General features: G+C 37.0%; 9 protein-coding genes, 1 non-coding gene and 2 pseudogenes across 15 annotated transcripts; 8 read left to right on the plus strand and 4 right to left on the minus strand.

The window, feature by feature from the left end:
* Positions 1–6406: 6406 nt before the first annotated feature.
* LOC115964030 (beta-galactosidase 6-like) lies at positions 6407–20670 on the plus strand. Of its 3 annotated transcripts, none has more exons than XM_031083316.1 (18): positions 6408–6748; positions 9935–10030; positions 10124–10236; positions 12082–12148; positions 14572–14664; positions 14756–14899; positions 15060–15154; positions 15706–15811; positions 15970–16054; positions 16124–16242; positions 16348–16509; positions 16838–17019; positions 17127–17218; positions 17909–18018; positions 18104–18211; positions 18505–18612; positions 18907–19052; positions 20293–20670. In XM_031083316.1, exons 1-18 carry the CDS (start codon positions 6578–6580, stop codon positions 20483–20485), a joined length of 2190 nt encoding a protein of 729 aa, XP_030939176.1. In that variant the 5' UTR covers positions 6408–6577; the 3' UTR covers positions 20486–20670. The 3 variants fall into 3 exon arrangements, with proteins under 3 accessions (XP_030939175.1, XP_030939176.1, XP_030939177.1); XM_031083317.1 differs by having other exon boundaries at positions 6659–6748; positions 12066–12148; XM_031083315.1 differs by having other exon boundaries at positions 6407–6748; positions 9935–10236.
* An 11418-nt stretch (positions 20671–32088) lies between these two features.
* Positions 32089–32943, minus strand: LOC115964750. The gene has a single exon (XM_031084005.1). It carries the CDS (start codon positions 32941–32943, stop codon positions 32089–32091), a length of 855 nt encoding a protein of 284 aa, XP_030939865.1.
* Positions 32944–43592: 10649 nt separating this feature from the next.
* LOC115963362 (beta-galactosidase 10) lies at positions 43593–59898 on the plus strand. Its single transcript, XM_031082331.1, has 19 exons — positions 43593–43989; positions 44621–44716; positions 44828–44940; positions 45304–45370; positions 45535–45627; positions 47554–47697; positions 49731–49819; positions 50018–50123; positions 50319–50406; positions 50526–50644; positions 51431–51595; positions 52164–52372; positions 53543–53652; positions 54521–54630; positions 55198–55305; positions 57630–57740; positions 57922–58133; positions 58805–59132; positions 59493–59898. The coding sequence occupies exons 1-19, from the start codon at positions 43816–43818 to the stop codon at positions 59601–59603; spliced, it is 2553 nt and encodes an 850-aa protein (XP_030938191.1). The 5' UTR covers positions 43593–43815; the 3' UTR covers positions 59604–59898.
* Positions 59899–62388: 2490 nt separating this feature from the next.
* LOC115963893 (pentatricopeptide repeat-containing protein At1g06143) lies at positions 62389–65127 on the plus strand. Of its 4 annotated transcripts, none has more exons than XM_031083124.1 (2): positions 62389–64618; positions 64847–65127. In XM_031083124.1, the coding sequence occupies exon 1, from the start codon at positions 62458–62460 to the stop codon at positions 64195–64197; it is 1740 nt and encodes a 579-aa protein (XP_030938984.1). In that variant the 5' UTR covers positions 62389–62457; the 3' UTR covers positions 64198–64618; positions 64847–65127. The 4 variants fall into 4 exon arrangements, with proteins under 4 accessions (XP_030938984.1, XP_030938985.1, XP_030938987.1 ...); XM_031083125.1 differs by having other exon boundaries at positions 62389–64573; XM_031083127.1 differs by having other exon boundaries at positions 62389–64491.
* Positions 64188–70288, plus strand: LOC115963895 (annotated as a pseudogene).
* Positions 70289–72427: 2139 nt separating this feature from the next.
* On the plus strand, positions 72428–72514 carry LOC115966177 (annotated as a pseudogene).
* Positions 72515–72631: 117 nt separating this feature from the next.
* Positions 72632–72722, plus strand: LOC115966176. The gene has a single exon (XR_004086362.1). It is a non-coding gene; the product is annotated as a small nucleolar RNA Z102/R77 (small nucleolar RNA).
* A 1691-nt stretch (positions 72723–74413) lies between these two features.
* Positions 74414–75888, minus strand: LOC115964752 (pentatricopeptide repeat-containing protein At1g06143-like). The gene is made up of 2 exons (XM_031084006.1): positions 75874–75888; positions 74414–75702 (listed from the first exon to the last, which is right to left on the minus strand). Exons 1-2 carry the CDS (start codon positions 75886–75888, stop codon positions 74584–74586), a joined length of 1134 nt encoding a protein of 377 aa, XP_030939866.1. The 3' UTR covers positions 74414–74583.
* Positions 75889–80059: 4171 nt separating this feature from the next.
* Positions 80060–86408, plus strand: LOC115965817. The gene is made up of 10 exons (XM_031085112.1): positions 80060–80635; positions 81500–81597; positions 81698–81743; positions 82299–82381; positions 82486–82550; positions 82726–82787; positions 84900–84959; positions 85162–85194; positions 85872–85937; positions 86030–86408. Exons 1-10 carry the CDS (start codon positions 80231–80233, stop codon positions 86075–86077), a joined length of 966 nt encoding a protein of 321 aa, XP_030940972.1. The 5' UTR covers positions 80060–80230; the 3' UTR covers positions 86078–86408.
* A 3243-nt stretch (positions 86409–89651) lies between these two features.
* On the minus strand, positions 89652–90161 carry LOC115964753. The gene has a single exon (XM_031084007.1). The coding sequence runs from the start codon at positions 90159–90161 to the stop codon at positions 89652–89654; it is 510 nt and encodes a 169-aa protein (XP_030939867.1).
* Positions 90162–111493: 21332 nt separating this feature from the next.
* LOC115963290 (probable glucan 1,3-alpha-glucosidase) lies at positions 111494–120498 on the plus strand. Its single transcript, XM_031082247.1, has 6 exons — positions 111494–113333; positions 114724–114997; positions 115209–115344; positions 116018–116228; positions 117562–117768; positions 119913–120498. The coding sequence occupies exons 1-6, from the start codon at positions 111654–111656 to the stop codon at positions 120279–120281; spliced, it is 2877 nt and encodes a 958-aa protein (XP_030938107.1). The 5' UTR covers positions 111494–111653; the 3' UTR covers positions 120282–120498.
* Positions 120499–137542: 17044 nt separating this feature from the next.
* On the minus strand, positions 137543–138322 carry LOC115964754. The gene has a single exon (XM_031084009.1). It carries the CDS (start codon positions 138320–138322, stop codon positions 137543–137545), a length of 780 nt encoding a protein of 259 aa, XP_030939869.1.
* Positions 138323–144179: the final 5857 nt, after the last annotated feature.

The following is a 144179-nucleotide window of genomic DNA, read 5'->3' on the forward strand; positions in this document are numbered from 1 at the left end:
CAATAAGCGGTATTCAAACAGACCCTAAGTGCCTCCCTTCGCTAAGACTTTTTTTTTTTAACCTAGGGTCAACGTGTCTTTTTTTTATTTTAACAAACTCTTCTCTCTCTCTCTCTCTCCCTTTTTTTTTTTTTGTCAATGTGTTTGTCTTTTTAACAAATAGAGGGTTTTGGTTTATATTTTTTTAATCAACTGTGGATTTATTTTTAAAATCAATAGTTTTTTTTAATAAAATGGTGGATTGAATAATGTGTTAATTTTAATTATAATGTTATTCTATTAATTTTAATTGATAATAACTAATTTTTTTAATGTAATGATTAAAAGAAATTATTTTTTTATATTATGTAATAAGAACATAATTGTAAATTTATACCAACTTTATCTTTCAGCATCACATTTTTCTTCTCAATCAAATAAATGATTTTTTCTTCTCTTTACTTTTCCATCCTCCTAACCAAACACATATGAGAGAAAACAAAATTTATTTTATCTCCTCATTTTTTTTTCCTTTCCCATTTTTTATATACTTTTCCTCCCCTCCAACTAAACAAATTGGTGGGAAAGGTATTTGGTTAGAGTGATTTTGGAGAGAGAAAATGGTGGGCCCCGAGCTCTAGCTTTTTTATCCTCAAGCCCACCACTTTTCAATGCCCCAAATTTGAGAGAAAATAGGAGGGATAAAATGTTGGATGGAAATTACTCATCTACCCCTTCTCCTCCCACAAACAAAAATCAATTTTGTAAGGACCAGATTTGAGTCCCTAGCCTATAGGATAAATGAACTTCGGCCCAAAAAGCCCAATACAATGAATTTTTAGAGAGTGGGTTGTAAAACTGGGCTTTAATGAATCAGACAACAAGTAAAGTAGATTTTGATGACAATAAAATTAAGATAGACTGGTTTGATCTAAAGAAAATCATCATCGACACTGTCCGAGGAGATCAGTTCTTATATATTGATTCTCAAGTTTGATAACAAGTTCAGTTCTTGATTGCTATAATGTTTTTCTCTCAACTTCTCTCGATCCCCTCCCCTCAAGGTCTTCTTTCTATTTTATACTATTTTCTTCCTTCATCTTTACCCTCCACATGTAGACTAGATTGCTGGTGTTGATCCTTGTCCCATCAGCACCTTCTTGAAGTCTTTGAGGAGTAGTTGTATTGATCCATATATGGTTAAGCGCGCACACATCACAATTGAATATGTATAATCACACAAATGAAATAGACATTCATTGAACATTAGTCTTGTGTGTTGTGTGTGTGAATCAAGTATGAACTAGTCTATAGTCTAGTATGAAACTTCAATGATCAATTCAATTAAGTTATACACAACTGGCACGAGGTCCAATGACCTATCTCACTTGTAGAAATGAATATATATGACCCCCCACCAAAGTGCTTATATTTGATTGAAAGCTTTTCATTTGGCTTTCACATTTCATGCTTTTGATCAATACAACTCAAATTTTTGAGAAACGATGCCATGAACTTTTGATATTTTTTTGACGAATAAGCCTTTGGCTTTAGCACTATACATTTTAATACAATTTTGCTCCATATTTTCCTAGTCAAACTAGTCTTCGAAGTAAGGCTTTTTTAGCTTTTTTCTCATTTTAGATATAGATATTTGTAGAACTCTTTGAAAAAAAAAAAATTTGTAAGGAGATATATAGGCACAAGTCTACGCATGTATCAAGATCAAACAAGACTATTGACTAATCATTCATAACAAGCTTGAAGATCTATTTACAACAATCAAACGTATATTTCTAGATGTCACTCACACTTAAAAATGTGCATACATAACCAGCTAAGCTCGTAAATGCACTAGACCACTAGTACAGAGGTACTAGGCCAAATTCACATGTGAAATGTGCTCAAACATATACAATCAAATTTTTTTATTTTTCCACTTTTTATGTGTTTTTGGAGTTTTTTACTCACACAAAACAAAAGCATAAAAGTAAGATCAAATGCAAAACAAACAAAAAATGCATATAAAGAGATGCATGATGCACAAATGCAAGAAAATAAAGCATCTAATGCATGAAGAGTCCTACAAAGATCGAAAGAATTAGATCAAGAACCAAAAGAGCATAAGCTCAATCATAGGAACCCTTCATCATCTAAACAGAGCAATTGTTTGGAATGAGTGTCTTATGAGAAGTGAGACGAGGGTTGGAAGAATGAGAATCGGGGATGCACATAGACAAGGAGGTAAGAGCGTTAACCACATGCTTCAACAACTTACCACTTTCGATCAAATCTGATTTAGCTTGCAAAGCACAACTTCCAAGAAGCTCAAGTTTCTCTTTTCTTTTGAATCTTTTAAAAGCTTGAAACATAAAGCAATGAGGTCTAAGATGACCAAAGGCACCACAATGGTGACAAACAATGGGTTTAGGTCCACTAGGCTTTTTAGGGAGGGATCTAGTAACATGGTTTTGTTCTCTCTTCAACATGGAATATTGTGATCTTATGTAATCGATCACACCGCAATGGTGGCAAGTAGGAACAAACTTAGACTCACTCAAATCTCTAGGATGAGACCTAAACGAAAGCTTAGGTTTAGGAGCCTTTCTCTCCACTTTTTGGTTTATTTTGTGTGGAGGAATGTATACCGATTTGTCTTTAGAGGTAGAACTCACACTAGGCACAAAATCGAGTCTCACAACATGATTGTAACAAATATTTTCTTCCTGTTTAGCAATAGGTTCAACAATCAAACATTTGGCATGCATCTTAAGATATTCATTTTCACATTTAAGATCATCAATAAGTTTGTTAGACAAAACAAGTTTAGCATCCAAGTCTATATTTAAACATTCAAACTCCTTTAGTTTTTCAAGAGAATGTTCAGCAAGTTTCTTATACTTTTCAACCAATTTGTTGGATTCATTAAGTTTAGCAATTAAATCATCTTTTTCACAAATGAGCTTGCTCAAATTCTCAAGAAAATTCTTAGCCTTTTTCTTCAAAAGTTTGACATTTGAAATTTTAACAACATCCATAGATTCATATAACATGTCATCACAAGCATGAGGATAAACGCTCATAGAGGTATTTTCACAAACTCATAGCATGTTACAATCAACAACATCCAAAACATCTATAGAAGCATACAAAGCACCATCCATGGCAATAAATACAAGGGGTCAAGGATCACACTTAGGTAATGAAACCAAAATAAGTATACCCACTCTAATACCACCTGAAAGCTTGGATTTGTGCTAAAAACACATAAGTTTGTTTAGACCCCAAATTTTAAATTACGGCTAGATTGCTTTTACTCTTATTTAATTAAAGTAAACAAGAGTAAATGTGTCAACGAACCGATACTACTCTAGTGCATAAACATGAACAACAAATAACAAATGTAAAGCATAAGAGAAAGGGAAGAGGGATCCAAATACAAGATAACACCAAGATGTATTATCGAAGAAGAAACCGAAGAACTCGGCGAAAAATCTCTCCGCAACCCTCCAAGTCGAAATCGATCCATTAGAGAATAAAGTTGGAGTACACAAATAACAAAAGACCCTTCAAGCCTAGTCTACCCAATGTACTTGAGCCCTCCAAGCTCCTACTACCAATGGACTTCTCGGAGTCATGTCTTCTCTAATTTTCCAGATCTCGCAATATGCCTGATTGCATCCGCCAAGCCTCACCGGATTCTTTTGGCAAATCCCCAAAGCTTCCTAAGCTCTAAAACACTCTACACTCTGAAATGTGTGGGTTGTGTTTGGGTACAAATTTTCTCTCAATGTATGACAATGGGAGAGGGAAGGAAAAGAGGCTACAAGGATTTCTCACTAAGGATGAGTAATTCTCTCTCTAAAAGATGGGTGTATTGTGTTGTAGAAAACCTATCTAGCGGTTTTCTCTCTGAATAGCCTCTTCTACTTTTGTGGATAATGAGTGTATATATAGTATGGGTGAAACGTAAGAAAGTCACACTTAAAATCCTCCAAACAGAATGTTTTGTAGGTACCTCGTTAGATAGTCTATCTCACGAAGCACTCGCAAAATGCAGCCTGGCTCTTAACTCTTCAGTTTCTAGCATGTGCTTCTCATGTGCCCTTTTCGTGGGTTACTCTTCTTCCAAACTTCTTGTGAGCTAGTCGCAAAACTGCACTGATTATTCATTTCATGCTTGATTCTTCACCAACTTAATACTAAACCCAATACAATAAAATCCCACAAAATACAAGGAACAAAATTAATGCAATTACAACACTTTTTGTTATGGAATATAGCCAACATAAAACATAGTTGTAAATCACAACTTTACAGTTTCTTTTCATTCTTTCGTTGCCGTTATTTTCACACACTTTGACAAGTCAACCATTGTTATCATCTTTGTCTTCGTCTTTGTCTTTGTCTTCATCTCTCTTTTGTCGCAATAGTTTCTGCAAAACTTACTATTTTGCCAAATTCAAATCTCCTAGAAAGTAGAAACCTCTCCTTCCAAGCCTCTGGGAATAGTTGGGTTTGTCAAATTCAAATCGTCAGGCTGGGTTTGTGGGGTTCGTAATGAGCAGAAAGAAAATATGGGGTTTTTGGGATTCTTTGCTATTTTGATTTGGGGATAGCTATGAATAGTGTCATGTAAAAATGTGAAATTTTTGTTTCAATTTTTGAGCATATTTCCCAAAAACAAAAAGGAAAAAAAAAATGTCATTAAAATGGCGTGTCACTTAACAGTCAAAACTAACCGAGAGTGTATTTTTGCTAACAAAACCAAACTTCATATTGTAAAATCAACCTATTTGGTATGTGAATTCAAACTACATTTTTCAGTGTTTAAATACTGAAAACTATGGTTCAAAAAAAAAAAAAAAAAACAACGCGTTTGGTAAGGGTGTTTTTTTTAGGAGTGTCTGAGTTACGTTACTCATTTTAAGGTATTTAAATACTAAATTTGGAAAACTCCTCTTACCAGTTTTCAAATTTCAAACAACGTTGCTCAATAGGACTTTTATAAATATTTTAAAAACTATAGGTCCCATTGATTAGACTACATATCATCACTTTTATAAAAAAAATAAAAAAATAAAAAAACACACACACACACATACCAAACATACAATTATATTTTTTCACTTTTGAAAGGTCATTATTAAAAATATAGTACCTAACACATTTTTTACATTATGAGTACTTTCAATACGTGTTTCAAAATACTTTTTAAATCACATTATTTTGAACAATAATACTCAAACACCATTATGTAAAATTCAAACAACCCCAAATTTCACCCTAGAATTTATTATTTCATTTTTAAAAAAAATTATTTTAGATACCTGATCCAGGATTTTATGGGACGTAATGCTTGAATCCTATTCAAATTTTGGCGCCTCTTCCTTTTCACGCTTAATGAAGCTTAGAAGCCCAGACATAGCAACCCAACTTGACGTGCAAAACAAATTTGGGATGTTGCTCATTGGAAGGTCGAACCATGTGTGTGTATGTTTTTTTTCCCGATTCTCTACAATATTTTTTCTTTCATTTTAAAAATAATGTTTGGAATACAAAGGTTACCATAGTAACTTCACTTCCACTTTCCCATCTAGAAATGTGTCATGTGACCACATATCTTTCTTTGTCCAAAGAGCAACATCCCAAATTTCTTTTGCACGTCAAGCTTAGAAGCCCATGTTTTTAGTGAATGACTACACCTTTTATATATAAATAAGGATAATGTTAGCGGACTAGAAATGTGTCATGTGACCACATATCTTTCTTTGCCCAAAGAGCAACATCCCAAATTTCTTTTGCACGTCAAGCTTAGAAGCCCATGTTTTTAGCAAATGATTACATCTTTTATATATAAATAAGGATAATGTTAGCGGATGTCTTTAGGATAATTATTAATAAACTATTTTAAGAAAGTTTTTATACTACTTTTATAGGAAATTAAAAAAATTGTCAAAACATTAATATTTTTTTTTTCCTTCCAAATTTTCTTAAAATAATTCACTAACAAATGCCTTAAAGTTAGTTTTGAAAGAGCTTTATGCAACAATTGAGCCTCTTTGGCTATTACACAGTAATTCTATATAAATTATTTAAAATATATGTGTCCTATCGGAGTTACTACCTGAGTCCAAATCTTTTGTTCCACTTTTCCTACTCCACCCTATACTCCACTAATAAAAATTTGCCACATATTTACCTAATTAATTAATTACTACCATTAATTAATAATGGTAGTATTAATAAGTCAATAATGGTAGTATTTAATTAGTTAGGTGAACATATGGCAAGTTTTTATTGGTGAAGCATAGAGTGGAGCAGAAAAAGTGGGACAGAAGATTTAGACTCCTATTACCTTGCCATGTTTTACTCGATAACACTGAATAAAGATAGAAATACCAGAATAGCATATTTGACCCCAATTTCATATCCCCCTCACATGTATGATGTATCTATCTGCTCACCTACTCCCAGTATAAATAATCTATCTTCTCATGTTTTGTTATAACACCAGCCTAGAGAGAGAGAGAGAGAGAGAGAGAGAGAGAGAGAGGGTAGTAAAGGAGCTTAGAAACCAGACCAGGTTAAGCTTGAGATGGAGTGGTGGTGGAGACTGTATTGGGGGCTTGTGGTGATTATAATGATGGAAGGTGGTAGCCACGCTGAAGGAGGAGAAGTCACATACGATGGAAGATCTCTCATCATTGACGGGAAGAGACAAATGCTATTTTCTGGTTCAATTCACTATCCACGTAGCACACCTGAGGTAATAATATAAATGATTTTAACACAATTATTTTGCCTATTCTTCTTGTAGCATTATTTTTTGCTTTGCTGCCAGACAGATAATCCAATATTGGTCATTGTGTTGAAACACGGATAAGTTAGTTGCTACAAATGGTGGTTGCCAATTGATTATCTAGTATCTGCTATATTTACTGGATTCGAATATAGGACAGCTTATTGCTCATCTTTTTTTTTACTAGTTGTGGGTTTTACACAAGTAACCTACTTATTTTATTTAACTTTTATTTTTTATCTACAGTAGTTTCAACAAAAAATTTTCAATAATAAACTAATTAAGTTATTTCTAAACAAATACTTAACAGCTTATTTAACTTTTTGCTAAAAATAATTTAGATAAAAAATAAAACTTAAATAAAATAACTTAAATAATCTTATAATGGCCTGTTTATTGTTTACCAGACCTTTATGTCTCTGTTAGAACGTCCGAGTCCCAGCTATTTGATCAGAACCCTACAGCTAGCCCAACCTAATGGTCTTGTTTTCCTAAGCCCCTTTAATTTGTTCTACCCATATATTTTGCGACCAACTTACTCTATACTACTTTTATTTTATTATACGTATACAAATACTTCTATTTTAGACATGCTTTAAGTGCTCATGAGTATAAAATGATAAATCACAAGTTTTGTTTTACCAAAAAAATAAAATAAATCACAAGTTTTGTAACTCAGTAACACTAACTAATCTTCTTTATAAGGAGAATCATGATTAGACTCCTCCCCATAAAATATTATTAAGGAAGGTGACCTTATCTTTTCTATTTAGATTTTAATTTTGAATTATTCCCTGTATACCATATATAAATCCTAATTTTATTCTATACTACGTAATGTATACAAAATATATCAATAAAATCACATTTCAATTACCTTAAAAACACTAATAATTAACTAGAGAAGTATGACCATGTATTAGATGAAAGACAAGTCCTATTTAGATTCTATAAAATACATACAAAAATATATAAAATTAAATTAAATTAAGAAAATATCATGTTTTGTTATTATTATTATTATTATTTTTTTTTTTTACTAATTAGTTAAAAAGCATAAAATAAAAGAGCGTGGTGTGGGCCTTAATTTGTTTCTCACGAAAAATGAGATCACACAATTTTCATTTTTCTAGTTAAGTGAGGAGGCCAGCATGAAGAATATGTCATAATTTTTATTTATTTATTTTTTTTTTTTTTTTTGCTTTTTTCTTTCTTTTAAACATTTCCTTTTAAGAGTCCTCCTGCTGACCAAAAAAGAAAGGAAAAAAACCTCTTCCTAATCAACTTGTTCCCTCATTCCTAACTATTTTCTCCTTTTCAACAAATAAAGCTGCTCGGCAACCATTTTCTTTGTAAAGAACAAAAGATTTTAACCTTATATATAGCCCAGCCCAAGGAGCACATCATTTCATTTGTTTCCTATTGGCTATAATTGCATCACGGGTAGCAGGAGTACGGTCAAACTTTTCGGTGATATTTCATTTTCCTTGCCGCATGTTTGTCCTGTAAGTCTGTGACTCTTGTCTATTGAAGACTTGTAGTTGGAAGTACCTCATGTACTCACATCACATGCCCCACCGAAACAAAACCCACATAGTCATATGCAAAGGGGTAGTGTGAAGTTTTGTTTTATTAATTGATTAATACTAGGGACATGATGAAATGTTCTAATTTTATAATATTCTTAAATTAGCATGCTAACTCACAAATCAACCAACTGCAATTCCCAATTTAAATTTTTCGGTATGCTAATTTGGGAGTCTTTGAATTTTTGTTGTGTTCATAACATTACTCCTATTAAATTTAGCTAAAAGGAGAACTTATGGGGAATGTGAACTCTAAAATAAGACTAAAGTGCAAATTACTCTCCAAATGTTTAGGATAATTTTGATTTTGTCCCTTAAAAGTTCAAAATTTTGATCCACTCCCTTATGGTTAGGTATCATTTGAAATTACTCACTTCTGTCAATGCATTATGCCTAGATGTTTGCTAAGTATTCAACTTAATCAAAACAACTCCAAATACAAACGGTGCAAAATCAAAACCATCCCAAACATAGAGGGTGTAAAAATTAAAACAAATACAATCATAGAAGGTGTCATTGGTTTTGATAAGGTTCAAAATGACATAGTTTTGAATGAGAAAACATCATTTTGAGCTTACTTGATACTTAATGGACACTTCATCATGGTGCATGACGGAAGGACTTAAATCAAAATATTATGTAACATAAGAGTTAAGAATCCAAATTTTGAAATTTTTGGGAGAAGAAAATCAAAATTACTCAAAAATTTACAAATTATAATTTAGTCCTAAAATAATTGTGCATGCCCAAAATTTACCTTGATGGTCAAGGCTAGTAATTGGGCTCACAATCTATTTGCATTATGGGCTTTGTGTTTCTTACTATGAGGAATTCTTTACTAGACTACCAAATGACACCTCTCCGTTTTCACAAATTTTCTCCCTTTTCTTCTCTAAGTTACTCTCACTCACTCTCGTTGTGGCATCAACCTTCTCCTCGCTTCTTCCTCTCTCTTTTCCACAGAATTGCCAACCCCTTCTTCTCATTCTATTCTCCTATTTATAGCTTGAAGTGGGTGGAGGCATTATGATTACTTTCTGATCTCACTCGTGTGGGTGGGGTCCAATCTAATTATTTTTGGTAAGAATATGCTCTATTGGGAAAGGTGGTAATGGCATTGGAACTAGTTCCAACCTCCAAAAGACTACTCGACAGCGATATTCCCCAAGGCAATACCGGGTTACCGAGAACATAGGTTGTTCTGAACAAGCACATTCCCGATCAAGTTATAATTGATCGGCATGGGCTTGCTTCTGATACGTTTAAGACAAGATAGACTCATTATGGTATTTGGGCTCAGATTAGGCCTTGAAGTGTGTCTAGACCAAGGCCAAAGGTCCAGTGGGCACGGGATCATGTACTGTACCATAAGGCCAGGGCCCAAGGTTCAATGGGCCTGGGATCATACCCCGTACAATAATAATAAAAATTTTGGTTAAATGATGAAGTCCACAGGAAATACATATGTGACAACAATCTTAGTCATACTAATTACAATATATACAAATACTTTTTTGATTTAAACACAATATTATCTAAAAAGGGAAATTATATAATTTTGGAGCAGATGTGGCCATCTTTGATAGCTAAAGCCAAGAAAGGAGGATTGGACGTTATTCAAACCTATGTATTTTGGAATCTTCATGAGCCTCAACCTGGTCAGGTTAGTCAAATCCTCTCTCTCTCTCTCTCTCTCTCTCTCTCTCTCTCTCTCTCTCTCTCTCTCTCTCATATGTGGGGATTTTGTGTTGCACAGTATGATTTTAGTGGAAGATATGATCTGGTGCGATTCATTAAAGAAATCCAAGCACAAGGGTTGTATGCTTGCCTTAGGATTGGACCTTTCATTGAGAGTGAATGGAATTACGGGTACGTACGTAGATTAATTCTCATTCCACTTCCTACAATCCAAAAAAAATATCCCTACTAGCGTTACAAAGATTATTAGGTTAAGAACAAATTATAATTATTTTTCTTTGCAAACTAAATTGTTGTTATCATTAACAGTTGCTATAGTTAGAATAGACCGATTACAAGACCACTAAGATGTACTTCTAAATATTTCTTTCCAAACAAGTAAATCACCTCATAATAAATGGTTTTACACCATATTGTCTTTATTTAAAATATGATAAACTTAAGTACAATACCTTAGGTGTTGTTCCTTAGGTTCCCCTCTTAAGATTCAACCATGTGGTTGCTTAATTAAAAAAATACACTTTCATCCCATGAGAAAAAATCCACATGACAGAATCTTAAAAGGGAACCTAAGGAACAACACCTAAGTATTGTACCTAAGTCTTGCTCTTTAAAATATATCATGATTCTTTATAAAGTTCGAATTTGGTAAGGATGAAGTGTAAAACACATGTCTTACACCATCCAATTAGAGATTGTCATATCATCATTTTACTTAAAATCAATACATCCTACCACACCTAATAACATCTCAATAAACTCTTAATTTGATTGGATTTATATATAGGTATTAGAATTGATTAGGTGTGGTTGTACTTATTCTTAAATATGTGATAAGATGAAGTAGCATGTTAGGATTGGAGGGGTAAAATATAGGTTTTACACCACATCCCTACAAAATTTAATCTCTTCTTTATATATACATCATAAGTTAGGGAATAAATATTCAAACCCAGACACTCCTATTGGAAGCACTAGAAAATTTCATTAACCTAAAGTCAATAAATTAATAAAAAATAATTTAAAAAAAAAAAAAAAAACTTTGGCCCACAAATGGGTCAACTTTTATTTTTTTCAAAATATTTAACAATTGATATTAATTTAAAAAATAATATATTTAAAGAGGAGGATAAATGTGGTATAAGATAATTTATTCCTCAATGTGCGATTGAACTTATGTAAGAAGAAAACATAAAGTAGGTCTTATTGGCATTGTAAAAATGTTTTAGATTATGCTAGTCTTTTTATAGAGAAATATATGTTATAGTCTTATAGAGAAATATATGTATAGTGTTATAATAATGGATAAATAATTAAATTCACTATTCCCTGGATCATTTATTCTTTTGAAAAGTAGTAGTTTGTCATTAAGATTGGATTAGAAAAAATGGTCTAGAGTTCAAACTCTTTTTCCACTATATGTGTATGTGGGTGGGTTAGATTCAAATTACACCTAGTATAATTTTAAGCAATAGTATATAACTAAATATCTTTTTATTGTATGTAAATTTTGAGAAATCCACAATTGAGTTACATATTCTTCTTATACACTCCATGCGTGCAAAGCTTCAAGGCAATTTGAGATCAATAACTATCTCATCTATAAAATGTTTAATTTCAAGTTTTTGTGTTTTAAAATTATGCATGGAATGTGAGTTTATGGATTAATTAGTAAATAATATGTGATTAGTACCAAACTTGGCATGTATGTTAAGAACAAAGAGAAGATGTAATCCAACTGTGGCATGTTCAAAATATTAATTAAATAAAAAGTAATTAAGAGGTGTAATATTGCTTAAAGTTACACCATGTGTCATTTAAAATTTACTAATATGTATTAATTTTATTTTTTTTTTAAGATTCTAAATTATCTATTTATACCCAATAATAAATTTCTAAGATACAATAAATTTAATTTCTCAAACACTTACCGTTATTCCTATCATTATCTTAAAATGGATTATATTTGACTCGCACAAGTGTTGTATTTCTTGCTTAAGAATGTTTGGATTGTAGGGGGTTTCCATTTTGGTTGCATGATGTCCCTGGCATTGTTTATCGATCAAACAATAAGCCATTTAAGGTACTAAGCATCTCTCTCTCTCTCTCTCTCTCTCTCTCTCTCTCTCTCTCACTCATATACAAGTATTTATTTATTTATTATTAAATCTAATGCTTACCAAGAAATCATTTGATTTTACCAAAAAAAAAAATTATATATGTAATTATAGAAAAAAAAAAATGAAAATTTTACTTTAGAACTCTTAAGTTAATTATGCATATTAATTGAAAAGTGAATTACTATATCATATGGTGATTATAGTTTGGATTAAATACCTAAAATCACAACATAAACCAAATTTGAAAAATAATTCAATTAATAGAACAACACACAAATCTGGTAATGAAGTGAAAACAAATCAAGAATTGACTCAAGAGGGAAAAACATTCTGAGTGTATCTTTACCCTAATAAGGAAATCCACTATATGAAAAAAGCTTTACAATCCAATTCATACCCATGACCTTAGACTCTTTTTAGTATATAAACAAATTGATGTGCCCTAAACCAACTCCAAACCATCTTAACTATTTTATATGAATCCCTTCTCAAGAACCTCATCCATGATCACAATCAAACCCTTTAACCGACTCTAAGGACCCTCCTTGAAGGTTTGATCTCTAGATTAGCAACATTGGGATTTAGACTCTAAGTTTTCAGTTCATGATCACCAAAAACAACAATTTCATTGTGAATATGGAATTCTGAACTCACAGGGTTTATCAATTATGGATTTAGTTTTACTTCATTGTAGTTCATGGTAGTAGCCTCTTTAAAAAGAAAAATTTTTTTTAGTCGTGTTTATGATATGACTTTATATCATTGCATGTAGAACATGAAAACTAATGCAACATAGACTTTAATGAAACACGACAAATTTTCTTTTCATATTTCTCAATTGATTGTGCAACAATCAAATTGTTGTCAAAATTCTTCTTTTGATCAATCGAGCGACAATTGAATTATTGTCAAACTCACATGTTCAATCGATTGAGCATTAATCGAATGGCAATTGAAACTCTGAATAACTATCTTCTTTTGAGCTACATCTTAGACCTTTTGAACTTGTACTTTGACACACATTATAGATTTGATCCCCATTACAATGTCATTGAATTTTCCCCAGCTGGGACAATTTCCCCCACTCAATATGACATAGCTCTGCCTATGCCCATCCTTAGTTTTGATAATGTGACACCATTTGAGCTAATTAGTTGGTAAGATATTGCTCTTTTCTTTCAAATAGCAAGGTTTGAAAAGTCTATGTTTATTGGCGTTATTCAATGACAAATTTGTATGTATTTTGTTTAACCATTTTAATGTATCTTTTCAAGGCTTAATTGTATTTGAGGTAGATTGTACTTGAGCCTCATTTGCATTTTTGAAAGTTGCATTTAGAGTCATCTCATGACTTCAGGCGACCTGCTCTACCTGCAAGTGACACATGGCAAAAAGCCAAGATCAGAGTATTGACTATGCAAGTAGCGACCAACCAATCCATGACAAGGTTGCAAGTTGCAAGATTAGTGTACTTTGTTCTCTAAACTTTTTCCATCCATTGTGTATCTGCCAACACACACTTTTTGAGCTAGTGTGCGTGGCTTGGTATTCAAATAAGAGTATGACTAAACCCTAGAAATTATTCTTATCACATTTGAAGCCAAAATTCTTATGTATGGAAAGAGAAAGTTCTAGTTTTAAGCAAAAACACTCTACTTTCTCTTTTCCATCTCATTCATCCTTGATTGAGATTTGTATTACATTCATCTCACATCCTTACACAGTACCTCGTGAGTTGTGTGTGAATCCGTAGAAACTTAGGAAACCATAGTAAAAATCCAATCTTTTGGTGGTTTTCCATTGGTGCTTCAATGGAGTGTCTCCAGTAAGCTAGAAGGAGAAAGGGCCTAGCTGGAGCTTGAAAGTTTCAAGTATATTAATAATCTTGTGGGCTCGAAGGGTTAATAATGTCCCATGTACTGCAACTGTCTTGTTTAGTGGAGATTTCCAACAGGAGAGAGGTTTTTCCGCCTCGGTTTTGGGTTTTCCTCTTTCTAAACACTTCTTAGGGTTTAGCTTGGTTTAAATGCTTTTACCTTATGTCCATATTACTATTTATATGTTATGCCTAGTGTAGCTTAGTTCTTGTTATATGGAAATTGGTTAATCACACTTATACGTTAACTAGTTTGTTAGTTTAGCTTAAAAGTGATTTAGCCGTAAAAAGCATGGTTTAGAGTTCTAAAGTTGTATTAGGATTGCTTTAGCATCTTTCAAGGTTGTAAGCCACTCCATACTTAGCTATTTTGATGTCTAGAAAATTTTTCACATTTTTGTATTTTGATGCTATGCTAAAATCCGTACACAAATTAAAGTGCAATAATTTGATATATCGGTACTTAGATAATCAAAATGATTTCATTTTTCTATTGGTTTAATTTTGTAGTTCTACATGCAAAATTTTACCACAAAAATAGTGAACTTGATGAAGTCGGAGGGTTTATATGCCTCACAAGGAGGTCCCATCATACTGTCACAGGTACTATACCGTATCATACTAGTCAATTTATAATAAATTCTTTACTGAATACAATTTCTCACCTAACATATGCTTATTAATGCCGGTATAGATTGAGAATGAATATCAAAATGTTGAAGCAGCATTCCACGAAAAAGGACCCCCTTATGTTCGTTGGGCAGCTAAAATGGCGGTTGGTCTCCAAACTGGCGTACCATGGATCATGTGCAAGCAAACTGATGCTCCTGATCCAGTGGTTAGTTTACTATTCAACTAAGACTACTAGTTTTTAGTACTAGTTTTACTTAGGAACTAACCTGCTAATTTTAAAATGTTCTCTTTGCTATTTTGTAAGATTCAACTGATTGCATAATGGACCATGTATTGTATGTCCCTTTAACAAATTAAACATGCAGATTAATACATGCAACGGGATGAGATGTGGAGAAACTTTTGGAGGACCCAACTCACCAAATAAGCCTTCATTGTGGACAGAGAATTGGACTTCTTTGTATGATCAAATTACTGCATATATTGTTCCATTTTTAAGGGCAGGGAGTTTTAAGTAAAATGTTACATTCCATTCGATTCTCTAGAGGAGTCAAAAGGAACATTAATTCAGCTAGTGGGAACATTGTTGGGTTCAATTTTCACTGATAAGAATCAACAAGTCATGTTTGATACAAAAATAAAGTATGTGAAGGTCTTGGCTATTGTACTAGTTAGTAAGTCTATAAAGAATAGTACCATAAGAAACTAATGGCTAGCTTCAAAAGTTTGGTACTACGGAGTTAATGATAGTTTTTATTTGGAGAGATAATGATGGTTGAAATGGTTGCTTAGTGGTGATGAGATCAATGTGGATCAAACTTGGAGGGTACTAGAGAATGCTTATGGCTGTAAGATGAATCTAAGACAATGATTTCCCAGATTTTTTTTTTTTTTTTTTTTTTTTTTTTGCTACTGAATTTGTCAATAACAATTGATGTTTGAATGAATGAGAAAAATATGATTATTAATCATTTGAAGAGTCAACTAACTGTACTTAATTTTCTCTTGAAGCTATCAAGTATATGGCCAGAAGCCATACATAAGATCTGCTGAAGACATTGCATTTCATGTAGCACTTTTTATTGCAAGAAATGGAAGCTATGTAAATTATTACATGGTACGGTATTTAAGTTATAAATCTCATAATTAATGCTATTATTTTTCAATCTAGTTGAGCATATTTTCTTTTAAAATTCACTGGTGCATATTACATAATCCATTTAGTTATCTCAACCTAATCATGTCAATGTCCCTAATACTACATTCCTTATGTAGTACCATGGTGGAACAAATTTTGGGAGAACAAGCTCTGCATATATCATAACAGCTTATTATGATCAAGCTCCTCTTGATGAATATGGTGAGTAGCATATGCTTCTTAATTAGATGAATAATTCAATTAATAATCCACTACTTCTAATAATTTTAGGACTAAAAAGGCAACCTAAGTGGGGGCATCTTAAGGATTTGCATGCTGCAATTAAATTGTGCTCTACAACTCTGCTGCAAGGAGTACGAACAAACTATTCTTTAGGCCAACATCAAGAGGTAATGTGTCAAAAGTCATCTCATATATCACTGAATGTTATGTACTCAAAGATGAAACTTACAAGATTATGATAACAAGTATTTCATTCTTTCTTTTTAACTTAGGCCATTGTTTTCCAAGAAGAGATTGGAGGTTGTGCAGCATTTCTTATAAACCATGATGGAAATAACATTACTGTACAATTTCAAAATATATCACTTAAATTGCTTCCAAAGTCAATCAGCATTCTACCAGACTGTAAAAATATAGCCTTCAATTCGGCAAAGGTAAGTTATAATGTAACAAGTTGTTTTTCTATAGTTGACCATTATTCATGTTTGTAATCCTACATTAGAAATACAGTTTTGAGCTCATGACATTTTCTAGCAAAACTTTGGTTTGAAATTTTTTTTTTTAAATCATTTATATTCTAGTATACCTCAAATTCTTGTTTTGACAAGACCATTATGTGCATAATTTAATGTAGGAAATTTGTTGTTTAGAACTTAATCGATATCTTGTAAGTTTACAATTATTGGCAAATCTAAAGTACATATATCTTTTCTCTTTCTTTTGATGGCAGGCTAAAGTTCTAGTTTATCTTATCTTGTATAGGTGAATACAAAGTATAACGACCGAATCATAACACTAGCACAAACTTTTGATTCAACTGATAGTTGGGAAGAATTCAAAGATGAGATTGTGAACTTCGAAGATACATCACTAAAATCAAATGGCTTACTTGAGCACACGAATACAACCAAAGACAAATCTGATTATCTTTGGTATACAATTAGGTAAATTCATCTCTCTTTAAATTTTACTAGCAGGAACCATATGCGGGCCTTCTCTTCTTTGCATCAACTTATTGACATTATTAATGGAGTTTTCAATTGAAATACAGGCTTGAACACAATTTTTCTTCTACCGAAGCAGTATTGCATGTTCAATCTCTTGCACATGTTGCGCATGCTTTTCTGAACAACATATATATAGGTAGGTTACTAATTATATTCAAACTTCTTTGAAAGACAATATCTTTCTTTCTTTTTCTTTTTTTTCTGTTTTAATTAACTACGACCATTTTATTTTGTGCAAGGCAGCATCCCTCATTATATGTGGATAAACAATTGTGATTCACACCCCAAAACAATATTACACTTTCACTATAAACTATATAGATTTTACACTTTGTCCTCTAAACTATTAAAACACACAATCAACCCCTCAAATCAAAAACTTTGTAACACTTAACCTCCGTCTATCAGTTTACCTGTTAACTTAAAACAAAAAAGGTGCACATACAATATTCACTTGACCCCCTAGTAGTTAGTAAAAAGATAGAAATGTCACCCCCTCTAATTACAAAAGAGATATTTTGGACTTTAAGTATTCCTAATGAGGTCCAAGTCAGCCGATGTCATGTGAATATCACGTGCACACATTTTCCATCTAACTTAATAGGAAAACTGACAGAAAAGGGTTAAGTGCTACAAAATTTTCGATTTGAGAGGTCAATCATGCATTCAATATATAGTTTAGGGGATAAACCAGTTAAGTTTAAAAGAGAGTATAATGGTCGTGTGTGTGTGTGTATGTGTATTGAAACCTTTAATTTAACATTCAAGAATTTTGGAGTTTCAAGCTAGTAACCCTAACCCTCACTTATTATTTGGTGGTATTCAGGTTCTGCAAATGGAAGTTTTACTACGAAGAACTTCACGATGGATATTCCATTTATGGTCAAAGATGGAATAAACAATATTTCTATACTCAGCGTAATGGTTGGGCTACAGGTAATGATTTTGTAACTTTATTTCTTTAAAAATTATATTTATATGCTACCTCCAATTTATTTTTTTATTTTTTGCTTGTGAAAAGGATTCAGGAGCTTTTCTTGAAAGAAAAAAGACTGGCTTAACAACAGTGACAATTCAAGGGGACAACAACAAATTTTATAATTTGACAAACTATGAATGGGGATATAAGGTTAGCACTTTTATCTTGATTAATCTCCCAACATTATTGTTATATGTAAAATTTAGATATAGTACTTTAAGTACAATAAATATATATAATTAAGTTTCTCAATTCAAACATCCAGTTGCATTGACTAATATAAACAATTTAAACAATGTTGTCTTTTTCAAGGACAACTTAATTCAATTTTCTTAGATATTTGAATTTAGTTAAGGAATGTTATATATGTACTGCACCTAAAGTACTATACATAATTTTTACTCTATAGTTATCATTTAAATTAAACTCATTAATCATTACAGATTGGACTACTTGGAGAAGAATTGCAAATATATAGAGAAGAAAATGTGGGAGATGTAGTGTGGCGTGAAAGTGGAATCTCTACCAATCAAACACTTACTTGGTACAAGGTATGTAACTGTACATTTCATATATATTATAACAAATATCTCATGTAAGATAAAAAATTAAAATTAAAAAAAAAAATGTTGAAGTATCAAATAATGGTTTTACAAATAAAAGAGAAAAATCAAAGAAAATTAAGATAGCATTTATTAAGATTTAAATTCATTCAAACATAAAATTTATAGATACAGTTTTGAGGGTACATAATAATCAGTATATTTGTTTTTTACTCTACAATCCCTATATGATTTATAGTTTATAGTTTATCTGTGTAATATTGCAAATTGGTAATCTTGCAGATATTTTTTGATGCACCCAAGGGAGATGATCCTGTTGCCTTAAACCTTAGTTCAATGGGGAAAGGTGAAGCTTGGGTTAATGGACAAAGCATTGGTCGCTATTGGATTTCTTTCCATGACTACCAAGGCAATTCATCACAAATATTGTATGTAACCATTAGCTATATATCTACAGTAGTTTTTTGTGTGAGAATAATTAATAAACACCAAACATGGAAAAAATAAAAATAAAAACAAAAAACAATGTGCATACATACACACACACAAGAAAGTGAATTCCCTAAAAATTATTTGTAAAAAGGAGATTAGAATCTTGGGACTCTAAAATTATAGTGTAGCAAAGTTCATGGTTAAAGTTTAGGTGCTACATACCAAGGGAGTCAATATCATATTGGAAACCATTTTGATTTGGTCAAGAGAACAATGTATTTCGATACCAATAAATATCGGTGTACCGTCTCTGGATTATCTATATATATATATATATATATAATATTAATATATTAGGCCCAAAATCTTATTCTTTTAAAATATGCCCATCTCTCAATACTAAAATTTTGTAAGAACTAACACCAAGGGGTACATTGTAGCAACACTTTAAAATTGGGAGGTCAATCATGTGTTTCAATAATTTAGACTTTAAAGGGATAAAGGTGATTGAATTGAAAGATTATGGTAGAAAGTAGAAATATGTAATTTGCCCTATTTTTATTATAGTATAACTATATAATTATTATGACAAAGTCACCTACAACAAGTGACCACAATGATCTTGAAAGAAGTTCTTTACGACCTCTTATTTAATTCTACTTTTAAAATATGTGAATTTTATAGTGATGTTAGGACTACTATAAATTTTATTATATATGTCTTATAAAATGATGTGTCATCAACCTGATTTAACCATAATAAATAATTTAAACACTTATTTATTATCTTTTGAGGTGGCACCAATCACATTTATTGTCACATCAATTTGTAAGTTTTTATAGTAAAATTTGTAGTAATTTTAGAATTTTAACTTGACCATTAGTTAAACAAGTTCACTTACCATTAAACTTGTTGCCGTGTATGACAAGCCATAGCATTCAACTTCCAATTTACTAATATACCTATACCATAGAGGATTTTAGTCATCTCCCACAAACTTGAAACCTATTGCAATTGGTTTTTTTTTTTTTTTACAAATAATTTTGTTGTATACACAATTTCACTATATTATAAATTTATAATTCAAGTTTAACAGAGATTGTTCTCTTTCAATAAGTGCATATAGGACTACATGGACAACCATATATGTGCGTGCACACACATACATGCATAAATTAGACCAATATTAAGTTTACAAATGTAATTTCCTATTTATGCATATATATGTTTTGCTAGGTATCATGTGCCCAGATCATTCCTCAAAACTGGTGAAAATCTTTTAGTTTTGCTTGAAGAAAATGGTGGCAACCCTCTTCAGATTTCCTTGAACACCGTGTCAATCATCAACGTACAAAAAGATTCATCTGACGATCAGCTTGTCTCTTCCTTCGAAGATTACATAGAGATGGAAAGTTATAGGTATTCTTAATTTCTTATTAGGTATAGATGAATTCAAGTCCCATACTATACAAAGTGATAATATATAATAGGCTAATAAATCTGTTTCCTCCTTGTCTGGGAACGAGCATTTTGAGCAGAATTCATGATGTAAATCCCTTCACATTCTTCATTTAAATAATAATCAAAGTCCAGATAGTTATTATATTCAGAACCTGTTCCTTATCTCACATTCTTATTTTATCCGTACTTTTATTTTTAAATAAGTAATATTTTATCTAATGAAATTACCTAATATTTATCTAATGAAACCAAATAGAATGAGTACTTTAATTGATACTTTGTTAATGTAAAAAGGCAAAAAAGCAGAGGAAGGTAGAGCCATTCTAGTTTTTCCCATTCCAAGTTTTAACTTGTTTAAATATCATACAGGAAACACTAAATAGTAAGAATTGAAGTCAAAAGACGTGAAAAAAAAATAATAATAATAAAATAAAATAAAATAAAACCATTCAACACATAGCGAAAACTTGTTAAGGGGAAAAACTTTGCTTTACTTGTGTAAGCCTGTAAGGGACTATGCAGAGAGCTATAAGGAGATAATGTCTTTTCCCCTTCAAGTGAGATTGGAGGATGCATTGAATCACAAGGCTCCACCAAGAGTCTTATATCTCAATTAAAACTTTTTGGTATTTCTAACAAATATGACCAAGATTCAAATCTCTCTCTCCCAAATATCGAATTATCAAAAAAGCTAGGAAGCACAAATACTCCATTTTTTAAGAAGTAATATTATCTAATACTCCATTCTTGTGCGGCCCAACCATTTTTTATTTTTGGGAAAAAAAAATGCCGATACAGTCGGGATATGTCCTCAATACGACTCGGCTTAAAACTTTACAAAATTTGAAACAAAACATTGACATTTTGCTCATTTATTTACTCATTTAAATCTTGGTTTGTATATAGCTTTAAATAAAAAAAAAATAAGTTCTATTGTAATGTATTATCATTTCAAGTAAAATAAGAAGATGTAGGGCCTGTTTGAATTGAGGGGGAGAGAGAGAGAGTGAAGGAAAGTAGAGTAGAGTTAACTGAAAATAAATTAATTTTGAACTAATTTTTATCTACTCTATTCTAGTTTCCCTCAATCCAAACGAATTATTAGTCATTTAAACTCTTGTTTATAGGTTCGTTATTACTTATTACTATTATCATGAAAAGCAACATATATGCTGTAGGAATGGTGTTGCATTAGAGGAAGAAAGAGTCCACTGTAAATTTTTCGAGAAAGGATCCACTGTCATTGCTATTACAGTGGTTACTACAAATTATTATGAAGTTCTTGAATATGAACTAAACATGATATCATTCAATTAGGTGGACAATATCTCACTCTCACAGGACTAATTAACCCCCCAAAGGCAAAGGGGTTGGTTCAATGGGTTTATCTTCTCCGCAAGTGAAGACGTCGCAAGTACATAAGCTTTGCAGATCAGCAGAAGCTGGTTGGCAAGAGCAGTTCCTGGGTTGTGCACTCGATGGAAAGCTTGCTCCGCAATTGATATCATCACATGTACCCTCTAAAACCATCTGTTGAGAGCAAACAGATTGCTGACCTATAGAATCAAATACAAGAGATAAATACACATTATTTTGCAAATAGAGGTAGATATCATTTGAGCAATCAAAATTTTCGTGACTTTCTCTTAAATTGAGGTGACATAACACAGCTAAAATTTCACAAAGTTATCAAAATAGCTTTACCTTGAGAAAGAGTAAGTAGACTTGATACAAGAACAAAAGAAACCATGACAAACACAGCAAACTTCTTCATGTTTCACCTCTCTCTCTATCTCTCTCAAAATACGCTTATTTGAATTGTTAGAATGGTAGATACTTGTAAGGTTGTATGTCTATTTATATTGAACAGTTTAAGTGACTTAATCCATAGATTTTTTTTTTTTTTAATTTTTTTTTTATAGAGTTTCATCCTATGCGTCCACTTTTGATGATTGTGCTCATTATCATCAGATCAAGGCACCAATCGGTTTTTTGTGTAAGCAATAATTGAACCCTAAATCTCTTATTCAACCATTAAAGTTTTGACCATAGACAATTAATTGTGTTGAAAAAGGCAATAATGGTCTGGTCAATTACCTAATTTGGAGTATGGGATATGCTCAAGTTGTAACATAACATGAGAAAAACTTTACAACAATTTCATAATAAATCTTAGGTAGTAAGTTGTTACTGGTTTTAATTTGAATTCACCACTAAAGTTACTTTTTTGCCCACCAGTAATGCCCAATAACAAACTACAACTTAGAATTTATTGTAAAAATATTGTAGACATAACATTTCTTATTTCCATTCTTATCATCTTTATTTTTTTAGGAAGCAAGGTCATAAATGTTGACTATACATCATAATTAATATATCACAAAAGTTGATGATCTATCATAATTATAATTATAATATATTATATAATGGGTTGATTCAAGTTACACCTAATATAACTCTAAATAATTCTACACTACCCAATAACTTGTTATTAAATTCATACTTTGAAAATCATAATTAATATATCATAAATATATGTTAACTACTATCCATCATATTAATATATCATAAAAGTTGATTATCTGTCATAATTATAATTATATTATATAATGGGTTGGTTGAAGTTAAACTAAGTATAACTCTAAGAATGTTACACCACCCCATAAATTGTTATTAAATTCATATTTTGAAAATCACATCGTAAAATTACATATTTTATGTGTTCTTAAAATGTATGTCAATTTTCATGTCAATTAGATGTTGTTTACCATTGATCTATAAACTCATCATTTATGCATTATTTTAAACTAAAAAAACTTGAACTAAAAAAATTAATCGATGACATAGTTATTGATCTTTGATCATATTGAAATTTTACAAGTAAGAAGAATATACGTAGATAATGTAATCAAACAGTGGATTTGTCAAAATTCGCATCAAATTAAAAAAATATCAAGTAATTTAATATTGTTTAAAATTACATTAAATATAACTTTAACCCAACCCATATATCTATATCTATTTTATTATTTGAGGGACAAAGTTTAGCTATAAAATTAATTGTAGTCTAAGACTACAACCTTATTCAATAAAATAAACATTACTACATATTTTGAAAATTTAACGCTGAATTGCATGTTCTTTATGCTTTTAATACACATGTCAAATTTTATGTCAATTAGATATTATTTGCTATATGATTAATAACCTTATATTTTATACATGATTTTAAATTACAAAAACTTACAATTTAAACAATTTATTGATGACATAGTTATTGATCTTTAATTTTTTTTGAAATTTTGCAAGCATGAAGGATATAAAAAGAAGATGTAATCCAATGGTAGATTTGTCAAAATTCACCTCCAATAAAAAGATTTTGAATAAGATTATAGTCTTAGATTACAACCAATTTTGTAACTAAATTTTGTCCTTCTTTTTGGGGCTTTTCTTGTTTGGGGTCATCGTTTCAGTAATTCAAATATACCTCCTAAACTTAAGGTGTAAAAAAAGACAAAACTTGAAGACAACTAGTAAAAATATATCTTTAACTTCTACATAAAACAACCAATTTTCAAAATCTTAAATTTTAGCCTCTTTTTTTTCCCTTTTTTTTGAAATTTACTTTTTTTTTTTTTCTAATTTCCAAAACAAATGACCGTAAGGTTCTATCAAAATAAAAAATAAAAAATAAAAAGAAAAGGCCGCAAGTTTTTAGCACCATAAGTTAACTAATATAAAAATATTTTTAAAAATAATATATTAATGGTTAGAACAAATTTTAAATCTATTAATAACTACATTTGACACTTCTTTTTTCTTAAAAATTAGTACACATTATCTCTGTAGGGGCGGTTTTTGGGGCCGTGGCCCAACAAGTAAGTGGTTCTGGCCCAAAAGTCCCTAGACAATGAATTTATAGAGAGCCGGTTACAGAACTAGGGCTGGACAGAGTGAGTGTTAGTTAGTTGTATGCCATGCAACAGTCTAGACGTGAGAACATTCCATTTAAGTTTACAGGATACTGGTCTGAGGAGACGTATAAGTGTGCCTCTCGCTCTGATTAAAGACTACAGAATTCTTTAATCTCTTTCTCTCTCTTTTCTCTCAATTTTCTGATCCCCTCTTCATGGGGATTTCCCTCTCTTATATAGCCTCCTTAAATTGATAAGGACCTTACACTTGTTAACCATCTGGACCTTCACTTGAGTGCCTGTCCCATCGGACATCCACCTTATCTTTCTGTGAGTTGCACTAGTCAATGTAACACTGTTCGCCTGTCTTCTCCACATTAATGCGGCTGAAAAAGTAGCTTCCTTGCATTTAATGCGGCAGTTGTGGCTTCTCCCTAGACGTCTTACATTTTCATCTTTCCTGCTGTGTGAGGTTTATCCTACTACCCACATTTGTCTGGGATGGTTCTTCACTGTGGAGGGGGCGCACATTGGTCCTATATTTGCGTGTCCGAGGAGACATTCCTCTTCGGACATCTTTTAAAATAAACTGGGCTTAACAGGATTGGGCCAGAAGTCTTTTGGTCCCCCTTTTCCCTTTGGGTCATGGTTGGGCTCCGTGCGGGGCCCAAGGCCCACTGTTGCCTTTGGGAATTTTACCCCTACAATAGCCCCTCAAAATTCTGGCTCCTTCTTTCTTGTCCGAGAAGGAAAAGACGGGATTTTGACATTCATAGGATTATTTATTGTGGATTCCTGCTTCACCCGTGCGGAAGTATGCTTTTCACATGCCTCATTAATGACGGAGGTGTTTAATGACCCATGAGGCGCTAATTATTGCTTTTAGTGGTTTTACATCTTTTTAATCCGACGGTTGAACGCTAGATCAACGGTTGGGATCATTTCCATTTCTCTAGGCGGGAGTATGTCTGTCCAGCTTCTCCCGGATATATAAGATTTTCAAAGGCGTTTCCTTCTCATTTTTGGACAAACACTCAAGCACTCAGAGCACTCCAGTACTTTCCCTTTCAAAGTGTTCAAGCCTTCGCAGTCGTCCCCTTGAAGATTTCCTGCAAGTTCCTCACCCGTAAGTGCACATTCCTTTTCCGTCGCCTTTTCCGGCGTTATTCCTTAAGTAAATCGTCTTTGCGTCACCTAGGATTAGGGGGATGGGTAAGCTTGAGAAAATGGTAGATTCCCCGGCCGGTATGGAAGGCTTCAGGGCTAAATACCGTATTCCGCCGGAGGTAGGTCTAGAGTATTGTTCTCTGGAGGAAGTCTTAATCAAGAGAAGAACGGGGCAGGTAGCCATTCCAGTGATAGCCTTTGTGGAAGGAGGAATGACCATCCCTATGGGGAGGATAACTAGAGATTATTTGCGTGGACATAGGTTGGCCCCTCACCAATGCGTCGCGAATATGTTCCGGATTCTGGGGTGCGTAGACGTCTTGAACAATCAGATGAACCTCGGTCTTTCATGGCATGACGTGGTTCATCTGTATGAATTGCACAGCCTCGGCGACTCATATTACTTGAAGTCCAGGTCCGATGAGGTGAGGTTGATATCCTGCCTTCCCAAGTCCAACAAAGGCTTGAAGGACGACCTTTTGATCGTCTCCGGACAATGGCACGACGGTATTCACTGCCCAGTTAGGGCAGGAAAACCAGGTGGGACACCATAGAGTTAGATCCCTTGGAAGGGATCTTAGTTTTGATCTTTCTTTTTCTTCGTTTCAATTTTGACTTCGCTTGTTTGCCTCCTCGGACTAACATCACCCTTTCTTTGGGCTTTGCAGACAAGGCGCATACAACTCCTCGGCTAAGTTTGGTCAACGTCCAAGCCCTCAATTTCCTTCTAAGGTTTGAGATTTACGTGAGTGCAGACGGGCAATTGCGGGCTGCACCTCTGATTTTGGAGTACAAGCCCCTTACTCGTGCTCTAGTGGAGGCCGATCAAGCAATCAGGATTGGCAGTCCGCGATTAGCACGAATCGACGTCTCCGTACCAGGTTTTCTCGCTTCAAGAGATTTACCTCCCATCCAGCTGCCTGCTCAGCGTGCCTTTCCCGCAGTAGTTGCCCCAGTGGAAGAAGCCGGTTCCTCGCACTCGTCTTTGGAAGATCAGATAGACCAGTTCCATTTCGCCGAGGAGGGAGAGGTGTCGGCCAGGCCAGTGGAGCTCTCAGATTCTGATTCAGATTTAGACCGCGCCTCAGCAGCCCCTGATCTTGGTTTAGTAATCGCGCAAATTGATACCAGCCAAGAGCTTGAAGAAGAAGGAATGGATCTGAAACAAAGGTCTGGTCTCAGGGGCCTCCTTTCCAATAGGAACAAAGGGAAGTCCTCCAAGGATGTCTCGAAGGAACAGCCGACCTCCAAGGCTCCTCCTCCTCTTCCTCTTCCTCCCACATCGGATGCGGCATTGCAGCCTATGCCCAATTTGAGGCGAAAAAGGCCTGTGGAGGAATTGGTGGAGGGCGAGGTTGGCCAAGAAAAAGTCAAGCCTCAGAAGAAAGGCAAAGAGACCAAAGAGCCTAAAAAGAAGAGGACCAGGTCCATTGATAGCCGAGACAAAGCAGCTATTCGGAGGGAACAGTGAATATGGTCACCATGGCTCGAACTGGACGGCGCCCAATTTCCTGGGATGCGACCCTGTGGGAATCCCAGCGAGGGCAGGCGTCATTCTTGGCTGAGGCCCTGCAGCAGCCTCTTCTTTTGCCTCGCAATATGAAGGGGCTCCGGGATACTCGATAACCAGACCTCTTCATGTCGCTGAAGAGGGACATGGCTATGGTAAGTGAAAACTTCCCGTTCTCTTGTTACGTATCTATTTATTTATCATTCTCTTTTAATTAGGCCTTTATTTTTCTGGCGCAGGTCACTCAGCAAATCTTTGTTGCTGAGGAATGGGCCAAAAAGGCACGTGAGGACCTTCACAGTGAGGCTCAGTCCCGCTGTGCTGCCGAGAGGACTGCTGGCGACCTCAAGAAGGAAAATGATAGCCTGAGCAATAAGGTAAAGGAGGCAAAGAAGGGTCGTGCGAGCGCAGAAACCGGCCTTAAAAACGCCACTAAGCAGGCTGAGGATCTGCGCCAACAGCTCCGCCAGTCCGAGGAAAATCTCGTGACAGAGAAGCAGGCGATTTCAGATTTCAAGGTCGAGCTTGTGAAGGTCAAGGGGGAGGCCCGTCTGGCCAGGGAGGCGGTCGAGAAAGCAATGGCAGCCTCTTATGATCGCGGAGTCAGGGACACTAAGGTCAGGCTGACCGAGGAGGTGGCCGCTGTATGCAGGGAATACATCACCCTGTCTTGGGGTGTAGCCTTGGATCGGGTAGCAGTCCCAGTGGATTCCGATCTCAGGAGAGCTGAGAATATCTTTTTTCCGGAGGACATTCGCGAGATTGTCGACGTGGTTGCCCCTGAAGAGCCTCTCCCAACGAAGGCCTTAGCCTCGGACCCCCCTATGCCTGAAGCTAAGGACGCGCAGCCAACCGTGAAGGACAAGTTGCCCGAGGACAGTCTTTCAATCAGGGAGGTCGTTGCACAGGCTAAGGAGGCTATTCCGGGACCCCAAGCAGCAGACAATCAACCGAGCCTACTCAGGGTTCAGACTTAGGAAAGTAGTGTAGGATTTTATTTGTTTTGCCCTTCATATTCTATTTTGTTAATGTTTGTAGAAAGACCGCTTTTGGATTTTAATGAGAAGAGTTGTTTTCCTTTAAATCTTGTTGTTTTACTTTCTCTTCTGTTTTCATCATGAATGGATGTCTGTTCTGTCATTAACTGTTGAAAACCAAGCATAAGTGAATGAATATGTGGAAAAATGATAGTCGATAATTAGACTAAATGGCTGTGAGGTTAATTTCCCCCAAGTCTGTGGTCCGAGGAGCCAGGCAGAACTTGGGTTCTGTTTAACATGTAATGAAAGTAGCTGCGAGGTTAATTTCCCCCAAGTCTGTGGTCCGAGGAGCCAGGCAGGACTTGGGTTGTGTTTAACACTTAGTGAAAGTAGCTGCGAGGTTAATTTCCCCCAAGTCTGTGGTCCGAGGAGCCAAGCAGGACTTGGGTTGTGTTTAACACTTAGTGAAAGTAGCTGCGAGATTAATTTCCCCCAAGTCTGTGGTCCGAGGAGCCAGGCAGGACTTGGGTTCTGTTTAACACTTAGTGAAAGTAGCTACGAGGTTAATTTCCCCCAAGTCTGTGGTCCGAGGAGCCAGGCAGGATTTGGGTTCTGTTTAACACTTAGTGAAAGTAGCTGTACAGTAATACGGCGTCAAGAATGGTGTCTTTCATTAATAACAATACCTTTTCAGGTTATTTACATTCCAAGGGCATGGCACCACATGTTCATCCAAATCTTCCAAAAAGTAGGCTCCTATGCCGGCTACGGAAGTGATACGGTATGGGCCTTTCCAGTTTGGTCCAAGTTTTCCCCATGCAGGGTTCCTCGCAGTGCCCATAACCTTCCTCAGTACTAGATCCCCGGGCGCCAATGGCCTTGACTTCACCTTGGCGTCGTAACCCTGTTTGAGCTTTTGCTGATAGTATGCTAGGTGGACCGTTACACTTTCCCTTTTTTCTTCGAAGAGGTCCAAGCTTCTTTCCAGAAGTCTGTTATTAGCAATGGGGCTAAAGGCAGTAGTTCTCTATGTTGGGAAGTTTATCTCTAGTGGGATGACAGCCTCGGTTCCGTAGGTCATTGAAAAGGGGGTTTCACCCGTGGACCTGCGAGGCGTGGTACGGTATGTCCACAAGACGTGGGCTAACTCTTCAACCCACCTCCCTTTCGCATCGTCCAACCTCTTTTTCAGCCCATTCACTATGGTTTTATTGATAGCTTCCGCCTGTCCATTTCCCTATGGGTAGGCCGGTGTGGAGTATCGATTGATAATTCCCAGCTCATTACAGTATTTTTTGAAGGCTTTGCTATCAAACTGGAGGCCGTTGTCCGAGATCAGGGTGTGCGGGGTCCCGAACCTAGTGATAATGTTCTTCCAAACAAACTTCTTGACATTGACGTCCCTAATGTTTGCCAATGCCTCGGCTTCGACCCACTTTGTGAAGTAATCGGTGCCGACGAGAAGAAATTTCTTGTTCCCCACCGCTTTGGGGAATGGTCCTAGTATGTCTAGGCCCCATTATACGAATGGCCAAGGGCAGGACAGCGGGTTAAGTTCTCCACCTGGCTGGTGTATGTTCGGGGCGAACCTTTGGCACTGGTCGCACTTCTTCACATACTCCAGAGCCTGTTTATGCATGCTCGGCCACCAGTAACCTAGCGTTATGGCCCTGTGGGACAGGGACTTACCTCCCGTATGACTTCCGCAAATTCCTTCATGTAACTCCTCCAGGATGAGTTCAGTAGCCTCTGGGTGCACACACAGCAGGTATGGCCCCGAGAACGAGCGTCGGTAAAGTTTGGAGTCCTCGAACAGCCAAAATCGAGAAGCTTTCCTCCTGATTTTGTCGGCCTCAACCTTTTCGTCTGGTAAGGTGTCGTGCTTTAAGAACAGCACAAGAGGGTCCATCCAGCTAGGCCCTGCGCTGACGTTGTGTACCCGAATTTCGTTGGCCTCCTCTGTTGTTAGGCGATAAAGATCTTCAACTAAAATAACCCGCGGAAGGGGCTGAGCAGAGGAGGTGGCCAGCGTTGCGAGAGAATCAACATAGGTGTTCCCACTCCTGGGTACATGCGTTAAACGAAAGTGATAGAAATGGGTCTGCAGGTGCCTAGCTCGGGCCAGGTACTCTTGCATTCTTTCATCCTTCGCCTCCAACTCCCCGTTTACTTGTCCCACGATGAGTCTCGAGTCCGAGAACATGTTTACGAATTTTCCACCCAATTTCCGGATCATTGACATTCCCTCCAATAGCGCCTCATACTCGGCTTCGTTATTCGTGGCTGAGAATCCGAGCCTCAACGACTTCTCTATGGTTATCCCTTCGGGAGAGACTAGAACGAGCCCCACCCCTGAGCCCCTTTGGTTCGCTGCACCATCGATGTGTGCTTTCCACCAATTGTGATCATGCTGAGAGACTGTGCTGATTAGTTTCTCACCAGCACTTGGTGATCCCGACACTTCCATTCCTTCTAGGGTGGGCTCCGCAAATTCAGCTACTAGATCGGCGAGGACCTGACCTTTTACGGCGGTGCGAGGCATGTATCTAATGTCGAAGGCGCCTAAGATCGTTCCCCATTTTGCAATTCTACCTGTGTAGTTGGCGCTGCGAAGGATGAATTTCAACGGAAGTTGAGTTAGCACAACTACTGTATGTGCCTGAAAATAGTGGGGGAGCTTCCGCGTGGCTTGTACGATAGCCAAGATAGCTTTTTCGAGGGGGAGATACCAGGTCTCTGCCTCCTGCAGCAATTTGCTCATGTAATAGACGGGTCACTGCGTGCCGTTGTCTTCTCAGATTAGCACTGAGCTCACCGTATGAGAGGCTACTGCGATGTAGGTGAACAACACCTCGTTGGCATCGAGACTGGACATAATCGGTGGTCGGGCGAGGTATTCCTTAAGCTATTGGAAAGCTAAAGCACACTCCTCAGTCCACTTGAAGCCCTTCCACTTGTGCAATAAGAGGAAGAAAGGCCTGCATCTGTCCGCTGAGCGGGAAATGAAACGGTTTAAAGCAGCTATCATGCCGGTGAGCTTCTGGACTTCTTTGGGATTCCGAGGAGGCTGCAGGCTATGAATGGCTCTTATTTGGTCAGGGTTGACTTCTATTTCTTTGTGGGTCACCATATAGCCTAAGAATTTTCCTGATCCTACCCCAAATGAACATTTGGATGCCTTCAGTCGTAGCTTGTACTTTCTCAGAATTTGAAAGACTTCGTCGAGGTCTCTGATGTGGTCGGGCACCAATTTGCTTTTTACCACCATGTCATCTATATACACTTCAACGCTCTTACCCATCTGCTGTTCGAACATCCTAGTTATCATCCTTTGATAGGTCGACCCAGCATTCTTCAAGCCGAAGGGCATCACCTTATAATGATAGTTTCCAACTGGGGTGACAAAAGCAGTTTTTTCTTGGTCTTCGGCAGCCAGGGATATCTGATGATAGCCCTGGAAGGCGTCCAAAAAACTCATTCGGGGGTGTTCGACAATCGCATCTACCAATCGGTCTATCCGTGGCATGGGGAAAGGATCCTTCAGGCAGGCCTTGTTTAGGTCCGTGAAGTCTACGCAGACCCACCATTTCCCGCTTTTCTTTTTTACCACGACTGTGTTGGCTAACCATTCAGGGTAGAATACTTCTTTGATAGCCCCTACTTTCTTCAATTTTGCAACCTCTTCTCTCACAGCTTCTGCATGTTCTTTTGACGGTCGCCGAGGAGGTTGCTTCTTAGGCGTTATAGCCAGATTAACATTAAGGTGATAGCATATGAGATCTGAATCAACCCCGGGGGCCTCATAGGGATCCCAGGCGAATACGTCCACATTCCGTCGAAGAAAATCAATTAGTGTTGACTTCTCCTGTGGTGGTAACTTTGAGCCGATCTGAAAAAACCTCTCAGGGCCCGATCCGATGAGTACTTTCTCCAACTCCTCACAGCTCACCTCCGTGGCTGGTCCTCCACCACCCGCAGTTGGGACCGGGGTCATTGATTGCTATAAGCCGTTCTCGGCTGAAGTGGAAGGTTCACTATTTGGTCGTCGTGAGATTACCGACACCATGCATTGCCTAGCCATTCCTTGGTTCCCTATTATTTCTTTGACTTGACCTCCTAACGGATACTTCACTTTTTGGTGCAAGGTTGATGGCACAGCCCCTAGTGCATAAAGCCACGGTCGGGCCACGATAGCTGTATAGGGGGAGTACGCATCTACAACAATGAAGTTCACCTCCACTACGTCTGAGTCTGTTTGCACAGGCAGCCTAATCATGCCTTTCGGGGTGACGGTTTTTCCTTCAAAGCTGACCAGAGGGGAATCGTATAGCGACAAGTCTTCTGGCTTCAAGTTCAACCCCTTAAACAAATCAAGGTACATTACCTCCACGGCGTGGCCTTGATCAACTAACACCTTTTTCACGTCATAACCTCCAATTCTGAGCGTGACAACCAGGGCATCATCGTGGGGTTGAAGGGTTCCTTGCTTGTCCTCCTTCGAGAACCCGATTAAGGGCGTGGCACTCACTCTAGCTCTCTTGGATTCCCTGTCGTCCGGCTCAGTCGGGAACCTGCCCACTGACATTACTCTGAAAGGGCTGGAACCGGTCCTTCCAGGTGCGGCAAGAATGACATTTATTGTGCCAATGGGTGGCCTTAATGTGCTTTGTCTGGTTTCGATATTTGACTGTTCTTGCCATCCTTCAGGGCGATGCAACAAATGCCTCAACTTCCCTTCTTGGACAAGCCAATCCAAATGGTTTTTCAAATTCCTGCAATCATCGGTGGTGTGACCTAGCTCCTGGTGGTACGCGCAGTACAGATTCTGATTACGTTTTGAGGGGTCGCCTGCCATCCTGTTTGGCCACTGAAAGAAAGGTTCGCACTTCACATTCTCTAGGATCTTGTGTAATGGTTCTCGGAACACAGCATGGACTGCGTGAGCCCCAGTAGATCCGGACTGTTCCGCGTAGTCTCTTCTCGGCCTGTTACTGCTGTTAAAGCGGTCCGACCTGAAGTCCCTCCTCTCCTGAGGGACAACCTTCGCTTTACCCTTCCCCATCTGTTGGTCCTCCTCGACCCTTTTGTACTTGTCAATTCTGTCCATGAGTTGGCGCACGCTGGTGACTGGCTTCCCAGTGAGAGACTTTCTTAAGCCATGCTCTGTCGGCAGGCCCCTTTTGAACGTACTAATAGCGACGTCATCGTAATTTCCTTCTATCTCATTATACATTTCCCAGTACCTGTCTGAGTAGGCCTGCAGCGTCTCTCCTTCCCGCATGGACAAGGATAGGAGGGAATCGAGTGGCCGAGGCACTCTACTACTGGTGATGAAGCGGGAACCAAAAGCCTGTGTCAGCTGTTTAAAGGAATCTATGGAATTCGGCTGGAGGGCATCAAACCATCTCATCGCCATAAGTCCCAAGCTGGACGGAAACACCTTACACATTAACGCCTCATCCTTGGAGTGGACAGCCATCCTCTGATTGAATTGGCTTACATGCTCTACTGGGTCAATCCGACCGTTGTATATGGCAAACGTTAGTTGATGGAACCGCCGAGGAAGCACTGCCCTCTCTATTCTACGTGTGAAAGGCGACTGGGAGATGCGATCTAGGGCCTTGCTCATGGCATCGTTGGCCAGGCCTTGGTAAGATGGGCTTTTGTGGCCACGTTTGCGAGGCCGCTCTTCCTCATAGGAAAAAGTCTCGCTCGGAGGGGTTCTTGATCTTCCCCTGTATTCATTATCCTCATCACTGCTAGTGTCCGAGCCGGGTGAAGGACGTTTTCGCTACGTTCGGCGCAGCTTCTTCTTCAAATCATCAATCTCTTGCTGTAGAGCCTTTCAATCGTTTTGCTTATGGGATGCATGATCTTTCCCTTTTGAGCGGCTTCTACTCGTGTGAGAGGTGTTCACACTGCCCTCTCGTTGATTATCTCGGTCCCTCTCTCATTCAAGATTCAAAAAATTGTCCTGCCGTTGGGAATCTGCACGTCCGGTTTGGCACGGACCTGATCCATCCATTTCTTACAGTTTCACTTGTCGAGACACAAGTTCTTCCCACAGACGGCGCCAATTGTAGGGGCGGTTTTTGGGGCCGTGGCCCAACAAGTAAGTGGTTTTGGCCCAAAAGTCCCTAGACAATGAATTTGTAGAGAGCGGGTTACAGAACTAGGGCTGGACAGAGTGAGTGTTAGTTAGTTGTATGCCATGCAACAGTCTAGACGTGAGAACATTCCATTTAAGTTTACAGGATACCGGTCCGAGGAGACGTATAAGTGCACCTCTTGCTCTGATGAAAGACTACAGAATTCTTTAATCTCTTTCTCTCTTTTTTCTCTCAATTTTCCGATCCCCTCTTCATGGGGATTTCCCTCTCTTATATAGCCTCCTTAAATTGATAAGGACCTTACACTTGTTAACCATCTGGACTTTCACTTGAGTGTCTGTCTCATCGGATATCTACCTTATCTTTCTGTGAGTTGCACTGGCCAATGTAACACTATTCGCCTGTCTTCTCCACATTAATGCGGCTGAAAAAGTAGCTTCCTTGCATTTAATGCGGCAGTTGTGGCTTCTCCCTGGACGTCTTACATTTTCCTCTTTCCTGCTGTGTGAGGCTTATCCTACTACCCACGTTTGTCTGGGATGGTTCTTCACTGTGGAGGGGGCGCACATTGGTCCCATATTTGCGTGTCCAAGGAGACATTTCTCCTCGAACGTCTTTTAAAATAAACTGGGCTCAACAGGATTGGGCCAGAAGTCTTTTGGTCCCCCTTTTCCCTTTGGGTCATGGTTGGGCTCCGTGCGGGGCCCAAGGCCCACTGTTGGTTTTGGGAATTTTACCCCTACAATCTCTATTTAGATAAATCTCTTACAATTTCTCAAAAAACTATATATATATATATATATATCATGTATTTTTCATAAAAATTAGCACACATTATCTCTATTGAAAAGTATCTCTTCCACATCTCTTTTTCAGTTGCCTCAACTTTTTGCCCACTTCAATACCATCTCCAATTTTAGAAAGGTTTGTTTCCATTGACATTGTGGAAGTTATCAATTTATTAGTTTGTGTATTTCTGTTTCCCTATTTTTTTTTACTAATCTTTCATATTTTTTTTAATCTCTTTTTCTTTATATTTTTCTTAAGTCTCTTTTCCAGTTTTTTTCCCCCCCACAATTCCACGGTTCTTTCTCAAGTCTCTTTTCCAGCATTATTCATTTATTGATTTAAATTTTTAAAGGGTATGACAATGGGAAATTTGTGGCTAAATTAAAATGAAACTAAATGTGTAGGTGCCTAAACTAATTTTAATTCAAATATAGATATATCTAAAAGTCACTTATTTGAACAATAATCAGAGAACATAGGACTTTGATAGTAGATTAAACTAAATATCTAGAGAATTAAAAAAAATAAAAATAAAAAATAAAACTAGAGACCCATATGGTGGTTATAAGAACCTTAGAATAAGAATGATTAAATGTTCACTTCATTTTAAAATTCATCTTACTTTTAGATTTCATATTGTAGTTAGCTAGTCTCCATTTGCTAACTTATTTTAGATTTTAAACTTAAAACTTAGAACTCGAAAAATATTTTACATATTTGTTGATAAATATTTTGGTACTTGGTTACTAATTAAAATTTTTTTGTACTTTTTAGATACATTAAATCAAAATTTAAATATATTTTGTTTCATTAGTATATGATGCAAATCTTTGTTTTTTATGAATGAATTCATAATTTATTTGATTATTCAACATTCAAAGTCACTATTAGCCATCTTTTTTTTCTTTTTCTTTTTTTTCTTTTTGCTTTAAATCTGAAAATAAGTAGGATCTTATGATCCACAATCCAATCTTACAATCCACGATCTTGACAACCTTGTTGAGCAGAGCCAAGAGGGAGGTAAAGCCTTTCCGTCTTTCCTCATTCCAAGCTTTAACTTTACAAAATATCAAACAATAAACACTAACCACTCTATAAGTAAGAATTAGGATATGTTTGGATATAGTAAAAATAGGGAGGATGAAAATTGGGGGAGAGACAATAAGAGAGAAAATGAGGGATATAAAAGGAGGAGTGGAAATATGAGAGAAAATGAAAAAGATGGTTGTTTGGTAGAAGGAGAAAGGGTATGAGATTTTGATGGGCCTAGATATTTTTTTCCCAATCTCACTAAAATTCTATCTCCCTAATTTGAAAAGATTATTGGAGAGAAAATGGGAAAAAGAGAGGTAGATGAGAAAACACCAAAACTACACTCCCTATGGCCCTCCCTTCGCCGTGACTTTTTTTTTTTCTACCTAGGGTCAACGTGTCTTTTTTTTTTTTTTTTTTTTTTTTTTACAAACTCTTCTCTCTCTCTTTTTTCCTTTTTTTTTTCTTTTTTTCTTTTTTGTTTTTGTTTTTGTCAACGTGTTTGTCTTTTTAACAAATAAAGGGTTTTGGCTTATATTTTTTTAATCAACTGTGGATTTATTTTTAAAATCAACGGTTTTTTTTTTTAATAAAATGGTGGATTGAATAATATGTTAATTTTAATTATAATGTTATTCTATTAATTTTAATTGATAATAAGTAATTTTTTTAATCTAATGATTAAAAGATTTTTTTTTTTATATTATGTAATAAGGACATAATTGTAATACCAACTTTATCTTTCATCATCTCATTTTTCTTTTCAATCAAACAAATGAGTTTTTCCTTTCTTTACTTTTCCATCCTTCTAACCAAACACCTATGAGAGAAAACAAAATTTCTTTTATATTCTCACTTTTTTATTCCTTTCCCATTTTTTATATTCTCACTTTTCCACCCCTTCAACTAAACAGATTGATGGAAGATGTATTTGGTTGGAGTAATTTTTGGAGAGAGAAAATGGTGGGCCCTGAGTATTAGCATTTTTATCCTCAAGCCCACCACTTTTCAATGCCCCAAATTGGAGAGAAAATGAGAAGGAAAAAATGTTGCATGGAGATTACTCATCTACCCCTTCTCCTCCCCCAAACTAAAATCAATGTTAACTCTCTTTTCTTTTCTTTTTTCTTCTTCTTCTTCTTTTTATGGGTTCTTTGTTGAACATTTGACTTGCTTATTTTATTCCAAAACAATACTTTTATTTTTCCTTAATAAACTATTTATATATAAAATAAAATAAAATAAAAAAGCTATGTAATAGGCCATGGGACTAAATTTATACAAATTATATTTTCTATCCCTCCACTTTTCCTCCCTCCAACTAAACACAAATGAATAAAATTAAAATCTCTTCTATTTCTCCATTTTTTTTCATCCCTTCCCCATTCTTTATCATCCCAATTTTCTATCCCCCAACTAAATGAACCCTTCAAGTCAAAAGACCGAAGATAACAAAAACTTGTAAAAGTAAAAACTTTGCTTTACTTGTGAAAGGAATTGTCAAGAGAGATGTAAGGAGATAATATTTTAGGTAATCAATTTTAATTTTGGAGAGAGAGGCTTGCTCTTATCTCTCTTTTTAGTGTGTCGACTAGAGATTTTATTCTAAAATTTATACACATATAGAAGTATTTGAACAGTCTAAAAAAGAGAGTTAGATAGAAGGCACAACCGACTAAGACAGGCATTTTTATATATTGACCAAAATTTAGGGCTTAGTTAATAGGAGTACTCCTACAAGATAATTCATAGCCCAAAATATTTTCTATTGGATTTTTAAAAAAATATTTACTAATATATTTGGATTCTTGAAAAGATTTTACTGACTATCTAGGGACTTCTACTTGGGGTTGTGTGGCCTAGTGGAAGAGTTTACACTAAGCTATGAGTAATGCTACAGATAACAATTTTCACAGTAGTTGGGTTGGTAGATTATTATTGGTTTTAATTTAGGTCCATCATTTTAATATGGGAAATGTTAACCAATGCCTTTAGAGTATTGGTTTAGAAATTATTTTTAGAAAAAATTTATTGGGAGAATGATAAAATAATAAATGTTGTTAAAAGCTTTTTATATTTCTTATGAAAGTTGTTTCAAAACTTCTTTATTATAGTTTATTAACAATTGCCCCCTAAGAGTATCTGTTAACATGACCCTTTTATCATTTACCATTCATAACTTGCCACTTCGATAGTTCTGACATATTTTATGAAAATTTTTATGACTCTAAACTTATTTGTGATTTTTTTGGGGGGGTAACTGTATAACTATAAAAATAATACACTATTATCCCAACTAGCTGAAAACTTGGAAATTGCCTTTTATATTTGCTACTATCCTCTTTTTCTTATTTTGTTAAAGAACTAGTTGTATTGTATTGTTTGTTTGTTTTTGTTTTTTTGTTTTTTTTTTTACAAGATAAAAAATTTATTCTAGCTTATCTAAGTGTATATCTTGCCCCCCACACCTCATAAATAGTTATACTTGTAGAGTAACCGTTTATTTTTCAAACACCAATGTCAGTGCTCATGTGAGACTAGTTTTATGGTAAGTAGTTGCTACTTGGTTACCAAATTAACTAGCAATATAAGCACAGCTGGAGCATTGCTGGACCTTTTACTCAATCTACTTTTGTTTGGTCTTCCGTGTCGGTTCACGCAAATCCATTTGGCGGGTCATTGCAGGACCTTTTACTCCATCTACTTTTGTTTAGCTTTATTGAATTTTTTTTTTTTTTTTATTCACTCCTTTTGAAACCCTTCATTTTAAGGTACAATTATATTTTTCTTATCTTTGAGCAAGTAAATAAATTAATTAAATTTTTCAAAAAAGAGCTAATATAAATGCAAATAATTATACCTTTGAAAGACCAAACAATTCAAAAAGTGAAATAGTTATTTAAAAAAAGAAAAACAGAAAGAATAGTCATGTACATGTCATATAACTTACATTTATGCTACGAAAAGTCTCTATTTTTCTTCAATTGAGTAATAATAGAGCAATATTTGAATTAACCTAATGTAAATTAAAAATTGTAGATTCCTAGTTCAATATTTTTCTTTGAATTTGTTCGGTGGCTATAGTATGTATTTTTTTTGAGAGAAATGGCTATAATATAAGCGTACAACAAGTGTTTTAAGTTTTTTTTTTCACATTCAAAATAAAGATTAAACTTCATAGCTAAATAAAATTGTATAACTCCGAAGAATGGATAAGTTTTTTTTTTTTTTTAACATTATTTTTTTTTTAGAATGCTAAATATTTTTAAAACACACACACATAGGGAGAGGGGAGAAAGTTTTAAAGAAACTTATAGTGGTGTATATCCAATATTACCTTCTTCTTTTTTCTTTTCTTTTTTTACATTATAAGTAGGGTGGAGAATTCAAACTCTAGTCATTTTTATTAAAAATATCAAAAAATGCCAATTGACCTAAATGTCATTTGCTTTTTTTCCTATTTATAATAAGTATAGTGGTTATATTGATTAATGGTTTAAAGCTTATGTTCAAGAGTGAAAGAACTCTCTCTAATCCCAGGGCAAAAAAGGCAAAAATGAAAGAAAGAAAGAAAATTAGAACTCCACTCTAGTTAAAAAGCAAGGTTCAAAATTGCTAGAAGACACTTTAGGTGGACAATTGAACCATGAATTACATGCTTTCTTTATTCGCATACTATAAATTTATAATTATCACATATTTTCGAAATATGTAATATGTATTAGCTATCCCACCATATGCAAGTTACAATCAATATCCTATTTACATGATATGATGCACAAGATATGTTTTTAAATTGCAGGTGTGACTTGAATTTTATATAAAATAAATTATTTTTTTATATATAAAATATAAATATTAAGTCCAAGATATTTTTTGCTTGCACGTGTGATGTGAATTTTATATAAAATCAAATTATTTTATTTAATATATAAAATACAAAAATCAAGTAACTAGTACCTATTATAGTATGGTATTATCACCGACTAGAGATTTGCGGGACCCAACAATTTAGACAAATTGGGAATCATTGTCCGACTTATGTCGGTAGACTCGGTCCCCATGTTTCCGCGTTACACTGTTCTAGTTTCTATAACACTATTTTTATTGAACAAAATTAAATTTACTATATAAATATAAGTAAGTGAATCTTTTGATTCTTTTCCTATATTTTGGTCTAATTGTTTAATCAAATTGATTAATCAGCTTAAACTGATTTCACGTGATTGGCAGTCTTTTTAAAAATCTGAGCTCTATCTTCACCTGATTTATGTTTTGGTCAACTGTTCTTCACTGATTGAGTAGAAATTTTATGATGATTACTTGATTACCCAACATTGACCATGCTTCATAATATACACATTGACCAATGATGGCTTTTGAAAGGCAAATCAAGCTTGTAATTGAAAAGCACAACATCTTGGGTCTTCTTCTCCTGTGCCATATGAAATCTTTGGCTTCTTTTGTTTAGGTTCTTTTATAAATTATGTATATATTATATTGAGAATGACATATTAACAAATAATTCAAAAAAAAAAAAAAAAATCCAGAATAGAGTCAAAGAGTTTGAAAATTAATATAGCTTGAAAATTATTTTTTACTTTTGACTAAAATTTGACGCAAGTATTAAACATTTGAAAAAAAAAAAGTTGTCAAGATTTTTGCACCTCAAATGATATTTTATAGTATTTTTAAATATCTAGTGATCAAATTATTATCTCGCATTGTATCTATCAAATTATTAATAAATAAATAAAAAAGAAAATACTTCAAGAACAAAACTTTGAAATCTCCCTCCCATTTATTTATTTATTTAAGTTTGAAAGTTATTATCAGGTAAGTTGGAGGGTTGAAAGCAAGGAAGAAATATCCTGTCATATTATTGCAATTTGCAAACAGCTATCATACAGTCATATGGCTTGACCCTTGAGTGCAATGGCAGGAACTGGTCCCTATCACCTTTGGCTTTTCAAATCATAAAAAAAGTACAGAAGTTTCCAACCTAATTAATTAGTAATTACAACCAAAAAAAGTTCACGAAGGAAAGAAAAAGAAAATTCAAGCCTGGATATTCACCTTGTGTCCTAGACAAACAAACAAACCTGGATCATCATTAATTTTTTTGTTCTTATTGCAAAATGTAGTGTTTTAGGCTTTTAGCACTGCTTAGCAATTGGCCAAGTTTTGGCATATAGGCAACTTTGTAAATGGTCCATTGGCAAGAAATGGTATAAATAGAAACAAAACAAAATGCAAATCGCCTATCAAAGCTGCATCATTTTCTCTTAGTAGTATTACTTTACCTTCAATACGCATTCAAGAGTATTGTAATACTATCCCATCTCTTCTGATGAATAAATTCCACTCATCAAACTTAAATAAGTTGTATGAACCATTAAGATTTGCTTTGTTTTTTTGTTTTTTTTGTTTTTGTTTTTTTTTTAAGTTTCCCGAATCCAAAGTCCAAACTAGTTTAGAAAAGATGAGATTGATTCTAAGTGTTTTATTTATTTATTTATTGAAATTAGATTTTAGCAAAAATGTATTTAATGTAAGCAATATGCTGATGCAAGATGTAATTTATTTTGAATGCACAAATTACTTCTAGTAACTTAGAAAAGGGTAGCTTCATAAATAAACAATGATTAAATACTTAGCATCATTTTTATCCAAAATGCCCAAGTTTAGTTAATAGCTCCTATTATTACCAAAATAAGATAAAATAAAAATTCTAGCTCATAAAAATAATAGGATTGTGTTAAAGTAGAGTTTGATACGATTAATTCTTAGGTATTCCCAGAATATGAAGAATGATGCTTCTTCCTCTCACATTCATGGTGGAGTCCACTCATTAAATTCATGGTGGGGTCCACCATGAATGTGAGAAGATGGAGCACCATTTATCCATGCTCTAGGAGTACCTAAGAATTTTTCATGCGATACTCATTAATCCTAAGAGGTAATATAATCGGTTGAGAATCCCATCTTCTGAAACAGAGGTCATTAGTATTTCCATTTTCAGTAAGTATAAAATTTACTTATAAAAAGCATTTTGTATGCACCACCCATTTTTTTTTAGAACACATTTTTTTTGTTTTATTTATTTATTTATTATTTTTGAGAAGTACGATAGAATTTCACAACTTATAACATTTTCTCCATAATGATTACTCTTTATAATTAAGCCAAGATACCAATCCAGTGGAATGAATCGTAAAATTAAAAATGCACTATGACATAATACATTTTTAAAAATGCACTATGAAAAATAATGTTTGGTATTATGCTAAAACTTGTATTGAAAAATAATTACATTGAATCTAATTGTGTTTGGTTATGTCATTGGAGAATGTATTTTTATATTAAATAATATTTTATTTATGAAAATATTATGCAATTAATAACTTAAAAATAAATATCTGTACCACAAATATAAAAAATAATGTTGTTCCGAAGTCCAAATATATGTCTAATATAAATATTGAAAAGAATGTGACATCCTAGAATATCTTTCTGATTCATTTGTCAACTAATATGATATAATTTCCTCAAAAAAAAAAAAAAAAAAAAACTAATATGATCTAATAATGATGTTAATGTTTGATTGTAATGCATATCAAATGAAGAAATATGGCCAACAACCTTAGTTCAGTAATATTATCTACTCTCTTTTATATATATAAAAAAGAATCACAAGTGTCTCTTGAAAACTCCAAAACGATAAATTCCGTTATTTCTATTTTCTGATACAGTTATGACTTTATTATTATAAAATCTGTAGTTCCAATTTTTTTTTTTTTTTTTTTTAAGAGTAGTGTTATATATGAAAGACGTAATATTTTTTCACATCAGAAAAGTTAATAAGTTTTTATTAATTTTCTTCTATATCCTTACTAATATTTTTTTTTTCTATTACTAACACTTTCCTACCTTAACAATTGTAAAATATTTTCTAAATATTATCATGGCTTTGGAGTTATTATTTAAAAACAAAACAATAAGTTTAGAGGCACAATAGAACAGTTAACAAATTTCATAACTATTTGTCGGTGATGGGTCTCTATATATATATAAGAATTAAAAATAACCTCTCAACTTAGCAAGTTTGAAATTTGTTAAAATAACGATCTGTGTATGTAGCATTCTTCATAACAAAAACGAAAAAATGGTCAATAATCTAACACGACAACTTATTCCTCTTACTTTACCACAACTCTTTTACGTGAATGATTGTGAACAATAAAGAAAAAATAATAGATCCATGTAAAGGTAATAGACAGTAGTATCAGGTAATCGTGAGAAATGATAAGATAATTGTGGGAAAGAATTTAGTAAAAGAAAATACCAAGATTATAATGATTGTCACAATTTTAACCACAATTTATCCACATGACAAATTATGAACGGTAAAGTAAATGTAATGGATATGCATCCACGTCTTCGCTATTTATAGCTCGCAATATTAATAAATTTCAGCAAAATTGTGACAAGGATTGTGATTCTAGCGTTTACTCTATAGTTGAAGTTGGTGTTAATAAAATAACTAATAATTGGTTGGACAGAGTGTTAGGCAATTATCTGTCTTGGAGTACCTCTGATGACCTCAACAGCACACAACATTGCCCCCAAGCCATAAATAAACATGCCGTGTCTGTTCTGTTTCTTCTCTCCTCCAATGGCCAATGGCCAATAGACACTGTAGCTTCTATTCACTTACATTGATAAGCTTCACCTTAAAAGATTAATAAGGAAGGAAGGAACTCACAACTCACAACTCACAACTACTCCACTGCAAAATGAAGCTGTCCTATTGCTTCATTGTGATCCACTCAATATTCTTGTTCTTGTGCTTCACATTCACACTCTCATTGGCTGAAAATGTCACCTATGACTCTCACTCTCTCATCATCAAAGGCCAGCACAAGCTCCTCATCTCCGCTGCCATTCACTACCCTCGCAGCGTTCCCGCGGTTAGTGGGTTGTTGGGCATTTTTTCTTTCTTTCTACATTGTTTATTCATTTTTGTATAATGGGTAATGCTCCGTTTGTTTGCTCAGAAACCATGGGAAAATAAAGGATTTGTGTGCGTGTCGAGTGTGTGTGTGTGTGTGTGTGGAGATTATAAGTTAGTTTTTGTGAACAAAAGGAACTCAGTTTTAATCCAAACAAAGTGTAGAATGACTCGTCTGAGAAGGAGTTATCTGGTTTCTAATTTTAATCTCTCACATTTCCAGAGCAACCAAACGTGATGATTGTTCTTTCTCCGTAATGCTCTGATTTTACAGTTTCTTGGTTTTCATGAATCATATTTGCTTATTTGTTTGATATTTATGTATTCTTCTTTGGTTACTGATAATTTTTGGAAAGAGAATCTGTGTTTGCTTGTTTTATTTATTATTCTCTCCATATGGTTTCAATAGAACCTACATGATTTTTAATTTTTTGCTGTATTGATTCTCTCTTTGAAATGACATTCTGGATTGCAAATTGTTTGGCTATCTGATTGTTTTCTATGGTTTTATTTTGGGATTTCCTTTTTTTTGGGGGGTGGGTTTTTGTGATGGAGATTGATTCTATTTATATTAATCTGGTATATGGTAGATGTGGCCGGGTTTGGTTCAAACAGCGAAGGAGGGAGGGGCCGATGTGATTGAAACTTATGTATTTTGGAATGGTCATGAACTTTCTCCAAACAATGTGAGTAGGATAAAAGATGTGTAGTAATTAATAACAGATGCATTCTCTGTATTTATCTAATTATGTTAACATTGGTTTGTCTCTTCTTCTATTTGAATTGGGAAATCCTAGTATTATTTTGGGGGGCGATACGATCTGGTCAAGTTTGTGAAGATTGTTCAGCAGGCGGGTTTATATTTGATTCTTCGAATTGGTCCATTTGTTGCAGCAGAATGGAACTTTGGGTACGTTATTCTCATTGTTGAATGTAATATTGTTTCCTCATTGCAATACTACTTTGGATATGCAAGAATGTCTTGGCCCAAATGATATACATTAAGTTCTAGATTTTATTGATTCTCTTTCAGTTCACATGTAATTCCATATTCATGTAATTTTTTATGGGAACTTTGTATAAATGAGGTTCCTCTATTTTTTATAAAGCTTCACTTATAAATAATGAAATATTTGTCTGCAGAAAAATGAAATCATTTTAAATAGGCTGTCAATGTTTAAAACTATGGAGAGTTGCACTTATTAATGTTCACACACTCTTTCAAACTTCAATTATTGCTTGGAAATTCCTAAATTACAGTTCCATGATACAGTGGTATACCTGTTTGGCTGCATTATGTGCCAGGCACTGTTTTCCGGACAGACAACGAGCCTTTTAAGGTATAATAATTTGGACTCTCAAAGACTAATGGCTTAAACTCTAAGAACATTTTAAAAGTATCATTCAATAAGATTATGGTTTAAGTTCTCGCAATGCGATTGTTTAACATATGAAATGATATTCATTCCCTTTCTAACTGATTTGGCTACTTTGTGGGGTTTAGTATTACATGCAGAAGTTCACAACATTCATAGTGAACCTAATGAAACAAGAGAAGCTTTTTGCATCACAAGGAGGTCCCATCATTTTGGCCCAGGCAAGTCTGACTTATAATCTGAAAGTAGCAAGTAGCTTGATAAGAGTGCTGAATTTTTGAACTTTGCCTTATCCTCTCTCAAAACTCATGTCAATATTTAGTTAGAATGTTGAAAGTTCTGGACCTTGTGGCTCTTGAGCCTCAACTATTTCAAATTATTATTCTTTGAGGCTACACTGGATTTTGTGCTATGTTAAATTTGCAAGTAGTTGTACAAAGCTCACAATTCTATCTTGGTTGTAGCACAAGAAGATGATGCTTGCTTCACCGCTAGTGGTGGTATTAGTAGGCACACTACTGCCTATGAACTCTAGTTGTTTGGAGTTATCAATATCAACTTTTAGTAATCACAAGATTTTAAGAAGTTTTATAAGGGATGATTATTTATTTATTTATTTATATACATATTTCAATAGGATCACATAAATGACATAACAGAGCAATATGTATCATTTTTTTTTCATTCATGGATACTCATTTATTTTGTATCCTGCCATATCTCGGCAAGTTGGCATATCTGTATCAGATACTTATTAGATATAGTACAGCATCTCTTTAAAGCATCCATGCTTCCTAACCTGAAACTGTATGAAACATTAATTTCCCTGGCCATCATTAGTTGGTCTAAGACTTGGACAATCAAGGTCTTAAAGAACTTTGATCATGAAATTAGATAGAATAGGAAATATTTTAAGAGCGTACTAAACCTGAATGTATGATTTCATAATCTAATAATTTTTGTGGGCTTGAAATATGATTTAGGGAAAGTTTTTCCAGTTGTTTGATTAGTTCTTCTCACTCATTTGTTCATCGTATTGTGTGATTGATCTAAGACTTGGACAGTCAAGATCTAGAACTTCGATTTTGAAATTAGATAGAATGGGAAATATTTTAAGAGCGTACTAAACCTGCATGTATGATTTCATAATCTAATTATTTTTGTGGGCTTGAAATATGATTTAGGGAAAGTTTTTCCAGTTGTTTGATTAGTTCTTCTCACTCATTTGTTCATATTATTGAGTGATTGAAACTGACTATCACATTCATTGTATAAAAAAGTTAGTCTTTTGTTTGTATATTCATAGAGTGGGATGCTTATTTTACTTGAATATAATATAAGTTTACTTACTAAAAGGATATTGATGTTTGAGAGCAAACACTTATCTTGTCTCTTAAAAGTTGAAGGCATACATGAGAAATTTCTTTTTAGAGAAAGATTACCATATTTCTATTTGAATTTCAAATTACTATTTCTATGAGAAAAATCCAAAACTCTGTGTTAATTACTATGTCTTTCCTTTATCTATTATATTATACCATTTTATCTTACTTGGTTAGACTCTTCAACTGTGTTATCTCCTTTGAGCTAGGCATGGCTAGGATAGTAGTAAGTTTATACTCCTCTATGACATAGGAAAAATCACAACAATTTCGTTTACAAAATTAGGAACAAGAAAAATAAAAGTTTGAAAATCTATGAGTTAGCATCGGGCAAAAGAAAATTGCCAGTTTTCAGCACCTAGGGTTTGCTATAGTTAGCACCAAACCGTTGGGGCAATTTCAATAGAAATTTCATTCATCTAAGTAATCCTCTTCAATAGGAGTACAATACTTTGCATATATAATAACTAACATAGACACCCTAATTCTAACAAAAGAAATCCCAGTTATTGAATTACAAATGTTAGCTTGACTCTAATAAAAAAAGTACTAATAACCTAATTAACTACTAGGACCTAAAATAAAATACTATTGGCCAATAAAAAGTTATAATTGGCTCCAAAATCAAATAAGATTAAATTAAAATAAAATTCTCATTGCGGTTGCATCACTTTACTTTGATGTGCTTTTCCTTCTTGTCTTATTTTTTTTTCTTTACATATATTGAGATTGCAGTAATCATTTCTTTTTTTTCTTTTCTTGCAGATTGAAAATGAATATGGATACTATGAAAGTGGTTATGGAGATGCGGGGAAGCGATATGCCATGTGGGCTGCTAGCATGGCTGTTTCTCAAAATATAGGTGTCCCTTGGATTATGTGCCAGCAATTTGATGCTCCTGATACTGTGGTAAGAGCGTATTTTCTAACTGAAGTAGAACTTATGTGTATTTACTAAATGTCTTTAATGCAATGCAGATCTTAATATCAAGAAATATAGTTATTTGGGACATGTAATCATGTGCCTGCACATGTGTAAATGAGTGGTATTAATCATTTTTATTGTCCTTAGTATGAGTTACTTTGATTTGGTACATTTGGTTTATGACATGTTTTACCTTGTGTACTTTAGTTTGCTTTAATGGAATATATTCTTATATTAGATTAATATAAGAATGAACATTGTTTTTTACATTGTGATTTATACTTTTGTGTGTTATAATCTTTCATTTAAGATTTGAAGTACATTTGTTTCTCAAACTATTCACACTGAACATATTTTTGTCCTTGTAGTTTCTATTTCTTTAACTCCCGGCAAAAACAATTAATAACCATTTTTCTCACAATAAATACTCCATAATGTCAACTGTTTAGATTTGATGACTGCCTCATTTCTTATCCTCTTCTTTTCATTCACTGATCCCATCCTCTACTAATATATGTTGTGTGAGTGTGTATCATGTAACTCTTGTTAGGTTTTTAGTGTTCATTCCATGACATGTAATAAATTTCAATTTATTGGTGTATAATTCATTCATTGTAAAAGTGAATTGATTCTGAGTCAGAAGCTGCTCAGAGATGACAAAATTTTGATATGCTCTCAAAATGAAATGTTGATAATCTTTTGTCCAGCATATCATTTGCACCATAATGAATTTCACTTGTTTTATTGGGAACTAGACATTGGAGGCTGCAAAATGGATGCAAATTTGACCTTATTTGGATTTGAAACGAGTGAGATTTCGCCAGTTAAGTTGATACAAGAATGTGAAATTTGAGAATTTTGACTACCATTTGATCAACTCTCAATCGATCGAAATTAGGATTTTGACAGCCATTCAATTGACTCTTGATCAATCAAAAATCTGTGTCTCGGTTTTGCTTACATGTTTTAATTGAAGTTGGAGTATTGCTTTTAACCCTACTTGCAAAAACTATAAACGGACTTATAAAGCACAACTTTCATAAGGTTTGTGGAAGCAGAAATAGAGTACCACTCAGAGAGAAACTCAGAGACCCCATCTCTGTAAACTTGCTAGTACAGAAAGCCGTAATGTTATCAGGTGTGTATCCATATGTTGCGATACAAAGATCTTGAAACCACAACCTAGCGAAGTTCACTGCAGTCTCAAATCTTTCAGGTGGTGCCTTGGAGTTGGTCAGATATTCTGGTTGTGAACACAGATGGGTTGTTCGTGAACAGATTTATGTAGAAGTTCAGATGTTCCAAAGCTGTTGAGGGTTGCAACAGTGAGTTCATCTACTGGGATTGTAGAGTTTTAGGTAACAAAAGTTTTGTTCTAGATCGTAAACTCCTTTTATAGTGTATTTCCTTTTTTGGGGTGTGTCACCCTCATAGTTGTTTTTCCTTTTGGAGAAGTTCTCCATCAGTTTTCCACTTTGTCACCATATCGTGTGTCTCATGCTTTTATTGCTTTTATTTTGCTTTATGATTTGGTGAATTGCTGTTTTGTGGTTCTTAATCTCAATATTGTTGATCACATAATTGGTTTGATTCGAAATTAATTGATGAATTCGCTGCATAATCAATTTGGAATCTAAACCGTTCTTTCATCTCTCTCTCTCTCTCTCTCTCTCTCTGTCTCTCTCTCCCTCTCTGTTTCTGTGTGTGTGTGTATGAGTTTGTGACACGTGTCCATACAAACACATTTCCTCTGTGTTACACGTGTCTTCTTGCTGATATGTTTAACGAATTGTTATATCATACATTCAGTTCATTCTTGCTATAGTAATTATTCAACTTTGAAAAGTTACAGGAACACTCTATGCTTACAAATATTTGTCTGGCATGGTAATTCTATGATTTTTCATATACTCAACATCGGGCTGTCCTTTCCCTTCTTTCATAAAATAGATCTGTAACATTAGGACAAATGAGAATATTAACATTCAACACAAAAATGGCCTTTTTTTCTTTTGCAGATTGATACTTGTAACTCCTTCTACTGTGATCAATTCAAACCTCTTTCTCCCAAGAAGCCCAAAATTTGGACTGAAAATTGGCCTGGCTGGTAATTTTTCATTTCACCTTTTATCTCTGCATTCTTCTCCTCTTTTGAAGTTTGCATTGGAAAGTTTACTTCACTTATCTTATCAGTTGACTTTTATCCTCAAAGTCACGCAAAGGACAATTGAATGCTCCCAGTCTAGCTTTTGTGAATCATCTTTTATGTCTTTAATTAGCTGGAGTGAGTCTTTTGCCTTTTCAGGTTTAAAACATTTGGAGAGGGAGATCCTCATAGGCCACCGGAAGATGTTGCCTATTCTGTTGCCCGTTTTTTCCAGAAAGGTGGCAGCGTCCAAAATTACTACATGGTATGTTCATTACTTATCAATTCATCATGATTTGTTTTCTACATTTAGTGTGATGTTGTTATTGATTAAGTATTTTATTTGGTGATTCACTCCTAGTACCATGTTAAAACTCCAAATTATTAATTTTATAATAATTGATATTATGATATCATCATCATCATAATCTAATTATAATTATTGCTATTTTCTTGCTAGTATCATGGTGGAACAAATTTTGGTCGCACTGCGGGTGGACCATTCATCACCACAAGTTATGACTATGATGCACCAATTGATGAATATGGTATGCAATTGACATTTCTTGTTCTTAATCTTTATATCTCTAATATGAAAATATTGGCAATTCACTATAAAAAATATGCAGAGTAATATTAATTTGAAGGTTTTTTGTATGGCCTATAGGATTGCCTCGGTTTCCAAAATGGGGACACCTTAAAGATCTTCACAGAGCTATAAAGCTTTGTGAGCATGCATTGCTTAATAGTGAGCCAATTCATATATCACTAGGTCCTTCCCAAGAGGTAATTTCCTCATTTTAGCCTTTGACATTTAATCAGTCCTATATAGTTAAATGATTAATTTTACTAGTTTCTTGGCAAATCAAAAGTTTTACATTGAGTTCATATAATTCATCTTGCTGACTTCAGACTTGCAAGAATACACGTACGAATTGGAAATAGTATATTTTGTTAATTGAAGCATGCCTCAATTTTTGTGGTGTTGATGTATGATGTGCTTGTTATCCATTGTTGGCCTACCTTCTATTGTCTTTGCTTTTGGAAGTAATGGTTCACCTACATGATATTGATCAAATCCTGGGAAATCTCATTTGTTTGATTTTTTTTGTTTTTTATTTTGTTTTGTTTTGTTTTTTTTTTTTTTTGGGTGTGTGTGTCATAAATTTGTTTTCTTGTTGATTTTTGTTTTAAGCAAATGCAATATTAACTAACATGAGTATTCTGGGCTTGAGCATGTTTGGGAACAGGTCAATATACTGTATTGTAGCCATGAGGTTGTATCCAGCATAAAACCATTTATTTTATGATTTGGGTATAAACTTCATATGTATTTGGATACTGAGCTAAAGATAACCTATCCTGGATCATGTTGTCTGCAAAACTAGGATACTGCATAGGTAGTGAGGGGAGGAATTCTTTTCACCTTTTAGTATTTATATATTGCTCCTCACTTTCTATAATGATTTTAAATTTTCATTAATATATTCTGTTGTCTACAATTTAGGATTGGAATATGCCTTTATTCTGTTCAGCAATTGCACCCATTTACTGAATAACCTAAATTTTTAGGCGGATGTCTACACTGACTCTTCAGGAGCATGTGCTGCATTCATTTCTAATGGGGATGATAAAAATGACAAGACAATAGAATTTCGGAATGTGTCATATCACCTGCCAGCATGGTCAGTTAGCATTCTGCCTGACTGCAAGAATGTAGTATTTAACACAGCAAAGGTAACTAGTCATATTTTCTTTCCATGCCTGTATTCTGCTAAATATCTTATTTTTCAAACCAATTTGAGATCCTGGAGAAAGATAAAATCAATATGATCACAAGGTCACAATTAAATGCCTGGAAGTGCATCAAAATGCAATAGTAATGATTTTGTGTACTGTTAAGCATCTTCTAGTAGCAGCAAAATGCATTTAAAATCATAGGCTTGTTTGTTCCCCATGTATCTTACTTTTTACTCAGTGTTTTAATTGCATCTGAGTAACAAGTACACTGACAAAGGTTCTACCTTGTGAAAAGTGCACTAAGACACAGCTGTCAATGACCAAATGTTTTCTGACACTCGTAGATATAGTTGTTTTGGACATGGTAGAGATGCTGAAAGAAAGGTCTTTTGTAACTTAAGTATATGTCACAAATTTCTTAATTGTTATCAATTGTGTTAACGGCTAATATGGAAATAAACTGCTAACACAGCGGTGATGACATGGATTCTTTAGAACTCCTTAATTGTGTACAGATTTCTTGCACTTAATTAGACTTTGCACTTAAACATGAAATCTTCAACAGGTTAGAGCTCAAACCACCATAGTGGAAATGGTACCAGAGGATCTGCAACCACCACCAGCATCACCAACTATAGGCGTTAAAACTCTTAAGTGGGAAGTATTTGTGGAGAAGCCTGGGATTTGGGGAGAAGCTGACTTCATTAAAAATGTCTTTGTAGATCACATCAATACCACAAAAGATACTACTGACTACCTTTGGTATACAACAAGGTTCGTCTTGCTATTTAGAAGATAATGTTATATTTTCTCTCAAGTCAAAATGCAGTTTTTGTCACTTGAAGATACTGATAGATACCCTTTAATAGTTGTATGTGACAGAATGGATAAGTGATGAAGAAATGTGTGCATACTTAATGTTATATCTCTTACATTAGGAAAGTAGAAGGCTAATAAGTAATCATCCTTTCTAAAAAAGACTCATCTCCCATCTCCATGATTACTAATTGAAAGTGCAAGCACAGCCCCTCACTTGCACCATCTGGGTCCTAAAACAAAAACAGAAAGAGAAACAAACAATTAAACAGAAATTGAATTGCATGAATAAGGTTCTGATGTTATGTTAGGAAGCATGTGTCAAGAGCTTAAACTATAACGAATCAGGCCAATTCAAGCACGCACTAAAATTTTATTATTAATTGGCTTTTGTCTGTCCATATCTATGAGGGTGGAGAGAGAGTTTCCAAACTGGGTTTCTATATAGATGTTGGTAACTCCTGCACTTATTTTTTGTTGTCTTTTTTACTTTCTTACAAATTCTCTTATTGCTACATGTTGTACAAAATTGTTGAAATCAGATCTCTCTCTCTCTCTCTCTCTCTTTCTCTCTCTCTCTCTCTCTCAAGATTGTACAAAAGGCTCCCTGTTTTTGTGGGATCTGGGAGAGGAGGTTGGTAGGGAGCCTCTTCCCCAATTCTCTTTCTATACATATTTATAGCTTTATTACATATGCATGCATATATGTTGATATGTATGTTGTATGGATCCTATTATCAATTTAAAATATGCTGCACTGGAGATAGAGAGAGAAGGAAAAAAAAAAAAAAAAAAAACTTTCTTCACAAAATAAACAAGAGCCAACTCTTGAACACAACAATTTCTGGGTTTCCATGTTCACTGTGTGTTAGGGTACCTGTCTGTTTTGTGAATCTGATTGGATTTTCACAACAGAGCCTTTCATGTGTTCCTGTGCTTTCTTTATGAATTTGGGAAAAAATGTTGGTGGTTTGTTTTATGGGATTTCTGGAAGTTAGTGGATCTGTTCTATTTGTTTTATGCATTATGAGCCTACGACCATGCAGAGTTTAATTAATTTGCAAATTATATTTGAGACAGAGGTGGATTTAAGGGTAGATTTTGAATCATACTATTTTTCAATGACAGTATATTTGTCAACGAAAATGAAGAGTTCTTAAAGAACGGAAGCAATCCAGTTCTTCATATTGAATCAATGGGTCATGCTCTACATGCTTTTGTGAATCAGGAACTTGAAGGTATCTGTTTCTCCCAACAATTTATGTTAGTTGCATATGTAAATCCTATATATCAATAGTTATATATTGTTTTTAAAGACATGTAGTTTGCAATTTCCATTTTGTCACATTACTTCCTTTTGCTATCCTTATGTGTAGTGCTATTTTAATATGATCAGTTTGCTTGGTGCATAAATATATTGAATTATTGTTATAGACTTTTATATTTTGTGCTGACCTTTGGAAAAAAAAAAAAAAAAACTGTGACTCTATCTTTAAATATTTATATAGATCAATATATAAATATATATATATATACACTGCCTTTTTTTCTTTTCTTTTTTTCATTTCATAGATACACTGAATGGCTGGGTTGAATGGTGTTGAGTATTGACTTCTATTGGCCTTAAAGCAATTTTTTCTACTGTACAAGTTCCTAGTTCGGGTGAAATATGCTTGCTTCTTACTTAAATTGTTGAATGTATGAATAAATCACTGGACTATATTGGTGCATTTGAATTTAATTTCACCCTTTCAAAGTGCATTGGATCATTAGAAACAGCAAAAGACAGCTCTTTTTTGTTTATATCTATCATGCTTTTAGGTACAAAGCTGCTCATTTTTAAATGTAGGTGAAATACTACTGGCATCAAGTTTGCTGTCTTTGCTATTGCTCGTGTCACTCACTGCTTATCTACTAGATTTTTTTGTCTATATGTCCCCTGCTTATGATTGAATTCATTCTGATGGTTTTTATGCCAGCATCATGTATGCATGTGTTCTTCTGAGTATATTGGAAATTTGTGAGTGATCTGGATAATTTTGCAATAGTAGCTTCTTAAAATACTCTTGCAAGTAGTCTTAGTTATATTTGTACCTGATCTTTCAGGTAGCGCATCTGGAAATGGCACACATTCACCATTCAAATTTAAGAAACCTATTTCTCTAAAGGCTGGGAAGAATGAAATTGCTCTATTAAGCATGACTCTTGGTCTAGCAGTGAGATACTCTTCCTTTATAAGTGCTAATTTTTTCTGACTGTAAGACACTAAATTCATTTATACCAATGGAAAATCAACCATTTGTTGATGTTAATCTCCATTCTGGCTATAGGGTTTGCCTTCCATTGACAATATGAGCACCAATCTGTAGATTTCTATCTAATTATATACTTCATTCTTTCAAGAATTGGGAAAGACTTGATCCTATGTACCCCATGTCCCTGATAATCCAGTGATGTCATCATAGTTTAATGTATCATCAAACCTTGATCCAACCTTAAAACCTTGAACCTCTCCGTTTGCGAGTTCCTCAAACAGTCTGGTTTTTAAAAGTATTGGTAGTAACTTCAGAAATCTGTCTTCCTGATAGATACATAGAGGGTTCCATGCCATATTATTGCAACAAGTGATCTGCAATTGCTTCAAAGCAATATATCATTTCAGTCATAGGTTTAATCTGACACTCATCAGTCAAGATAGAATATAGCAAGAATTTTCTTTGAACTCTCTAAGTTTTGGTTGCCTGTATTGCCATGAACCCTTATTTCTCTCTCTCTTTCTTTAGACTGCAGGAGCATTTTATGAATGGAGAGGAGCAGGACCAACAAGTGTCAAGATTGAGGGGTTCAATAATGGGACAATCGACATGTCTTCATATGCTTGGACCTACAAGGTACTTCACTTTCCTAATCAGTTTCTCAAACTGTTTGGACGTGTTTAAATGTTTTAGTTGTAATAAACTTTAATGAAAGCCTGTCAATTCTGACATAATATAGCTGTTAAATTACCGATTGTCTTAAAAGTTTAAGCTATTAGGAAATGATGAGTTTAATCACTTAAACATAATTCTAACACTCCCCTTCACTTGTGGGCCTAAACTTCCCTTTAGTAAGTGGGGGACCAATAAGTGAGAATCTAACATTTTAAATGGGAGGTAGAGTGAAGACAGAGATCGAATTCAGGATCTCCTGTTCTAATATCATGTTAAATTACCGATTGTTCCAAAAGTTTAAGCTATTAGAAAATGGTGAGTTTAATCACTTAAACATAATTCTAACACTCCTCCTCACTTGTGGACCTAAACTTCCCTTTAGTAAGTGGGGACCAACAAGTGGAAATTTAACATTTTAAAGGAGGTAGAGTGAAGACAGAGATCGAATTCAAGATCTCCTGCTCTGATACCATGTTAAATTACCGATTATCCCAAAAGTTTAAGCTATTAGGAAATAGTGAGTTTAATCACTTAACCATAATTCTAACAATATCAATATAGATTGAACTAGTTCCTGATTTTTATATACTCCGAGAAGCTTATCACTCTTTAGCTTTCGCAATAAATATGATAGGAATGCCATGACAAAGCTATTTTAAATGTAGATTCATCAATATAAAACTTTATACGGTCCCTGGGGAGCTCTTAACCTGTAGGTTTCAATGAGCTCATATTTAGGGAGGAGAAAAGCAGTTGCTACCTCATTTCATGAGCTTGGAGACCAACCATAATCTCATATGTAAAAAAATAACTTGTGATTATGCAGTGATAGGGGCTATGAAGTTAAGGCATGGAGGTGGTCTGTTAGAAACCCACCCTCCTTTAGTTCAAGAATCGACCTTCACTTAGCAATGGTGGATAAAACTAGTTTTTAATTTAAATGGAAAGGATCTTCTGGAATTTAGTCAAAGCAACATTCTAAGAAGAAGAAACAAGTTCCAGTGGCTAGTCCACTTGCAATAGGACTGCTACAGTATTTATTGAAAAATATACAGTTTCCTAGATAATATCTTGAGCAAAACTTAAATTTGAATTTCTAGCTGCCATCCAATCCAGTGAGTGCCCAAAGATCTAGTCCTTAGATAGGGGTTTGTTACCTCAGACCCAAAATGGGACATTTTATACTTTCATAAAACTCCATTCTAGTTTCCACTATTTGGAAAAGAGAACTGCCATTTGTCATTAAAAAAGAAAGTCACTTGGCTTCTTGAAATGCCATTCAATAGTTGATCGAAACATCATTTGACAAATAAAGCATCTTTTTGTATAGCAAGGAATCTAATGAAAAGCATTCACTTGACATAACAGCCTACAGCAAGGAGTCTCTTCTTCTTTTGGAATGTCATTTTCCCTCCTCGTACTTCTTGCACCTCAAAGATCTATGCCTTGCAGATCTCAATTTCCAATGCTTCTACTTTTGAGGACAAAAGTAACAGCCAAAGGCTGTAAGTGAAGGGGCCATTATGTATATGAAGTGTTAACATGTTACTTTAACAATAAAAAGAAATCTAATTGCCATGACTGTGAATTGGATGAGCCACTTGAGCTTCCAACAACAACAATAAAGCCCTAGTCCCAAAATTTGGGGTTGGCTGTGAATTCTTGATAGATTAGATTGGGCTTTCCACATGCTAGAATCTTGTTTTGGTTCATTCTTAAACATAATAGAGACAACCTAGTAGTTAATTTCAAGCTCTCCAGTTAAATCCACCTGTGTTCTTTAAATCCACCTGTGTTCTTTAAATCCACCTTTGGAGTCAATCGACAAAGGATATGTCATGATTGACGGGTAAATCCAGATTTTTATCCTTTTCAAAAAATACATTGAACTATAGTTTTTTTAATTATGTTGTATATCAATATATATCTGACAAATGCTCAAAGTCAAACCTCCTTTTACTATTCCAAAATTGTCCATACTGACCTGGTTATACTGACACAAAAATCAAGCCAACCACGTAGCTTGTTTAAAACAATGAGCTGTTTTGAATTGCCAGCCTCACAAACTCTTTACAGAGTTCAATATTAACCATTTCTCCCCCAGCTAAACTGAGCTCAAACGCTTAAGTGCTCACATCAGCTTGGCTTATTTTCACCAATCTAACTTAACTACTTGTGAGTGAAGCAGCACGTCCTGAAATTTCAGCAGGGGTGCAAAATCAGATAAGATAGGCTTAAAGGTTTCTTAAACGCTAACCCCAATTTCTCTTTCCTGCTTTTCTCAGATTGGATTACAAGGAGAACACCTTGGATTATACAAGGCTGATGGTTTGGATAATGTGACTTGGTTATCAACCTCAAAACCACCAAAGAAACAGCCTTTAACGTGGTACAAGGTAAACACTTGGAGAATTATTTTCGTCTGTGCCTCTGGAAAGACATGGCTGTTGTCTCATCTGGGTTACAGTTTTTTTTTTTTTTTTTTTGGGGGTGGGGGTGGAGGGGGCAACAAGGGAAAAAAGGGGGAAAGATCAGCATGAGAACATTTTTAAGCTCTGGAAATACACCTTTGTGTAGGTTGTGGTAGACCCTCCACTGGGAAATGAGCCTGTTGGGCTGGATATGATACATATGGGGAAAGGTCTTGCTTGGTTGAATGGAGAAGAAATTGGAAGATATTGGCCTATAAAAAGCTCTATACATGAGGAGTGTGTTAAAGAATGTGATTACAGAGGCAAATTTCTGCCAAACAAGTGCCGTACTGGATGTGGAGAACCAACACAAAGATGGTAAGGGAAAAATTATTGACTGTAAATTAGAATCCCCAAATGCTTTTTTTTTTTTTTTTCCTTTTTTGGTTATAATTGCAGCATAACCACAACCACATAGATTTTTGTAATAGAAGATGATTGACCAGCCAGCATAGTTCACAGAGAAATGCTCATACTGCATTGACAATAATGCATTAGAATATATGGGTAAAATTACTTATTTTCCTGTATTTTAATGAAATTTAGATCATTAGGACATCTAGTTTTCACGAATCAAGTAAATCCATACTCCAAAACAAATATAAAAATAGAAGAGAGAGGTTTTTACTTAATTCTGGAGCAATTAGCATGCAGTTGCATTTTTGAAGGTCCTTCCCACGTGTCTTTAGTGATATCCAACTTCTTAAGAACTTTTTACCTGTCATGGATACCTATGTTGCTTTGCCTCTCTATAAAATCTTTTTTGAATACTTTGATTTTTCAGTATGACCACTTACGATATGTTCCTTGAGGTTTTTCATGAGAAAAAACATGTTGTTCATCTTCAGAGTGTGCTTTTTGTTCATCAGTTTCTTGATACTATCTTCTACAGTTAGTAGATCTTTATATTCATCAAACTGTGTCGATATTATATATTTCTTGAAGGCGAAGATGGGCCAGATGGCATTCTTACTTTCTGTTTGGTGCAGGTACCATGTTCCACGCTCTTGGTTCAAGCCATCAGGAAATGTTTTGGTGATCTTTGAGGAGAAAGGTGGAGATCCAACAAAAATCAAATTCTCAAGACGGAAAATCTCAGGTGTATGTGCTCTTGTTGCTGAGGATTACCCTTCTGTTGAATCTTGGCTTGAAAGTGCAAATGACAACAAAACGAAAACATCTGCTTATTTGAAATGCCCTGAGAATACTCGTATATCTACTATAAAGTTTGCCAGCTTTGGAACTCCTACTGGAACATGTGGATCCTACAGCAACGGAGACTGTCATGATCCTAATTCCACTTCTGTGGTTGAAAAGGTGAGGATTTATATATTGCCTCATATTTCTATTACACTAGTTTTGTTGATGTGTCACATATAGTTCTCCTTGTTTCTTTCCTTTCTGTTACTTTATTTTAATTCCTAATGCTTCAGACCATTTGAAATGTCATCCTTCATGTGGCCATTAAATTTCAACTAAACTCAAATCATCATACTTTTTTAATACGCTAAAATACGTCGTTTTGAGTACAAGCAATCCACGTCAGACCTTTTGGCATAAAGCACCAATTCGGCAAAGTAAACACATCAGTTTGTCATACATAAAATGAACACATTCACATCTAATACTGTAATCTCTTCCTTCCTGATTTTTTAATATGCTTCAACGTTATTGCAGCTGTGCCTAAACAAAAATGAATGTGCCATAGAACTAAGTGGAGGAAATTTCAGTGAGGGTTTGTGTCCTACTGCAACTAAGAAACTTGCTGTGGAGGCAGTGTGCAGCTGAAACTACCAATTCCAGCATAGAGAAGATTCAATAGCACATGATATAGTTTTTTGCCTACTGCTGTTTCATCATTTTTATTAATCGAGGTAATTTATGTAAAACAGGCATTGTCCATTGTGCCCATTTTTGCCAATATAAGGCATTCAATATCAATCCATATTCCAAGCAGGTAAAGATTGACTCTCACTCAGATTCAGCTCAATAGGATTTAGGGTTGAACTTGATCCACAATTTGAATTATGTGAAAACCTAGGGCGTGCTTTTGAAATGAATAGATAAGAACGTTCCACATTATTATGCAAATGAAATTATTATTCTACCATCACATCCGTTGTGGTGTCCTATGTAAGTAGTTCAAACCTACTTTACTATTTATCTATTTCTCAAAAAAAAAAACAAAAAACAAAAAACAAAAAACAAAAACAAAACAAAACAAAAAATTCTGTCATCAACAAACTTCAAGCCAAATAATGGATAGATGATATATTATCATTGAGAGTAATGGATAGTTAGAAACACCAAATTACAAGTAGTGGATAAGAAAATATTCAAATCAAGAGGACATTGCTGGAAGTTTTGTGGGTATTAATGTTAAAATCTTGAAAAAATAATAGTCAAATTAATAGTACTCAAAAAAATAATAATAACACAATCAATTGAAGATAACATAATTGATTGACGACTAAGTTTTATGAAGTGACCATCACAAGAGTGAATTCCCTTTATCTTGTCAAGAGCCTTGTGGTGTAGTTGTATTGCTTGGTCCTTATGAGGAGAACTCAAATCTGAATCCTCCATTCCTCACTCATTGTTAGTTTTTTATAATTTAAAAAAAAAAAAAAAAAAAAAAAAAAAAGAAGGAACTCTATATTTCTCATCAACCAATAATTACATTATGTAATGTTACATGCAATTCTATTGTCTTAAAAAAAAAAAAAAAAGGTTACATGCAAGTGATGTCTCGTAGTATGTGGGTCTTATACCACCTATGTTCTTGACATCAAAACTCACCTTAAAAAGAGTCTTATAGTTCATTTGGCACTTTTTAATATTTTTAATGAGATGTTTAGAGTTCAAATTTTCCTCTTTCATTGTGACTATCGAATTATCCATAAAATAAATTTTAATAACACAACCAATCCATCACAAGGAAAAAAAACATTAAGGCCTTGTTTGGTTTGTTACTCACTCATATCTCAACACTCATAACTCAAATCTCCTCATTCAAACTCATATCCCAATATCTCATAACTCTAAGGGTACACTTGGTATGCTGTAATAACTCTTATAATGAAATAGTTATTCAAGTGTAATAGCAATTCGATCATTTGGTTGCATTTTTATTACATGGATTAGTTATTACATTGGAATGACTATTCTTTAAATTGAAGAATAGATATTCCTCTTTAAAATGGATGTAATAACTATTCCTTAGTGCATATAATAGGTTTTAAAATTAATATATTTTCAAAAATATAAAATTTCTTTATACATCATTTTTTACAAACTTTTCATATGTAACAACCAAACTTATGAATAGTAATAGTTATTCCATTACAATGTCTTCTATTCTTAATAATAAAGATTACTATTTCTAATGTAATCTACATTCAGTGTACCAAACGTACTCTAACTCAATAAAACCCATAACTCACTCTCACACTCGTTTGGCTAAAGATTTTCACAGCTATCTCAAATTCAAAAACCCACCCTTCTGTCACTCACTGGATCCCACACAGCATTAATTGCATAGCAAAAGCACTACAACGTGATGGGACGAGACACTGCTGTGAGACCCGTGTTTGCTAGAAATTTACAAAACTGTTACTGATAACTCAAAACTCTTAACTTCAAAACAGTCTCACCATGTTTCCAAAATTGCTCACCCATCACTCAAAATTATGAGATATTATCACTGAGGTAATGGTTTGAAAATTCATCCAAACAAACATGCTACTCGTGGGCTCCACTAATTTTGGGTTATGAGTTAACAAAACTGGGATTTGTTAATTCAGTTTAGGGAAATCCAAACAAGGCTTAAGCTTCTTAACTTTTCTTTCAAAGATGTTTCTTTTTACCATATTAGAAGACAAGGAAATTGTGTAGCTCATAGGTTAGCTAGAAGGGCTATTTGTAGTCTTTTTCTTGTCTGGATGGAAGCTGCTTTTCGGGATATTTTTCATGTTTACAACTAAGCTTTTATGTTTGATTAATGGATAATAGTAATACCCTCACTTTCTAGGGCCCTCTTCTCAAAAACCAAAACAAAAAAAAAACAAAAAACCCTCCCCTGTAAAATGACATGAATACCCTCATAAACAAAAGGAAAGTTCCAATTTGTGCTGTCACTCTCTAGAGTCTACGACGGCTCTCTTCATTCCGCCGCCAAGCGAAGGCGGTCCGCGGTCCTCTACTCTGTACGGATGACTCGCCAAACACCACGTGGCACCCTTCAGTCATAGGTTTTTCCTGTTTGTCTGAATGTGAAATTTTTGTTTATCAATATTGCGTGGTTGGTTCTTTTGACAGATTATACCAAAAAATTCCTGAAGGGACAGGGAACTTGTCAGAGTTATGCGTTTGTTTGGTATTCTTAATCGATTTCAGTAGCAACAGTCGAAAGCGGATAAAGCAGAAGCAGATTTACTAAAAGAAGCTACGGATTCATCTCAAGTTTCTTTGAGGTCTAAAGTTGAGAAGATGTAAGATGATTCTACGCTCATCAAATACAGTTCTGATGAGGAAGATTTCACTGATGGAAAGTGAAAGTTAGAGCTTGCTTGGCTTACAAAAGCCCTTGAACCACTTTTCAACCCAAAAAAAAAAAAAAAAAAAATCAACTAGAGCATTGTCTATGAAGTACATGAAATCCATTACTAACTTTAACCACTTTTCAGTTCCAAAACCACTCCAACACATACTCACTCGGAAACAATCTATACTTGATCAGATAAAGACATGTTCCAACCTAAAGAACTTGGGATCTGTGTTTGCCTCTATGATCAAAACCAATGCAAACCAAGATTGTTTTTTAGTGAACCAATTTATTAGCGCCTGCTCCAACTTTTTGCAAATAGATTATGCAACTTTAGCATTTACCCACGTGGAAAGTCCCAATGTTTTTGTCTACAATGCAATGATAAGGGGCTTTGTTCATTGTTTTCACCCAACTCAAGCTTTGGAATGTTACATACATATGATGAGAGCTGAAGTTATGCCAACAAGTTATACATTTTCATCGTTGATTAAGGCTTGTGCTTCGCTTTCAGCTTTGGGTTTTGGTGAAGCTGTACATTGTCACATTTGGAGAAATGGGTTTGATTCACATTTGTTTGTTCAGACTGCTTTGATTGATTTCTATTCGAATTTTGGCAAAATTGATAGATCAAGAAGGGTGTTTGATGAAATGCCTGAGAGAGATGTTTATGCATGGACCACGATAGTTTCTGGTTATGTCCGTACTGGGGATTTGAGTTCTGCGAAGGAATTGTTTGAGGAGATGCCTGAGAGGAATACTGCTACATGGAACACTATGATTGATGGATATGCAAGAATGGGGAATTTTGATTCTGCGGAGTTGTTATTCAATCAGATGTCTGTAAGGGATATAATCTCATGGACAACCATGATCACTTGCTATTCTCAGCACCAGAAATTTAGAGAAGCATTAGCAATATTTAACGAAATGACGAGTAATGGGATCCATCCAGATGAAGTGACCATGGCAACTGTTATATCAGCTTGTGCCCATCTTGGAGCTCTTGATTTAGGAAAGGAAATTCATCTTTATATATTGCAGAATGGATTTGATGTTGATGTTTATATTGGGTCTGCGCTTATTGACATGTATGCCAAGTGTGGGAGCTTAGATAGGTCACTTTCAGTGTTCTTCAAATTGCGGGAGAAAAACTTGTTTTGTTGGAATTCAGTTATAGACGGGCTTGCAGTTCATGGGTATGCAGATGAAGCGCTAAAGATGTTTAGGGGAATGGAGAGGGAGAAGATCAAACCTAATGGAATTACTTTTATTAGCGTTCTAAGTGCCTGCACTCATGCAGGACTTGTTGAAGAAGGCCGAAGGATGTTTTTGAGCATGACAGATGATTACTCAATCCTTCCTGAAGTTGGACACTATGGATGTATGGTTGATCTATTGAGCAAAGCAGGCTTGCTTAAAGATGCACGAGAGTTGATAAGAAGCATGAAAGTTGAACCAAACAACATTATATGGGGGGCCTTGTTAGGTGGGTGCAAGCTCCACAGAAACTTGGAGATTGCTCAAGTTGCTGTTAAGGAACTGATGGCTTTGGAGCCAAACAACAGTGGCCATTACAATCTTCTGGTTAACATGTATGCTGAAGTGAATAGATGGGGTGAGGTTGGAAAAATCCGGGCAGCCATGAAGAATATAGGAGTGGAAAAGAAATGTCCTGGATCCAGTTGGATTGAAATGGAAAGGAAGATTCATCAGTTTGCAGCATCTGATAAATCTCACCCAGCTTCTAGTGAAATTTACCTATTGCTGGCTGAATTAGGTGGGCAACTGAAGCTAGCTGGCTATGTACCTGAACTAATTTGGGGGGATTTAGCGTGAGCTGCCTACACCTTTGGGGGCATATGTAACATATTATTCTTTGGGGTTCTTTACATGGTCATCCCCGCTCAATTTGTTGGTAAGAATTGACCATAATCATTGGAAAATTTAAAAAGAAGCTGAATGGTTTCTTCACCAACATATAAATAAAAGCAAAGAGAAAAAGATTAAATTACCAACCAGGAAATTTTCTAGAATGTTAGTATGGGTGCGATATTGCAACATGAGAAAATTTTGAAAATTCATAGCATGACACGGCAGATAGGACGCTGTTACAACACGAATACGACACTGGTACGACATCCCAAATAAAGTGTCCGTGCTTCCTATTAGAATGTTAATTGTAGGCAACCAAGGCTACTTTGTAACAAGTGAGGTATTGGAAAACAATACGGGGTGATAATGCTAACAGAAATGCAAAGTAATTTTATTTCCCGCTCATTAGTCATGTTTTAAAGTGGAACTCTAAATTTGGGAAAACATAAAATGTTACCAGAAATGCAAATTCATTTTGTTTTCTACTCAATAGTCATGTTTTAAGGTGGAATTCTAAATTGGGAAAACATTTTCTTGAATTTTAGATTTTTTCTTGTTTATCTGAATGAGAAATTTTTGTTTATCAATATTGCGTGGTTGGTTCTTTTGACAGATTATACTAAAAAATTCCTGAAGGGACAGGGAACTTGTCAGAGTTATGTGTATGGTATTCTTAATCGATTTCAGTGGCAACGGTCGAAAGCAGATAAAGCAGAAGCAGATTTACTAAAAGAAGCTACGGATGCATCTCAAGTTTCTTTGAGGTCTAAAGTTGAGAAGATGGAAGATGATTCTACGCTCAGCAAATACAGTTCTGATGAGGAAGATTTCACTGATGGAAAGTGGAAGTTAGAGCTTGCTTGGCTCACAAAAGCCCTTGAACCAGCTCTGCAATTGTGTAGGTGGGCTCTGCCAACAGGTCTGTTTATTCTAGTTTGTGTTCATCTAATGTGGAAGGTGCTACACTTGGCTTACTGTATGAATCAATCATGGCACTATGATGGAGTCTTTTTGTCTGTGTCAATTTGTCTGACATTGGAACTTTGGAACAAGCATCTAAGAACAGATGACTCAATTCTTAAAACTGAACCACAGTATCTTTAATATTTGTTTTTGGTCTTCCAAAGAAACAGAGGTTGAGTGGTAACTTTTGAATATCCATGTCATCATGTTGGCTGATATAAAATTCAAAATTTGCAGGAGACGAAATTGAAAACAAATCCTTACCCAGTAGTCGATCTGTTTCAGAAATCATTGCAAGCATTCAACGGAGTAAGATTGGGATCGAGGATTGGAGCTTGAGTGACCTTACCATTGGCTTGTAATTTATTTATCTCCGTCAAGTAGCTACAAAACCATTTGAAGATGTTAAGGGTGTTCAGATATCATCAGATTCAATAGTAATTCAGTGTCCTTGTTATTGATGAAATATACGATATGCACACTCAACAAATATTATTTTTCTTACCTTCTGTTTATGTTTTTTGTTTCAGTAATTCAAAGTTCTTATTAGGTAATGATTTCATAATTTAGGTGCATGATCTCATCTACCACCTGGAGTTAGCAAAAGGTTCTTATAAGGATAGTCCTGCAACGCTTGCAAGGAACAGCATGCTTCGAGAAAGCAATGTTTTGAAGTTTGTAAAAATTTCCAGTGTGATGAGGCCTGGATATTATATTGGGATTGATAATTGTAGGAAACTAGTGATTCTTGGAATTCGTGGAACTCTGACTGTCTATGACCTTATCACTGATATCGTTTCTTCAGGTGATGGAGAAGTGACATTTGAAGGTTATTCCACTCACTTTGGCACTGCTGAAGCTGCTCGTTGGTTTCTATTTCATGAGATGGGAACCATTAGGAATTGCTTGGAGAAATAGGAGGTGTTGAAAATTTAACTTTGATCTGTTTTACAGATGTTGTTTTCTTTCAATCCTCCCCACATTCTCCTCCCCCCCCCCCCCCCCCCCTGGTTCCTTCTTTTTTTGGGTACCATTGTAGTGAGCCTAACTCATCAACAGTGATATAGGTTAAGGCTTGTGGGCCATTCTCTCGGAGGTGGCACAGCTTCTTTATTAGCAATAATGCTTCGCAGAAAATCATACATGGAACTTGGATTTAGCCCTTATATTGTTTCTGCTGTTGGATTTGCAACTCCACCTTGTGTTTCCAGAGAACTTGCAGAAAACTGTTCTGATTTTGTTACAACTGTTGTCATGCAGGTAGGTGGATGTAATTGATGGTCTCTCAGTTATGTGTTTGTTGTTTCCATTGTTTAAGTGATCATGCTTATGTCCTCTTATTGCTTCTCATTTTTCCATCTATTCAGGATGATATTGTACCTAGGTTAAGTGCAGCTTCTCTAACAAGGCTGAGGAACGAAATCCTTCAAACTGATTGGTAATCAAAACCTAACCTATTCAAAGCTAATACTACTGTTGTTTTATGGCATGCTAAGTTCAAATACGCACATGAATTAAGGAAGTTTTTTTGAGGATGAGGGCATTCTAGATGCCAAAGAGAAAAAGAGAGAGAAAAAGAGACCATATGAGTTGTGATCTATGGTTTTTTGTTTGTTTGGTATCCATTGGGCTATGCCGTATAAAGTTAGTGAGCTATTAGCTTCTTGGCAAGGCAAGTTCAGTAGACATCGAAATATTGATTTATGGAGGTTTGCGTCGCATTGTTTGTTCTAGTGTTTATTGCGGGAGCAAAATGCTAGATGCTTTGAGCATTGTAAAAGGTCTACTCTTGACATTAAGTCTTTCTTTTTCCATACTCTCCTTAATTGGATTTTAGTTGTGCCATCTTGTTCTTGTTTATCTCTCCTCAATCTTTTTGATCATTTTAATCTAGGTTCTTGATTTGTGCCACTATAGTACTTGGTTGGCTTTTCTTTTTTCTTAATAAAAATTCTTACATTACTTATATATATATATATATATATATTTTTTTTTTAATTGTTTTTTATAATAATTTTAGTAAAATTTTATATTATTTTTATTCAATTTTATTTAAAAATGATATATATATATATATGTGTGTGTGTGTGTGTGTGTGTGTATTATATAATACGTAGGGATCAATTTCTCAAATATTAAAACCTCAAGAAGTTATAAGGAAGAATTGAAACCCTAGGGGTCATTTTGCAATTGATCCAAACCCTAGGTGGTGTTTTTGCATTTTGACCAAATTAAAATTAATAGAAAGAAACTATGACGTTAACATATCTTAATAATTGAAACAAAAGAAAAATCTTAGCACTTAATAAGCACATCCATTTAAGTATATATATCACAATATATGATAAACATGTCATATTTTGAGATGAAAATTGCTCTATAAAAATCTGTATTATACCTTTATATTAAAGTATTAAATGAATAGAGAAACTTGTTTGATGATAGGAATGCATTCTTGTGAAGGATATTCAGCAGCAAATCTTCATGTTCTGTGATGGTCTTAATAAGCTGGCTTGGTCTTCTCCTTGAAGATATATTTAATCGTGGCGACAAACCATAAAAGCTTCACCTCAACATCAATGCCTGGTCTTGAATTGATAATGTGTAAGAGGCATAGGAGAAGATAATGGTGACTGAAGAGAGGAACTGATTCCCATGAACCAATTCCCTAACAAACTCAATGGCTTCCCAATAATAAAATCTGTTAAAAGAAGATCAAACCAAATTAAATCATAATTTGTTTAGTCTTGGGTTTCTTTAGTTTAGTTCAATAGAGACAAGTTATACTTGGTTTCAACTTACATATAACAATTTAGCACAATAACAATAAACACAAAATTAAGAAAATTAATATTATGATGTTGTCATGGAAAACCATCAAGAGCCTTATAGCTAAACCAGCACCGCCTAGTGTTTACAATGGAGATGTCCAAGGTTCAAATTCTCCTTCTCCCATTTTAACTATTAAATTATCATAATAGAAGAAAAAAAATGCTGACGTGGAAAATTGTGAGCTTTCAAAAGCGGGTAATTATTGAATACTCCTGAAGTACCATAAATGCGTGCTCTCCTCTCTCACATAACTCTGGGTCCCACTAATTAAATTTATGATGGGACCCTCAATTCATGTGAGAGGGGGAGTACGCATTTATGGTACTCCCGAAGTATTCAATAATTTTTCTTCAAAAGTTGATATGGCACAAAAAGAATGAGTCAATAAAAAGTATAAGGCTTTCATTTTATATGGATTATAGAGAAGTGTCATTACAAGTCCGTCAATTTCATTTTTAAGGTATCTAATATTATTTTGGGGCAGTGGTTGGTAAACACTGTAAACAGTTATTTACATCGAGGAACTTTTTCCTCCCTTCAAATACAGATCACCAAACATGTGAAGGGCTAGTTATTTTTGTAGCATATAGAAGCTGGTTTCTTCTGTATATTGAAGGTAGCTTCTCTTGTTTCAGACATCACTTTTCCATGCACATGGAAGTTTTTTTTGGTAATGGACTATTTTTCTTTTTCTTATTAAAAAACTTATGGAACTTAATTCTTGCATTTTTGTCAGGATGAGTGTGATTGAGAAGGAAGACTGGAAAAATGTAATAGGTCTGGTTACAAATGCAAAGCAAGTTGTGTCTTCAGTGCAAGATGTAGCTCAAAAGCTTGCTGATTATGCCAAATTCAGGAACAATGACACTTCCTCTGGTAAGCTCTACCTGCTCTGCCCTAAATGTTTGCAGATGTTATTGTGTTAAACCTCTGACAACTATAGCTTTGGATTTTTCCATCTGAATTTTTTTTAATGAGTTTTGGGCCCAAGGGGAAGGGGAAGGGAAAGGGAAGAATTAAACTTGTGACCTCCATTTTATGAAGCATGGTCCCCAGCTTTTTGTACTACCCCTTGAGGTTGCCATATGATGACATAGTGATTATTCATAATTTACAGGTGTTTTATCTTTATGGTTCTTTCTTCAGTTACTTGTGCTTTAAATGTTAAGATGGGTCCTGAATCAGTAAGTCCATTTAATCCGATGTTGGATTTTATCATCCTTTTCTGGGCACTTTTAGAATTGGTGCTGGTTCCTCCCCAACCCACCCCCAAAACTTCTCTTATCTCTCATTTTCCTTTCATTGTGTGTATGCCTGTCTGCCAAACATATCTACCCCACCCCCTCCCTCTTATTTGATTCTTTCTAACTGCCTGAGGGTTGTTCATACGAAGGTTGTTATAGAAGCCGGGTAAGAGAATGAAGTGAACTGTTGTTTGGAGTGCATTTTGATTGTAGAAGTAAAGTTATGGAATTCTCTTTTCAAAGAAGCTATATGCTTCTCATGATAACAAAAATGTAGTGAACAGTTCTCTTTCCATAGGAAGGTTGTTACAGAAGCCGGGTAAGAGAATGAAGTGATTTGTTGTCTGGACTGCATTTTGATTGTAGAAGTAAAGTTATGGAATTCTCTTTTCAAAGAAGCTATCTGCTTCTCATGAAAACAAAAATTTAGTGTTTACTTTAGTTGTAGCAATCCGTGGATTAACATTAATCTATATAGTTAAGCTTATCATGCCATACTTATTAATTTGCCACATTCACCAAAGTTTTGTTTTGGTATTTGAACAGAAAGTTCATTTACAAAGGAGTCAACTACTGCCACTGTATTACCTATTACCTCCAACACAGCAAAAGAGAATGCTGTTGTCATTGAAAAGGAAGGAGCTGTCTCTGCAGTGCCTGAGGAGTCAAACCACAAGTGTGATAGCCATTTATATGCTTTAAGAGATGTACTCAAAGGCTTCCCAGGACCCAAGGACGAAGGTATATTCAGATGAATGGAAGTTTATTGTTTTAGGATGAGTAGTGTTATACAAACATATCATACTACGTTCTCCAAATACACCGGGTTGGATCCAAGATGCAGTCACGTGAAGTCTTTGCCTCTATGTTTGTATGAAAATTTTGTACAAAGAGCTTGTTTGTTGTGTTTTTTTTTTTTTTACTCAGGTAGTCTTGTGGAATGTATTAATAAATGTTATTATCGTTTTCTGTAATTTGACAGATTTTTAGGGGGAAATAACGTCAATCTTTAGTGATTAAGCTTCATCATATGTTTATCTTTTGGTATCAGAATCTCCATTATTAATATGCAGTTTTGTTTTTTAGTCGTAGTTTTTCTCAGAATGACAACTTCAGAGTAGTCAATAATTTCAAATCATTCTGGATGGAGAGTGGAGACCTTAGCTAGTATTGTTGAATAAAATTTGCAATGGCACGTGTACAAATTTCTTCAAGTACTTCATCTAAATTATTCAAACCCTACCCACGAGTGCCTATACATCTTGGTAGAGAATCTAGTAGATCGGGTTAAAATTGAGGCAAATGGAGTATAGCTCATGCTTTAGCCAAGTCAGTTAATTTTGTTGATAGTTATGTTGGTTGTAATAACTCTTTCCTCTAGGATTCTGTTTGGGGTGTTTGGAGAGGAAAGACTATTTTTAAATTAGTTTAATGAAAGTTTGGATAGATAGATAGGCTGCGGAAGCGAATAAGCTTAAAGTAAATAACAGTATATACTTTAACATAAAGATTACAATAAAAGCTTAAAGTAAATATGCTTAAAATAAATATTCTAAAAATATATATATGCTTAAAATAAACACTTACAAGAAGTAATAGTAAATACAAAGTTTTCTTGAGCAGGAATTGGGAAAATGTTACAAGCTTAGGACCTTTAAGAGGTAGGCTATAAACTAAGGGGAAATTTAAAGCTAGTAAAAATTAAGTTCTACTTACAACTTGAAATGGACAACCCTTTTTATAGCAAAAGAAAGCGCTACTTAAACAGTAAATACTGAATGATAAAATTGTTTTTTTTACTATTCACAGTAAATTTTCAATAAATTGACTTAAGCAGTGATGTCAACAAATTTGTTGATTTGTGGCGTTAGCAGTGTGAATTATCCCTTGTGGGGAGTAGAGATAGCAATTGTTACCCAACCCACGGGTACCCAATCCAATAAGTAATAGGGTTGAGTTTGGGTTTTTAAAATAAAACCCGAAGCAGGTACGGGTTTTGGCAATACCCACCCCGAACCAGGACGTGAACCCAACTCGCTTAACTATAATATTGTCGCTGATGCATTAGCAAAAAAACTAAAGAGTTGTATAGGGCTTCAAGTTTGGCTGGAAGTTCTTCCTAATGACATTGCCCCTTTAGTTTGCAGTGATGTTCATTGAATAGTCTTTTTATTGAATAAATGTCCAGGCTCTTGGAAGTCTAGTTTCTTTAATAAAAAAAAAAAAAATGTCTTTATGTCAAGGTCTTTGTGTAATTTTTAATTTGTATTTGAGTAACTCAACTACAAACAAGTTCTTATAATAAACTCAAGGAAGGACTATTATTTGTGGAAAAGTTTAAATGGATACTATTTTTTTAAATTAAAATGATATTGGTATGGTTATGAGTTTTGTAATTCAACTGGACCTCATGATATTTTCAATGGAAACATCCAAAGTACAATTTCGTCATTCTCTATTGTTGTAACTATCGAATTATCAAGTGGGTTCTAGTTAACTTAACCGGTAAAGTTTCTGATAGTTGAATAAGAGATATTTGATTTAATCGCCGTCTACACCAAAAACTGATTGGAGTGTTGGTTTGATGATAAAGAATTTTCATTAAGAGCGGATGACATAGGTCAAAACTCTCTTAAAAAAAACTATGGAATTATCAAATATCAAAATATTAAAAAAAAAAATGATATTTGTGTAATTTAGTGAATATTATATGGGCTTTAAAATATTTTAGGTTCAAAATTGGGTTTGTAGTTGTTGCTGGCCCATATATTCGTAAACAAGTGAAGATGGCTTGAATGATGGGCCCATTCAACATGGCCTCGGCTCAAAGTCTCAGTCTCACAGAGGGCTAACCAGAGCTGAAGTTAAGGGCGTTTATGATATTCGACCACACTCTTGTACCTATAAATAACTCTCTCTTTTGTTTAGGGTATCACTCTCACAGTCACAGGCAATCGTTCGCTGCCTAACAAGTACGCCGTCGTTCTGTTACCCAGTTACTCGCATCCCCTTCTCTCTTATCACTTGGAATTCCCACTGGGATTTCACTTTGCTTAACAACACTGCTTCTTTATGCTTGTCAAAATCCATATCTATTTTACGAGCTGGGTCTTTGTTTCTGAATTTCATGTTAGAAATATGAAGTGGTGAATGGAGAATGAGATGATGAGGAATATGTTTCCCTATTGGTTTGATTGCCGATATGATGGCATCAATCATGTATTAGCTCTAGCTGATCGTTCTCCTTCTCCACACAAATATTATATACAGTTTAATTTTGTTTTCTTTCTATATTTTTATTAAAAAATAAAATGTGGGTTTGGTTGTTTTTTTTTTTTTTAAGATTTTAGGAGTTGGGAGAATGAAATGATGACTGAGACATATTTGTTTCCCTATTGGTTTGATTGCCGTCATGATGGCACAATTTGTATTAGCTCTACCTGATCATTCTGTTCATGGTACAGTCTTCTCGTTTTTCCTAGCTTTTATATGTAGCAATGAGAACTTAATTCTTTAAAATGCAAAGGGCAGGAAGAAGAACGTGCCTAGAGAATGCAAGCGACATGCAATGTGTTGTTCTTGTCATTTTGTTTTGTAATGCATTGAAATCCATTTGTGAAAGAACAGTGATTGTTTTCTCCAATATATAATTTATGGCTATAACGGTCGTTATCAATTTTTCTGAAAACAATTGAATTATTAATTATCAATATTATATGAAAATTCTGCTATGAATATATGGTTGATGAAAGATGCTTTCTTCACTTACCCATCCGTAAGTGACTTTTATTATATTTAGACTCTTCTCCTATCGCACACTGCCTAAACAAGGTCTTTGACTCCATGTATAACTCCACTGAAGCTGGCTCTAGAAAATTTTAGGTAGGGATTGTACCAGTCTAACAGAGAACCAAAATTTGACCGAATGGAGATGGGAACAGCTTGGAGGGTGTGCTCAATGCTAAGACTGTAATTGTCAAAATTTGTATTAATTTTTCATTTCTTGGCAAGTGTCCCAGTTTTTCAGTTGTGGATTGGTGGCTGTTTGGATTAATGTTTGATTGAAATATTATCTTGAAAAAATCAACCTTGCTTTATTTTATTGATTGGAATTGGAATTGGAATATGTTATTAGAGGGAATTGCCTTATATTTGAATTCAATAATCACCACTTTTACCCTAGAACCTCTCAAATAATAATTCTTAAATTCATTTGGTGCACCGTGTGCATGAACTTACTAGAGGCGACTAATTAGTAATGACAACAATGTTTGTTCTATTAGTTTCACCGACAGAAACATAAGGATATGTCCTCGGCCTCATCTGAGGAATTTTTTTTAACTGGTACTAAACAACCTAAATTCATATTTGTTATGCATGAATTAGGTTCACAGTGAGAAGAGACGACATCCTGATCTGGATTATTCTGTCTATAAATTAAGATGAGGGGAAATAGCCTTTATGTGATGAGACAATATCGCTAAAGACAAAGTTTAGCTACAATATTGGTTTTGGTCTAAGGTTACAACTTTATTTAATATCTTTTTATTGAAAGTGAATTTTGAAAAATTCACGTTTGAATTTTACATCTTCTTCTTATATCCTCTGTTACAATTTTTTTAGAAAAGTAAAGATCAATAATTATATCATCATTAAATTATTTAAATTGTAACTTTTTATAGTTTAAAATGATGTAAACAAAATATAAGATTATAAATCATATTGTAAATAATATCCGATTGATACAAAACTTGACATGTGTATTAAAACTTAAGATATTGATCTTGATGTGAAGTTCAATTTGAATTAATACACAAAAAGATGTTGATCCTGATGTGAAGTTTGATTTGAATTAATAACAAGTATATGTTTATCTATAACAAAACAGTGCTGCTTCGTTCAAAACCTGCAAGATCAGTTGTCCCTTGTAAAAGCTCTGGTATGATTTTAGTCTAGAAGAGTCCATATAATTGAGCAAATGATGCAGGTGCCTGGAGTTCAATTGTCTATGGGTGTCCTGCATGTCAAACCCCAAAAACCATACGCTGACTTGATCATATATTCATATCTGTTCATATCAGATTAGCGTTAGATTGTATCAATTGAGAATGTTTTTGGAGAAAATTTCCTGGTTGGTAATTTAATCTTTTTCTCTTCGCTTTTGTTTATATGTTGGCAAAGAAACCATTCAGCTTCTTTTTATATTTTCGAATGATTATGGTCAATTCTTACCAACAAATTGAGCGGGGGTGACTATGTAAAGAACCCCAAAGAATAATATGTTACATATGCCCCAAAAGGTGTAAGCAGCTCACGCTAAATCCCTCCAAATTAGTTCAGGTACATAGCCAGCTAGCTTCAGTTGCCCACCTAATTCAGCCAGCAATAGGTAAATTTCACTAGAAGCTAGGTGAGATTTATCAGTTGCTGCAAACTGATGAATCTTCCTTTCCATTTCAATCCAACTGGATCCAGGACATTTCATTTCCACTCCTATATTCTTCATGGCTGCCCGGATTTTTCCAACCTCACCCCATCTATTCACTTCAGCATACATGTTAACCAGAAGATTGTAATGGCCACTGTTGTTTGGCTCCAAAGCCATCAATTCCTTAACAGCAACTTGAGCAATCTCCAAGTTTTTGTGGAGCTTGCACCCACCTAACAAGGCCTCCCATATAATGTTGTTTGGTTCAACTTTCATGCTTCTTATCAACTCTAGTGCATCTTTAAGCAAGCCTGCTTTGCTCAATAGATCAACCATACATCCATAGTGTCCAACTTCAGGAAGGATTGAGTAATCATCTGTCATGCACAAAAACATCCTTCGGCCTTCTTCAACAAGTCCTGTATGAGTGCAGGCACTTAGAACACTAATAAAAGTAATTCCATTAGGTTTGATCTTCTCCCTCTCCATTCCCCTAAACATCTTTAGCGCTTCATCTGCATACCCATGAACTGCAAGCCCGTCTATAACTGAATTCCAACAAAACAAGTTTTTCTCCCGCAACTTGAAGAACACTGAAAGTGACCTATCTAAGCTCCCACACTTGGCATACATATCAATAAGCGCAGACCCAATATAAACATCAACATCAAATCCATTCTGCAATATATAAAGATGAATTTCCTTTCCTAAATCAAGGGCTCCAAGATGGGCACAAGCTGATATCAAAGTTGCCATGGTCACTTCCTCAGGATGAATCCCATTACTCGTCATTTCATTAAATATAGGTAATGCTTCTCTAAATTTCTGGTGCTGAGAATAGCAAGTGATCATGGTTGTCCATGAGATTATATCCCTTACAGACATCTGATTGAATAACAACTCTGCAGAATCGAAATTCCCCATTCTTGCATATCCATCAATCATAGTGTTCCATGTAGCAGTATTCCTCTCAGGCATCTCCTCAACTAGAGGAATAATCAACTAGAGGCTAGAGCAGAAAGAGAAACAAATCAACATTCATCAACGCTTTTCTCAAGCTTTATCTCGTCTTCTTCCTACTCTATCTCACGTTCTAGCTTTGTCTCATCTTCTTCTAGCTCTGTCTCACGTTTGCCTCTCTAGCTTCTTTTCTTCCAATCCAACCACAAGAACCAGGTCTAGGGCCATTGCACTATTTAAGAAAAATACACTCTTTTGAGCTATTAGTCTTATGGACTTTATTAAAAGAATAAAGCAAGAAAACACAAAATGAAATAATGAATTAAAAGCTCTTTTACTTTTAGGGAGACCAACCACACTACTTTTGAAGTTGTTAAGGGCAATAATCTTACAACCACACTATAAGGGAAAACCACCACACTACAATCAGTGATAAGTACTATGGCAAACCTTATATAGTTGAGCGCAACCCCCGAATTTATGACCCAGATGATGCTTTCCTGGACTTGTTATTAAAATTAATCACGCCATAGAAAGAAAGAGCTGGGAAGAAAAATGCTTTTATTTTTAATTGTTTGTGAAAATGGTGTTTTTGTCTTTAAGCAGTGTCTCACCTAAGCAAAAATCATGTGCAGGTCATGTATTATTAATTTTTGTCTAGCTTAACAATTTAACTAAGGTTGGAGTGCAAAGTGTAATAGGGGTCATAGTTTAAGGTGTAAAGCATGCATTTGAATAATTTATGGTGTAAAGTGCAATCTAATGTATAATTTAGGGTGGTAAAGTGTAATTTTCCCAAAATTTTTGAATTTAGGCCTATCAGTTTCTATAATCTGGTGTATAAATTGATCGCTAAAGTGCTAGCTAATAGGCTGAAAAAGTTGCTGGCTTTTGTTGTTTTTGAAAATCAAAGTGCTTTCCAAGCAAGGAGGGTTATTACAAATAATATTTTGATGCTCTTCGAAACTCTAGATTATATGAAGCACCAACAATATGGGAAATCAGGTTTTATGACCCTTAAACGTGATATGAATAAGGCATATGATAGAGTGGAATGGTTTTTTATGGAGATTTTGTTGAAAAAAATGGGATTTCATGACAAATGGGTAGCATTGACGATGGAGTGTATGATTGCTGTCTCTTACTCTATTCTTATAAATGGTGAACCTTCTGATATTATTCGTTCTAGTTGAGGTATTAGACAGGGGGACTTTTCCCTTATCTTTTTCTCATTTGTACTAAGGGACTTCATGGTTTGAATAACTAAGCTTCTACTTTGGGCCATATTAGAGGCATCTCCATTTGCAAAAGTGGTCCTAAACTAAACCATTTATTTTTTGTAAATGATAGCCTATTGTTTTGCAGAGCGTCAGTCCAGGAGTGTTATTACATTCAAGGTTTACTTAAACCTATGAGGAAGCTTTGGGGCAGCAACTAAATAGAGACAAAACAACAATTTTTTTCAACAAAGCTACTTCTACAAAGGTTCTAGAGGATATTATTCAAATATTGGGAGTGTCGGAGATCAAACAATGAAAAATATTTGAGCCTTCCTTCTTTTATAGGTAGCAAGAAAAAAGCCAGCTTTATGTACATAAAGGAAAGAGCTTGATCAAACACTTTGCAAGCTATTCTGACTTATTCGATGAACTGTTTCAAGTTACCCCAAACACTTTGCCATGAACTAGAGATTATGATATGTAAATTAGTGGGGCCAAAGAGTTGAGAGGAAAATTCACTAGATTAAATGGAGTAATTGTGTCAACTGTAGACACCGCATTTTATACCCCTTACGACTTGGGCCCTCATTCCTCAATGATACCGAAATTCTAAGGCTCAATGTTGGTTTAAAGCCCAATCAAATTACAAATTAACTAGAGAGGTGTTAAAATGGAAAATATAACTTTTTATGAGTAAATAAATCTATTTTTGAAAAATAAAAAGCCAAGAAAACACTTGGCCTGCATACGCAGGCAAGGACCTATATACGTAGGTTTGATGCATGCGTATGCAGGCACGAACCTGTACACATAGCTAGGCAAGTTTTCTACATTAAAGACTGAGGTTTGGAATTAAAATCTTACATTGTCTGGGAGCCATTCCAAACTCCCATTTTTTAACTATATAAAGCCTTATACGGTATATTTCAAAAACACACAGAAAATCCTAAGGGAAAATCTAAAATTCATTAGAATTAGTGAATCAAAGAGAGAGTTTTTCACAAAACATCTTCAAGTCAAATTTTTTTTTTTTTTTTGATTGGGACATTTTAACGTCTTGATCCTCGAGTTTTGAAGTTTATTAATCATTTTGTTTCATTGTGAATAGATTGATTGAAGGAAATGGTCGAAATCAAGCTTGAAAAGCTTCTTGTTTGAGGTATTAAACTCTAAACTCTTTTCTTTCATTTCTACTTTAATCTTGTTTTTAATCTTGTTTCCTTGCTTTGTTTATGTTTAGCTTAGTTTTAGTTAGTCTTTATATTTTAAAGCATGTTAGATTGTTAATTTCTTCATTTTAAGTTTCTGATCTATTTTTCTGTTTTCTGTTCTTGGTTAGGGTTCCTAAGCAAGTCTGCGTATGCATGCTTTCTACATGTGCAAGTAGGCTTGAAGTATGCATACGCATACAATTGGCTTGCATACACAGCCCTATGTATGCGCACGCATTCTCGTGCCTAGAACCCCTAATTTAGGTTTTTAGCTTCTGTTTCTTTGTTTCTTTTACACCATTTGCCTCTGTTTGGTTCCTTTTGATACTTTTTAAGTCTCTATTCCTCTGTTTGAATTGTTTGTTTTCCTTTGACATGCTAGATTAGGGTTTTCTTTTCTTTTCTTACTTTGATGCCATAAACATGCATTCATGTCCATTCATGATGCGTAGGTGATGAGATGGAGTAAGGTGAGGGAGGTAAGTCATGTATTCACATGAACATGCATTGGGTATATGTTTGATGGTGAGTATGAACATGTTTGCTTGAATGATTTGTTCTTGATGCAATCACATGTTTATTGGGATTTTACTATGTTTGTGTTTCTACTGTACTTATTGCCCTAATTTGATGTTGCCTTGGATTAGACACCATGATAGATGTATGCCAAAGGACAGTTATCAAAACCGCCAGAGGACATTGCCTAGAACTTAGTTTAAACCTTTATCCATGGCACAACCACCACCACAATACAATCACTACCACAACAACCCATAAACCATTTTGGCTACCCACTGCAACCACAACACAACCATTACAACAACAACCCATAAACCATTTCAACTACCCATTGCAACCACAAACCAGCCATCATGACCCACCATCTATCCCAACCATCCACCGCAACGCACAAAAGCAGCCACCCTTGACCCATAAACCATCCAAACCCCACGGATTGGTAAACCCACTTGACAATAAAGGAAAAAAAATCATAACTAAGAACTTATGGATTAGTTGATGATAATTGAGGTGGCCAAGAAATGATGGAACTAACAACGACAATGGACAATAACAAATACAAAAATAAAAAACTCAGGTGGAACTGGTGATAGTGGAGACGGTGATGGGTGGGGCCAACGAAGGGAGGAGTCAGTGAGGGTGGTGCCTAAAGTGGAGTTGGTGATGGGTGGGAGTGAAGGACCATGGTGGGCTGAGTTTTGGAGAGAATATTGATGGAGCGTGAGAGTGATAGAGAGGGGTAGAGTATGTGGAGAGGCAAAGTATCAGGACTAAGATAGTGCACAAAATGTAAAATATTTTACCAAAATATTATGTGTAAAATATTTTACACAAATTTGTCTTGGTTGTTTTAGTTGATTGAAAATATTTTATTACAAAACAAACACTATAAAATATGAAAATATTTTCTAAAAAATATTTTACTTCAAAACAACCGAAGCATTAAGAGATTTGATAACCCGTAAATTTATAACAAATGGAGTTTAAAATGTCCAAATTGACAGTACGTTCTTTAAATCATTAAGCTGATTAGTGGGTGTCCCCCTAAGGTGATATTTGGTGTAAACGGCGATATACAATATTTATCACATTGAAGCTCACGTGAGATAATAAAAATGTAGGCCATTTCCATTTTATTACATTCTTTTATATTAATTATTCTAATCCATATTATCATTTTAAAAACACCTTTTTTTTTAATTTAAAAATACTCAAACATAAGGGGAAAATGAAATTAACAATAATGCAAAAATTATAATTTTTATCACAACTTATTAATATGGTGTGTTGTAGGTAATAGAGCTGTGAATTCACCACTTTTACTTTACTGTTCACAACTTCCAAACAAACAAATTGCAATAAAAATTATAACCCTCTGATTTTCCTAAAATTAAATATAGAAGAACAGAATCTTTAAGCATAAAAAATAAAAATAAAATCTAATCCTCTGCACTTTGCAGTGTCTATCCCAATTTGCAGGCATATATATAAACATTCTTTGTGCCGCCAAACCCCCCAAACACAGCTTTATAGATTCATTCAGATTCTCACTCTCTCATCAGATTCCAAACCAACAAAACACACACTGCAAAGCAACTAAGCTGAAGCTCAAACCAAACCATGTACTGTTCTTCCCCTTCTTCAATCTTCACCACACCATCTCCATCTCCATCACCACGCTCTTCAAATCTCTCCTTCTTCCCTTTCCCTCAATTCGCTCTCCAAATCCCAAATCTCCAAACTCTCCGCCTCAGTCTCACTCCCTGCAACGCCGCCCCCAAGCCCCAAACGGGACCAAACAGCAAAACCAAGACGAAGACGAAGACCAAGAAGAAGAAAAAGAGTAACAACAAGGATTTGGATTTCTCCAATGTTGAGGTTGTGAATGATGATGATGATGATAATGGTGAAGGGGTTTTGGGGTTAAATGATGCGCCGCTGCCGAAACCGCCAGCTGGGTTTGTGGTGGACGATCATGGAAGACTTGTCATGGCTTCACCTCCTTCAAAGAGAATTACCACCATTGTAAGCTACTAACTTCTTGCTTTCCCACCATTTTCAATTGGGTTTTTGTTTATTGGTTAGTATAAAAAGGATAAATAGCGTTTTTTTTTTTTGGGCATCAATGGAAGTTGGGTTGAGTGAAAATGGAACAAAATTTGTGTGTGTGTGTGTGTTTCCAATGCTCTTATTGTTTCATTATAGGAAATGAGTAATGGTGGTTGTAAAATATGAAGTTACTTGCAAATGAAATCTAGCTCAAATGGCAATCTTCCTTTTTTTTGGTTTAAGAACAAAACTTGTGTACAATTTCTTAATTGATTTGCATTAGGTGCCCCAATTAAATTCAAACACAAATTACATTTTAAGGAGGAGGATTCAAACCTTGGACTTTGAACAAATAATTCTTGCCTATGTTTCACCCCTCTCCCCCCCCCCCCCCCCCCCTTCCCCCTTTTTTTTTTTTATATATTTTAAGAATGGGGACTCAAACCTTGGACATCGAACACATAATTTGTACATAAGTTTCGCTCCCCCCCCCCCCCCCCCCCCCCCCCCCCCCTTTTTTGAAATTTTAAGAAGTGGGGATTCAAACCTTGGACTTCTCTGTTAGGAACACTAGAAAATGCTATTTAATCTAAATATTATTATTAGCTAGCACTTTTCCCCTTGAAAGAAAAAAGTGAAGGGTGAGGTCATGCATTCAAGGTCTGCCAATTGCATGAGTATTTACTAATAAAGAAAATGTTACATCTTACAAAATTGGTTCTAAGGAGTGAATACATGCAGGGCCAGGGCTCTGGTTTATAAATTTAATTTTGGGTGTATTATGCTTTTCGCAAGTTTTCGGATTCATAAACTCAAAATTTCTAAAGAATTCATGATCAGGTTGATCCTATGAATAATCTTCCATTAGAGTGTGTTATAAGGAGAGTGTTCAGAAGTTCTCAAGGGGATGAATGCATGCTGCTTTGCCCAGTTGACACGTAAGAAATGTTCCTCCTATGTTTGTAGTATATCCATAAATGAATTCAAAGTTGTATACTTTTTTTTTTATCATATTTAATAGATACATAATTGCTGCAGGCCTGTACAGATATTGAAGAGCACAAACATTGATGGGTGGTCAGCTGTATGTTTAATCTTCCAGCTTAAATTTTTAATTTAGTTTTGATTTATCCATGCTTGATCTGAAAATTTATCTTTTGAGTTTTGACAGTTGAACATCTAACATAGCTTAAATTTAGATATAAACAAGCTTTATATAATCAATAACCCTCAGATGTTGGAAATTCTCAACAACTGAATATGCCCTAAAATTTCTCGAAAAAATAAAAATTCCTTAAAAGGATTCAGAAGAATATCTTGTTAAAGATTAAAATTTTAATAAAATTTCAAACTCATCGAGAATTAGTGAAAATAAGAGATATAGGTGGTAATGTTGTATGATGAGGTAAGCATAGAAATTTTGCAATTCTTTTGGTAATAAAATATGTCCATTTTTCCTTTCTGTGTCATTGGCTCTATGTCCCCCCCCCCCCCCCCCCTCACAAAAAAAAAAGAAAAGGTTTTTATTAGTATTTTGCATTTTAGGTTTATTAATCAATGTTTTACTGAACACTTTCTTTCTTTTGCTTTTATGCTTCACTCTATGCATTCTTATGATCAACATATTCTGCAATTTTAGGTGAACGATGAAGAAGTTGAAGTCATTCTTCCTTCTGCTGCTTATGCTCTTTCCAAGATACATATGCATCTTGTACATAGTGGGTATGATGGTGTAGATATGCTTATTTGGAATTTTAACATTAATTTTATCTGCTTTTCCAGATATCTTGATGTTATTTGGTTTTTTCATTCTGTTTCTCCATCAGATTTTGTTATACAGCACGGGGAGGGTTTTGCTACTCAGAAGATGACATATTTGATTTCCGCACAGGCAGAGTCTTCTCTTTTTTTAATTAATTCATGCTCCATGAAGCACTTTTATTTACACAATCACCCCCAACCCTTTTCTCCCACCTCTCAGTATGAGATAATGAGATGTGAATAACAAAGTTCAGGTCTTTGAATGTTTGATTGGTTTTTAACATTGGATTCTTACTATTTTGCAGATGACGGTCAAGATGTAGATGGGTTGCCTACAGAAGGTGTAGAAATCACATTCTTCCATCTGGTAATGTGATAGCCATCTATTCTTTAAACATTCCTTCTTAAATTTTGTAAGAATTGTAGGCAAACATGTATCTTTTTTAATTTATATTTGAAAACTATAAAGTTACAGAAAACTGGCTCACGAATGTGCTGTGCTTGTTGCTTTTATAAATAAAAAAAGTAATAAGAAGTATTAAAATCAAAATAACAGATTATAACATTCTTTGGTATGGTTCTGTATATTCATGAAATCTACAATGTTGCTAGGTCTACCCTCATCTACTAATAGCCAATGAAATAGAGTTAAGAAACAAAAATTAGCCCTCGTAATTGACAATTCCTGCCCTGAAAGTTCTTCTATTGCTTTCATGCTTTGTTTCTGAAGGAGCTAGGTTTTCTCATCCAGCTTTGCAGCATCATATGCACGGATTTATGTGTAACCCATCTAATGCCAAAACACCAATCTACCATAGACATCCCCTGCTTAATAAACCTGCCTATTGTCAATATCTTCCCCCCAATGCTTCTGTCCATACATAAAAATGTAACTTTGATCAGAGCCTTCACAATATGGCCTCCAAGGAAAATCCAAAGTGACAGTCCCTCTCAAAGCTTCATAGTAACATAGAAGTCCCCATTCCTATTCTTCTTATAGCACACTTTCTCTTCCATCTCAACCTGAATTCATACCGACTACAAAAAATTAAACTATTCATTGACAGACTCCAGTTCTCAATCTTGTACCTGCCTCACAAGTACAGGGTTCCAATGCACTACCCCCCTCCTGGCCTCCATATAGTCACTCATCCTAGCATGTCTGTTGTTTGCAATATAGAAGAGCTCAGGAAATAGCAAATTGGGTACAGAATCTGCACACCAAACATCATGTTGAAAGCTCACTCTCTTTCAATCCCCACTTTCAAATCTGACACAATTATAACAAGACTCCCATCCAGCTCCAATTCCTTTCCACGCTCCCAGGGTTCCACCCCATGTGTAGTTTTGACAACACTTGAAGTCCAACTCCCTTTTGCTCTCATATTTGACTGTCACTGGTTATCTCTACAAGTAATCTTTCTCCTGAGTGGAGTGCCATAATTATTTTTCCAATAACGCATAACTGAACATACTTCACTTTCTAATGCCTAGAACACCTACCCTCAATGGTAATGTCATCTTCCTCCAATCTACTAGATGTATCTTCGTTTCCTCACCCATTCTCCCCACAGTAAGTCTTGCTGCAATTTTTTCAAAATGTTAGCTATAGATACTGGTAAATTGAACTGTGACAAAATATATGGGCAAGCTTGATATTGTGTTTTTTAGCAGTCTCAAGGATGAGAGTTTACTCAAGAAAAAAGTGCTTAGGCTCCAATGAGAGAAGTAAAATGTGGGGGCTTTGGTTATGGTGTTGGGTTGCTGACTTTTCTCTCTTCCCTAGTTTCAGCAGTGTCAAGGGGCATAGCTATTTATTGCACTTCTCACAACTTTAAATATTTATCTTTATTGCCACCTAATAATCCCAAATACATAACCCACTCTTTAGTCTTTACTACTTCAAAACCCTAAACCAACTTTAAGAGGTAGCACTTGGTTGGGGATCACGTCTCATAAAGTGGAGGTCATTAGTTTGAATTTCCCCTTCTCTCTTCCCTTGGACCAACAACAACAACAACAAAGCCTCAGTCCTCAAATTTTGGGGTCTCTCTCACCTTAAAAGCTTTAAAAAATTCTTTAAAACCCTAAATCCCCCAATTTTTTGCTATCCTTTAGTCAAGTAGTCTTTAAATCCCAGCCTTTAAATCCTAATAGTTGCTACTTCCAGAAAATTCAAGCAGTCAGTATTCTTCAAATTTCAACACTATCTGTCTTTAAAGTTGATCCTTTCACATCCTTATTCAATCTAAAGGTCGTATTTTTTTTCTTTTCTTTGAGAGGCTTATTGCTATTGGTGGTCATTTATGTAGTAGTTTTGTAGCATTTTCTTGTCATTTTAAGGTTTGACAACATTGTAGACAAGAAAAGTTTTTACCTCCATATACACACATGTATGCGATGACTGATGATATATACTGATGACCTTAAGTGGTTATTGATTCACTGCTTTTCTTTAATCTATTGCCTTTTCTTACAGGATGGTTCACAGTACATGATTTACACACCATCTGATCCACTTCTTTTTGTTGTTGTTAAGGTACTTCTTGATTTTGACATCTACTCTTCCTCTCCTTTTTTAAAAAAAAAAGAAAAAAAAAAGAAGGAAACCAAACCTATGGCAATATTCTATCCAAAATTTTTGACTTCCCAAAGATCTATAGTTTTGGCTTAAGAACTAGGAGTAGCTGTTGCATGAGTTGGAGGCAGAACTTAAAATAGGTTGTATTGTATTTTTGCAGAATCACACTGGGGTATTGCAAATTGCAGACGATGTAAGCAATCTCGTTCTTTTCTTCTTTGCTACTCATATGGAATCTCATTTTGCAAGAGACTGTTACCCTTTCTACTTACTATCTTATTCTATTTGTTGCGCAAGCGTTTTCCCATTTGAGTTTAACTTTTCTCTTTCATACAGATTATAATAGTGTGCCATCTAACCAGTCTGGCCACAGGCAAACACATTTTGCAGTATGGTTTATGCTGTGAAAACATTGAGGGAATTACTCCAATTCAATGGAAATAATTTGTGAAAATCTGGGAAAGGTTGCCTAAAAACAGGATTTTTGAACTTCTCTGACTTGTGGACATGGAACTCTACATAGTCAATCCAGATATTTGCTGGGCCATGAGATGTTAATATGATGCAATTTTTTACTTGGTAGGCATCAGGCTAAAATGTTGGGATTTGTCCACCAGCCAAGCCTAGTAATAACTAATAAGTGATCAGTTCATCTATAAACGTTTGAGACCTATACCTTGATAGTGTGTGCAATGATGTTTGTGATTTGTGAAATATTCTTGCCATTGCAGTTTACTATCCAAAAAAGGGAAGGGTGTTGGGTCTTCTGAGTTCTCAGATTTGAGTTTTGGAATCAATAGACTTTATAATGTGTGTGCACATGATCTACATGAGGACTTGTGTTTACACTGGTTATATTCTTTGAAACAGGATCTACTTGAGGACCCTTCTATTATAAGCGCAATAGACGAGGAGACTGAATTTAATGCATTGGTGGTATATGTCACTGCTTTATGCCCAAACTTTTATTGCATTGGTGGTTATCTACAGCTAAATGATTGCTTTGGTTTGTTTTATCATATGTGCAGGAGGAAGAGGCGGCTCTTCTTGAATCATTAAAGTTAGGGGAAAGCTAACTAGATGTTTGCATATGTCAGCAGTTTTGTCAAATTGGCTTGTTTTGCATAATTGTAGGAGGATGCAAGAGTTCAATTTGGAAGGCACTTCACCAAGTGCATGGTTTTTTTTAGGTGGGGAGGGAGGGTGTTTGTAAGGATTATTGTTCCCCTTTTTGTGTATATATTACAAATTTAGCCTGTATGTTAAATGTGTTGAGCAATGCACGATTGTAGGTTTGTTGGTCCATATTGTCATTTTCTTCCTACTGTGCTTTACCATCTCTTAAGAGTTTTTAATGTGGAGAAAAAGAGAAATAGCCTATGACAAAATAGTGCTATTTGAATGCAAGATACTGAAAATTTCCTCCTTTTAGAGAAGTAGTTTCATTAGTGATGTTGTCGTGACTTATAAAGTTGGGTTTAAAATGACATAATTAAAAAGTCAGATTTAAATTTTCACAAGGGACAAATTTCTGGGTACCCCCACTCCCACCTCCCTTTTATTTGGCTGGAATGTCCTCAAAATGGAAGCATGTATGAGGCAAGAAAATATAGTCGAGGAGTGCAGAAAAAGTAAGATAAGCATTCTCAAAGTTCATTTTACTTGTGTTGTTCCTAGTAGCAGACTATTCCTCTGCCAGGTTGATACACTCTTTACATAGACACGATATAATTGGAGGTGTTAGGATGCAAGTTAAATTATTAGTGCAAGTGATAATATATCTTGGTTGGACACATTCATTCTCGGTGGATGTGTCATTTAGTAGGCATCACATGAACAAGTGTGTATTTATCGCTCCACATTCTTGCATGCGGCTTTTTATTTTTATTTTTTTGAAAAACAAACGCACATAAGAGATAGGGAATTGGGTTCTAGGATCTGTTTGGATAGAACTTATTTTGCTGAAACTTAAAACTGAAAACTGAAAACACTGTAGCAAAATAATTTTTAAATGTGTGAATAGTGCTGTGAGACCCATTTTTAATGAAAAAGTTGATAAAAAGTGTAATTTGTGGGTCCGTGAACAGTGCATATGTGCACTGTTCACTGCAAAAAGTAACCGTAAAGTCAACAATTGCGGTTACTGTTCATTGAACAGTAACCGCAATACTCCAAATGAAAACGCGTGAAAAAAAAAAAAAAAAAAAAAAAAAAAAAAAAAAGAACAAAACGCAACGCAACGTGAATTAAGTTGAATACAAACACACACCTAATAACAAAGTTTGGCTTCAAACTTGTTTGGGGTCTTAGGCTTCAAGGCCCAATAGGAAGATGACAAGTAAGTCATATGTGGACACGTCATCTTTCTATTGGAGGTTGAAGTCCAACTTTTTCGCTTTCGAGCTGAGGACGAGTTTCATTCTTTTCCACCAGAAGTGATCAGGTCAAGTTCAGGTTAAGCACAAATTCGACTTGGACCGACCCATGGACACCCATACGAAGAAGAGAGAGATGTGGTGTAAACTTATATTGTGGCTATTAATGAGAGTTGGAAGATTGTAGAGAAACTATTTCAAAGTGGGGTGCTACTTGGCAAAAGCTAATTAATGAGAGAGTTGGAAGATTGTAGAGAATTTATTTTAGAGGGAGGCGTCACATGACAAAAGCTTAGACCATCACAAAAAGATGTATTTGCTTTTATATATACTAGCTTTGTACTTGTAATATGCACTTCTTCATTCTTATTCTTTTTCTTTTTTTCTTTTTTGTATAATGTAACAATGTTGCTATTGAAATTTTCTACATGCCTCCTCATTAGATAGCATTTCGTAAGACTTAGAAGCAGAGATGATATTTAAATTAGCACAAATAGCTTGAACCAAAGACTCCTCATTTATATAATACTCTCAATTTATATAATGCTCTCAATAGATTATAACACTAGCAATAAAAAAAAGAAATGAAAATATTCAATACTAACGTTAAAGGTTTTTAAAATATAGTTTTTAACTTATAAATGTCAACTTACCTTATTTGTTTATATATTGAGTTCCATACCCTTATAATCTTTCAAGCACCTTATTCAATTTTCAAATCCAGGTAAATGAATTAAGGGTAAATTACAAATTACACCCTTAAGGGTTTGGGAAAGTTTGGATTTTATACTTTAAAATTTTAAAATTTGGATTTTATCCCCTGAAATTTGGGAGTATTTGGATTTTATACCCTAATGTTTCAGAATTTAGATTTTACCCTCTAAAGTTTGAGGGTATTTAGATTTTATACCCCCAAATTCTGAAATGTCAGAGTGTAAAATCCAAACACCCCCAAACTTTGGAGAGTAAAATTCAAACACCCCTAAAATTTATAGGGTAAAATTCAAATTCTAAAATGTCAGTGTAAAATCCAAATAATCTCAAATTTCAATAGGTAAAATTCAAATTCTGAAACTTTAAGGTATAAAATCCGAACACCCCTAAACTTTAAGGGTGTAATTTGTAATTTACCCATCAATATATTAAATAATAATAATAAAAGAAGACAAAATAATCTAATATAATTTTCAGAGTAAGTCAACATACTACAATTTGAAAACCAAAAGAATATATTACATACTATCAAGATCTAAATTTTAATATTTTCTTCTCATTTATCCTAGTAACCAATCATAGATAAAATTAATAAAATACTTTAAGAGCAACATCTGACACACATCAATTCCAATACTTTCTCATCCAATTTGATGCTAGATTTATAAACTTTGATTGGGGCTGTCCATGAGTCAGTTGGGGTCAGGTTTGAGGTTAACCCACCATTTGACCTTAAGCACGTTGGGTCTAGGATCTTGAAGCCTGTCATCTACCTCGAGAAATATGAGTCATCAACTGCAAAGAATCGATTTTTTTGGCGGTCAGATTAATTGAGACCACCTAAAGGTTGGTGACATCAACGCGTGGTGGCAACTCTTCAAAATTCGTTGAAGACTTATATTAAATAAAGGTTAGGTAATAGGTATGCCAAAACGAGAGTTACTAATAGAGCTTTGGACAGTTTGGAGTAATAAAATCATTTTTTAGAGCCTTTACGTCAGAGGTCACTGGTCTCGAATTAGTTGGGAAAGAATGAAAGAAGGCTGTTGCATTGTATATTTCCCACGGTATTTTCACAATGAACTACCCGGTTTTCTTGTGGTAATTTTCAAGATCAAAGAGATAGTATAAGGCAATGGGATAGGAAATTAGAATTTGAGGGAAACAAAATTGATGTTCATAGCAAAGGCCCTCCAACATATTTTTGTAACCCTTATTCAAATGAGTATCCGAGTTCACTTGGTTGAGGCAACTTAAAAGGTGACCAGCCTTGATGATAAAGTTTTCAATAATGTTGAACCATCAACATTGTGTGCTAAACAAAGAAGTAAGGTAATGCCAACACAAGATGCTACTTCAACGGACTCCATTGTACTTGATGAAGAACAAGTTCAACAAGAGACTACCACACAATTATTGTTCCATAATTCAATTGCATTCAAAATTTGTTTACCGTTTATCAATAGTAAATTGTTATAAAGTTGGTAATGAATTGTAATATATATTCTTTTTTTTTTTTTTTTGAGAAACAAATTGAATCGACTATTATTAATATGTAAGGTTAGCCGGCGTCAGCTAAGAGTACAGGTAAAATGTGGGATGGAACCTCCTCCATCCAAACTACTAAACCACTAACATGTCTAGCATGTCTAGCAAGGTTATGTGCTACAGAATTCCTATTTCTTCTAACATGAGAAATTCTAAAACTGAGAAAAGATTCTGCATGCAATTTTATCTCCTCAATGAGGTTACCATAGGAGGCTAGGGACTGCTCCTCCACTTGAATTGCTTTGTTGATGATCTCCGAATCACCCTCTAAGATTACCGTGCTAAGGTTGAGCTCCCTAGCAAACATGATGGCTCTTCTTGCAGCTGCTGCCTCCACGTCTGCCACTGTCTGAGGAAGAGGAATGTTCTCTACTAGTGAGGCAAGAACCTCTCCCACGCTGTCACGGACCACAACTCCCAAACCTGCACTGCTTGAATCTCGAAACACTGCTCCGTCATAGTTAATCTTCAGGAATGGGCTTCGTGGGGGAGACCAGTTCATTGCTGTGTGGCGATTTGTCATCTCAGTAGCTGTCTTCGCTGGTTGCACCCGACTGTAATCTTGCAACTGCTGTCGAGCACCGGCAGCTATATGACCGAGCGGAGTTGCTGAGTTACTGCTAACTCTAATTTGGTTTCTCGATGCCATAACATCCAAACCACCGTGGCAAACAATTCCAAGTCAAGCCCGGCCTCATGAACATGCATTGTAAGTTTTTGGAAGTCATCCCAATGTCCTGTGTTCCTGAAGTTCCAACGCATATCCGATTCCCAGACTTCGTTCAAACAGGGGCACAACCACAAGGCATGAAGCACGTCCTCAGTATGTGTTTTGCAGTGATCACAGACCTCTTCCTGAAGCACCTGCCGTTTGACCAAGTTGGTTTTAACTGGGATGGCATTTCTTGCAGCCCTCCACAAAAAGTTTCGGACTTTTGGTGGTACCGAGAGGCTCCAAATGATCTTCCAAAGCTTCTGTGGTGGGGCAGGATTTGTATTAAGAGGGTCTGAATTCTCCTTCTCCTTTGAAAGTAAATGATAACCTGACTTAACCGTGTAGATTCCAGATTGTGTATGAGGCCATACCATTTTGTCTCTAGCTGAAACGTCACCAAGCGAGATGCCCCGAATGAGTTGGACCTCTTCTGGCTTGAATAAAGCATGCAGCAAATCCTCATCCCAGTTTTGTGTTTGGGCATTAATCAAGGAATTAACCTTAATTTCTGGAAAGTCAATCCCCATCGGATTACTCACCCTTGGTGTAGAGATAGATGGCAGCCAAGCATCACTCCAAATGCTGATGTCCTTGCCATTTCCCACTCTCCATCTCCCTCCTTTTTTCAATACTTCCCTGCCTTTCAATATGCTGCGCCAAGCATAGGACCCTTTGGCTGAATCCGAGGCTTCCAATATAGAGCAATTTGGGAAGAACTTAGCTTTGAAAACTCGGTAGAAAAGTGAGTTTTCGTTGTGAAGGAGCCGCCAAGCCTGTTTTGCTAGGAGAGCATCATTGAACAAAGCCAAGTCTTTGAAGCCCATACCCCCCTCCTTTTTCGATTTACACATAGTGCTCCACTTTACCCAATGGATCTTGCGTCTATCTCCTCTTTGGCCCCACCAAAATTTTCTAATAAGACCCTCAATTTCATTGCATAATCCCACCGGAAGTTTGAAGCAAGACATGGTATAGGTGGGAATGGCTTGAACAACGGCTTTTATGAGCACTTCCCTCCCGGCTTGAGATAACAATTTTTCCCCCCATCCTTGAAGTTTTTTCCAAACTCTCTCCTTGATATATTCAAAACTTGCTTTCTTCCTTCTCCCTATCAAAGATGGCAATCCCAAATACTTTTCATAGCTTCTAATTTCTGGAACTCCTAGAGCAATTTTGATGTATTGCTTTCTCTCTAGCTTAGTTGATTTGCTAAAGAAAATGGTGGTTTTGCTTTTGTTGATGTGCTGCCCCGAGTATTTGCTATAGGTATCCAAGAGTTCCAAAACTTTGTCACATTCCTGAGGATTAGATCTGCAAAATAACAAACTGTCATCTGCAAAGAAAAGATGGGTTAGTTTGGGACCATTTTTGCAGAGTGAGTATCCATGAATTTCTCCTTGCCCAGCTGCTTGTGAAAATAGACCATGCAAACCCTCAGTGCACAACAAGAATAGGAAAGGAGAGAGAGGGTCTCCTTGCCTAATTCCTCGGGTTGGCTTGATCATTCCTTTGGGCTCACCATTCACCAATACAGAATAGGATACAGTTTTTACTCCCACCATCATCAACTGGATCCACCTTTCTGTAAACCCCATTCGCCTCATAACTGCTTCCAAGAAAGACCATTCCACTTTGTCATACGCCTTACTCATGTCTAACTTAATTGCCATATATCCATCTTTTTTGGACTTGTGATTCTGCATGCTATGAAGACTCTCAAAAGCAACCAAAATATTATCAGAAATAAGGCGACTCTTTGTAAAGGCACTTTGATGTTCTGTTATGAGATTGGGCAGAATTTTCTTCAACCTATTAGCCAATACTTTAGAAAAAATCTTATACAACACATTACAAAGGCTTATAGGTCTAAATTCAGAAACTAATTTCGGGTTTTTTACTTTGGGGATTAGGGAGATAAAAGTATGATTCAAATGACAAGGGAACATGGCTGTATTAAGGAATTGTAGGATAGTGGTTGTTACCTCATCACCAACCAAAGGCCAAAAGTGTTGGAAAAAGAGTGGGGGCATTCCATCCGGGCCTGGTGTCTTAAGAGGGGCCATCTGTTTCACTGCTTCATGTACTTCCCAAGCCTTGAAATCAGCTGATAGCTTCTCATTCATTTGTGCACTAACTCGAGTTTCAATAGTCATCAAAACTTCTTCAGGAAACGTGGGATTAACTGAAGTGAAGAGATCTTTGTAATATTGGATGATGATATCTGCTACTTCCTCACTATTTGCACTCCATTGCCCATTAGGATTCCTAAGCTTATGAATGAAATTTTTCCGGTACCTGTTGGTTGCTTTACTATGAAAAAACCGTGTGTTACGGTCTCCTTGTACTGCCCATTAAATTTTGGAACGTTGCAGCCACATTCGATTCTCTCTATCCAAGAGAATTTCAATTTCACTCTTCAATTCCCTCACTCTACTGTTCAATCCCGACTCCATTGCAATTTTTTCCGCCTTAACTAATTGTCTTCTCTTTTTTTCCAACTCATTCCTAACACTACCAAACTTCTCACGGCTCCACTTTGTGAGTTCGACTCCACATTTCTCAATTTTTCCAAGGATCTGATTGTTGGAATGATCGGACTCATTGGATAGCCATACGGCTTCAATTGTATCAGAGCAACCCTTGTCGGACAGCCACATCTCCTCAAATCTGAAAATTTTCTTCTTATGAACTACCTCCAATTCTGTGAGGGTGATCAAAAGTGGGCGGTGATCAGATGAATCTGAATGAAGATGATGAACTTGTGCCCCTGCAAATTTTGTGAGCCACTCATAAGTGGCTAATCCCCGATCAAGTCTTTCCCACACTGAGTGTCCCGCTGCATAATGCTTACTCCATGTAAATTGAGGTCCTACAAAACCGAGATCAAGAAACCCACACTCGTCTACAACATCTCGGAAAAGCTGCATTTGGGATTGTGATCTCATACTTCCTCCATGTTTTTCATTACTCCTTAAAAGCTCGTTAAAATCTCCTGCACAAAGCCAAGGAAGGTTAAAACGAGAGTTTAACAATCTTAACTTCACCCAAGCTTCATGCCTCAAATGTGTTACTGGTTCCCCATAAAAACCTGTAAACCTCCATGCACCCTCCTTTCCTTTGTTAATAATTGAATCAATATGGTTTTTTGAGAATGTCTCCACTGTAACATCAATAGTATTTTTCCAAAACAACGCCAAACCTCCTCCCCTATTTTCTCGAGTCACAACAAACACCTGATCAAACTCCAATTTCCGTTTAATATCTTTTAGCCTTGCTTCATCTGACCATGTCTCGGCTAAAAACATGATAGAGGGATCTTTTGCCCGGACTAAAACACCAAGCTCCTTCTCTGTACGTAGGTTCCCAAGCCCACGACAGTTCCACACTAGGCAACTCATTGTTCCTGGCGGGGCTGAGCACCAGCCTCCACCATTTGAATAGAGATCTCTTCGTCATTCTTCAAAACCTGTTTTTTACTACATGGTAAATCGGAATGATTATCAGTAGCTGAGAAGATTCGTTTGCCTAGACCTGAAAATCCATCCTGAATTGGTTGCTACGTGATCTGTCCCCTGCCTAGCCGTGTCCATGTGCCTGGTTTTTTTGTTACCCTAGCCACTTCAAACTCCTCACGTGACATAGGGTTTGAGATAGAATTATTAGCATTAGGTTTAGCATGGGCCGCCTCTCCTCCTTGAATGCTATTGGTGGACTTTTTTGGACCATAATTTGAATTAACTCCAGATGTTGTCGTTGTGGTTACTGACTTCATGGCACCAGATATTTCGGGATCATTAATCCCTATTATTGCTGAATTCAATTGGACCGAGAATTGTGGGAAATTAATGGGGTCTGGAGTGTTAATATCCCTCTTACCGTTTTCTGACAATTGAGAGACATTAATATTTTCGGTTTTCTCCCTTAATTGAGCATTCAATTCCTTATCCGTAGGATCCGGAATTTGCACCACCATGGGCTCCTCCCTGACTCGTGGAGTAGTAGTTGGTTCGCCTCCTTCCTTTGGCCTGGCTTCTGTTGGCTGCACGTTTCGGGCTGCTCGTTTTTGACTGAAAAAACCGGGGACAGCCACCACATTCCGTTTGGACGGGAAAAAGGGTGAAGCACGTAGTGATGGCCCAAATTGCTTTTGTGTTTCTTCTAAGCTACCTTCGCTATCCAACCAAATTCCACAATCACGATCTGTGTGATTCATTCTATCACACCAATAACAAATGTTGGGAAGGCGCTCATATTTGAAAGTTACCCAGGATTTCTTACCATTCTCCATAGACACCACTCTACCCCGACAAAGAGGTAGTGAGATATCCATCTCCACACGGATTCTCATGAAATTACTTCCCTCCGTTTCAGTTGGATCATTAGAATGAATCACTTGACCAACAACTTCACAGATTTTCTCTGCCGCCTTAATGTTCATAAACTTATAGGGAAGTCCACGGACTTGAACCCAAAAGCGGGTCTTCTCAAATTTCAATTCTTCCAAGGACATGCTCTTATCGTATTTTTGCATTATTACCAAGTGCTTATCAAAACACCATGGTTCGGCATTGAGGACTTTCTCTACTTCAATTTCGCTTTCAAAAATGAACAAAACCACATGGTCTCCCAAATTTTTAATCTTGAAACCATTTCTTGAACGCCATAGTGGAGTAAACGTTTTTGCAATGGCCTCAGTGTTAAGAGCCCTTTTTGTGAGAAACTTTGCTGCAATGACATGTTCGTTTGAGATGAAGTCTTCTTCTAATTGACATCCCGGTCCTTCTCTCTCTGATAATGATAGTTTCATCCAACTCTGAGATAATTCCTCCATTATCTTAAATTTTTTCTAGGCAGTAGAAAATTTAGAGGAGAAAAAAGTGTTTCCCTATTCCCTTGAAGAAAACCCAACTAGCCACTGAACTAACACTGTTAGTGCGGGGAGAAACAAAGAGCTTTCGTAGAAGGTACGGCTATTCTACTGCCTAAGAAGAGCAGGGGAACTTTCTTAGTTGCAGAGAAACTTGGAGTAGTAGTATTTGAACAAGTTCTAACTTGTCCGACCAAAAAAAAATTGGGGGTCTTTGTAATATATATTCAATATAGCTAATAATGTAAATTACTGTGGGTGTTACTAAATGACATTATTCAACATATGAATAGCATAAAAGAAAATGGGCAATGAATATTCGTTGACCATATATTCAATATTTATAATAAAAATAGTACTTCAAAAAAAAAAAAAAATACTTCAACTGAGAGTGCACATGATGTGAGTGTTGAATTTGATGAGTCTGTTTTTTATTTATTTATACAGAATAAATTTTTTTTAACACATGTTCACTTTAAATCACGCATTATTATCCTAACAGGCCGAATATAAGTCACTGGATCGAAGTAAAACTCTGTCTCCTACACATTCCTTCCACTTGAAGGTGGCGTTGTAATAAATTAACTTTGGTTGGTAGTGGTGAATTATTCACGGTCTTGGTGGGCTGTTTCAACTTACAAGTATAGCCTTGGACTCTTCCTCCTTTTCTGCTAATACTAGCATTATGCTTATGCGATGCACCGCTTAATTAAAATTCATATGTAAATAATTTTTTTATTAGTTTACTTAAAATAAATGAATATTTTATTTTTTAAGTTACATAATGAATACATGCTGTGTGAGACTAAGGTATCATAAAATGCATATATATAAAATGATTTTCAATAATACATTGAACTTTAAGGCTCAATTAATCACATATATTTAAATGGAAAACACTTGAATTTAATAGTTAAAAACTATCTAAAACAATAATTGAAATCATGTTTAAGTAGAAATCTCAATTCAATAATTAAGTACAATCTAAATTACTAAACATTTAAAATTTTGAAGTGGAGAGAACCTCACATGAGAATTTAATTTTTGTCCTTGAAAGCAAGGAAGAAGACACTGAAATTTGAGTGAGTTTCACCCTACCAAGTTTAAGTTTAAACTTCAAGTTTAAGTCATGTGCGTTGCACACTACATGTGTGTGTATGTGCATGAAAATGATTTGAATTTAACATTTATTACAGAAAATAGGTGGTGTAGTCTTACCCTTGTCTAGCTAATTCTTATTATAATCTCTTTGTTTTGCGGGGAGAGAGAGAAACGCTTGTTTTGAAGAAAAAAAAAAGTCAGCGTATAATATATAATAGCTAAGATATTAATCTTTGGAAGTGATATCTCATATGGATTAGTATTTAAATTGTGGGTGTGGGAGTGACAAACCAGGGAGCTCATACCAATGTATATGTTGGGCCAGGAGCCCAGCCCAAAGAAGAACTCTTCCTCGGCCAGGCAAAGCCAAGGACAAAGGGGATAGTCTGTCATTAAGAGTGACACTCTGGATCATTCCATGGAAGAGGATAAGTATGAAGAAAGAAAAGGACAAAGGGAGGCCTGAAAATATCTAAGAGAAAGCTGCTACTATTACATTAAGTGCTCTGCAACTAACTGAACCCTGCTTTTTTAGCCTTTACAACCACTCTCAACGACTTTGGGAAGGGGCTGATGGGACAAGTATCATCACTATCAACCTAAATCTACACGTGGACGGTGGAAATGGGAGAATGATAGTATAAAAGAGAGAGGAAGGACTGGTAAGTGGGGGGGGGGGGCAGATAGAGACGTTTCTTCCTAGTAAATCTATGTCATCTTTCTTTCTTTATCACCCAGACTTGTTAGTTGTTCCTTTGATCCGCTAAAGTCCAAGTTTCCAACCCATTCTCTACAAATTCATTGTATTAGGCTCATTAAACTAAAACTCTATACAATTTGGGCTTGGGCTCCAAAATAGAGACCCTACAGTGGGTTTTGGTAGTTAGAAGTTAGTGCATAGTGGTTAATAATTAGAAAATTACTTAATTTTTTTTAAACCAATCCCTTAAAAAAGTTTTAGTAAAGTTTAAATCACGTTAATAAATTAATTCTCTATTCAAATTTTTTTTTTAAATCACATTAATAAAAAGTTACTGATAAAACTATTATTAGTAAACGTTTATTAGGCTTATCTATTTTGCTTTGTTGCCAAATTTATATAACCTCTTATTATTTTCTTGTTTTCCTTTTTTTTTTTTTTTTTGAAGAATATAACACAACCAAAAACCAATAAAAAAAATTTTAATTCAAAATAAAGAATATAATCAAACTTATTCATAATTAAAAATTAAAAAATTAACACAAATTATAAATTAAGATATAAATGTAGAAAAAGAACAAAGAATAAACCTGTTTGTTTTCTCTATCACTTTGAGAAATGAAAGTGTGAGTATGTAACCAAAACCTGAACCAATTATCGTAGAAGAGAATAAATGAGTGCATGAGTTTAATATTATGAATTGGGTTAAAATGTATGTAAGAAGTTTTTATTAATTTTTTTGAAGTTAAAGAAAAATAGCTTAAACAAAATGAAAAAATAATAATGAAGAAAGAATGCATACCTGTCATTGGATTTAGGAATTTACATATTTGAATAAACTTCGCTTCAAAAATGATATATATATATATATATATATTAATATATAGGTAGACTTTCATTTCATATATGTACGGCACCGAGATCCCAGGCCCATACAGGCCCTAGGCCCAGCCCCATACCGTCCTTAGGCACAGGCCCATACAGGCCCTGGGCCCAGTCCTATGCCGGCCTTGGGCACAGGCCCAACAGAAAGGTCCAATTCTCCTGCGCCCTTCTTGAAGCTTCCTTAATGAACAAATAAGTGTAAGGTATTGAGTTCCAAGTGGTGGCCGGTCAAAAGTTCCCGGTCATGTATATGAACCGTTCCCGGGAAGGTGTGATATGCACAGGAAACTGAGTTACCGAACATAATCGGGCAAGACGGAACCAAGTTCCAAGATCATAAATGTTGCACCGCCCTCCCACCTGAACATCCACTTTAATCAGATAATATTGGACCTTCAGTAGCACTAACGGTGGCTGTAATCATAATCTCCCTACTAACCTTGGCTATAAATAGAAGAAAGTTGGGAGAAGAAAGGGGTTCAAAAAATTTGAGAGAAAACAGTGAAGGAGTGAATATCAACTGGGCGTTGCTTTGAGTCTCTCTGCCGAGAACGACCCATAGTACGAAATCCTCAAGCCCACTACAAATAAATTGTGAGCCCAAGTGATCTAAGGCCCATAAGTCTTATACTTGGTTCTTACAATTGGCGCCCACCGTGGGGCACTCCTACAAAGCTGTGGTTCGACTGAGACTCAAACGACAAGAATGTCTGAGGAGCGTTCAGGAGAGCGGGCGCCAAGCGGCTCCATGGGATCTTCTCGGGGGTCAACATGGAGGGAGAGAAGGCAGAAACGACGGGAAGATAGGGAGCACCCAAGAAGGGAGGAAGGGTCCGGATTGGGAGAGGGGTCGGCTCAGACACACTGGACGGTTTCGGACGTCTCGGCGCATCGGCAGCATGACGAAAGGGACTTAGAGCTGGAACGGTTACGCAGACTGGTAATGGATTTAGAGCTGGAAGCAAGGGGTCGGCGAGATGAAAGGAATCGCAACCCCCAGCAAAGGAGAAACCAGGGCGAGGGCTCCAGCCGGTCTAGTACGCAGCGATCCCGAGACCGATCGCGTTCCCAAGAGTCACACCGGCAACCACGGGAACCACGTCATCGGCGGAACCGTTCACGGTCGCATGGTTATGATTACCAAGGATCAGAATCGCCGGAGGAACGACTGCACCACAATGCCTCCATGGACGCCATGAGCCGAGCCTTGCGGATGGCAGCCCGGTCACCATTCTCCGATGAAATTGAACGGGCCCCAATGCCGAGCAGATTCACACGACCACCATTCAATTCGTATGAGGGGAGGACAAATCCCGTGGAGCATGTTAGCCATTACATCCACATGATGTCCTTGCATGCGCACAACGATGCATTGATGTGTAAGGTATTCCCCTCTAGTCTCGGCTCTACTGCACTGAGATGGTTCAATGGGTTGCGGAAGGGTTCTATACACAGCTTCGCCGAGCTGATTCAAGAATTCGGTAGCAGGTTCGTGACATGTAGCCGGGTGCAACAGCCGGTTGACGCCCTACTTTCCATGAAGATGAGGGTTGGGGAAACCCTTCGGAGTTATGCCAGCCGATACTGGGAACTCTACAACGAGATTGGTGGAGGAAACGAGAAAATTGCGGCAAGCACCTTCAGGATGGGGCTCCCTGAGGATTCTGAATTACGAGAGTCACTGACGAGAAGACCCCCCGAGGATATGAAGCAACTGATGAGACGCATAGAGGAGTACAAACGCCTGGAAGACGACCGGCTGCAAAGCAGGGGGAAAGCTCCTTTAGTGGGGAGATCTCGGCAAAGCATTTTGCAGACGAAACCGAAAAGAGACTTCAGAATACATGGACCAGAAGTGCAGATCGACGGGGTCAATGTGGTGTTTAAAGAGCCCGTGCACAAGATCTTGGAACGGATCAAAAACGAGCCATTCTTCAGGTGGCCGAACAAAATAGGGGGCGACCCATCTCGGAGAAACCAAAACCTATACTGCACCTATCACAGAGACAAGGGGCACCACCGAGCAGTGTCGGGTATTAAAAGATCATCTCGGACAGCTAGTAAGGCCCGGGCACCTGAAAGAGTTGGTAGCAGATTCCAATGACCGAGAAACCGGGCAGGGCGCCCAACAGAAAAGGAATCCCCTTCCACCACCCCTGGGGATAATCGAAGTCATCCATACTGCACCAAGAAGGGTAGCAGCGGCAAAAAGGGTATTGACAGTGGCCTGCGTGGAGGGAGAATCATCCAAGAAGAAAAAGAAAGTTGGACGGCTGACCATCTCGTTCGGCGAAGATGATTTAGAAGGGACGGTCCAACCCCACGACGATGCTTTGGTGGTGACAGCCCGGATAGGCGGATTCCTGGTAAAGAGGATAATGATTGATCAAGGAAGTGGGGCTGACGTCATGTACCCGAACCTCTTTGAAGGGCTCGGGTTAAAGACCCAGGATTTGGCAAAGTATGACACGCCGTTGGTCTCGTTTGACGGGAGAGTTGTAATTCCCGAGGGGCAAATATCTCTCCCAGTGGACATGGAAGGTAAGGGAGTTATGGTTACATTTATAGTAGTCCGATCATTCGCACCGTACACTGCAATCCTGGGAAGGCCGTGGATTCACGCTATGGGGGCTGTTCCATCCACCCTTCACATTAAAGTAAAATTTCCTACTGAGAATGGAGTTGCCGAGGTAAGGGGGAACCAACAGGTGGCGAGGCAGTGCCTTGTCGCCGCGGTCAGGTGGGAGAAAGAACAGCTCGGTCAAACCGAGGAAAACGAGAAAGTGAATTCCTAGCAATTACAGAAACCCCAGAGGGAAGCTGGGGCGGACATTGCCGAGGAGGTGCTGAAGGTAAGAATTCTCCCAGATGCTGACAGATATTTCCAGATAGGTACAAGCATGAACGACCGGGAAAGGGTAGAGATGTTGCTGTTCCTATTACAGAACGTGGATGTTTTCGCATGGAGCCCGTATGAAGTGCCCGGCGTAGATCCCGAGTTCATTGTCCACAGACTCAACGTGGATCCATTATTCCCCCCGAAGAAGCAGAAACCGAGAAGAGCGTCGAAGGAACACGTCGATGCAGTAAACCTGGAGGTGTAGCGGCTGAAGGATGCCGGAGCCATAAAGGAGATATTCTTCCCGAAGTGGTTGGCAAACACCGTCGTGGTGAAGAAGAAGAACGGGAAATGGAGAGTTTGTGTGGATTTCACAGACTTGAACAAGGCATGTCCCAAGGACCCATTCCTGATGCCCAAAATTGACCAGCTAGTAGATGCGACGTACAGGCACCCGAGGATGAGCTTCCTAGATGCCTTCCAGGGCTACCACTAGATTGCCTTGGCGCCCGAAGACCGAGAAAAGATAGCATTTATCTCCCCGAATGCAAATTATCACTACGAGGTCATGCCGTTCGGATTGAAGAACGCCGGGGCCACGTATCAGCGAATGATGACGAGAATGTTCCGAGAAAAAATTGGATGCACGGTTGAAGTTTATATCGATGATATGGTGGTAAAAAGCAGAATTGAGTCGCAGCATACCAAAGATCTTCGGGGAGTGTTTGAGATACTACGTCGGCACAAATTGCGCCTGAATGCCGAGAAGTGCACTTTCGGAGTGGGGGCTGGTAAGTTCCTGGGATATCTGATCTCTACTCAAGGAATAGAAGCAAACCCCGACCAAATAGAAGCCGTGAACCGCCTCAAACCACCAAGCAATCCCAAAGAGGTGCAAGTGCTCACCGGAATGTTAGCCGCCCTGAACCGATTTATCTCCAAGTCTGCCGATCGCTGCCGACCGTTTTATCAGCTTCTGAAAAAGTGGAAGGAGTTTCGATGGGACGAGAGCTGCGATGAAGCTTTCCGAGAGCTAAAGGAATATTTGGCAAAGGCGCCGAGGTTGACGGCCCCGGAACCCGGGGAGGATCTGTTTATGTACCTTGCGGTCACCGATCATGCCGTAAGTGCTGTGTTGCTAAGGGACTGGGGAGTGCAAATACCGGTGTATTACGTGAGCAAAACCTTGGTCGATGCCGAGACAAGGTACCTGCCTCTTGAGAAGTTAGTTTTGGCCCTGGTGCACGCCACGAGGAAGTTACCACATTACTTCCAGGCACACACAGTGTTCGTCCTCACCGAATACCCATTGCAGTCACTATTGAAGAGATCGGACTTTACAGGGCGGATTGCCAAATGGGGGACTCGGTTGGGATCGTTTGACATAAGATACCGACCTAGAAGCTCAGTGAAGGGACAGGTTCTCGCTGATTTCATCGCAGAGTTTACACCCAAGAGTGAAGGCAAGGTAATCTGTAGTGCGGAGATTCGCCCGTGGAGGTTATTTGTGGACGGCGCATCGAATGCTATGGGGGCCGGGGCTGGTATTGTCATAATCACCCCTGAGGGTATACGGCTGGAACACTCCTTCAGATTGGGGTTCAAAGCCTCGAACAACGAAGCCGAATACAAAGCCCTGCTGGCCGGGTTGAGGGCAGTATTACATCTGGGCGCAAAGGACGTAGAGATCTACTCAGACTCTCGGCTGGTTGTTTACCAGATCACTGGGGACTTCGAGGCTCGGGACCCCAGAATGAAAGCTTATCTGAGTACGACAAAGCAGATTATCGGTCAGTTTGGAAAGGTAAAGATATCCCAGGTAGCCCGGTCACAAAACAAGCACGCTGACTCTCTTGCCACGTTAGCCTCATCGGCTACCGAGGATACGCCGAGACTTATCACGATAGAACTTGTAAGGGAGCCAAGCATCTGTGTGAAGAATGTTCCCGACCAGGCCGGAGTAGAGGTTGCGCAGGTGGCAGTGGCCGGTCCATGTTGGATGAACCCGATCGTAGACTTCCTTGCCGAAGATAAAGTTCCGGAGGATGAGACCGAGGCCAACAAGATTCGACGAATGGCTCCTAGGTACTGGCTGTCTTCGGACCGAAAATTGTACCGAAGGTCCTTCGCGGGCCCTTACCTCTTGTGCCTACATCTCGAAAGAGTCAAAGAACTTCTGACCGAGTTGCATGAGGGAGTGTGTGGCGGGCATGCTGGGGGACGATCTTTAGCACACAGAGCAATGACACAGGGGTTTTGGTGGCCACAGATGCAGAAGGATGCCGCCGAATACGTTCGAAGTTGCGAACAGTGTCAAAAGCACGCCCCAATGATCCATCAGCCTGCGGGACATCTAAATCCTGTCAACAGCCCGTGGCCATTTGCACAATGGGGGCTTGACATCCTCAGGCCATTCCCCCGAGCAACGGGGAACCGCCGTTTTGTATTGGTGGTTGTAGATTACTTCACAAAGTGGGCTGAAGCTGAAGCCTTGGCCAATATCCGGGATTCTGACGTGAAAAAGTTTGTATGGAAAAACATAGTTACACGGTTTGGGGTGCCGAATTCGCTAGTGACGGACAATGGGCTACAGTTCGACAGCAACGCTTTTCGGACCTTTTGCAGTAAGCTCGGCATCAAGAACAAGTATTCAACCCCGGCATACCCACAAAGCAACGGCCAAGCCGAAACGGTAAACAAGACTATTTTGAACGGGCTCAAGAGAAGGTTGGATGGAGCGAAGGGAAGGTGGGCGGAAGAGCTACCCAGTGTATTGTGGGCCTACCGCACGACCCCCAGGAGATCCACGAGTGAAACCCCGTTTTCTCTGACATACGGCTCAGAAGCAGTGATACCAATCGAGGTGAGCTTATGCAGTGCACAGGTCGCCGGGTTTGACCCCCTACAGAACGCCGACCTAATGATGGAACATTTGGATTGGCTAGAAGAATGCAGGGAGGCCGCGACCGTACGTCTTGCCGAGTATCAGCAGAAGCTGGCCCAAAGGTACAACCGAAATGTAAAGAGCAGGGAATTCAGTGCTGGGGAACTAGTGTTAAGAAGGGTAGTGGGGAGCATGCGAGACATGGCTGCAAGGAAACTCGCTCAGAGTTGGGAGGGACCATACAGAGTCACAGCTATTGCGGGTGCAGGGGCCTACTACTTGGAAGACCTTGACGAGAGGCCGCTCCCTCGACCATGGAACGCCAACAACTTGAAGAAATTCTACGCATAATCATCGGTGAAAGCCGGAACTTGTATTCCATTGAAATTAAGAGCATGATGAATTTTTTTTTTTTTTTTTGTATATGCTGTTTTTCACTACTTAACCGCACACCGAGAGGATCACCAATAAATCTCTGAGGACGGAAACCTGACCCTCGGTTCGATCAATATCGCCGAGCAGGTGGAAACCTTACGAATAATCTCAAAGGACAGAAGCCTGACCCTCGATTCGATCAATATCGCCGAGCAGGTTGAAACCTTACAAATAATCTCTAAGGACAGAAACCTGACCCTCGGCTCGATCAATATCGCCGAGCAGGTGGAAACCTTACAAATAATCTCTAAGGACAGAAACCTGACCCTCGGCTCGATCAATATCGCCGAGCAGGTGGAAACCTTATAAATAATCTCTAAGGACGGAAACCTGACCCTCGGTTCGATCAATATCTCCGAGCAAGTTGAAACCTCACAAATAATCTCTAAGGACAGAAACCTGACCCTCGGCTCGATCAATATCGCCGAGCAGGTGGAAACCTTACAAATAATCTCCAAGGACAGAAACCTGACCCTCGGCTCGATCAATATCGCCGAGCAGGTGGAAACCTTACAAATAATCTCCAAGGACAGAAACCTGACCCTCGGCTCGATCAATATCGCCGAGCAGGTGGAAACCTTATAAATAATCTTTGAGGACGGAAAAATGACCCTCGGTTCGATCAATATCGCCGAGCAGGTGGAAACCTTACAAATAACCTCTAAGGACAAAAGCCTGATCCTCGGCTCAATCAAAATAGCCGAGCAGGTAGACACCTTACAAATCTCTAAGGACAAGGACTTGATTCTCGGATAAAACTCAAATCTCCGAACAGGTGGAAACCTTACAAGTAAATAGTCTAAGGCCGAAAACACGATTCTCGGTTAAACCAAAGCCCGATGAAAGCCTAACCCTTTTTTAAAATTACCCAAAGCGCCGCACAATAGGTTTTCAGGGGTACCATTCTATTAAGCGGCAATAGCACTGGCGTGATTCAAGCAAAACACATGAATAAACGTAAATTCATTCAACAAATTGAAACGGCAAAAGAAAACGGACTACTAATTAAAACAAATTAAGGCAATTGTTCAGTCACCACTTCCCGGTGACGTGGGCAAATAAAACCAACGAATTAAAGCAACTGTTCAGTCACCACATCCCGGTAACGTAGGCAAATAAAACCAACAAAATAAAAATAAGCAAGTAAATAAAAGTAAAATCAGCTGGGAGGTTGGGTCGGCGGTGTCACTTCCTGCTGGACGGTCAGGGGAAAAGGCGGGACCTCACCGAGAAGCTCTTGCACAGTCGGGATACTGGTGGCTTCCATTTCCTCGGGCTCGGCGTGAGCATCGATTTGTTCAACCAGCTCCCTCATACTGGCCGTCTCCTCCTCGTCAATAGCAACTAGGGCTTCCTTGGCGGCCGGTGCAGGGCTCGGGAATGGAATTTGGCTGGGGTCTCTCAGATGGGAATCCTCGGGAAATCCCATTGCTTGGAGAGCGGCAAACCACCCGGCCTCAAAACCCATATTCCGAGCTCGAGCCACCACCGGCTCTGCGGAATTCTCGGCATCAGCAAAACCGACATCATACCATTTTTGCTCCGCGGCCGCCAAGCCTGCCCTAAGGTCGGCAATCTCCTCGGCGTTGGAGGTGTTAAGGCTGATGGCTTGGACTAGCTTGACCTCCGTCTCATTTTGCTGAGTCAGGAGCTCTGCGTACCTCTTCTCGGCCAATGCCCGGTTTTTCTCCGCAGCAGCGGCCTTTTTCTCAGCAGCCTTCAGCTTTTCCTTAGCCGTTTTCACTGCTGACTTCCGCGCCTCCTTCTCGCGCTCGTTCTCCTCGGCAAGCTCCCGCGCCCGGGCAGCCACAATGTGAGCCATTTGAGCGGCCTAGAAAGCAAAAAGGTTAGAAAGGAAGCAAAAGGAAATCTCTATGGAGTAGATAGACAAAAAATTTACCGCGATGGCGTGCCACTCTAACCGACGCCCCACAGACTCCTCGGATCCATCCTCGAAAGCATGCACGTCCTCGGGAAGTAGGAGAGCTTCAGCCAAAGTTTGGGCAATACGGCCGCCCTCACCCTTGTCCCACATCCGAATACAGGCGGTTAAGGGCAAAGGCTTGCCGTCCAAAAGGAACTTTGGCTTCCACGCTGGAGCCACTTGGGAAGAGGACGCGCCCCCCGTGCCAGCTTCGGTTTGCGGCTCGCGGATAACGATTGAACCTGCTGGCCGAGGAGGAGTCTGGACAGCGGCATCCCCTGGGACCGTGGAAGGTTGATCGGTAACTTTTTGCTTCTTTCGGGCACGTCCGGCCTGCGAGGAGGGTGGGGGCTGAGGCAATTGACCCCGGCCCTGTGAAGGCGGGGGCTGATTGGGTTGCCGAGCACTGAGCACGAATCGTTCTATTGACATCACCTTCCTTAATACCATCTTTCCGCTAGGTCGGATAGCTTCCGATAGCAGGGCAGCCGCTTCTATCACTTGTTGTTGAGGCACAGCGGCTGGGTTCTCGGGAATGGGCTGCTCTTGCGCTTGGGCTTCTTGCTGTATGGTTTCGTGGGCTATCTCCCTGAGGCGCCGGGATGCTTGCTCTGCGGATTCGTCTCGCAAAGGGGCTAGCTCATCCGCGCAAGTAAATCGCTTCCCTCGCTTCCCCGGTTGTAAGCTTCGACGGCAAAAAGTTCACGTACCGGACGTCTATATACGATAGCAGGGGGCTGTCAACTATCAGTGCCTGCTTGAAAGGCTGCCAGGTAGAATAAACCGGCTCCACTCCGAGGATCAAGTGAGAGGCCCACAGTTGCCCGTCCCAGTGCACGTATATCTCGGAACGGAGGACGAAGTTTAAATCCTTGGCGTGGACGGGTCTGAGGTCCTGCACAAACACTTTGCCGTCTATAGAAGAACAGGTGACACATTAGTCTCTAATAATAAAAAATTGTACGGGGGAGGAAAGCAATTATACGAAGGGGATGGTACGAACCCACTTCACGCCGTGTAAGGGGGCAAGGGATATCCCCTGCAAACCAATTGCCGCGCACCCTAACGAACTCCCCGGCGGAGTTCCTGTTCGAATCAGGTAGGCATGATATTAGCCGTACCCGAGCATCTCTTGTCTTTAGATAATAATTGGTGGCCTTGCTCCCAAAGAGGCTATACATTTGGTTAATATCGTGGTGGTCTAACTGTAAGTTAAAGGTGTGGTTCAACTTACTGACACAACTAACTACCCGGTAAAAATTGGGGGGAAGCTGGTCAGGGCACAGCCCATAGTAAGTGAGTGTGTTTATTAGGAGGGGATCTACGGGGAACCTGACCCCACCTTCCAAAATGGACATTAAAGGAAAGAAGGCTGTACCCTGCCCTCAATGGAGTTCAATATCACTCTCATGGCAGTAAGCCACATCCACGTCATTGGGAATGTTAAATTTATTCCTAAAGGTGGCCAAAGCAGCCGGGGATTCTAGGAGGTAAAAGTAGCCCATCTCTAACGCCTAAAACTACAAAAGTGAACTCAAAGAAATAAAACTGAAGGAACAGGAAGGGGAAGAAACACTTACTTTGGGTTCTAAGGAGGAAAAGAACACTGAGCAAGCAAGCGCACAGAAATGTGGTCGGCAGAGAGTAAGCACTAAAGATCAGAGGCAAAGGAAAAATGGAATAGTGTTTAGAGGGGGACTATTTATAGAGCCAAAAAGAGATGGGGGAAGAAGAAACGCCTAATCAAGCAATAAATGGGCACAGTGCACGAGCGACCCAACGTAACCGATTCGCACGCCGCTTCGGTTCACGAACCGTCAGGCAATAATGACGACTGCGCCTGGCGCCGCAAAACGGCGCGTCTTTTGAGATGAATATTAATGAGAAGTGACAGTCAGAAGTCCCAGGCTAAAAGATTCCCGAGGTCAAAAGGCCCTGGCAGCTCCTTGATTCTTCTCGGCGACCGAGTATGAATCAAGGGGGGGTTATTGTACGGCACCGAGATCCCAGGCCCATACAGGCCCTGGGCCCAGCCCCATACCGTCCTTGGGCACAGGCCCATACAGGCCCTGGGCCCAGTCCTATGCTGGCCTTGGGCACAGGCCCAGCAGAAAGGTCCAATTCTCCTGCGCCCTTCTTGAAACTTCCTTAATGAACAAACAAGTGTAAGGTATTGAGTTCCAAGTGGTGGCCGGTCAAAAGTTCCCGGTCATGTATATGAACCGTTCCCGGGAAGGTGTGATATGCACAGGAAACTAAGTTGCTGAACATAATCGGGCAAGACAGAACCAAGTTCCAAGATCATAAATGCTGCACCGCCCTCCCACCTGAACATCCACTTTAATCAGATAATATTGGACCTTCAGTAGCACTAATGGTGGCTGTAATCATAATCTCCCCACTAACCTTGGCTATAAATAGAAGAAAGTTGGGAGAAGAAAGGGGTTCAGAAAATTTGAGAGAAAACAGTGAAGGAGTGAATATCAACTGGGCGTTGCTTTGAGTCTCTCTGCCGAGAACGACCCATAGTACGAAATCCTCAAGCCCACTACAAATAAATTGTGAGCCCAAGTGATCTAAGACCCATAAGTCTTATACTTGGTTCTTACAATATAGAATTTAAATCCTATTAGAATTAAGATTTCTAATCAATTTGTTTGTTGATATCTCATAAATCCCATAAAAAGTAGAATAAAAAAATGTCATATGAGTAGAAAGAAAAAAGAAAACCTTTTTTTATCGAAAAAGGAAACTTTTTTTTGTAACCCAAAAAAAAAAAAAAACATTTTTTTTTTTAGAAGAACAAACATTTATTATATATAGATACTTTTTTTTTAGAAGAAAGAGAAAGTGTTTACTTTAAACTCAAATACTTATTATCTTATTTACATTTAAAAAAAAAAAAACTTTATCCAAAAACATTTTTGGTAAATCAGTATGAACAAAAACTCCTATCTTTTGTTTTTCCAATAACGTTGCTGTTTTTTTTTTTTTTTTTTTTTCTTATGATTGTAATATAATTTATTTAATAATAAAAAGATTAGATGAAGAATTTGGATTGTAATCAAATTGAGACTTATTAACTCAGAAATTATAGGAGAAAAAGATAAGAACAAAAAAAATAATATCTATTTTTAAAAAAATCTAAGTCCCGTGCGTTGCACGGTTTTAGGTATAAACTCATAAAAAAATATAATTTTATTTTAAAAAAAATCTAAATGAATTATTATTATATAATTGGAAGTAAAAATCATGCTACATGTATGTGTATATATATGCATGAAAAAAAAATATAAATTTAATATATAGAAAGAATCCATAAAACGATTGAAACAAAGTTAAGCGTGAACTCATAAAACGTATAATTTTATTAAAAATAATAATAACTAAATGAATTATTCTTATTATTATTATATGATTGAAAGCAAAAATCATGCTACATGTATTTATATATTATATTTTTCAGTCAAAAATGCCCCAATAAGATTAAGGACATAAGTTGGTGTAACATCAACTCAATTAACATATATTAGTCTAAAAATATAACTAATGTTGTTGAATGACTAAAGAACGATTAAATAATTATAATCTTATATAAGTATAACACTCCAAAAACATTTATTATAATTGTAAGGACTCAATTTGTTACGATCCCAAACTGATCTTGGGTTCGTACGTTAAGGGCCCAAACAATATAATTTGTAGAGCGTGGGTTGAAAGGCTAGGTCTTGGTCACCGGACAATGAATGATCATAGTGTTCATACAGAGGTGAACCATGTTTGCCCAAGAAGTCTTTCTCCTCGGCACGGCCTAGGAGGCTCTGGTTCTTGGCCTTTTTTCCTAGCCCCCTTTCTGGATTGCTTACTTCTCTTTTTATACTAGCCTTTACCCTCCTTCCAACGTCCACGTGTAGGTTCAGCTTTCTAGGGCTGATACTTGTCCTATCAGCCCATACCCAAAGTGGTTGGGGGTGGTTGTAAAAGCTGAAGAGTATTGTTCTGTCAGGCGCAGAGTATTTAATTGCAGTAATGACAGCCTTTCCTTTGTCTTTTGTCGCCATATTGTTTAGGGGTCCTTTCTCCATCAACGTGGAAGTGTTCAGCTTTTCCTCAAACTGTTCATATACTGTACTTGCCCTTTCTTTCAGGAGCGCTTTGGGATGCCGATGATAGAATCATCCTCAACTATATCTCTAAGCCATTTGGACTTTCATTGTATGTCCTCGGCGATGCCTCTCCTCGGCTCGGACCTTGGGCCCTAATATAGAGTGGGCCGGGGTCATAAATTCTTTGGCCTCACAATAATCATATATAATTTTTTTTTTGAGAAGATAATCATATATAAATATAATTACTCCAAAAGCATTGTTCATTAAAAGTGTTTAAACAGTATTATTTAAAAGCCAAAAATATTTATTTATTTTATGGACTTACTTTCAAATTAGAACTATGTAGATTTGTCTTTCTAATTCTACCTACACCATGAAATTATTTGTAACTCTAAGCAATGTCACTCCTCATAGAGAAATCATTGTTCATTCATAATCAATCTTCTTTTTAATCTTGCAAGTCTTGTTATTTTAACATTGTTCAACTATTTAACCCAAACAATATATGCCACAAACAAAACAGTAAATATTATTTGAAAGACGAATTAAGTGCATATAGACTATTAAAAAAAAAAAAAAAACTTGCTTGTAGGTCAGTGGTGGTGAAATCACTATACAGCAACCTATGATTTCGAAGAGACCTTGAATGAGTAGGAAAAAAAAGTGTGTTTGTGTGTACTGTGTATGACCTGAAACACTTAGAAAATTCTCCCAGTCCTTTTGAGGTTTGATTTTTTTTTTTTGGCCTCTCAAGCTTTGGTACAAGATGGATTGGATTTAGCTCAACACGTTAGCTTTTGCTTGAGCTTGACCTATAATGCAATAACATTGCAATTACTCACGTCACATGAATGTCAATTACCACATGCACTCTCTCTCTCTCTCTCTCTCTCTCTCTCTCTCTCTCAACAATACTTATTGAAGTTGCTTTTATAGTAGGAGTATTAATTTTATCTATTTGTTTGTTTTGTTTTGGTTGGAAGATATAGAGGTTGTTTTAGAGGGTGTCTTTAGGACTAACAAATTACATTAGTTTAGGATAGTACCATTACAACACTAGAAAGATTTTTAACATGTTAGATATGATGATTGTCGGGAGAAATATAGAATTCACTTTCTCTCAACTTTTACTTTTTATATATATATATATATATATAACTAGATATTGATATTGATGATTAAAACACAAAGTATTATGTTTTACAAGTTTCAATTATGAATTTTGATCTTTAAAATAGTTATTAAACCCAAACTGAATGGTAACTTGATCTAGGAGCCGGGTCATAGAATTTTGGGTTCAACAATATTACTCAATAAAAATTAAATAAATATATTATTAAAAAAAGTTTTGAGAAGTGACTAGCCAAGTCGGATCGGGTTTAATCACAACCTTTTCAGTTCCAACAAAAAAGCGGATCCCAAATGTCCCTCAGTCCAGTCCACTGCAAAATCGCTCAGCCAGTCTATTCAGCCACTCCTATTCTTTCCTTTTCTCCATTTCAAATCCCCCCCTTTCCATTTCCATTTCCATTTCCATTTCCCATGCCAACTCTCCAATGAATCCACCCCAAATGAAAAACCTCACTCTCCTTCTCCTCCTCCTCCTCCTCTTCTCTCTTCACCTCACCTCAGTCCTCTCATGGAAAAAAGACGAGTTCCGTAACTGCAACCAAACCCCTTTCTGCAAACGCGCCCGCTCCCGCAAACCCGCCCCCTCCTCCCTCATCGCCACCGACGTCTCCGTCTCCGATGGCGACCTCGTCGCCAAGATCACTAACCGTCGCGACGATCAAATCAAGCCGTTGATTCTCTCCCTCTCCGCCTATCAAGACGGGATCCTACGGCTCAAAATCGACGAAGACCCTTCTTCGATCCCACCCCCACCGAAGAAGCGCTTCGAAGTCCCGAACGTCGTCGTTCCCGAATTCACAAGCAAGAAGCTCTGGCTCCAAAACCTTGATACCAAGACTCTAGACGGAGATTCATCTCCGTCCTCGATTGTTTACCTGAATGAGGAATACGACGCCGTTCTCCGCCACGAACCGTTCGAGATTTACGTCCGCGACAAATCCAGTGGCAAACGCGTAATTTCCCTCAACTCCCATGGCTTGTTCGATTTCGAGCAGCTGAAGCACAAAAAACCGAAAAGCGATCAAGAAGAAGAAAAGCACGATCATGACCAATACCAAGACGACGATCAAGACCAAGACCAAGTCCAAGTCAAGGAAGAGAAAGACGAAGATGAGAATTGGGCTGAGACGTTTCGAGGTCACACCGACTCGAGGCCGTACGGTCCACAGTCGATCAGCTTCGACGTGTCGTTTTACGGCGCCGATTTCGTCTACGGCATACCCGAACACGCTACCAGCTTCGCTCTCAAGCCGACCCGAGGCCCCGGGCTCGAAGACCACTCCGAACCCTACCGTCTCTTCAATCTCGACGTGTTCGAATACGTAAACGAGGCTCCTTTCGGCCTCTACGGCTCGATTCCCTTCATGATCTCGCACGGCAAGACTCACGGAACCTCTGGATTCTTCTGGCTGAACGCGGCGGAGATGCAGATCGATGTGTTGACTGCCGGTTGGGACGCGGATTCCGGGATCTCATTGCCGTCGGATAGGTCTAGAATCGACACATTGTGGATGAGCGAGGCCGGGATTGTTGACGCGTTCTTCTTCGTCGGTCCAAAGCCTAAAGACGTGGTTAGACAGTACACTAGTGTGACTGGCACGCCTGCGATGCCTCAATTGTTCGCCACGGCTTATCACCAATGTAGGTGGAATTATAGGGATGAGGAGGATGTGGAGAATGTGGACACCAAATTCGATGAAAACAACATTCCTTATGATGTATTGTGGCTTGATATCGAGCATACGGATGGGAAGAGGTATTTTACTTGGGATAGAGTGATGTTCCCACACCCGGAAGAGATGCAAAACAAGCTGGCCGCGAAAGGAAGGCATATGGTTACCATTGTGGATCCTCATACTAAGAGAGACGACGGGTATTTTTTGCACAAGGAGGCGACTCAAAAGGGGTACTATGTGAAGGATGCGAATGGGAATGATTTCGATGGTTGGTGCTGGCCTGGTTCCTCGTCTTACCCTGATACTTTGAACCCGGAGATTAGGTCGTGGTGGGCTGACAGATTCTCTTATGAAAATTATGTTGGATCCACGCCTTCGCTGTATATTTGGAATGACATGAATGAGCCTTCTGTGTTTAATGGTCCTGAGGTTTGTCACTCAACTCACATGCTTTTACTTTTGTTGAGGTTTTTCATTTTTAATTGGTTATTTACTTTTATCATGAAACTGATCAGACTGATTGTGGGCTTGCTAGAACGCTTAAAATTTAAATTAGTTATGTAACTATATCCTTTTATGATATGTTTTTGTGCTTTGGTAGATGGAATTTGGTTCCTTACTACATCTCATTGTTCCCTCCTGTTATTTCTTATGAAGCACCGATACGAACATGATATAATTACAGATACAACAATACATCAGGTCTTGAAGGCCGGGATATGTCAATTAATTGGTTTTTACAATATTACACTGTTTTTTAGTTTGAAAAACAAATGATGAAGAACAAACACCAAGAGACATAGATTATGTCTAAATAGTAAAACTAAGTTGGAAGTGTGTTTGAGAACCTTAGGATATAAAATACTACTAAGTTGTTTACCCATGAGCTCCTCGTGTTGTACGTGGCATGTGATATGTGAGAATCACCCTTTGATGGGTCCCAGAGACCTCACCATGCAACTTAGTAACGTGTGACCGTTAGATGTAGCACTTCAACAATAGGATTAAAGGAAATGCTTATAATGAACAATTGCATGCTTAAACTTAGGATTTATTGTTTTCTATTTTGCAAGTAATGAACCACTGGTACATGTGCGTTTGCAATTTTTCAAGGTGATGTTCTGGTTCTGAAAAGTGTTTACTCAATTGATATTTGTGGCCGTTTGAAGACTATGGAAAGAAGAACCCTCAAATTCAGATCAATGCTTTTTAGTTTTGATCCTCTCTCTCTCTCTCTCTCATAAGTTTGTTTGTTTGTGTTATAGGAGATATTAAAGAAAATATGGGATGTTCATTATTGGTTCTTAGGTATAGTGACAAGAAAGTTGTTTGGAGCTTGAAGGACAAGTATTAGCAGAGTATAAAATTAAGATTTGCTATAGTATATTAAAATATTACCATAACCTTATCTTGTTTATGATATTCTCTTGTCTAAAAGAGTTGAATACAGAATCTTTTGAGATTGTCACTCATTAAACATATCAGACCTATTCTATGTCTTTTTACGTTGTCCTTATTAACACAAATTTACATTTAGGAGGAAATGACTATGACTGACTCAACTTTAACTGGTGTTGGCATTGAATAATCTAAACAAATTCATAGGTCAATAGGAGATATTTTTTTTTTCCTTTTTTGGATAAGAAATATGACCTTGTATTCTGAAGAGAAATATTTTTAAGAATATATCTCACATGATTGTTATTACTAGTCAATGACACTGTTTGTAAAGTAGAATGGCTTAAGATAACTCTGCTAGAGCTTACTCACTGAAATAAAAAATTCTGAAGGTAATGCGTTAACAATTTATTATGATCAGTTGACAATGCCAAGAGATGCTTTACATTATGGAGGTGTGGAGCACAGGGAATTACATAATGTCTATGGGTACTACTTCCACATGGCAACAGCTGATGGGCTTCAAAAACGTGGAAATGGGAAGGATAGGCCTTTTGTTTTGTCAAGAGCTATATTTGCTGGAAGTCAAAGGTATGGAGCAATTTGGACGGGAGATAACACAGCGGAATGGGAGCATCTCAGGGTTTCAGTCCCAATGATTTTGTCACTTGGTCTTACTGGAATTTCGTTCTCTGGTAATTGTTGTTGATTTATTGTAAAAAGAAAAAACCTGCTTATTTTCACTTATAAACTCTAGTTCAACCGATACCTCGTACCCTATGGGAACAAAGGTCGAGGTCATGGACAGGACTTTACTGTGTGTGAGTGTTTTTACTTGCCAAAAAAAAAAAAAAACCCAACTTTTTTCTCTGCACAAACAGTCATAGTTGATTTTCTTTTCTGCAGGTGCGGATGTTGGTGGGTTTTTTGGTAATCCAGAGCCTGAGTTATTAGTTCGCTGGTATCAAGTTGGTGCTTTCTATCCTTTCTTTAGAGCCCATGCCCATCATGACACAAAAAGACGTGAACCATGGTTATTTGGGTAGGTCGCCCTCTTCTTTTGAAGTAAACTACCACCCCTCCTTCCTCTCTCTCTCTCTCTCTCTCTCTCTCTTGTCTAGCATACTATTGAACTAACTTAAAATTTGCAATCAAAATAATATTAGTAGTAGATATATTTTGTTGGTAAATGGTGAGAATCGGAAGTAAGACTCCACGCCACCCAATAGGCACCTTTAGTGATGTGCCATGACGGTTGTCTTGTATTATATATTTCATTTCATGAAGTTTCTGACTTAATAAAAATCTCTTTAGTTCAATGAGATAACATGCTTTAATTATCTGGGAGAACATAAATTTAAAAAATATAAATATGAAGACTGCAGGGATAAGGTTTTCAATTAATTTGTTATCTTAAAATGTTTGATACCAAAATTATAATCTTCATGGACTCTTGGGACTATTACATGGGCTAAAATTGAGTTGAGCAGACTTGGCATTTTTTATTACTGTCTCTGCTACCCTTTGTGCAAGTGTTTGACTCAAATAGAACTCATTGAAAGATATTCAAAAACCTGATTTTAAATGTTTGCGGTTGTACATGCAACAAATATCTCAATATTCTCACCTTGAATGCTTTGGTTTCAATACCAGCTAGCCTAGTGTTGTGATCTGTTATTGATAATTTAAATCCATGGACTTTTACATAACTGCAGAGAGCGAAATACAGAACTTATAAGAGATGCCATACATGTCCGTTACATGTTGCTGCCATATTTCTACACACTATTCAGAGAGGCAAACACTAGTGGTGTTCCTGTTGTGCGACCATTGTGGATGGAATTCCCTTCTGAGGAAGCTACTTTCAACAATGATGAGGCTTTCATGGTTGGAAACAGTATTCTGGTGCAAGGGATTTATGCCGAGGTACAGCTGTGAGCCTATTATATTATTTCTATTAGAAAATTATCCTCCGGTTTGAATCACTAGTCATTTGGCAGGAAGTAGTATTTTCATATAGAAGTATAATTTGAAATGTAACCTAAGAATATAACACATTTTAAACTTGCATATTTAAAATGAAAGTTGTAGTGAAATCTCATTTCCAAGATGCAATTTCATGCTGAGGCGTCACAAGTGAATTTCCTATTCCAATAGGTTTGTATCAAGGATCGGCTTTAAGTCCGTCTCCCGTAGCATTGGTTATGGATGAACTTACTAGATCAATTTAAGATGAAGCCTCTTGTTGTATCTTGTATGCTTTTTGCAAAAAATATAGTTTAGTGGATGAACTAGACTTGAAGTTAACACCAAATTGAAATTTGGAGGGATGCTTTAGAATCTAAAGGTTTTAGGTTGAGTGATTGCTATAAGACTAGCTCCTATTAAGTTAATAGTAAGTTTTATAAGATTGCTATAAGACTAGCTAAGCTATATGGTACCAAATGTTGGGATATTAGAAGCGACATGTTAATGAAATATAAGCGCAACTGAAATGAGAATATGAGGAAAGATACAATATGAAGTACAGAAATTCATCTAAAGATAGGGATTACTCTTGTTGATGAAAGGATGAGGGCGAGTCGCTTGAGATGGTTTGGTCATGTGTAAAGTAGAGCAATTAGTGCACCAGTGAGAAAGTGATATGATTCAAGTTGAGGGAACGAAAAGAGGTAAGAGGAAGACTTAAAATAAAACTAGTAAGGTTGTAAAAAGAACACGTTAACTAAGGTGGTAGCAATGAGTATGGTTTTGGCGAGGACATAATGGTAGAGCTGTAGAGGAGAATACATGCTAACCCTAATTAGTCTATGAGGATTCATAATTGAAGTTTTGGGACTAAGGCATCATTGTTGTTGTTGCTGCTGTTGTTATAGCTGGAAACCTACCAAATGTGCACCAGACAACTAAGCATTAACTGGCGTTTTCAAAATGCGAGTTCAAGTTTGTTGCTATAGGTGGACTTTGCGTACCAAATGTGCACCAGACACTAAGCATTAACTGCCATTTTCAAAATGTGGACTTTACCTACCATATGTGCACCAGGCACAAAGCAGTAACTGGCATTTTCAAAATGCAATTTCACTTGAACTCGCATTTTGAAGATGCAAGTTCAAAAAGTACCATATTCTTACATTTTGTTCTAGCATTCCGGTATTTTGCATTTTTATATTAAGAATACTATTTCCTGCCAAATTACTCTTGTCTCCTTTCTTCTCATTTTGTTTTATCACAAACTAATTTATTGGTATCTTCTTAGCGTGCTAAACATGCATCAGTGTATTTACCTGGGAAACAATCTTGGTATGACCTGAGAACTGGAACTACTTATAAGGGAAGCACGACCTACAAGCTGGATATCTCAGAAGACAGTATCCCTGCCTTCCAAAGGGCAGGAACAATCATACCAAGAAAAGACCGGTTTAGGCGAAGCTCCACGCAGATGGTGAACGATCCTTACACTCTGGTATGTATTTAATGCTGATCTGACCTCCATAGATTCATGTCTAAGTCACCAATGTTCATATGTTTTGACCTTGCTGCTTAGCTCCTTCAACTTAGTTACAAGTGTTGGCATTAGATTGAAAACTTATTATCTTTTTGGTTCCTAAGGTATCTTTTGGGTAATTAAGGAAACTTTACTGTTCATTCAAAACCTAATTGAAATTCAGCTGGCTATTTTGAAAATTGGAAAATAACTATATTATCTGGCATATGACTGATTTATATTTTCCATTCATATCTAAGAAATAAGTATATAGACACCATGCTAATGACCTTCAAGTCAAATGGCATTTCCTTGTATTTCTAATGGAGACGTCCATACTTCAAATACCTAAGAAAAAGGTCCATATTTTAATTTCCCTACTTAAAATGTCCATAGTCCATACTTAGCTTTACACTCTTTTTCTTTTTCTTCTCTTCCTATTTTGATTGATCATTGTTTTTTGGGATCTTAATTGTATTGCACCCATAGTATATTTCCTATGTACATGGGTCTGTTATTTTGATTGCAATATAATTTTTATTACTTATCCCAAAAAAGAAGTATAAAAAAGAAAAGAAAAGAAATAATAAGTACATAGATGTCAGATGTGGGTGTATGTCTTAGCTTTTGGTTTGTTTACCGCATGCTAAGGGTTAGGATACATGTTTAGCGATAGTAGGGTACATTATTTACTTAGTTAAAGAAGAAGAAAGTAGTTGTCTTTGCTTTCCACTTTACAAAACATATAATTGCAAAAAAAAAAACAAAGAAGAGATTTTAAGGAATGATTTTATATATATATATATATATATAGGATAAAACTTAGGTACTATTTCTTAGGTTCCTCTCTTAAGATTCAGTCATGTGGTTACTTAATTAAAAAATATACCTCCATCTCATGAGAAAGAATCTACATGGCAGAATCTTAAGAGGAGAACCTAAGGAATAGCACCTAAGTACTGTACCTAAGTCTTGCCCATATATATATACACTTATATAGATAGATGGGGGGAGGGGGGGGGGGTAAATTAAGTTTCAAATCACTCAGACACCACAAAGGGTGTCATTACCATTGGGCTGTTACTTGAATCCATCAATTTAAGGAATGATGTTCAATAGTTACATGGGAGAAATCAGATTTTGTCTATATCAAGTGGTTCCTTTAATTAGGTGCCTACTTTGATATTTGACGTGTTCAATTTAGCAAAAATTGTGTGCAAAATGAGATGTAGCCATAAGTGGGGGAGACATATTGTAACAACACCTATGCCTTGTCATTTCAGCCATTTAAATGAAATATGAAATGCGTGGTTACCAATTTAATTCACTGACAAGGCTAGCAGTGTTGAATGTTTTGAGGATAAATGTGATAATTCGCCAAAGAGGTCCTAAACAATATTCAGAATGCTAGTTTACCTGTCATATTTAACATAATACCAAGAAAATTTCAAGGCTGTCTTATGATTAATGTTTTTTAGACAAACTTGTTATTGTTATTTCACTTCTTCGAATATTGTGACTGTGATGCCCAATATTGATTGGATCTTGAATTAAATTAGTTGATTGTGTTTTGTATAGTGTGTGCGCTAAATCCCACATCAGGTATACAAATGGTCTATCTGGGCTATATATACAACTACAAGAAGCCTCAATTGTGATTAGACTAGTCTTTTTGGGATATAGCATAGATGTGGCTAGCACTTTTTTGTGGGTCGTTATAGTGACAATTGAAAATTGTGGTTTATATTATGGATCAACATAATGAAGACCTATTAGATTCTACAACTACTCCTTTCTATCTCTTTGCACATTTGTTTGATTATTATGTTACTTACTATAGAAACATCTTTAGAAATCTGGGAGAGAGATTGAATAAAATGTGCATTGCTCTTTAGTTCCTCTCTTAAAATGCATTGCAACAATTATTTATCATGCAATAGCAACACTTAGCTTGATTCAGAATAATGATGTTGAAGTTGGGGCTTGGAAGAGCACTTCTCTTTTCTGCATGAGTTTTGCTAGCTACAATGTTATTACTAACTTGTTTTGTCATAAACTGCTAACTTTATTAATAGCATAAGCCATAAGCAACTGATTGCTGAATTCTCTTATGTCTACTTTAGGTGATAGCTCTTAATAGTTCCCAAGCAGCTGAGGGTGAACTCTATGTTGACGATGGCAAAAGCTTTGATTTTAAGCACGGGGCCTACATTCATCGTCGCTTTGTGTTTGCAGATGGCAAACTGACATCTGTAAACCTGGCACCCACTTCCCCAGGTAATTCCCGATTTTCAACATCATCTGTTGTTGAGAGGATTATCCTGCTAGGAAATGCTTCTAGACCAAAGAGCGCTCATATTGAGTCAACAAATCTAAATGTTGACATTGAACTGGGGCCACTCTGGCTTCAACGGGGGCGTGGCTCAGCTGTTGTAACTATCCGCAAGCCAGGTGTCCGGATTGCAGATGACTGGACCATAAAAATTTTGTAAGAACCTTTGAGTTCAGGACTTACTCGCGGGAGGAAAAATCTCCTTTGTTGCCAGTAGTAGGATATCGTTGTCAGCTGTGAAGTTAGATTTATTTCCACCATTTTGACTTTTTGAGTGAACATGGACAAATCTAAAACTCAAAATTATGTTTGAAGGTGAAATGTTAGTAACATGATACACATTAACAGAAGGTTTTAGGGCAGTATCTCTTCTTTTATTGTTGCTATTCTGTGGGAGCATTTTGAAAATATCAAAAGAAATGGAAAAAGGAACAGAGCCTCGTTGGCTCAGATGGTAAAAGACAAGATGCCATCTTAGGGCCTCTCCAAGAGGATCTCTAAATTCTCAACCAAATTTTAAGAAAAAAACCACTTTTTATGTTTACCTAATCACTTTTCAAAATACAATCCTAACAAACTCTCTTTCCTCTTTCTGTTTTATTTAAATAAACTCTCTTTTCTTATTTTAACCCTTTACATCAGATTTCTTCTTTTTTTTCCTCCATCTTCTTTTGCATCACGAACTCACTACACTAATAAATTTTGCTCCACCGACAGCCTACCAACATTCATATGGCCATCGTGACCGGTGATAAGAGAGAGCCACAATGGCTCTCTTGGTCTGGAGAGTTAGTGCAGTAATTAGTACATATAGTTTTCAAACGGTAAAAGCTAATTTGATGGAGCACTATTTTTGGGCTTGGTTTTGTATTGTTTGTTGGAGACTTGGAGAGGCTACTATTTCTAATTTTGCAAAGCAGAAAAAGTGGGTAATCGGTTACTTTTTCTTCCCTTTAAAACTCTTGGACTCGAGGGATTTTACCAATAAGTCTTTGGACATTTTTATTTTTATTTATTACTCATGTCATGGTTTATTGTGATTGATACTAATAGAAGTGGCGTAAATAGGGGAAAATTTGAGAGGAAAGAGATTTTACTCCAATTATAATCATGATTTTTAAACCCGAACCGGACTGTACGGTTCGATCGGGTTAACTGTGAACCGCTCATTGTTATGGTTTTTTAACCATAAGAACCTCTTTGTACCCAAAAAGCATGAAACTACTTGAACTGCAGTTAGCCATGTACGGTTCTGAGAATCGTAGACTGGTTTTTGCGGTTCATACAATTCTAATTTAAAACAAATTTATAGCCTTAAACTGCATAGTGCTAGCATATATGCCGACAGAAAACAGATACCAACCGTGAAAGAATTTGAAAAGCAAAAAACAGAAAAAAGAAAAAAAATGAAAAGAGAGGAGAAATTGCAAAAAAAAAAAAAAAAAAAATGAGGCATTCACCTTACCAGTGTGGATCTTGGGCCCTAGCAACACTTTGCCTTAATAGATCGATTCTCATTTTTTTCCTTTTATTTCTTTCAGCTTCTTAAAAACATTTTTTTTACTTCTTCTCTGTCCCTTTGTTTCACTTTCTTTTCTTTCTTTGGGCTGCTTTTACGTGTCTGACTTCTCTCTCTATCCCTTTAGTTTCATTTGCTTCCTTTCTTTGGGTTGCTTTTTAGCTTTTAGGTTTGTGATGGACAGCTAGGCATGTGTGTCTTCGGATTCTAATTTAAGAATTTACTTTTCAGCTTTTCAGAGCTATAATGAAGTCCCTTACCTTTAATATTTTTGGTGAGGTGTTCAACTATCAATTTTAAGTTTCTGAAATGAGTTTTTAGCTCTTTGGACCATGGGAATTGGGAAGAGTTGGGTTTGACATTAATATTGTGTAAATGGACTTGACTAGAAGATGGGGCTCAAGGCTCAAGACTTATGTAAATGGGCTTGACATTGAAGTTCAAGGTTTTGGGCTTGATAACGTCATAATTAAGTCTGGTTATTAATATTAAGTAAATGGGCTTGACATTGATAAATTATTAGATATTAACTAAAATATAGATTTATAGTTTTAATTGGACTATTTTAGTTAAATTTTTTTATTTGTACCAAATTAATATATTTATTTATATTTAAAATAATTATTAAATTAATTATAACATCATCACGGTTCGATCCTTGTTTAATCTCGGTTCGACCTCAAAAATTTTGAATCTCTTCTCTTTACGGTTCAATGAACGGTTCGGATCTCAAAATCATGATCATAATTAGTCAAGTCAACAATTATGTCCACATTACTTGGAATATATATTTTTGTGGAGAAGCTGCTTGGACTTTTCGCTAAAAGTAAACTGAAATCATGACTTGAAGTCTCAACTTGTTTCATGTAAGTTGAGTATACTTGTGAGCAATTTACACGCACTATTTAGAGTAGTGTTTATTACATACATTAATCTACACACCAGAAAAAATAAAATAAAAATGGTGACTTCCCGTGATATCTTTTGCTTTTAGATGAACGCATCTTCTCTTTGGCAATTCATTCAAAGTTTTGCAAAATACAATGAGAAACGGAAACGGGCTAGCCATTAATGAATTCTGCTTGAGCTAAAACGGCAATAAGATTTGACTTTTGAAAGACACAGAATTTGAGGCACTGAAAACACTGCAAAGTCTTCAAGAAACTAGTGGTTGCTGTTGTTCGAGCCTTTTTTAATATTCTGAGTACCACATTAGTACGCTTGTAGGAAAAGACATGAAAATTTTGGAAAGACAAAATTGAGCAGTGCCAGTGAATGAGGCAGTGAGCACTATGTGCGTTTAACAATGATTGCAGTTCCATGAAGGAAGGCGGCGACTGGTGAGGGGGCTCAGCGAACTGCTTCCCAAGTTGCATTGCGTGGGGTGTAGTACTTCCACTTTCACTGGCTTCTGTTTCTACACTGCCACTACTACCTATGATTCCATCGAAGGTGGATCCTATTCTTCTTCCACTTTTTAAGTACACCAATCAGGAAAGGTGGGTAGTAAATGTTCCATTGAAAGTCAACTTAGCTCTTTTTAAATAGAGGCAAGACAACTCATTGTATTTTGTAATCTAATTAAAAGATTTTTTTGGTTGATATATAAACTCAAACAATGATGAAGTCAATTTGCCAAACAAATGATTTATTCCATAGAAAGAAAAGTTTTGCTAAACAATAACAATTTAAAGTATAAACGAATTACTTATCAAAACACATAATTATATTTAAATTAGAATTCTCTAAACAATTAAAAATTCAATGAGTACTCTAGCTCTTAAAGTTACTTGTCATGTTTGGTTTAGTGGTTCTCATCACTCAAATCTCAATTTCTATCATTTGTCACTCAAAAATTGTGGGCCCCACCAGTGCAATTATTTTTTGGCTTGATTCTCATTACTCAATTCTTATCACTCATTACTCAATTTATTGAGAATGAGTGATGAGAAATGACATCTATTTATTATTATTATTATTATTTTTTTTTTTTTGTGTTTTCAAATGTTTGAGTTATGAGTTAAATGACAATTTGATAATTAAATAGAATCTGTGAAATCCAATGCATTGTATTGTCACATCAGACATTAAGAACCTCATTTACTCCTCTTCATAATTACTTAAGAGTGCATATGTGGCTAGCATTCCCTCAAGTTGTGACAAACTCACATTTCTTGAAGGATGAGGGGATCTAAGGACAATTCCAACACCACTAAATCACCTTACATGTCAATTATAGACACCTTATTTTGTTTTGATTTATATCTAAATTTCCAAGTGTTGATGATAATAAGCCTCAATTTTTATCAAAATGATTAACATTGTGCATTAAGCACAACGGTTATTCCTCAAGGGTCAAATCCCATTTAAAGCTCATTTAGTAACTTCTTGAAAAGTACGCTACTTTCAAACAAGCATATGAGGATTGGAAGTAGTGTACACCACATAGCGTTAAGAACCCTCAAATCACTCATTCCATATAGTGGTTGATTGTAGTTATCTAGCTTGACCAAAACATTTACCAACCCCCCTTTCCCCCTCTTAGCCTATAAATAAGATCATTCACCCCCATTTCAAACCATCTATTCACTATTTGCATACTCCATACTGAAACTCTCTTGGTTTTACTATAGGCCTAGTTTCTCTCTTTACCAAAGTTATAGGACATAATCTCTTAAAAGTTGGACTAGTTGTCAAATTGTCTTTCATTCAAAAGCTCGTCTCTCACTCACATAATCCCAAATATCACCACCATTTCCACCTTTCCTATCTCCCCTCGTTCTTAGTTCCCGTGAAGTTACTGAATATTTCTTTGGAGTCTTGTTAGGATTTCACCATTTCTATTCAATTAAACATGTACACAAGGTTGCAATAGATATTAGATTGACGGACAAGTCAAAAGATCACTTCAAGTGTAGATGGAAGGAGGTATGTATCTTTTCAATGATCCATACTTTTCGACTTAAATTTACGTTTTCCTTACGTTCACATGTTTTAGATTATGTATTTTGGTGATAACATGTACGTACACTATATAATTGATTTTTCAAGTTTCATTTGATTTACCAAACTTAGAATTCTTTGCCCAAAGCAACGTACGCCCAATATTGTTCTTGCATGTGCTTGCGTTCTTCATGCCTCCAAGTTACTATTTGAAGTCTTGTAGCGTCCGTCGCCGTTGGACAACAACCTTAGGTTCATTTTAATTTCTTGTATTTGTTTGTATGGTTTCTTCTTTTTAATTTTCAATATCTTTCAAATTTTAATTAATTTAAATATCATAAAAAAGAGTAATGCTATAGACAAAAATTATTTTACAACATTTTTACACTATAATAAAAGGTGTTTTATTTTAAATAGTGTAGCTTTCCTTCTTTAGAATGGAGTAATTAAGAATAAATAAAGTTAGAAAAATCACCAAATATTAAGGAGTAAATCTAGTGCCAAAATTTTTTCCACAACTTTACTACAACTTTGCTACGTGGAGACTCGTGATTGGTGGAAATAAAATAGTGGGTCCATAATTTCATCACTCACGAGTTGCCACATTGCAAAGTTGTAGTAGTTGTAAAAAAAAATTGTGACACTAGACTTACTTATTAAGTCTTTAAAATCATAATGGGAAAAAGAAATCTATAATAGCGGAAGAAAATAAACATAGAGGCAGCCATAGTTGTTCAAGTGATTGTTAGAGAAAAACTCAACTACAAGATAATGAAAATTGAAAGGAGTTCTTCAAATCTATAACCTACGTACACTTCATATATCCTTTCTATGGAGAACACAAGCTATTTAAAAGCTAGACTAAGGGCCTCTTTAACTTAATGTTTTTTTTTTTCTTTAACACTCCTTCCAACAAGGAGTTCAATCAAGAGTAACTTCAAAGGAGTTACTTCAAGGTGTTATTCACCATATGAGAGTTACCTAAAAATGTTATTTACCATAACTTCTAACTTTCACAAACAAAATATTCCTAAAGAGGGTTTTTCATCTATAACTTAAATGTGGGCCACATTAACCTAATGGAAATAATCTTACAGCCAAATAAAAAAGAATTTAAATATGAATGGTCAATATAGGAACAATCTTAAATGTAATATTGAAAATAAAATTTAGGCTAAAATGCAAATTACGCTCTCTAAGTTCAACTGAAATTCATTTCAGGACTCTAACTTTACTTTCATTTAATTGAGTCCTCTAAGTTTCAAATTTATTAAATTTAGGAATTTCATCTAATTTCGTTAAAAAATTTCCATTAAGTATGCAATTAACTAATAAAAAAATTATTTGAAAAAATAAAATAAAATCTCCATGAAAAAATATATAAAATTAACAAAAATAATTTTTGAAAAAACAAACATAATTCCTTAATTTTATTAATAGAAATTTTAACGGAATTAGAAGGAATGTCTGAATTGAATAAATTTGAATTTAGAAGACTTAATTGGACGTAAATAAAGTTAGAGGTATAAAATGAATTTTAGTCAAATTTAAAATGTGTAATTTGCATTTTAGCCTAAAACCTAAAATAATTAATGAGAATTAGATTCCATATCAAGTATCATATAATTCAAATTTCGAACTTTGGAAGGAAAAATAAGGTCTTAAATCTTAATGACTAAATCAATAAAATATTTTTCCTTAAAGACACAAAAGTTTGAATTTAAAAGGATAGTTGACATCTTGAATAAAAATATAAATTGAATCATTTGATTAAAAAAATATTTTTTTTAGAAGATTTAAATCAATTAAGGTTGAGCTTGCTTTAAACTTCCACTTACATTGTGCCACGAGATTGAGTCTCTGATTTGTAGATTTTTTTGTGAACAACAAGGTGATAGTAGGAAGATTTATTGGGTGAAATGGCTAGATTTGTGTAAACCAAAGATGCAGGGAAGTATGGGTTTTAAAGACTTATCCATGTTTAACGATGCACTTTTGGCTAAACAAATGTGAAGGCTCCTTCACGAGACTCAAATCACTTTTCTACCGGGTATTCAAAACCAAAATTTTCCCAAACACTACTGTAATGGAAACCAATAACCCGACCAATGCTTCTAATGCATGGAAGAGCATAATCAAAGGGAGGAACGTTATCAAACGAGGAGCAGTGTGGAGAATTGGCTTGGGGAATTCAATCCATGTTTGGGGAGACAATTGGCTCCTTGTGAAAAACAAACCCATAATAATTTCTCCAAAGCTTGATGGGCGAGGTACGGTGTTTAGTGATTTTATTGACCCGGTTTATAGAACATGGAGGGAGGAAGTGATTGACAATGTTTTTTACGATTTTGAAGCTGCAATTATCAATAATATCCCTCTTTGTCATTCCATTCAAGAAGATGTTTTGATCAGGCTGTTCAACCCGGATGGGGAGTACTCTGTCAAGTCAGGATACAAGTTCTTACAGGAAGCAAGCACTCTTCAACAACCTGGTCCGTCAACTACAGATTCCATGAAACCTTTGTGGAAAAAGATCTGGAGCCTTGAAGTCCCTAACAAGGTTAAAAACCTGGTAGCTTGCAAGAATTCCTTACCTACCAAAGCAAACTTGGTCCACCGCAAAATCATCACTGCCAGCTTGTGTGATATCTGCAAACAACACCAGCTTGTGTGACCTTATTGATTTTGTTTTTGCAGGTAATAAGGATCCAGAACTTTTCTCCATTGTCATTTGGAATTCGTGGAATCGTCGCAAACACCTTCGATTAGGCAAGCCGGTTCTCCCCCTAGATAAAATACTAGAGCACTCTCAGGAAAGATAGAATGAGGCCTATCCAGTCCAGCGACTTCATCACTCCACTGAAGCCAATAGCAAACATCCTAGTCTCCTCTGGAAGCCCCTTGGTACAAGATCAACTTTGATGCTACAACATTTGCTGAAGACAACAAAGTTGGCCTGGGGGTTGTCATCCGGAACAATGAAGGTCTGGTAATGGGTTCGCTAACGCAGCAACTGCCTCTGCCATCCACTGTGATCGAGGTTGAAGTATTGGCAGTAAGAAGAGCGCTTGAGATTGCATTGGAAATTGGTTTTTGACAACATAATACTTGAAGGCAACTCAGAGATTCTGTTTAAAGCACTGAAGAATGGTGGCAGAAGCTTAGCACAATATGGACATCTTACACGAGACATCCTATTCCTTAGCTCGCATTTGTCAGTTTTTAATTTATCCCTTGTACTTAGGCATTGTAATAAGCTGGCTCATTCCTTAGCGAGAAGAGCAAAACTCCTCCCTCATATGTCCATTTGGATGGAAGATATACCATCAAACATTTTATTTGTATTTCAGGCTGATCTCAATAGATTTCCTTAATAAAATGCATTGACCTATTTCTAAAAAAAAAAATAAATAAAAAATCAATTAAGGTTGAATGTGAAATTTGAATCTCAAGAGTCAAATTGGAAAAGACAAAAGTATTAATGGTGAAATTTTTCCTTAAGATTGGATCTTTAAATTCAAATCTTTAATTGATGTTTTTGATTAGGAAAGAAATTTAAGTGAAACATTAATGGCAAAGATATTTCTTCTTTAGGATTATTTAGGGTTCGTTTGGTTCGAGAGATGGAAAGTGTAAGGATAGAAAATTGTGAGAGGATGAAAAAGTGAGAAGATAAAAAAAGATTTATAGTTTTCCCTCATATATGTTTGGTTGGAGAGATGGAAAAGTAGAGGGATGAAATACTTTTTTGTTTGGTTAAAGAGAAAAGTAGGAGGATAGAAAATAGAGTTTGTATAAATTTATTTTTATGCCCCTATTAGATATAAAAAAATGCACCTCATATTTTTATTAAAAATTTGTATATAGATAGATGTAGGGACTGTATTTGGAGCCCAAGCCCGGACTTTATGGAATCTTAGTCCAAATAGCCCAATACAATGAATTTTTGTAGAATATGGGTCAAAGAACTAGGTTAAAATGAGTTGAGCAACGGCTTGCATGGGATTCAGGAGTAAATAAATATGAAATAAAATATGTCACGGTCAAAGGACTTTCAGTCCGAGGAGGTTAGAATTTTTACTTATGATTACAGATTACCATGTTAGGGCTCTTTTGTATATTCTCGTCCTCCTTCTCTCTCTTTCTCTCTCTTTTCTCCGCCCCTTCTTTATGGGAGCTTTTCTACATTATATAGGCTATCTCTGATCATCTGGACCTTACACTTGTTAGTCACCTGGACTCCTACTTGAGCACCTATCCCATCAGACACCCCTTTCAGTCCTTTGTGAGTTGCGGCAACCAAGGCAGCATTGTTCAGGGGTCTTCTCCACATTAATGCAGCTAGAAAAGCAGCTGTAGTGTATTTAATGTGGTGGTGGCAGCCTTTCCTTAGATATTTTGAGTTTTCTTCCTTTTCACGTGTTCAGGAAGTGTGCTTCAACAGTTTGAATATACATTTGCTCTGGACTTTCAGCGTCCGAGGAGAAGTTCCTGCTCGGATTTACTTTCTCTGTCTCTAATGATAAGGCTTGTAACGTAGATCATCTAAGTCACCTTTGTCTCCTCGGATTTGCTAGTGTTCTCGGACAAGCCCAAGGCCCAACTCATTATTTTGGGCTATAGCCCCCCCCCCTCCCCCCACAATAGCCCCTCAAAACTCCGGTTTTTATCTCCATCCGAGGAGAAAAGCGGGATTTTGATTTTTTAAGGGATAAGACCAATTAATTTTTGGTTCACACGTGTGGGAGTGGTTGCTTCTGACGCATTGTAGATTACGAGGCGTTATTAATTGCTTTAGGCGGCTTTGTGTTCCCCACATCTAGCGGCGAAGCATAGATCCAACGACTGACATTCCTCATAGAATTTTGAGTGGGAGTAAACTCTTTTTGCCTTTCTTTTTTACGAACATTCAAGAACTCCAGAGAACTTCAGCGCCCAGTCTTCATAAACGTTCCAGACCTTTAAATTTCCGTAGCCATTTCCGTGAGAAGTTTTTCCCCAAGAAGATCTTTGAAAGCTTCAGAGATTATTGTACGGATACCCGTAAGTTCTCATTCCTCTTCATTACCCCATTTTCATCTCGGCCTTCCTTCTCGGCCCGTCAGTTCGTCTAGATGGGTAAATTCAAGTGTTTAGTAGATACACCGGCAGCCATGGAGGCTTTTAGAGCTAGGTACTTCATCCCGCAAGGGGTGGTTTTGGAGTATTGTCCTCCGGAATGAGTACTAACCGATAGGGATGTGGGTCAAGTCGTCATTCCCATGATTGCTTTTATAGAGGGAGGAATGACGCTTCCCATGCGTAAGATTACCCGGGATTATTTGCTTAACCATAGGTTGACACCACATTAGTGCGCCCCCAACCTATTTAAGGTCTTGGGCAGCATAGATGCCCTGAACGAGCAGATGGGCTTAGGCCTCACATGGCACGACGTGGTTCACATGTACGAGTGCCACCATCTTGCCAAAGTGGGGTACTACCTTAAATCTCGGTCCGAGATCGTTAGGCTAATCTCCTGTCTTCCTAAGTCCAATAAGAGTATGAAGGATGACTACCTTATTGCCTCGGGGGAGTGGAGCGACGATCTTCATTGTCCAACTCGGGCAGGAGATCTAGGTGCGGTACCTTTAGGACCAATCCCTTGGAAAGGGGATTTAACCTTTTAGTTTTATTTCCTTCGCTTGAAAATTCAAACTTTTTTTTTTTTTTTGCGATCTAACTTTAATTTCCTTCTCGGCTGTTTTTCAGATAGAGCCTACGTTGTTTCTCAGCTGAGCCATACAAATGTCTAAGCCCTGAACGACCTCCCGAGGTAGGAGATCTTTGTTCACAAGGACAGGCAACTGCGTGCTGCTCCTTTGATTTTGGGCTACGAACCCTTGTCCCACGTTTTCTTGGATGTCATCCAATCAATAAGAGCCGGTAGCCCGAGGTTGGCCAGGATTGACATGTCAAAGCTGGGATTTTTGGCTCGAAAGGACCTTTCGCCGGTTGCCTTGCCCGTCCTTCAGAATCCTCAACTAGCTGCACAGCCACCTCCACAAGACAATCTCGGAGCTGCAGCGTTTGTTGAAGAGGAGACTGAATCATCTTGTCTTTCTCTAGAGGAGGAGATAGATGAGTTCTATTTTAAGGAGGATATTCCAAAAGCTCCACTGATCGAACTCTCGGACGCTGAGGGCAAGCCAGATAGAAACTCTGTAATCGGGGCTCCTCTTTTTGTTGTTGCCTACCTGGACGATTCTTCCGATGAAGAGGTGGACAACATGGCCTCAAACAAAGGAAAAATTTTGCGGGAGCTGATGGCTACTCGGGGCAAGGGGCAAACCTCGAAGGCACCCACTAAGTCCCAGATACCCTTCGACCTTCCTCCTGCTCCCCCATAGATTCCTGCCGATCTCAGCTTGAAGGTCCATCCCGACCTAAAGAAGAAAAGGCCAGTCGAGTCCCTCGAGGAAGGCGAGGTGGGTCCTCGCCAGGGCGCTAAACAACAAAAGGTGACCCGAGAGCCTCGGGACAAAAGGGCTCCATCTATGGAGAGCCGGGACGAGCTGGAACAAGCTGAAGTGTGCATCCCCCCACGCACTTGGAGCCCTTGGCTCGAGGTGGACGGAGTGGCGATTCCTTACAACTCCTTAGCCCCAGAGTACAATAGGGGTCGAGCAGGGTACATCGTCAAAGCCTTGGAGCAGCCTATGCTCCTTCCTAGGGACATGGAAGCTTACAGGCGCTTTTCACAGGTTGAACTCTTCCTCTCTGAAGAGGGATCTTGCGATGGTAAGGCAACTTATCCTCTTATGGGCAGGATTATTGAGTCATACTATATTCTAACTCATGTCATCTTGTCATTTTTGGGCAGATTACTCAGCAGGTCTTTGTGGTCGAGGAATGGTGTCGCGACAACTGCAAGTTGGCTGACGCTAAAGCCATTTCTCATGTCGAGGTAGAGAAGACCTTAGGGGCCCTCAAGTAGGAGCATCATGAGCTGGTTGAGAAGCTCAAGGAGGCGGAGACAGGACGTAGGAGTGTTGAGGCTGGCCTGAAGACCGCGGAGAAACAAGCTGAAGACCAACACTAGCTACTGCACATGATTGAGATCAACCTTGCTACTGAAAAGCAAGTAGTTCTGGATCTCAAAACTACGTTGCAGAAAGCTAAGGTAGAGGTCCAGCTAGCCAAGGAAGCAGTCGAGGCCGAGAAAAGGGCTGCTTACCAGCTTGGATTGGAGGAGACGGAAGCGAGGCTTATCGAGGAGTTGTTAGAAGTATGTAGGGACTATTGCAGCATTTCATGGGCTCAGGCTTTTAAAGCTGCAGGTAGTTCTGGATCTCAAAACTGCGTTGCAGAAAGCTAAGGTAGAGGTCCAGCTAGCCAAGGAAGCAGCCGAGGCCGAGAAAAGGGCTCCTTACCAGCTTGGATTGGAGGAGACGGAAGCGAGGCTTACCGAGGAGTTGTCAGAAGTATACAGGGACTATTGCAGCATTTCATGGGCTCAGGCTCTTAACGCTGCAGGTGTCCCTGCAGATTCTACTATGAGGTTGCCCGAAAACGTCTTCTACCCTCCAGAGATCCGGGAGGTCCCTGCCGATGTCCCTGAAGCTTCCGAGTAGCTTGCGGCTATTCTTGATGCCATCCCCATAGCCGAAATTACCAGGGGCTCTGGCCAGGTCATCGTCCAGAGCGAGGATGCTGAGGGAGAAAAGGGTAAAAGTAAGGGCAAAGGGAAGAAGCCCTCCTCCAAGTCCAAGGATCCTTCCAAGGAGGTAGTCGCTGAGGCCGAGGGTCATGGGGTTGGCCCCAAAGCCAAGGATGTTCCTCCTCCTCAACCAGGACAAAAAGAAAATCCCCCTGCTGAGGCTTAGCACCTAGGGTTTTTATCTTCCTTTTTTTGTATCATTTTGAATGGAAGTTGTATTGTATTTTTGTTTTTCAAAGACTTCTCATCCAAAAGTATTGTATTGTGTCTGATTATTAATATAAATGTTCTTCTTCTCGTTTTTTATTTTTCTGCTTAACGTTGATGGGATATTATTGTATTATTTCAAGTCAATGTAACTGTTTCTTTAGTTGAAATTTATAACAATATTTTCCCAATATAACCAAGTGAGAAGAGTAGGACTGTGCGATAAACTTTAAGCAGTAAAGGCTGCCGTGCAAGACTTTGGTTATGTTTAAAACTGCATAGAAGTCCTAAGTTGCTAAATTCCCCTAAGCCTGTGGTCCAAGGAGCCATGCAGAACTTAGGTTCTGTTTAAAACTTGGATAGATGCCCTAAGTTGTTAATTTCCCCTAAGCCTGTGGTTCGAGAAGCCATGCAGGACTTAGGTTCTGTTCAAAACTTGGATAGATGCCATAAGTTGTTAATTTCCCCTGAGCCTGTGGTCCGAGGAGCCATGCAGGACTTCGGTTCTTTTTAAAACTTGGATAGATGCCATAAGTTGTTAATTTTCCCTAAGCCTGTGGTCCGAGGAGCCATGCATGACTTATGTTCTGTTTAAAACTTGGATAGATAGAAACGAGCCGAAAGACGCGCAGTTATCATGAGATATAGTATTGGTAAAGCCGCTTTTATTAATAATAATACCTTCTTAGGTTATTTACATTCCATGGGCGGGGTATAGCTCTCTCATCTAAGTCTTCCAAATAATATGCACCTATTCCTGCCACTGAAGTGATGCGATATGGGCCTTCCCAGTTGGGTCCCAACTTTTCTCAGGATGGGTTCTTGGTGCTACCCAAAATTTTCCACATCACAAGTTCACCTGGCCCTAGTGACCTTAGTTTTACATTGGCATCGTACCCCTGCCTAAGCTTTTGGTGGTAATAGGCCAGTCGGATCACTGCCTTTTCTCTTCTTTCCTCGATTAAGTCTAGACTTCTTTCTAGCGACTTGTCGTTGTTACTTGGGGTAAAGGTGCCGGTTTTCAACGTTGGGAAGCTAGTTTCCAAGGGGAGTACAGCCTCGGCCCCGTAAGTCATTAAAAATGGAGTTTCTTCCATTGATCGTCGTGGCATAGTTTAATAGGTCCATAGGACGTGTGGGAGTTCTTCCACCCATCTTCCCTTTGCATCATCCAACCTCTTTTTTATCCCGTTAACTATGACCTTATTTACAGCCTCGGCTTGCCTGTTTCCTTGGGGGTAGGCTGGAGTGGAATATCGGTTCGTAATTCCAAAGTCGTAGTAGTATTTCCTGAAAGTCTTACTATCAAACTGAAGGCCGTTGTCCGAAATGAGGGTGTAAGGAATTCCGAAGCATGTAATGATGTTTCTCCAGATGAATTTCTTTACAACCATGTCCCTGATGTTGGTTAGAGGCTCAGCTTCGACCCATTTAGTGAAGTAATCTGTGCCGACTATCAAGTATCGCTTGTTTCTTGCTGCTTTCGGGAAAGGGCTGACAATATCCAGACCCCATTGAGCGAATGGCCAAGGACTGGAAAGAGGGTTAAGGACTCCTCCCGATTGGTGGATATTTGGGGCAAATCTCTGGCATTGGTCGCACTTCTTGACATATTCTTGGGCTTCTTTCTGCATGCTCGGCCACCAGTACCCTTAAGTGAGGGCTCTGTGTGCTAGCGATCTTCCTCCTGTGTGGATCTCACAAATTCCTTCATGTAGTTCTTCGAGTAACATCTCTGATGCTTCTGGGTGTACGCATAATAAATATGGCCCAGAATAGGAGCGCTTGTATAATTTGTGATCCCCTGACAACCAGAACCGAGGAGCTTTTCTTCGTACTTTCTCGGCTTCCGATTTCTCTTCGGGCAATGCATCATCTTTAAGAAAACTCACTATGGGATCCATCCAGCTCAGACTCACTCTGACCTGATGGATTCGGGCCATATCCTTTTTGATTACATCTGCCTTGCATAAATCCTTGACAAGGATGATTCAAGGTAGATCCTGTTCCGAGGACGTGGCGAGAGTGGCCAATGAATCTGCATGTGTGTTCCCGCTTCTAGAGACATGCGTCAAGTTGAAAAATTCAAAGTCTGATTGCAAGTATTTAACTTGACCAAGGTATTCCTGCATTCTCACATCCTTAGCCTCCAACCCGCCCCTCACCTGGCCCATAACCAGTCTGGAATCCGAGAACGCTTCTATTGCTTTTCCCCCCATTTTTTGCACCATGGTCATTCCTTGCAACAAAGCCTCATACTCGGCTTCATTGTTTGTAGCCGAAAACCCCAGCCTTAATGATTTTTCAATGGTAATCTTCTCAGGGGATATTAGAACTAGCCCTACCCTAAATCCCCTTTGGTTTGCCACACCATCAACGTAGACTTTCCACCATGAGGCTCCTTGTGCAAATATTGTACCAACCGATTTTCCATCCATGTTTTCCTCCTCTGCTACTGCTTCTACTGGGGGTTCAGTAAATTCGGCTATTAAATCAGCGAGAACTTGGCCCTTGACAGAGGTCCGAGGCATGTATTAAATATCGAAAGCCCCTAGGAGTGTGCTCCACATGGCAATTCTTCCTGTGTAATCGGCGCTCCGGAGCACCGACCTGAGGGGAAGTTAAGTCAGGACAACGACCGTGTATGCCTGGAAGTAGTGGGGGAGTTTCCGTGTGGCATGCACTACTGCAAGAATTGCCTTCTCCAATGGTAAGTAACGCACATCGGCCTCATGTAACGATTTATTTACATAGTAAACTGGTCGTTGTACGCCGTTGTCAACCCGTATTAACACCAAGCTCACAGCGTAAGGGGCCACCACTATGTAGGCGAACAGAACTTCGTCGACCTCAAGGCTAGACATGATGGGTGGCCGTGACAGGTATTCTTTAAGTTGTTGGAAGGCTAAGGCACAGTCCTCGGACCATTCAAATCCTTTCCACTTGTTCATCAGGAGGTAGAAAGGACAACATCGGTCTACAGATCGGGAAATAAACCGATTTAATGCTGCGATCATTCCAGTGAGTTTCTGGACTTCTTTTGGGTTCCAAGGGGCTTGTAGGTTATGAATTGCTTTGATTTGGTCTGGGCTCACCTCTATTCCCCTGTGAGTTACCATATAGCCCAAAAATTTGTCGGACCTGACACCAAATGAGCACTTAGAGGCATTGAGACGCAGTTTGTGCTCTCTTAGGATGCCAAAAATGACTTCAAGATCTCTCACATGCTCGGATACAACTTTAATTTTTACTACCATATCATCTATATAGACTTCAATACTCTTACCTAGTTGTGGTTCGAATATTCTGGTCATCATCCTTTGGTAGGTAGACCCTGCATTCTTTAAACCGAAAGGCATCACTTTATAATAGTAGTTTCCGACGGGTGTCATGAACGCTGTTTTTTCTTGATCTTCTAAGGCCAATGGTATTTGATGATAACCTTGGAAGGCATCCAGGAAGCTCATTTGAGGGTGGCTTAGAGTTGCATCTACCAACCGGTCTATCCGAGGCATTGGGAATGGGTCTTTTGGGCACGCCTTGTTCAAGTCCGTGAAGTCTACACAGACTCGCCATTTCCCAGTTTTCTTTTTTACTACTACTGTATTTGCCAACCACTCGGGGTAAAAGACTTTTTTGATAGCCCCTGCCTTTTTTAACTTCGTCACTTCATCCTTAACAGCGTCGGCATGCTCTTTCGACAGGCGTCGGGGTGGTTGCTTTTTGGGAATAGAGGATGGGTTAACGTTTAGGTAGTGGCAAATGAGATTCGGATAAACCCCTGGGGCATCGTAGGTGTCCCATGAAAATACGTTAATATTTCTTCTCAGAAACCCAATCAATTCCTCTCTCTCTCTCTCTCTCGAAGAGGTAGTTCCGAGCCGACTTGAAAGAATCTCTCTGGGTCGTTGTCAACAGTAACCCTTTCTAGACTTTCGCATTTTCTCTCCTTGGCTGGCTCATCAACAGGTACTGCCGTGGTGGTTGATTGCTACAAGTCCTTTCTTACAGAAGCTGAGGGTTCTGCACTGGATAGGCGTGAGATGGCAGCCACCATGCATTGCCTAGCCATGGCTTGATTTCCCCCAATCTCCTCCACTCGGCCCTCTGACGGGTATTTTACCTTCTAGTGAAGCGTAGAAGAAACGGCTCCCAAGGCATGGAGCCAAGGTCTGGCCACTATGGCCGTGTACGGTGAGTAGGCGTTGACCATGATAAAATCCACCTCCATCACCTCTAATTCGGTCTGTATGGGCAATCTGATCTGTCCCTTTGGTGTGACAATCTTCCCTTCGAAACTTATCAAAGGGGAATCATACGCTATTAGGTCCTCGGGCTTTAGGTTCAGCCCCTTGTACAGATCAGGGTACATTACTTACACAGCACTGCCCTGGTCTACCAGTACTCTCTTCACGTCAAACCCTCCAATCCTAAGTGTAACTACCAAAGCATCGTCGTGGGGTTGGATGGTTCCAATCTTATCCTCGTCCGAGAATCCCAGCACAGGTGAGCTCCCCTTCTTAGACCTTTTGGACTCCCTATCACTGTCCTCGACGGAGAGCCGAGCCACAGACATTACCCTGGAGGGAAAAGAGCCGGTTCTCCCAGGAGCGGCGAGGATGACATGTATCGTATCCATGGGAGGTCGTAAAGATACGTCTTTCCAGGGTTCTTGGACTGCCTGACCTAGATGGCCACTAGAAGGGTGTAAGAGGTACCGCAATTTTCCTTCTCGGACCAACTAATCCAGGTGGTTCCATAGATTCCTGCAGTCTTCGGTAGTATGCCTGTGGTCTTGGTGGTACTGACAATACAGACTCTGGTTGCGTTTTGAGGAGTCTTCGGCCATTTTATTCTGCCACTTGAAGAAAATTTCGTTCTTGACTTTCTCCAAAACCTGTTGCACCGGCTCTCTGAATACAGCATTAACCGCTTACATGTTGGTTAGTCCAGATTGTCTCACAGAATCTCTTCTCGAATGGTTACTGTTGTATTGTTCCGACTTGTAATCATTCCCCTTATAAGGGATGATCTTCTCCTTTCCTTTCCCTTGTAGTTAGTCCTCTTCCACCCTTTTGTATTTGTCAATTCTGTCCATAAGTTGACGAACGCTGGTAACAGGTTTACCAGTTAGGGACTTCCTTAAACAATGCTCAGTGGGGAGACCACTTTTAAACGTGCTGATGGTGACGTCGTTGTAGTTACCATCCATCTCGTTGTACATCTCCCAATACCTATCCGAATATGCCTTTAAAGTTTCCCCTTTGTGCATGGATAATGATAATAACGAACTCAGAGGCCGAGGAACCCTGCTGTTAGTAATAAAACGAGAGCAAAAAGCTTGGGTGAGTCGCTTATAAGAATCTATGGAGTTCATCTTCAAGCTGTTGAACCACCTCATCGCCACGGGTCCCAGACTGGTCGGAAAAACTTTGCACATCAAAGCCTCATTTTGAGAATGGATAGCCATTCTTTGGTTAAACTGGCTCACATGCTCCATAGGGTCTGTTCGGCCATTGTAAATGGTAAACGTAGGTTGGTGGAAACGCCGTGGTAGTCTAGCCCCTTCTATCCTATGCGTGAAGGGTGACCTGGAGATCTGATCCAGAGCTTTGTTCATGGCATCATTACCCAGACCCTTACTAGACGGGCTCTTATGTCTCCGTTCATGACGCTGCTCTTTTTCATAAGAGAAGGTTTCACTTAGGGGAGTTCTTGATCTCTGCTTATAACTGACATCCTCTTCCTCATTAGAGGATATGTCGGAGCTAGAAGGGGACCGCCTTTGCTGTGCATGGCACAACCTCTTTTTTAGGTCATCTATCTCTCGCTGCATGGCCTGACGGTTGTTTTGCCTTTGGGATATGCGACTACCTACTTGGGAGTGGTTTTGGCTCGTCTGTGTAGTATGTACACTTCCCTCTCGATTCCTTCCATTGCCCAAATTTGGCTCAGGGTCAGGAGGATTATTCTACCGCTGAGGCCCAATAGGCTATGTCCGCTGAGGATCGACTTGGCGTGGATTTTCTTGGTGTGGACCTGATCCTGCCATGTTTAACTGTCATACTCACTGACACTCGAGTTCTTTCCCACAGACGGCGCCAATTGTAGGGATTGTATTTGGAGCCCAAGCCCGAACTTTATGGAATCTTGGTCCAAAGAGCCCAATACAATAAATTTTTGTAGAATATGGGTCAAAGAACTAGATTAAAATGAGTTGAGCAACGACTTGCATGGGATTCAGGAGTAAATAAATACGAAATAAAATATGTAAGCTATCTCTAATCATCTGGACCTTATACTTGTTGGTCACCTGGACTCCTACTTGAGCACCTATCCCATCAGACACCTCTTTCAGTCCTTTGTGAGTTGCGGCAGCCAAGACAGTACTGTTCAGGGGTATTCTCCACATTAATGCGGCCAAAAAAGCAACTATAGTGCATTTAATGTGGTGGTGACAGCTTTTCCTTAGATATTTTAAGTTTTCTTCCTTTTCACGTGTTCAGGAAGTGTGCTTATACATATGCTTCGAACTTTCAGTGTCCGAGGAGAAGTTCCTCCTCGGACTTACTTTCTTTGTCTCTAATGATAAGACTTGTAACGTAGATCATCTCAATCACATTTGTCTCATCGGATTTGCTAGTGTCCTCGGACAAGCCCAAGGCTCAACTCATTACTTTGGGCTATAAGCCCCCCCCCCCCCCAATAGACACTTCATTAAAATAAAAAAAAATAAAAAAAGAAAAAAGAAAAAGAAGAGCACAAGAACCCAAAACAAAGGACAAAAAAAAAAAGAAAAAAAAAAAGATGAACAGAATAAAAAAAATAAATAAATAACACAAAACACAAAATACAAGAACGCCCAAGTAGCCAAATAAGAAAAAAGAAATAGCCAACCAACCAAAACAACAAAGGCAAACGTTCTATCAACAAAAAAAAAAAACTTGTACACAGTAATAAAAATAAAGACAAATGTTTCTATCAAAAAATAAAAATAAAAAGACAAAGACAAACGTGTACACACTACACAGTGGACTAAGAAGCTTGTGATGTGGGCATTTTTGTTCAAATATTTTTGCCCCTTTTTCTCTTCCATTTTCTTCCCAATTTGTGGAGATTGTATTTTGGTGAGCCAGTAGAGAACTCTTAGGTTCCACCAAAATCTCTCCCATTTTTCATCCTCAAATTAACAATTACAAACATCATTTTCTCTTCACTTTTCTCTTTCTCATTTTCTATTCACCCTATAATTGCTTCAACCAAACGAAGCCTAAAAGTCAAGAGCATACTTGATTTTGAATTGTAAAACTAATTTGGCAAGAAATGTAGGAGTTAATGAAGATATTCATTTAACTAAAAAAACTAAAAACTTTAATATGAACAAGGCAAAGCATTGAAAGTAAGAATATGCGATTGATTCTCACATGCTTGATTGATGCTTACATGCTTAGTTACTCTCACACGTTTTATTGAGTCTCACATAATTGGTTGACCATAACGTTAAATGGCTGGTCTCTGCATTTCCTTCTTCACTTATTGCTTTCTTTTATTGTGAGATTTCCTTTCATAGTTTAGTATTTTTAGGTTAAGGTTGTAAATGCATGTTTAGTAGAACTTTTATAGGAGCAATGCTATGTCCATAATGTTTTTATGGCTTCTTTTTAGCCCACCAAGCCACGACTAATATAATTATTTTATTCACCATATCAACTTGTCATTAAGGATTTGCTGTGAATATATTGTAAAGATGTTGTGAATGTAGGACTAGTCTTAAAAATTTAGTGTAAATTTAGAGTAATGCTAAATGCATAACATTTATACACAAATTCTAACAACTTGTCATTAAGGATTTTCTGTGAAGATATTGTGAATGTAGCACTACTCTTAAAAATTTAGAGTAATATTACTCTAAATTTGTGTTTAAATGTTATGCACGTAGCATTAATGCTATGTGCATAACATTTATACACAAATTCTAAATGGTAAGTTATTATTGGTTCAAATTTAAAATCACAACTAAAATTATTTTTTTTGCTTACCAATAACAGTTTGACACTTTAAATTTATTATGAAAAATGTTTTACATGCACTACCGTATATCTTACTTCACTTACTATAATATCTTATTTCACTTGCTATAATCAAGTTATTTTATTGTCAAAAGGGTAACATGATAAGTAGGAGCCGACATGTGATGCATGAGCTCTTAACTTGACTACCCCAAAAACCAGATCCTATATAATCACAGATGTATCAAAGTGGAACACATGTTCTAGCCAAAAAAATCCTAACAATGTTTTGATTGAACACTGAGAGAAAAATAAATTTTGCAATCCATATAACTTCAATATAATTATAAAGAGAGACAGTGAGAGAAAAAAAATTAGGAACTTGAACTTTTGTTTTTGATAATTCGAAAAGGGGAAATTTGCAGTGGTGGTCATTGCTGTCCACTTAAACTCTATCATACATGACATGAGACCACCTGCACAATAATAAAATTTGTCACTATTCAAACCCACAATTTCTAAATTCGCAGGATATGATGAAATTGAAGTTATATTGACAACTTTGATCAATCAAATGATATAATTATTATGTTTGATGTGCGAACAAAGATCGAGAAGATCAAAAGTTTGAAGTTATTAATTGGAACCTGGGTCCAAACCTTAGCTGAATCCCATGTGTGCTGATGGTATTTCGGACGCACCAGAACATTGTCATTCTCAATTATTCACTATTTCATATTATATATATTATTAGAAATCATTAACACTTAGGTGCTAAGTGGGTGTGTGAGTTGGAACTTGGAAATTTAGATGCAAAGTGGATGGCAGGATTGGGTAGATGAGAGGATATATGCAGAAAATAATGAACCTCTATCAAGTTCCAATTCAAGATAATGTTTTCATGAGTTCTCATAAGTGACAGGCAGCAAGAATAGAAGCATAAGGTATGCAAAGTGAGTAATCATTTTTTTTCTTGAAAAGTAGCCACTCTTTTTCACCTAGGAACTTTCTGAATGTGATCAATTTGGTAATGCCAGGTATATTTCTACATTTGAACTATATCTTGAAGATCTTAATTAACTATGTTGGAAGATCTTTTGGACACTTTTTGGTCAGATTTTTTTCCTTAATTAAATACTTTCATCTTAATCTTAAAATCTAAGCAAGTAGTTATCCTGATAATATATTTCAAGAGCTTTAATGATTTGGTGAAGAAAAACTTGTCATAAAGTTGGCCAAAGTGTAATCTTATAAATTGGCATAAAAAATGAACTTAAGTAGCAAGTAGAACCATTATGTGGCTGCCACGTTAATTACTAAAGAATCACAAAACAGCTTCTATATATATATATATATATATATATTTTATGGGATAGGACATGTTATATTGATATAGTATATAGCATTATATTGCATGCAGAAAGCTTCAAAATATAGCCAACCCTTTACTTTCTTTAATTTTAATTTTGCCCTTTTTTTCTTTATTTTATTTCTTTCAGCACATTTTTGTGTGAGAGTTATGTACATGTTTGACCAGTTGAGATGCATAAAAGAACTTGACAGTGAAAGAGCATATTAAAGCATTTCTTTTTCAATTTTAAATTAGTAGAGAGAAAAATAGGTTCCTGATAGGACATAATGACAAGGGTTTAGTCGCCGTCTACTCAAATTCTTAGTAATGGGCTGCATATCCTGCATTTTTTATTGGAATGATAGACATGTAATCTGGCTTTCATATATGCCAATTGCCACAAGATAACACATTTATGCTTTGATTAGTGATGACCATGATTATCAGTTCTGCAGTAATCCACTCTTCAATGACAATTGGTGGGAGGTGCTGGATAAGTTTAAATAATTTGTTGTGAATGCTAAAAGTTAATCCATTAAAGAGTGTTTTTGGCAGTAACATAAGAAGAAATCAAGAATTAATTAATCGTGAGTATTATTCTTTCTTTATAAGGCATATGGTTCTTGTTACATGTATGCCTTGGTGTTCCTCTGATTTCTGGAAAGCTGTCTTATAATGACTGTAACCCTTGCTTGACAGAATTGTGAAGAGAATTGAACCTTGGAGTACTAGAAAAATGTCATTTTGCTGGAAAGGTCCAATTTACTCAGGCATTGTTATATGGCACAATGGGTTTATTCTATATTGGACTAGCAAGCAGCAATCTAGCATGTTCATACTAGCTTCCTCAAATAAGAACCAATTTAATGCTTTCCATGGTCTGGTTCAGCAAATAAAACCTTTGAAGCTTTATTTATTTATTTATTGATTAAAGTCATTGCCCACCTTAAGGCTTCACAATATTGGAAATGATTCATCAACTCACTTTATGGCATGATAATTGGCACTTAAAGGAACCATTGGTTCTAAAATGCCAGTAATACAAATGCTAAAGTTGAGGATCTAGTTAATTAATGTTCGAAACAAATGTATAGATATCATTATTAATCAGTTTATCAAAAAAATATCATTTTTAATCAATTGAATAACATGGGAACCTTCAAATACTGGTGTTCAATGTTTATGATTCTTTTCCTACTTGGGAAGTGATCAGGGGTACTTAAAACTTAAAAGCTGCATGGTGAAAGCTAGCTAGCTAGTTTGATATTCTAACATATCGCCAAATATATTCATTCCTATGTTGGTTTTTAATATAAACAGATTATCTAAACAGGTGCAATGGGGGATGATATACACTGTGGCTTTTGAGGAAATTCCATGTAAAGTAAAAATTATCTTTTTTAATTTACAAATGGGCCTTCTTGATAAGAATATGGAAAAGTGCTTCAAATAATTTTTTTTTAATCAATAAAACTATTAATTATTGGGATGTTGGATCATACATTTGAAATGAATCAATTTCCTAATTCATATTAATATTAAATATTATAAATTTAAAATTATGTTTAGTGTCAAGTCATTTAAAACTTTAAATGACGTGACTATTTGTACACTGTCAAATCCAAAAAATAAAATCTTAATTGTAAAATGAATTCTTTCTATTTCATTCAAAATGTATAATGATCGAAATCACTTGGGATGTAACTTGCAAAACTCCTTGATTGTGTTTCTTTTTTTCTTTTTTGGCTTCAAAACTCTTTGATTGTGTTGATATCAAAATTAGCATGAATATCTCATTTTATCACATTTGGATAGAAAGGAATGCTTCTATATGTAAGAATATAGGACTAAGGAGACTAAAAATAGAAGTCCTTGGAGACAGATGAGGTTTTTTTTTTTGGCAGGAAACTAATTTGTGCATATTTCAATAAGAATTACTCCATGTAATTGTTGGACCATTCTTTCTGTAAGACTGTAACCTTTGAATAGTAACCTATTTGATGTAATTTTTTGTTTGATCGAATTGCTTAATTTCTTAAGATGATTTGTTTTTAAGGTTGGTAAAATCAACCTTTGCTAGACTTTGTACAGGTTTTTCCGTTTGTTTTGTGCAACAAAAATCTCTTCACTCATTAAAAAATGTATTAAATAAATAAAAGCAAAAACCTAATGGGTGGGTCATGGGTAGTGGTGTTTTAGGTTCTCAAAAAAAAAAAAAAACACATTCATAAACTTCAGGAAGGTACTGGATATAGTTATAGCTGTGAATGAAATGATTAAGCACAAAGCCTCTCGTCCCCAACCCTCAAATAATCAAATAAATCAAGTGACAA

Source organism: Quercus lobata, chromosome 10, assembly GCF_001633185.2.
Source record: "Quercus lobata isolate SW786 chromosome 10, ValleyOak3.0 Primary Assembly, whole genome shotgun sequence".
Lineage (NCBI taxonomy): Eukaryota > Viridiplantae > Streptophyta > Magnoliopsida > Fagales > Fagaceae > Quercus > Quercus lobata.

Bases quoted from the DNA above. Each gene is read 5' to 3' on its own strand.
- LOC115964030 (XM_031083315.1), top strand. From the start codon at position 6,578: ATGGAGTGGTGGTGGAGACTGTATTGGGGGCTTGTGGTGATTATAATG. The intron at 15,155-15,705 runs GTATGATCAAAT...TTTCTCTTGAAG, and splicing joins ACAGAGAATTGGACTTCTTT to CTATCAAGTATATGGCCAGA. The intron at 15,812-15,969 runs GTACGGTATTTA...TTCCTTATGTAG, and splicing joins GCTATGTAAATTATTACATG to TACCATGGTGGAACAAATTT.
- LOC115964750 (XM_031084005.1), bottom strand. From the start codon at position 32,943: ATGGCAGGCGACCCCTCAAAACGTAATCAGAATCTGTACTGCGCGTAC.
- LOC115963362 (XM_031082331.1), top strand. From the start codon at position 43,816: ATGAAGCTGTCCTATTGCTTCATTGTGATCCACTCAATATTCTTGTTC. The intron at 51,596-52,163 runs GTAACTAGTCAT...AATCTTCAACAG, and splicing joins TAGTATTTAACACAGCAAAG to GTTAGAGCTCAAACCACCAT. The intron at 53,653-54,520 runs GTATCTGTTTCT...CTGATCTTTCAG, and splicing joins TGTGAATCAGGAACTTGAAG to GTAGCGCATCTGGAAATGGC.
- LOC115963893 (XM_031083124.1), top strand. From the start codon at position 62,458: ATGAAGTACATGAAATCCATTACTAACTTTAACCACTTTTCAGTTCCA.
- LOC115965817 (XM_031085112.1), top strand. From the start codon at position 80,231: ATGTACTGTTCTTCCCCTTCTTCAATCTTCACCACACCATCTCCATCT. The intron at 80,636-81,499 runs GTAAGCTACTAA...ATTCATGATCAG, and splicing joins CAAAGAGAATTACCACCATT to GTTGATCCTATGAATAATCT. The intron at 85,195-85,871 runs GTAAGCAATCTC...TCTTTGAAACAG, and splicing joins TATTGCAAATTGCAGACGAT to GATCTACTTGAGGACCCTTC.
- LOC115964753 (XM_031084007.1), bottom strand. From the start codon at position 90,161: ATGACAAATCGCCACACAGCAATGAACTGGTCTCCCCCACGAAGCCCA.
- LOC115963290 (XM_031082247.1), top strand. From the start codon at position 111,654: ATGAATCCACCCCAAATGAAAAACCTCACTCTCCTTCTCCTCCTCCTC. The intron at 115,345-116,017 runs GTAGGTCGCCCT...ACATAACTGCAG, and splicing joins CGTGAACCATGGTTATTTGG to AGAGCGAAATACAGAACTTA. The intron at 116,229-117,561 runs GTACAGCTGTGA...GTATCTTCTTAG, and splicing joins TGCAAGGGATTTATGCCGAG to CGTGCTAAACATGCATCAGT.
- LOC115964754 (XM_031084009.1), bottom strand. From the start codon at position 138,322: ATGCAGCGAGAGATAGATGACCTAAAAAAGAGGTTGTGCCATGCACAG.